The sequence below is a fragment of the Mauremys reevesii genome, linkage group 8, assembly GCF_016161935.1.
Source record: "Mauremys reevesii isolate NIE-2019 linkage group 8, ASM1616193v1, whole genome shotgun sequence".
In the NCBI taxonomy this organism is placed as follows: domain Eukaryota; kingdom Metazoa; phylum Chordata; order Testudines; family Geoemydidae; genus Mauremys; species Mauremys reevesii.
In genome coordinates this window covers 54,486,612-54,597,960 of record NC_052630.1, presented here as the reverse complement: position 1 = coordinate 54,597,960, position 111,349 = coordinate 54,486,612, and the positions used below count along the sequence as shown (strand labels likewise).

The 111,349-nt window shown below is 44.8% G+C and overlaps 3 protein-coding genes across 7 annotated transcripts; all 3 read right to left on the bottom strand.

Annotated features, from left to right (window-relative positions):
- Positions 1-2,039: 2,039 nt before the first annotated feature.
- Positions 2,040-43,875, bottom strand: DHX9 (DExH-box helicase 9). The gene is given in 28 exon segments (XM_039484460.1): positions 2,040-2,587; positions 5,344-5,544; positions 6,497-6,612; positions 7,952-8,181; positions 10,058-10,185; positions 10,366-10,527; positions 11,247-11,358; positions 12,996-13,156; positions 15,852-15,899; positions 15,901-16,002; positions 16,986-17,059; positions 17,229-17,323; positions 17,582-17,795; positions 20,209-20,309; positions 20,952-21,108; positions 23,649-23,731; positions 24,272-24,413; positions 25,680-25,871; positions 26,269-26,346; positions 29,783-29,944; positions 31,609-31,698; positions 32,787-32,923; positions 34,181-34,227; positions 38,472-38,620; positions 39,102-39,214; positions 39,479-39,596; positions 42,481-42,621; positions 43,619-43,875. Coding segments are annotated over 28 exon segments (3,789 nt in total). The 5' UTR covers positions 43,730-43,875; the 3' UTR covers positions 2,040-2,262.
- A 7,126-nt stretch (positions 43,876-51,001) lies between these two features.
- On the bottom strand, positions 51,002-58,943 carry LOC120370787. 4 transcript variants are annotated; one of them, XM_039485987.1, is made up of 2 exons: positions 57,376-58,943; positions 51,002-55,015 (listed from the first exon to the last, which is right to left on the bottom strand). In XM_039485987.1, the coding sequence occupies exon 2, from the start codon at positions 53,439-53,441 to the stop codon at positions 51,744-51,746; it is 1,698 nt and encodes a 565-aa protein (XP_039341921.1). In that variant the 5' UTR covers positions 53,442-55,015; positions 57,376-58,943; the 3' UTR covers positions 51,002-51,743. The 4 variants fall into 4 exon arrangements, with proteins under 4 accessions (XP_039341921.1, XP_039341922.1, XP_039341923.1 ...); XM_039485988.1 differs by having other exon boundaries at positions 51,002-55,141; positions 58,351-58,943; XM_039485989.1 differs by having other exon boundaries at positions 51,002-55,030; positions 58,351-58,943.
- Positions 58,944-63,690: 4,747 nt separating this feature from the next.
- Positions 63,691-89,106, bottom strand: NPL (N-acetylneuraminate pyruvate lyase). Of its 2 annotated transcripts, none has more exons than XM_039486742.1 (12): positions 89,035-89,106; positions 87,050-87,118; positions 82,467-82,540; positions 81,662-81,749; positions 80,138-80,195; positions 78,143-78,218; positions 75,705-75,797; positions 72,171-72,316; positions 71,925-71,971; positions 71,153-71,237; positions 68,169-68,208; positions 63,691-66,421 (listed from the first exon to the last, which is right to left on the bottom strand). In XM_039486742.1, the coding sequence occupies exons 2-12, from the start codon at positions 87,112-87,114 to the stop codon at positions 66,282-66,284; spliced, it is 912 nt and encodes a 303-aa protein (XP_039342676.1). In that variant the 5' UTR covers positions 87,115-87,118; positions 89,035-89,106; the 3' UTR covers positions 63,691-66,281. The 2 variants fall into 2 exon arrangements, with proteins under 2 accessions (XP_039342676.1, XP_039342675.1); XM_039486741.1 differs by lacking the exon at positions 89,035-89,106 and adding an exon at positions 88,554-88,591.
- Between the last annotated feature and the right edge of the window lie 22,243 nt (positions 89,107-111,349).

The window sequence follows — 111,349 nt, the reverse complement described above, 5'->3', positions numbered from 1 at the left end:
GTTCGCAAGAGATCAGCCCACTGCCTTCTCCCACTTTACTAAAACACGAGTAAGAACTTCCCAATACTATTAATAAGAAACCTTGAGGGAATTCTTAGCAGTATTCATATATCACTTAACAAGCTCAGTAGCTGAGAGGATAGAAATTGTGCAAAATCTGTGTTCTCCCTCAGCTATACTTTTAGTTTAAAGTTGTTTTTTGTTTTATATACACATCTAATTAGAAAATACAGTTTTCTGCATATTTGTTTCAGTGTACATGTGCAATAATTTAGTACAATACGCTATATTACACCTTATACTAAGATTAAGGAAACCAAAAATAGGGAGAAAAAGGAGCACCATACAGGAAACTAGAGGAAAAAATAGGAGTGGATAGCTCAGATAGTTGGTAATGGAATAAAGTCTTTAAGCAATACATTACCAGTTTACATCCAGCCCAGGTTGGTAATTACTGAACTGTACTGCTGTCTAATGATTTCTGTGGCTTATGGGAGGGGCTGTTTCATTTAGAATTAAACCCCTAAAATCAGGGGTAGTGGAGGCAAGGGGAAGCTTGTGACACTCAAGTTCTGTCCATAGCGCTTCATCTGAGACAGCACCTGATTACAAGCATGATAAATCACATTCTCTGGCCTTGGCTCTATTCATTAGCATCCAAACACACCTAGGAGTTCTGCTGGATTCCCTGTGCTTGCCCCTCCGAGTTAGTTTGGCTCCCCCTTGCAGCACGTCAGATACATGCTGGACTCCGAGGTCCTTTGTCCTTACTCATGGTGCCAAAATGCTGCCACTCCTAGTAGAATGGACAGATAACAGAAATCCTCTTGTCATACAAGTTATTTCACTGCTTACCTATCAACATTGTAAGTTAATATCTGTTTACATGAATGGGGTTTTTCATACTTCCGAGTTAACTTCAGAGCCAGTAAACATCTCTACATCAACCTCAAACGCTTCCCTTGGAGGTTCCTGTATCTGAGCCAGAGAAACCTAGCCCATGTTATTACCTCACTAGGGACAGTTCTCTATAGAGCAAGGCAGCATATACTAGTAACCAGCCAGTGGACAACCTAAATGGCTGTAAATCTGCAGTAAAAGGTGACAGTGTCATCTGGCACTGCAGCAGGGCCTATTTGCACAGTGCATTCTAAAGCAAAGGAAGAGATTCCCCTCACATCAGCTATTCAAGTAATCAACTAAAAGGTGTAGCCAATTGTTTGACTACACTCAAGGATCATTCTTAAAAGTGTTCAAGACCAAATAATCCAATTTAGCTAAATATACTGTCTAAAGACAAAGCAGTACAATAAAAAGGAGACATGCATACCTTCCTGGGAAGCAAATGCTTGCAGCTGTATGCTTCAAAGATACGCATTTCAGCCAGTAGTATGATTTTACAAGTTACAACTCTTTACACGTCACTTTAAAGTTTAACCCACTAGTTTGTGCCAGCTTTGTCCTTGGTATCAACCTGTATTTTCCCATATTTTGTTTTGAATATTATACTCCATGTGTTGATGAGCCATGGAAGTAAATCCTAACTGTACTTGATACAAAGCATTCATGCATCTTTGCCATGTTTCCTATTTTCTAATTGTAAAGCCGATTTCAGCTTTGACAAGTGTAATAGGATATTTGACACGGGTGAACAGAATTGTGGGGAGAGCACAATACTTAATGTAGCTTCCCAACACATATATAATGGTGTTCATTATATTAATACTGTGCTCATAATATCTATTAACGTAGTGTATTCTACACCTCACTAGGTATTGGCTAACGAAGTCCTATGATTTCAAACCTCTGCTTCTGTCCATTCAGTGCAATCATGGTCTGAAGCAGCAATGACTAGAAACCCTTGCAATTCTGAAGAATTGTTGATATCTGTCCCACATGCTCTTTTACACCCTGGAGACAATAAAGAGACTTTTCTCCCAAATTTCTCATACCTCCTATAGACAAATGCGAAACCTAAAAGGAAACAGCCATGCTCAAGTCAAGAATCCAGACATCATACAGAGACAAAACATGTTAAGTCTTGTGAACAGAACACTTTATTAAGAACAAAGTATACAGACTGTGGTACTATGTAGTAAGGACTCTATTTTACATAATATCATCACTAGTCCTAAACAATTTGTTTCAAGCTACTGTGGACAAGTAGAATGACAAACAAACAGACTTCTGTATTAGTATCAAAGAAATTCCAGAAGGAAACATGCACATTTTTGTAGAGTATAAGAAAGACTTCAATGGATTTCAATAACCACCACGCCCCCTTCCTTGGCCCCCATACCCACCTCCATAATTACCTCTATTCCCACCACCTTGGTACCCTCTATATCCCCCACCCGAGCCTCGATACCCTCCCCCAGACCCTCTATATCCCCCACCACCTCTATAACCTCCCCCAGAACCACCTTGGTATCCTCTTCCTCCAGAGCCACCTCGGTATGAGTTATAGCCTCCACCACCATAGCCTCCACCTCTGTAGCCAGAGCCACGCTGGTTAACTCCCCGTCCTCTGAATCCACCTCCATTGTCATATCGAGCCATTTTGGGTGGACGAGGACCATCTCCAAACCTAGGAAAGGAAAGTTTTAAGAAAAAATTAATTTAAACACCCACAACTTTATAAAAACTCCCACTTCTCTTATGCAGCAGAGCAATATGCTCAAATCCCACACCCAACTTAGACATTTGCTCCCTGTAAAGCTTCATTAAAGAGCAGCCTGGAGTGATCTCATCTGGTCCAGGACCACACCCATTCTGAAAAAATTCAGAAGCTGAGATAAAATTGTCTACTAACGTGGACTTTGTCAAAAACAACCACTCACAGGTAAGGGTGGCAGTTTTCAGCTTATGTCGGAAGTGCTGGGGTCTCTATTTTGCCCCTCGTGGTATGTTTAAGAAAAAATAGAAGTTGGTCCCTCATTTTGATCAGTTACCTATGCTCCATACAGCTGAGTCTCCATCACTTCTATTAAATTATCTACATCAGAAATAAGGAATGAACAGGTTATTAGAGGCAGGGCTGCCTGACATGTCCCACTATAAGACTATTTTCAATTGTTTACAACTTTGCCAAAGTCCCGTTATGGGGCTGAAGTTTTCCATGTCAGCCAGTTGCCTCAGGCTGAATTTCAACCAAAGTGGTTCAGCTGTTTCCGTTTGAGGCTATTGCTAACAATGGTCCAATGATACACAGAAAGCACAGTTTCTGTTCTGCTTATATAACAGCAGAATAATGAACATGAAAGTCTCTGAAGTCACTAACATTTAGCCCTGTAAATTCACCCAGCATTTGAGAAAATAATGGGAAACGGCCTGCAGGAGAAGGAAGAGCGGACTGGAAATAGGATGTGCTTGATATAGTTAGGGAAGGAGTGGGGGTGGGGTGGAGGGGAAAGAGTCAGCCTGTTCCTCAAAGCAGAAAGGATACTGAAACAGGAACTCCCCCCCATGCAGCCCTTCAACAGCGGTACTAGGACTGATACTGAAGCAGAGAAAAGATTCTTTGTTAGAACTTTCATGTGTATACATCACAGAGCTCTACAGCTCCCTTTCCCCTATACACAGCCATGTTTACCACTGGTATGGAAAAGCACAAATAGGTATTGTATTATATGAAGTGGTGAGACTCGTGTGGACAGACACCAACTATTTTCAAGTATCAGAGGGGTAGCTGTGTTAGTCTGGTTCTGTAGAAGCAGCAAAGAGTCCTGTGGCACCTTATAGACTAACAGACGTTTTGCAGCATGAGCTTTCGTGGGTGAATACCCACTTCTTCGGATGCAAGCAGTCTGAATACCCCGAAGAAGTGGGTATTCACCCACGAAAGCTCATGCTGCAAAACGTGTTAGTCTATAAGGTGCAACTATTTTCAGATATTTTTGTAAAAACTGCAAAAAAGTGGTTCTTGCTGTCTGTAATGGTTTGCTGTACTGAGCAACACAGGTACAGTTTATAGTGGTTTAGGAACCTGGAGCACTTCTTTGATTTCTATCATTCTTTATACAGACTGGATGAGGAGCTTCAGCACCCATTCTCTACAAGAAAAATCCCAACCCTGATGTGTGCTTTGCCCACACTGAATCTGACTAATGGCAGAGTAGAGTAGAGTACAGTAGTGTTTTCTGCTCTTAGGCAGCCATTAGGACCAAGGGGGAATCCTAGCACCACACAGTCTGAATAGATAAGCACTCAAGAACTGATGCACTGATCTCTTCAGGAAGAGTATGTGTGGTAGAATGGAGAAGTCAAACACTTTAATACATTTCTCTCCTTGCCTGCAATTCAACCATTACTATATCTCCAGAGATTTGGGGAAAGTCATCTTTACATCTTAAATCTGTTCTGTATAATGAGCAACACAAATTGATGTGAAGGGTATGAAATTGCAGGCAATCTAAATAGTCTTGAGTAGGTGGAAAACACACATGCTCGGAGTATGTAAAATTCAGTACACAAGTTAATGCCCACCACTGCAAATCCAAATTAACTCTACAGCTGCCAAATGTTCAAGCCATATGATGTACACACCAGGGTACCATGGCCTCTTGGATTACAACTACCATATTCCGAATTTGACAGTAGGGTTAAATTGAAATTAACTTGTTCAAACACTTCATACCAAGATCAGTCTTCTGGTGTGAAGTTTATTGCAGGCCAGTGAAATGGTTACTCTCTGCAGAGTAACCATTTGTGCATACCAAGTTGCTATAGTTTAACCATACTCTCCCAGGTTTTTGAAAGATTTCTACTTCAGGCCCTAAGGGTTGTGTTATTTCAGTTTCCTGAAACTGCTATTCCTCATTTTTTATAATTCTGCCACTAATGGGAGGGTGACATGTGGCCTGGGGAAGGAATTACAGTCAGTATACTTTGTATGTGACGGTGTGCATTTCCCAAACAGTTCAAAGGCATGCATGAGTAGACCAGCCCCCTCAATTCGTCTGTGAAATCCAGAAGATCCTTGGTATATGCTGTATCACAGGATAGCCAATCACACCAAACCTCATTAACTCTTAACTATAGGAGCCATCATTTTACTCTCCTTTTGTCATCCTCCATCAACCTGCAACTTCACTGCTTGCACAGTTTCTTAGGAAGATTTTCAGACATTATGATTCACTGAAAATATGAGTATATAAAAACTTCAACACTCATTATCTACATCAGGCAGCCTGCTTCCAAACTAAATCCCACAACAGGAGTTCTTGCTGGCACAGGAGTTCAGACACACATTTTGGCCTTTGGAATGTTTAGGCTTTCCAAGTTACCAGGAATGTTTTCCTACTCCAAGGATCCAGCTGTATACGTGAACAGATTGGCACTAACCTTGTGTTGCCTGCCATGAGGTTGATGCCAGCCGCTGAAGGCCTGGAGATTTGGCGGATCACATTCAGCATTCGCTCATTCACTGGGTCCAGCTGGCTAATGATTTCAGGATCTTTAGTTACTTCAACAACAAGAGCTTCCATTGCTGCACGTAGGGCAGTGACACAGGCAGCTGCATCATGAGACATCCGCAATTTAATCCTAGAGCAGGAAAAACGATTTCAAAATGAAGATCTCTCTAGATATAGAGCATCATAGCTTACAGGAGAGAGGCTATAGAGAACAATGTTCCACAGAGCAGGTGTTCAGTGCATCTAGTGCCAACCACCACAGAAAACACTTAGAACTTCAAAGTTAAGAGTATGGATAACACCCTAACAATGGGAAATGCCGCCATCTGGAACGGAAAAAGTATGATTGGCAACATCTGAGATTCCCCAGCACTGCGAGAAAATCAGAAGCCAATTAGAACAGCTGCTACATTTTCGACTCCCTGCTCTTTGGACCTGGAATGCTTCAGGTACTACCAGTTACTACTCCATTACCCTCTGGGATTAAAAGATGCCAAAATGTTAAAGCAGGCTCAAAAATACAGGGGCTCTTCAAGGCCCTGTTAAGGACACAAAGATGTCATAAAAAACTACCCGCCATCCCATAATATCAACTTTGACAAATGTTAGTGAACTAAGGCTCAACTCTGAGAAGTGGGTAGGCATTAACCTCATTGTAAAGACTGTCTTTTTACTTGTTTCCCAATTACTTGCCAAAGGTCACAGGAAGTCAGTAGCAGAGCCAGCACTCCTGACCCAGACCTGTGTCTTAACGATGAGGTTATCTTTCCTCCTGCTTGTCTATGAGGCGGTGACCCAAATTCTACACTGCCTCTAATTCAGATCTGATCTCAGGGAAAGTAGCTTTTGTGGAATCCAGCCAGTGCCTCATGTTTTCAATTTAGGAACATAATCTACAGAAAAAACAGGAGCTGCCAAAATAAACTGTTCCCCCATCCTTACACAGACCAACGATAATGCTCTGATGAAATTCATCTGTTACTGCACAGCCTGACCTACATTTCCCATTCTAAACATACTTATAGCTATGTTACCAGCTGTTTCTCCTCATAGTTATCCATGATCAACTAGGAAGTTCATACCAGTCATCCACCAGAATGATCTCTCCATCAGATAAGACTTTCTTTGAGGCAAAAAGAAGCAGCTGCAGCGGGCTCACCAAGGTCATTCCTTTGGCAGAGATAGCTCGTGTTCGGATCTGCAGGTAGAAGAGGAATATGGTTTCCCATCTGAAGAACTAAGAGATGGCTCCTTCTTCCACTGGCCATGGAAACTAACAGAATTTTTTTTACAAACCGAATAATCCCAGGGAGATTGTATTTATTACTAATCCATTGAGAGAGAGAGAGCTCGTCAGATCAGGACAGATACTGTGAATCCAGCTTTGGTTGCTTGAAACAAATTCATTACCATTTAAAAGCTGTTCAATTGTCCATGTGAAATGAATTTTGTGGTCTCAATGCAGTTCCTAAGGAACAGGTGTAACTTTACAAAAAACACCAAGTTTTGTCAGTCTCAGCAGAATGCCCCAGCATCAGATGGTCTGGGATGCTGCACTTTGGTAGGGCACTCTAGGGGAAGCTTGCAATCTGTTCTTTGGATAGTCAGGGATCCATATATTCCTGGTGATTACACAACTGTCCCACAATTGCAGATTTGTAAATTCCTGCATAACTGCTAAAACCCTAGGCTTTTGTTTATATAAACTAAAACCTGAACATGGTACTTGTTGAGAATACCTTAAAAATAGGATCTGGCATAAACCAATTCAGTGACATCTACTGAACTCTGCAGACAGACTGAGACAATGGTTCTGACTATGTGAACTGCCCTATTCATTTCAATGGTGTGTTAGCAAGCACAGTTACGGTTAGAGATCAGCGATAAGTATATCGCTGCCTATTTGTCACTGCTGGCTGTTGCGGCAGATATTGGGGTGGAGTGCAATGAGGCAGCCTGATGTTATCCAGGGTTGCTAGAGTGACGGGAGCAAGGAATTAATGCCTGCAGCCCCCCCCAAATTTGTAATTCTCTCTCCTTCTCCTTTTTGCGCAGGAGTGAAGAGGAGATGGAATCCCCTCTCCAGCACCAAAAGACTCAAATGCATTCTGGTAACAAAAACACAAGCTACTTGCCCTCACCTTCATGGGTGCCACAAGCTATAGCTGTCCCCCTGTTCAGCTCCTTAAACCTCCATCATGCCCCTTGACTCTATAAAGCAGTTACTTGTCAATTCAAAAATATGCAGCATGCTGAACACTTGGGGATTGTGAACAATATAAAATAAATGAACATGGAATTCTGAACAAACTGACCTTGAGCAGGGAACAGCAAGAGGAGAGGGCTAATTCCAGGCTTTTTTGCCATACAACAGAAGAGCCTTGGAATACAGGATTCCAGGGCTGCAATCCACTGTTTTACTAGCACTAACATTTTCATTAAAGAAATAAAACAGTGCCAGAGGCTCCTTTTGAAATGAAGAATGGGCATAAAGTTTGGTAACCTTATAAAAGAAGGTATTTCACGGTTCTCTTTACCTTTTCACCAAAAACAAAGAAAGGAGATGGATACTTCATGTCCTGGCTGCTGAAAGGACAGTTGACCGATGACTTGTGGATAAGTGCATTGAGCCCCTCAGTGGTAAGAATTTTCCTCTTCTCCTTGTGATAGCAGACATTAGGATATACACCAAAAGCAAGCAGGGAGATCACAACATCTAGATTGTTATCTGGTCCAGTGTTGTTAAATATCTGAGTCATCAAACACTCTGTTGACAGAGAACAGAAAACAGGCTTCTTTCCAGATCTCACATAGTGCAGTGCAACTAAGTTATTCAGGATCTTTGATCTGAAGATTTACTGACTCAACTATTTAGGCATTGGTTCTCAAGACATCTCTGCCCTTAGAAAAGGGCATTTGAATGCTGCATCACATCAACATTAAAGAACTGTATTTGTAATGAGTAAAACTGAACACACATTTTCTAGTATTCAATGAGAAAGAGCTAAAAAATAAACTATGAATTGGAAAAGTCATTCTCCTTCCCACATTCTCAAGAACAAGGACATAAAAGCTTGTCCAGGAATAGCTGTATCACATCTTTTCTTCATTTGTTTTGGAAACATAGGACCTCCCGAAGTGGTCAGGTTGGATGTTGTAATAGTGCTTGTCACAACAAACCTGGAGTCTCAGGTTGGGGGTTGTTGGGTCATCCAGCCCAGAAAGAGAATTATTGTAGCATTTATCCCTGAGAGCAGAGGGAGAAAGACAGACTACTGGATATTAAGAAAATGAAAGGGAGAGCAACACCACTTTGGATTCCCATCAACTTTTTAACATGGAACAAAACTTGCAGAGATTATCGAATCTAGAACCTGTCCCATCTTTAGGAAACACTGTAAAGCCTTCCTCTTCAAAAGAAGGGCTTTTCTTCCACCACAAGAATGGAAACTCTGCATTGACTCCTAACCAAAAGACCCCAACCGAAGCATACTCCTCAAAGTCAACCTTACAAGAACAAAATAAACGTAAACCGCCCCAAACCCTTCCCCAATCAAAGTTTTTATCTTGAAAACAGGTGAGAGGCAAGGACCCCATGAAGTCCACTAGGGACCTGGCCATTGCTATTAATTTTATGCAGAAGGCACTAAAATTTACTAGATTTCAAGTTGACAACGTCTCTATAAATCCAACCTAATTTGGATACTTACAGGTACCTTCCTTAAATTTGGTCTTCTCTCTGAATAGACTCCATTTGAAAGAAAATCTGACTTCTTGCCATTTGCACATGGCTGTGTTAAGTCATGTCTTGCTCAATCCTATATTGGTAACTAGCTGAGAGATTTTGCTATGTATTGTAATATTCCCACTGTAATGGAAATGAAAACTCAAATACGAAGAATTCTAAGCTAACATGCTATGTAGTGAAGATCTGAGCACAAGCCCAGAAAACTACAGAGCAGGAAAGGCAATGTTCAGATCCTGTGGGGAGGTAATGCCCTGAGTGATTCCCTTAGGATAATACAACAGCTATGCCAAGTGATTTTGGAAGGGCAGTCTCTAGCTCTTCTCATCCAGAAGGAATATCACTGCAATATGGAGCATATATGGCAGAGGTAAGAGGCAGAGAAGTATGAGAAGCAAAACCATGGAGGTGGATCTGAAAAGACAACTACCACTTAACGGTCAAATTCCTCATAACCTTGCCCTCCAGAATTTACCACCACTGCAGTGCTAAATTCACATGCAGTTGTAGGGCTTGTTTACACTGTGCATTAGTCCACGCTAGAGTGGTGTAAGTTCTAGTGTGCACTAGGATGTAGCACACTGATTGGTCTGCATGGACCCTGCTGGCACACACTAAGTTCCCTAGTGCTCATTAATGTAGTCCAAATGTACGCACTAATGCACAGTGTAGACAAGTCCTTAAACTGCTCTCAGCCAGGAGAGGCAGAATGCATGCAGCAACACTCAGGTGGAAGCTGCTTTAACAGCACAACAGTGCTGGGGCAAATTCACTATGGTCCCACATACCGTGTATTCACCATTACTGGGCTATTAGCCAGCCAACAGGTTGGAAACCTATCCTCAACTCAAAGATTGAAGAGGACAATACTGAAATGACTACTTCCATGGAGTATTACCTTCTGGAAAGCCAGAATTGATAAGAATATCTTTAAGCTGGACTTTAGCTTCCCAAGTCATCCTGAGTGTAGCCATGTTGAGCCTTTTGTGTTCACAGAATCGTATTTCTGCATCTTCACCGCCCATTCTAAAAAGGAAACAGTCAAGACAGACTCATGTGGACTCAAGAAGATCTACACAAGAGAAGAATGAGTGCCACAAACAGAAACTCTAACACAGCCATTTGGCTATCTAGTCAGGTCACAGTTAGTTGCTCACCCAATATTACCCTTAATCTTCCATCAAGTTCTGTGCTAAGCCAACATACCTTGCGTCATCCCAGGCCTGGAAGACTGAAAGCAAGGCTACATGATCTGAAAACCTGTTCCCCGCAAAATTCCTATGGACGTAACCCAGCCGTTTACCCTCACTGATGAAAGGCTCAGGGAAGCAGGTGGCAGCAGAGATGGTACACACAGCATCTCCTACACTGAAACAAAAACCATAGAAATATTTATGACTGGGTTTGTTCCTAGTCTTGCTGCCAGCAGCTGTTACAGGCCCACTGACATGAGTAAAAACTTCCTGCTTAAGGACATGGGCCTCATTACCTCAGTACTTATTCTTAGAGAGACTTCTTTACAGCAGCTCTTCCCATAGTAAGGACATTAATTAGATCAAATGACAGTGGCTGGAATTTCACAGCACATTCATGAATATTATGCCTTTCCCCTCCCCCATCTGTTCTCACAATCCTGTTCACCACCCTCTTCCAGATAATGGGCTCTCCAATACCACCCCTCATGATTAAAACCAATGCCCGCATACCTCCGTTGATGAATATTCAGTCCCATGGTTCTTTTCACCTCGTCTCTCAAATGCTAACTGTCCACATCTCCCCAACCACAGTTCACTCCAATCTTACAAGTGTTCAGTGTCCCATTCCCTCACTTCATGAATATTCAGTCTCTACTGGTGCCATTCAGTTCCTCCTTAGCTCATGAATATTTGGCTCCCCACACCCAGTGATGTTATTTGTCTCCTAATCTCATGAATATTCAGTTCCCTCCCCTTCCCCTCCATGCCACCACCCACAGTGCCATTCACAGCCCATCTGGGTGCTTCTTTTTTTGACATTATTGGATGCCTGAAGATTCAAGAACACAGGGCAAGACAGCAAAGAATCATCATTGATACTGAGGAACTTACTAGAAAATGCAGCCCATTATCATCATCTTGCCCAGACGAGGTTCAATGGGGAGTTTAGCAAGGATTCTCCCAAGAGGTGTCAACTCATCATTAGAATCCAGGGCATCCAGCTCTGAAACAAGCGATTAACTGATCAGCAAGGATGGTTCTGGCAGTTGCCTAGGGCTAGTCTACACTGGCAACGCTGAAGTGCTGCCACGTCAGCGCTTTAACGTGGCTTGTGTGGTCGTAGCAGAGTGCTGGGAGAGAGCTCCCAGCGCTCTAAAATAACCCACCTCCATGAGGGGTGTAGCTACCAGCGCTGGGAGCGTGGCTACCAGTGCTGGTACACTGGTGCTTTACAGCACTGAAACTTGCTGCGCTCGGAGGGGTGTGTTTTTTGAAGTGCTGTAAATTGCCAGTGTAGACAAGCCCAAAGTCAAACCAAGGATTTAATTAGCCCTTGGATGAGAGATTAGTTTAAGAACTTTAACAATGATGTTCACCCAAGTATTCTGAAGGAACTCGTATGAAATTGCAGAACTACTAACTGTGATATACAACCTTTGCTTAAATCAGCATCTGTAACCAGACAACTACTGTAACACCAATTTTCAAAAAAAGGGCTCCAGAGGCGATCCTGCAATTACAGGCCAGTAAGCCTAACTTCAGTAACAAGCAAATTAGCTGAAACTACAGGAAAGGACAGAATGACTGGACACGTGCATCCAACGAAGTGGGTATTCACCCACGAAAGCCCATGCTCCAATACGTCTGTTAGTCTATAAGATGCCACAGGAATCTTTGCTGCTTTTACAGATCCAGACTAACATGGCTACTCCTCTGATACTGGACACAGATAAACACGTTATGTTGGGGAAGAGTCAACACAGCTTTTGTAAAGGGAAATCATGCCTCAACAATTAGAATTCCTTGAGGGTATCAACAAGCCTGAAGACAAGGGAGATCCAGTCAAAACACCCTACTTGGGCTTTAAGAAAGCCTTTGACAAGGTCCCTTACCAAAGACTCTTAAGTAAACTAAGCAGTCATGGGATAAGAGGAAGGTCCTCTCATGGATCAATAACTTGTTAAAAGATAGGAAACAAAGGGTAGGAACATATAGTCAGTTTTCACAATGGAGAGAGGTAAATAGTGGGGGCTACCTAAGGATCTGTAGTGACCACCTGTGCTGTTCAACATATTCATAAGTGATCTGGAAAGAGGCGTGAACAGTCAGGTGGCAAAATTTGAAACTATGGTACTCAAGCTAGTTAAGTCCAAAGCTGACTGCAATGAGTTACAAAGGGATCTCACAAAACTGGGTGACCAGGCAGTATAGAAGTGCAAAATAATTATAACAGAATCCATCAACCTAGATCAGACTTGTTTTGAACCAGTATCCCAAATGCTGTAATGCAGTGGACTCAGTCGCATCTCATATATATAAGTCTCACAGCTGAAGATACAGTAGTAGCCAGCTTCATAAGATCCTTGTAAAATGTAACAAAAACAAGCCTGAAGCTAGGAAGTCATCTAGAGGAACATTTGTGTTCTAAGTACTGCTCCAGTTTCAGAAACTCACTGCTACCCAGAAAATGCATCCCAGAGCCAAAGGGGTCTCCAGACATGTCATTCCAGCCAAAGAAAACCTAGAAATATAAATATCAAAGCTACTTACAACTGACCTTGAGACCCTCAACCATTCAAAGCTGTAAATGTCACATCTCTGGGTTTGCTAACAAAGAACCTTGTGGCCCAACAGGAGTACCTCTGAGTGTGTGCTCTGCTTCAATCACTGCATCCAAAGGTGGTGGTTCTATCGCTTTGGCCAAGAATTGTCCAATCCCTCCCAGTCGCAGAAGTTTGATGCTCAAAGCAATTTCATGCAGTGGTGTTCTGAACATTTCAGGTGTCATGTGAGTTTCAAGCCTGAAAACAGTGAGGAGAACAAAACAAGTCAACCTTTTAGACATTTGCATTCCCAATCCCCAATACAGGTCATCCCATCAAGTGCAACCTAGCCTTCCTACATGAATACATTCACCAAGTCACCTCATCAATCCACCCTCAGTGACTTCCTGCAACCTGCACTGATTAAAAGTACTTATCTTCAGAAATTCCCATTTCCCTTCCAACTGGAACCTTATCTCCTTGCCCTTCCACAACCAAACCTGAATGCTAGAACAGGTCTTCCATTCCTCAGGCAGGTCAATTACTTCCAGGCCACCTATTACCACTACCCAGTTTCCATGCTGGCTACTTTATCACCTCCACTCCCAACACCATCTGCTGGTCCCTGGTTCAGTTGGGTTAACAACAAGGAGGAGTGCTCTTACTGGAAACAGGCTAAGTATTTATTTCTAGAAGCATGGAGGTGTGGTGGGGATGGAGCTCTTGGGCCCCTTTCTCCCAGACACAGCGCCCTCAGTCTCTTTACCTTGAGGACCACAGTTCAAGTGTTAACCCCTATAAATGACTGAGGTTTTGAACACTTAGTATCCTATGTGATGTTTGGGATAAACATGCCTCCCAAATGAACATGGTCCCATCCATTTATACTTCTTACCCTTGCTTCCACAGTTCAAACCGTCTTTCTCCTTCTACGCTGCATGAAGCTAGGCTTTCAGAGATTCCAAGGCCAGAAGATCATCTAGTCTTATCTTCTGTACAACACAGGCCATAGAATTTCCCAAAATAATTCCTCATGCATATCATTTAGAGAAACATCCAATCCTGATTTTAAAACTGCTAGTGATGGGAGGATCCACCACAACATTTGGTAAATTGTTCCAAGGGTTAATTACTCCCATGGTAAAAAAACATAGGTCTCATTTTCAACTGGCTCATGTTATACCTTTCTCTGCTAGAGTGAAGAGTCCATTCATTATTTGTTCCCCATGCAGATACTTATACAATTAGGTCACCCCTTAAACTTTTTCTTTGTTAATCTCACATTGAGCTCCTTCAGTCTATCATGATAAAACATGTTTTCTAATCCTTTAATCATTCTTGTGGCTCTTCTCTGAACCCTCTCCAATTTATCAACATTCTTCATAAAATGACATCAGAACCATAGAGTATTCCAGCAGCAGTTGCACCAGTGCCAAATACAGAGCTAAAATAACCTATACTTCTACTAGAGATTCCAATTCAGGCAAGGATTGCATTAGCCTTTCCAGCCACAGCACTGCACTGGGAGCTCATGTTCTCCTCATTATCCTGGGAAGCAGGGTTTTTTTTTTTTGGTTTTGTTTTGAGAGAGAGATCATGGTAGCTATAGTTCCCCAACCTGTAAGTATGGCCTATATTCTTTGTTCTCAGATGTCTACATTCAGCCTATTAAAACACACACTGAGTGCTTGCACCCTGTTTACCATGCAATCCTGTTCATTCTATCAATGGCCTGTTCTCTTCATTATTTATCATTCCCTCAATCTGTGTCACCCACAAACTATCAGTTGTTATATTTTCTTCCAGATCACTGACAAAAAAACAAAAAATTTAAATAGTGTAGGGTCAAGAACCAACCCCCGTGGGACCCCACTGGAAATATACGACAATCTCCTGTTTACAATTTGTCTGTTTAAGCACAGTAATTCCTGAGGTTCCATGTGCTCTGTGGTAAGATGAACTTAAAGAAATCATGGGGTCTTGTCAGAATTTAACAGCATGTAACTAGTTTGCTGTCAGAAGTTCATAATGAATTAAGATGATCGCGTTTTACTATAATATGTGTCTAAATATTACACACTGCATCAGAAACTGAGATTTCTTAACATCGATCACTGTAAACATACAGCTATCCTGCAGCTGTTGTCCAAGGGAATGGGTGTACTATGATGTTTTGCAGGGTAGTGGGTGAAATATAGTAGAATCTGACAGCTGTGTAAGCCCCTGCAGCTGTGCAGTGAGGGTTACATGGCTGTGTCTTTGGGGAAAGGTTTGGCAGATAAGAACAAGAAGGGGTCAGGTTTCAGCAGTTTGGGAACGTTAGAGCAGATGGAAGTGGGAGAAAAACATTTTGGCAGCAAAAAGAGGTGTTAGCAGCTTCTGGCCAGGGAGTTGGGAAAAAGGAAGAACGTCTACCTGCCTCCTCTCCTCTGAGGTCTCTCCCCCTCACCTGGTTCTCACCACCTTCCACACCTGCTGTCCTCTCTGGGAGAGGAGCAGGGTTCCAGCACCTCTCTATACAATCATGCACTTTTTGGTTGGTAGGATCCAGGTGTCTTTTGTGGCATCTCATTCTAGAATCCCTTTCCTTTTCTTCTCAATACCTTGGGCCTCAACAATGTCTCACTGGGTGAAGCATGGGGCTCTTTCTTCCAAGTCTTTCTATCAGGCTGCTGGGCCATACTTGTCCAGTCAAGTGGGGACTGCTCCTGAAGTCACATCTCGAACAATTTCCCTGCTTTCCATGGCAGTTTTCTAAGGGGACCCACAGATTCTAGAGCGGGAATTAAATTCTGTGTCTGAGGAAATGCAACAATTCATGGCAATCTTATCCCCATGATTTTGCGTTAATCTGCTTCCTCTGCTTGGGTTGAAGCAGCTCACAACTGTATGCTCTAATTTATGGAGTGCTCCCAACTGTCCCTTTGTCCCAGAAGAAGAGGCACAGCCTCACCTTTCAAAGCGAGCTCTGCTGCACAGATGGAAACAGAATCCAGCCCGCTCGGCCAGCTCGCCCTTTCCGTTGCTCAAGGTTAGTTTTTGATGCCCAGACTGTGGCATAGTTTGTCATATTGTTGTGAGCAGTGAACAGCTTAACCTTTTGTCTGTAAAAGTAGTAAAAACAATGAAGATCAAATATTGCCAAAGCAGGTCTGCACTGTATCATTTAATGCAGCAAAACTGGAATAAAAAAAAAGTTAACTGCTAGTCTTTCTGCTTAAAGAATAGTGCCCCCACTCACTGCATCAGAACCTGTATTTCTGGGACTTCTCCCAAAAGTTTAAATCTCAGCTCAAAGCTCTAATGCAATTAGTGATTCATGACTATAACATGCTCAAAGTGCATACAGCAAGTCAAAGTGCATAACAGACTAATATAGGAAGGCTTAATATTCCCCCAGCAACCATACAATGAGAGTTTAAACATAAGAATGGCCGTTCTGGGTCAGATCAAAGGTCCATGCAGCCCAGTATCCTGTCTTCTGACAGTGACCAATGCCAGGTGTCCCAGAGGGAGTGAACTTAACAGGCAATGATCAAGTGATCTCTCTCCTGCCATCCATCTCCACCCTCTGACAAACAGAGGCTAGGGATACCAAGATCTGTAGTATGAAATCATCCATTTGGAAAACAGTGTACAGGAATCCCACTGACACCCATATAAATGCTACTAGCATGGTATTCAAGTGACCAAGGACATACATACATACATACTTGGAGATATACCAATCTCCTAGAACTGGAAGGGACCTTGAAAGGTCATCGAGTCCAGCCCCCTGCCTTCACTAGCAGGACCAATTTGTGCCCCAGATCCCTAAGTGGCCCCCTCAAGAATTGAACTCACAACCCTGGGTTTAGCAGGCCAATGCTCAAACCACTGAGCTATCCCTCCCCCCAATTTACAGATACACCAATGTGGTTGTTTAACTGTGTAGATTGCTTGGGGAGCACACAACCACTGCAGATTAGGTCTCCAAACTCAGTCTTGGGGCTACAGCAATACAAGGAAGTACTGCATGTTACAAAACTATTTGGCATTCCAACAAAGAATACATTGTGTAAAATAAAGATCTGGATCGGGAACTCACTTGCAAGAGTCTATAACGTAGACAACGTCATTGATGGTAATGCTAGTCTCAGCAATGTTGGTGGATAAAATCACCTATGAAAACAGGAAAATTGTATTTGAATACATGTATTGTAACAACGAGCCAAGGACGGTCTGTAAGGTAACATGTAGAATGCCAGCATTAAAAAAAACTCCTCTCAAAAGTACAGGAGAGAGCAATGAAACTACACTCCATCTCTGTGTAAGTGGTATAGTTTCACACCTTGGTCACTCCAGAAGGCACTGGATCAAACACCCTGCGCTGTTCGTCTCGAGGAATTTGTGAATGCAGGGGCAGAATTCTGTACCGGTGGCTTCCTACAATATGAACACCAGGAGGTTAAACAACTATAACTGTTATGTACCAGACATTAAATTTCAACTCTCTCTTATCCATCCACTGCTTCATACTTAAACACCTTCCTTCAACTTTCTCTCATCCATCTACTCAAACCCAGCTCTCATCCTATATAGACACACACAAGGACCAACTCCTTCAGTCAAGTCATCTTTACATTCACCCAGTAACTGTTCTGAGGATGGACACAGTAGAAAATAACCAAAAGCTGTTTGTACCAAAGTGTGGATTCATTTCCAGATGCTTTTGCATGGTGTATATCAGGTTCCAGCCCGGCAAGAAGACAAGCACAGCTCCTGGAACATTCAGGGTCTCAATGTACTTTAGCAAGGCCTCAATGAGCTCAAAGGGAGTTTCCTTCTCGTTCAACTGGGCCATACAACGTTTTGTTTCTGGACCATATTCATCACTACATATAAGATTACAGTTGGCCTGCAGATGCAGAGAACAAACAAAAAACCTTTAACCAGATGGCACTCTGATACTATGGGGATGAGGGTCACTCAAACTAGATAGATGAATGGGATGGATGGATTGGAAACACTGTCCTAGGCTCAGTCCTGGCTCACAGGACAAGTTGGCCTGGCCTTGTTCCCCAGCTTTTTTCTATACGTATTCTCTTTTCAGAATTATAAACCAGTATAATTATAAATTAAGAGTAGGAAACTATCAAACCAATTAAATCTCCATTAGAACAGATGGAGCCATAAGTACAGCATCAAACTTTTTCTTTAAGGAAATACCAATATGTAGGTTTGAAAAAAAATTGTTTCTTTTAAGGAGAAATGGTCAATTTGCAATCAAATTAATTGAGATTTTTTGTGATTTTACAACTAAGTTTTTCCTGCTGAGGTGTTTCTCTCTCCTCTGTTGCTAGAAGACAGACCTAAAGTGCCAGCTGGGGAAAATTAAGAATTATATAGAGTAAATCTAGAAACTGACTACATGACCCCAACAGTGGTCTCAAATGCACAAAGTAACACAACATACACGTTTTCCCCCTCGGGCCCTACCGAATTCATGGCCATGAAAAATGCATCACAGACTATGAAATCTGGTCCCCCCCCACCCCGCAATGAAATCTGGTCTTTTGTGTGCTTTTACCCTATACTATACAGATCTCATGGGGGAAAACCTGCGTTTCTCACATTAGGGGTCCTGACCCAAAAGGAAATTGCAGGGGCATATGGTTATTTTAGGAGTAGCAGTATTGGTTCACGATATTGCCACCCTTACGTCTGCGCTGCCTTCAGAGCTGGGTGGCCAGAGAGTGGTGGCTGCTGACTGAGGCCCCAGCTCTGCGGGCAGCAGTGCAGAAATAAGGTGGCAGCACCATACCATGCCATCCTTACTTCTGCGCTGCTGCTGACGGTGGCTCTGCCTTCAGAGCTGGGCTCCCAACCGGCAGCTGCCACTCTCCACCTGCCCAGTTCTGAAGGCAGCGCTGCCACCACCAGCAGCAGCACAGAAGCATAGCAGTACCACAATCCTCCCCCCACGCGTAACAACCTTGCAACCCCTCCACAATTCCTTTGGGTCAGGACCCCTACAACTACAACAAAGTGAGATTTCAGATTTAAATAGCTGAAATCATGAAATTTATTATTTTTATAATCCTATGACTGTGAAATTGACCAAAATGGACCGTGAATTTGGTAGAGCCCCAGTTAAATGATCTTAGTCATTACAAGACTCATGACTATCTTTTTACAGAAGATACCATCACCCACAGCCATGTAAGGAATACAAGTTCTTGGTAGGCATAGTTGCTGGCAAAATCTACTGCAGCAAAAGTAGTAAGCTTGAATTCACACATCAGTTAAATTTTTTTAAAACAGGTGACGTGACAAAATGGGACTAGAACTTTATAAGGTAAATAAATACAATAAAAGCTGTTTTATCCAGCATGCTGGAGGAATGGGGGGGTGCCGGTAAATGAAAAATGCCGATTAACTAAGGGGGAGGGAGTTTGGGTGCAGGAGGGGGGAAGGGGGGGCCAGATCTGGGGGGTGCTCACCTCAGGCGGCTCCCCACAAGCAGTAATCTGTCCTGGCTACCTCTGCGTGCTGCCCCCACCCGAAGTGCTGGCTCCGCAGCTCCTACTGGCCAGGAACCAGGAGCAGCTGGGATAGGTTGCTGCTTCCGGGGAACCACCCAAGGTGAGCGGCCCCCAGATCTGGCAACCTGCACCCCACCTGCACCTCAAGCCCTCCCCTGCACCCAAACTCCCTCTCAGAGTCTGCATGCTGCACTCCAACCCCCTGGCAGCCACACACCACCAACTAGACTATAAACCGGACTTCCAATGAAGATCAGAAATGCAGGTTTATAGAGCTTTCCAGTTGGTGAAGTGCTGTATAAAACAGCTTTTACTGTACATCAATTAGAGGAGCATTCAGAAAATTCAGTTAAATACATCAACAGCAATCCCACACTATTTCAATAGTTACAAGGTTTCTGAAAGTGTTTTAGTGCAACAATGTTGCAGCCATTAAAACATAGCCAGTGAATTATATAGGAATTCATTTTATACCATTGTTCTGCTGTCTAACCTCTACCTCTGTCCCCGATTAGTTACTCATGCTCACCCATTAGTCTTTGTATAATAACGTAGGAATCATACTTTTCTGAAACACTGCAAATATTTAACCCTCAAAGAGAATCTGAAAAATTTTACTATACAGTACTATAATTTAACTTGGTTAAATTGTGTTCTGTCCCTAACAGGTCAAATGCTTCATTGATGTCCAAGTAAGAAAGGAGTACAGCAATGCATGCATGACATTGGTGCGCTGGTTCCAGCCAGTGCTTGTTTAATTTACATATATAAACAAGCCCAACATACATCATCATCTTCACCACCTTCTTCATCTTTGTCTTTCTTCTTCTTATCCTTTAATGGAGGAACAAACTGAGTCATCTGAATACAGTCTTCCAGAAAATACTCTGCAGGGACAGATCCATCAAGTTAGTATAGAGGATGCCCATCAACCAGTCACATAAGTTTCACTAGAGGGACATATTCTAACCATAGCTCTACACAGGCCCTTCCTAAAGATAGCCATAAAGTTTCAAAAGAGCAGGCTGAGGACTCAGAGTTTGAAGCTAGTGCTGGAGACGAGTGCTTGACTGACAGCCTTGGAAACCAAAATCCTCTATTTATCCAAAGAATAAGTACAGTATGGGCAATGGCACTACAAGCTTCCCCACACTCTCCCACCATTGTTCCTCACCCCTGACCAGCCAGCCTGTCCATTCAGGCTCTTCCCATGTATTTTCTACAGCAGTTTTTATACTGGATCATTTAGGCTGGTTTATTCAAGACAATAGATGTATGCATTATGTAGAAGCAACTCATTTTTAAATCACTATCACTATCTAACCCTCTAAGAGAAACAGTGAAAAAATTCACACTGTAGTAGTTAATGTTCTCTGACTTCTCTGCTGACATAGGATATAGACCAGATCTCAGGATACACTGAGATTCATTTGACCTGTTTAAGCTTTTGTCCCTTCTACTTTGTGCAAGATTGAAAAGAGAATGAATAAAACCAACTACTCAAAATACATGCTCAGCCAGTGTGTTACCTTCGACTGGGAAGGTTCTACCATAGACCTCAATGATGGGGCAACTGAAGAAGTATTCACAGAACATGCTAGTATCAATAGTGGCAGACATAAGGATAACTCTGATTTCAGGATATGCCTCAACCACGTCTCTCAGCACCACCATGAGGAAGTCCGTCTGTATATAGAGAAAACAGGAGTGTTAACCAACTAGCCAAGGCTGCCAGAAACATTTTCATTTCTCCAGTAACCCTAACAATAGATAAGCAACTATGTAATTGCCTATTCATATGAACAGCACTTATGTTGCCTTCTACTGAGAACCTTTCAAACTAAACTAACTTCTGAAAAACAGCTAGCATATTGGAGAATTAAGCACCTAGTTATCAACTGCTCATTTTCCCCCTACCAGATGAGACTAGTGTTTCAGTTGCTTCTAGAGTGCCTCCTTAAAGTGGTTTTGACTTCCATGTCAACAAGCTCAGAACAGTTAGTTAGCACCAAAGAACCCTTTGTGGTTCTAGTTTCCAGTCCTCATTAAAAAAAAATACAACTGAACAATTGCTGTAGTTCTACACACAGGACCTTCTACAACTGTAAATGAGAAGGGAGGTAATTGATGTGGCACCATGAAGTGGTGATCCATACTATGAAAACATTTATTGGTTTAAGTCTGGCTTATCTGTTTAGCTTGCCCTGCATTCAGACCACCTCTTAGTTTAAAAAACACCAATTCTGTACAAAAATCTAACTACTCAATACAATACATGCCCTTAATAGCATCTCTCCTATTAGAAAAGGAAAAGGTGCAGCTCATCCACAAATGCAAGTACAAATGCAAGTACATTTCCTCGTAAGAGGATTCAAAGTACAAATGAGGAACTTAACTTTGACACACTGAACTTTAATCATGTGACAAGATTCAGCTTTCTGGTGTGGAAAGCTGAAAGATACCATTAACGACTGCTTCTTGGAGCACCTAGTCCTGGAACCCATAAGGGCAGAGCCAATCCTTGATTTAATCGTAGGTGATGTGTGGGATCTGGTCCAAGAACGAATATAGATGAACAGCTCAGTAACAGAAACCATAATGTAATTAAATTTAACATCCCTTTTTGGGGGTGGGAGTAGGGGGGAGGGGAGAGAGAGAGAGAAATTCCAAAGAAAGGGGAATGACAAAAATGAAGAGGTTAGTTAAATGGAAATTAAAAGGAAGAGTCAAGATTGAAATGCCTGCAAGTTGCATGGAAACACCACAAAGGCTTAAACTGTATGTACACATCAAACAAAAAAAATAGCAAGAGGACTAAAAAACACCACCATGGTTAAACAGAGTAAGAGATGGTTAGAGACAAAAAGACATCCTTTAAAAATTGGAAATCAAATCTTATTGAGGAAAACAGAAAGGAACAAACATTAGGAACCATTAGGAAAGGGATAGATAAGAGAAAATCGTGATGCCACTTAATAAATCCATGGTATACCCACACCTGGAATAATGCATACAATTCTGGTTGCCCCATCTCAAAAGAAAAAAAAAAAGCTATATTAGAATTGTAAAAAGTACAGAGAAGGGCAACAAAAATGATCAGGAACATGGAACAGCTTTCACACAAGGAGAGATGAAAAGGACTGGGACTAATCGTCTCTTTTTCTAAGATGAGTAAGGGTTGATATGATAAAATAATGACTGCTGTGGAGAATGAATAAGGAAGTGTTATTTACCCTTCACATAAGAATTAGGGTTCACCCTATGAAATTAATAGGCAGTAGATTCAAAACAAACAAAAGGAAGACATGTTCACACAATGTTGAGTCAACCTGTAGAACTCGTTGCCAGGGGATGTTGTGAAAGCCAAAATTACAACGGAGTTCAAAAAAAGCAAACAGATAAGTTCCTTGAGGGTGGCTAATAACCCACTGGATAGACATAAGATGGTAAGGGACCCTGAGTCTGGATGACGGGATGGCTCATTCAATAAACTGCCCTGTTCTGTTCACTCCTTCTGAAGCATCTGACACCAGCCACTAGCAATCAGAAGATGGATAAATAGACTAGATGGACCACTGGTCCGACCCGGTATGGCCATTCTTATGAAAACCAAGGTAGATTCAGGTAGATTTAAAAAGAGGTTTTTAATTAATTGTGAATAAATTCAGCACAATATCCCCACTTTTATATTAAATGTTGCTCATTTTGCAGTGCTTTCAGGTTTTCAATTTGTTGCAGATTTTTGTACTGAACTACTGTATTGTAGTTGTCAACTTGATGATTGTGGCTTAAGTACTAGCATATTAAGTGGTATATTACTGTAGTTAAGAAAATGGAAGGGAAGGACAACAAAATTTCAGCCTATCCAATTTTCACTCTTATCTTCAGCACTAAACCACTTTGTACAAAGAGTACTTGCACTGTAGTGCTCTATTTGCTAAAGAAATCCAAAGGTGTAGGAGAGAGTCCTACTAGGACCTATAAAGGGACGTAAGAAGAAGCTGTGAAGCCTTGATCTTCAGCTGGAAACATCTCAGAAGTATTTCAACCTGTACTACAATTGAGAACAATTACAGAAGACTCAGATCCATAAAATTTAGTAAAATGCACAATTCCCTTTCACATAAGACAGGAACGCATACATAGCATTCAGAGTCAACACTAAGCAAACACAAAAGACCTGGTAAACAGGTAAAGCAATCCAGATCTCCAGCTCAGTAACTCACATTAATGTCTCTCTCATGGATCTCATCCACAATAACATGACTAATTCCACGGATCCCAGCCTCCAGTTTTCTTAAGAGGACACCTTAAAAAAGGAATTCACATTAATGGGGATAGTAACAGCTGAATGTTGAAATGGATCACAGCAGTTCAAACATTTATAACAAAGCCTCAGCTATGCTTTTATGAGGGTTGCCAACATCAGTTTACATCAAGAACTGTGCACATTTTGAAACTCTTTGTCTAAACCCCACATTTACACCTGTATGTAATGAGGAGAGGGAGCCCAAGTGTTGAGACTAAAGAGACCACCTCTCCCCACCCACCACCTCCCCATCCTAAACTTCAGGTGGCTACTCCTCATCTCACTTAGAGGGAATATTGTGGCTATGGTATCTGATCTGTACTCATTCTCAAACCTCTAATGAACCCAAAGACCAAATTAAACTGGCACACTTCCCTTTCCGTAATTGGAGAAAAGTTTGCTGGGCAGGTGAACAAAACTTGCGATTTTCATTCAGATTCTCCCTGAAAACAAGGACTGTTTTCTCACTGTCATCAGTGCCACTAGTGCCAGGCATTTAACTCAGATATTAGGCTGGTTGGGTAACAAAGCAATACAGACCTACAGTGCAGAACATCACACTGGCATGGGGGCGGGGAAGTACAGATTCAAATCGTACACTGTATCCACAGCTTTGCCCAGGTTCTTCTCCTCTCTCATACGACACACGCTCTGCCACGGAAACTGCACTGATCCTCCTAGGCTGAGAGGTGAAACTTTTTTTTGCACATTGTAAAGATGAAACTAAGCAAACTTACCTATTGCATAGACCTACAAGTACAGAGAGACTGGGGAAGTTAGCTGTGCCCTCTCCCCAAACTTTAATGTTGCAGGATAGTCATTTAAAGACAAATCTAATTGGTGAGCACCCAAAAAAGATGAGAACTACAATCCAAACTCTTAAAATACTCATGAAAATACATTACTAACAGCACTGGCTTGAGCCATGTATAGTTTAGGTAGGTAATATGAAAGTCCTACACAGCTCTGCCAGTGCACCTCAAAACATTTCTATCTTAAGCAGACCCTGCTGAACAATGTGAATAAACAGAAGCTGGATGCAAGTCAGTAGCTGCTTCTAATGGACAGTATCACACTGCAGACACTGCAAGAAGCAAACTACTTAAGCTGGGAATGGAGAAAATCAGATCACCAGAAAGATGCAAGCTCACCGTTTTCCTTAAAATGGTTCATCTTGCATAGTCCAGCTGATATCCATAGGCCCCCATATCCCTTATCTGCTGGATCCCATTCCTTCAGATAACCAATAGGTCTGACCTGCCCCACCTATCAACTAGGACAGGGATTGGCAACCTTTGGCACGTAGCTCACCAGGATAAGCACCCTGGTGGTCCGGGCCAGTTTGTTTACCTGCCGTGTCCGCACGTTCGGCCGATCGCTGCTCCCACTGGCCGCGGTCTGCCGTCCCAGGCCAATGGGGGCGGTGGGAAGTGGCAGCCAGCACGTCTCTCGGCCCATGCTGCTTCCTGCAGCCCCCATTGGCCTGGGCCGGCGAACCGTGGCCAGTGGGAGCAGCGATCGGCTGAACCTGCAGACGCGGCAGGTAAACAAATCGGCCCGGCCCACCAGGATGCTTACCCTGGCGAGCCGCGTGCCAACGGTTGCCAATCCTGAACTAGGATATTCCATTACTAAGTATCAGAAAGGACTGCACTATATATGCAAGTGCAAAGTTTTCTGGTGCTGTCCACGAAGATTATTTCATTAAGTCTTATCAGATACCCACTGCAACATGAATAATCATTACACAGACACATGCATAGTGAGTAATGAATTTAGTGTAATCAGTATAGCAGATGTTTTCACAACTGTCTAGAATGTGATTTAGTTTCTCCAGCCTTCATGAACTGTTTTAATTATATTCAGATTTAATAGCATGTCCAGATGGATATTTTATCATAATCCACCATGAGACCTAAATAATTTCAATTTATAATGCATTCCTCACTTGTGTTACTACAATGTTGCATTCTGCAGCTTTGCCGTTTTTGATGTATTCATCCAGGATGTACTGTGGAACCTGTGTGGTTTTGCCACAACCAGTGGCACCACGAATGACGACAACAGGACTGTGATGGATTGCATCAAGAATTTCAGTCTCAAATTTCTTCACAGGCAGTGTCTCCCTCTCTTGTAGAATCTGAAAAGAGACCCAGACCTTTCCTGTAATATTCAGCAATCCAACCCATTCTGCTCCCTATCTACATCAAGAGTATCCCACTCTTGCAAAACATGTACTCTACTCCACATTAGTGGGATCTGTGAACCTGAGAGATCTCTTCCTGCAAAACCCATAATGGTAGCATTCTTGAACTTGGGCAAAACATATTAAAGCAACCATTCCTGCAGCAGTAGTGCCCCATGCCTCTGAAAGCACTTGCCAGCAATCCCGAGTAAAACCCACAATCCCCAGCACAAAGAATTATCTACTGCACTCAGAAAGAGCAGCAACTCCAGGGCTAGGGTGAAGAAAATTACAGCAATCATTGCTTCTGCAAACTTACCAGCATGCCAAAAATCACAGGCAGCAGACTTACCCTCTGTAACTCTTGATCCTGCTCCAGGCGGTACATGAGATCATTTTTCAAGTCCATGCTTATCTGTTCTGGGGTGGCCTGGAAAGTACACAAAGGGTTAAGAGACTCATTGGGAGGACATCTGTTTATATTTACAATGAAAATAAACTTATTGCATTAATGTGGTTAAGTGGTACTAATGCAATGTTACCACAATAACCTTAACTTTAACCCATTACCAAATACTGAAATATTTGGATGATGAAGTTATATGTGCAAATCTGTAGTTATAAAAAGATGCAATTTGAACAAATCAGGAGTACACCATCAATATTACTTTGACAGTCCATTATCAGAAGACATCAAATGCCTGCCACTTCCAAAGACAGGATAGGGAACCAATGGACCAGGAGTTTGGTTGCGTATTTATCACAAAGATCACATGCAGTAATCCTTCATGTTAGGGCATTAGAATTCCATATGAAAGTTGACTCAGGGAACAGGTTATTTCCTCTCATACCGCAAAAAGGGACTTACTAGGTCTTCATTGAGATCATCAGTAGAAATATTCTCTTTGAGACAGTCTGCCAAATTGCAGCTTCCTACTCTACATAACTTTGGATGCGAGAATATAAAAAAAAAAGATGAAAATGGACTTCTAATTTATACTAAGAGGCCTTTTGGAAAAGGCTACTGCAAAGATGTAAGGTTTTATTTTTTAAAACCATGATAGTGAGGACTTAGCTTCACCTTCGAATCAGTGATGACTGAAGAACGCAGGCAATCCCAAAAGAAACAGCATCTTTTCATCTAGTTCCCTGAGCTATCCTACCATTTCTTTACCTACCCAGACTAGGATGCTAGAGTTTGGATGGACCATTTTTCTAAAAAAGTTAGTTTTCCCAGAAAATTTTCAGTAACAGTCTAACTCTCTGTTTTAGGCTTAGACACAAATGCATTGTACTCTGACTGAATGGAAAAACTATACATCAAGGAACTGCTGAAGTGATCACTCTGATGGCAATCTTTCACATGCATCATCCACAGATTAGCAATTCTGCACAAAAGGGCAGGAGGCAGTAAAAACCTTAGCTGAACTACCCACCTCCAATACTTAATAAGTAGGGCTGTCGATTAATTGCAGTTAACTCACGCAATTAACTAAAAAAATTAATCGCAGTTTTAATCGCACTATTAATAAATTTCAACTGGTATTTTATTGTTTAACTATTTTTGGATGTTTTTCTACATTCTCCAATATATTGATTTAAATTACAACACAAAATACAAAGTGTACAGTGCTCACTTTATATTATTTTTATTACAAATATTTGCACTGTAAAAATGATAAGAAATTGTATTTTTCAATTCCTCTCACACAAGTACCATAATGCAATCTCTTTATCGTAAAGTACAACTTACAAATGTAGATTTTTTCTGTTACATAACTGCACTCAAAAACAAAACAATGTAAAACTTTAGAGCCTACAAGTCCACTCAGTCCTACTTCTTATTCAGCCAATTGCTAAGACAAACAAGTTTGTTTACGTTTACAGGAGATAATGCTGCTGGCTTCTTATTTACAATGTCACCTGAAAGTGAGAACAGGAGTTCACATAGCACTTTTGTAGCTGGCATTGCAAGGCATTTACGTGCCATTCGTATGCCCCTTCATGCTTCGGCTACCATTCCAGAAGACATGCTTCCATGCTGATGACACTCCTTACAAAAATCATGCATTAATTAAATTCTGACTGAACTCCTTGGGAGAGAATAGTATGTCTTCTGCTCTGTTTTACCAGCATTCTTCCATGTACTTCATATTACAGCAGTCTTAGATGATGACCCAGCATACATTGTTCGTTTTAAGAACACTTTCACTGCAGATTTGACAAAACGCAAAGAAGGTACCAATGGGAGATTTCTAAAGATAGCTACAGCACTCAACCCAAGGTTTAAGAATAAGTGCCTTCAAAAATCTGAGGGGGACGAGCTATGGAGTATGCTTTCAGGAGTCTTAAAAGAGAAGCATTCCGATGCAGAAACTACAGAACCTGAACGATCAACAAAGAAAATCAACCTTCTGCTGGTGACATCTGACTCAGATGATGAAAGTGAACATGCACTGCTTTGGACAGTTATCAAGCAGAACCTGTTATCAGCATAGACACATGTCCTCTGGAATGGTGGTTAAAGATGAAGGGACATATGAATTTTTAACACATCTGGCACGTAAATATCTTGCAATGCCGCTACAACAGTGCCATGCAAACATCTGTTCTCACTTTCAGATGACACTGTAAACAAAAGCAGGCAGCATTATCTCCCGTAAATGTAAACAAACTTGTTTGTCTGAGTGATTGGCTGAAAAGAAGGAGGACAGAGTGGACTTGTAGGCTCTAAAGTTTTACATTGTTTTATTTTTGAATGCAATTGTTTTTTTGTACATACTTCTACATTTGTAAGTTCAACTTTCATGATAAAGAGATTGCATTACAATACTTGTAGGCAATGCATTTAAAAATACGATTTCTTTTGTTTTCTAAAGCAAATATTTGTAATAAAAAATATAAAGTGAGCACTGTACACTTTGTATTCTGTGTTCTAATTGAAATCAATATATTTGAAAATGTAGAAAACATCCAAAACTATTTAAATAAATAGTATTCTATTATTGTTTCGATCATACGATTAATCTTTTTACTACCGCGATTAGTCTTAAAAATTAATTGTGCGATTAATGGTAATATTAAATATAGTCATAAATCTTTCAACTTTGCTACTAAAGGATCAATTAATCTCCGTTGCAAAAAGGAAGCTGCACTCTGCCGAGCAAATCTTGTGAGTGATATGAAGTATATGTTCAATTTGCAGTATCATTCAAGATCTTAATTACAAACACATCTCAAACTTGCATTTAATGGACTGTTGCTAGGGCCGTGTTTTAAAAAACAACGCATAATTGTTTCAGCCAAGCAAGCAAAGCTCAGGGAGGAGATAGGGACATAAACCGCATCAGAAAAATAGAAAACAAGACTCTTGCTATGGGTATCCTATTTTGACCAGGTTATGCTGGTACTCAAGTCAAGCCAGCTGCATCCGCCAAGCCAACATTTCCTTTTCTTTACTAGGCCACATCATTGTTCTCTACGTAGCTGGAAGCCATGGAAAAGCAGACTGGTAAGAGAGTGACACCTGCTTGAAGCAGTTTCTCCTTTCAAAAGCAGGATTCCTGGGGATTGGGAAGACAGGCTGAGAATAGTTATAAACTGAAATTTAAAGAAGCCTATATGTTTGCCTTATGAAGTTAATGGGAGTGTTTAAGGGCTGCAAAAATGATAGCGTGAAACAAAATGGCCAAATAGGACAAGCAAGGGGCTGCTGTCAGATAGCCAAACCCAAAATCCATTAAGTCAATCCAAGAAGTCTCATGGATTATTGGAACTTTCCCCAGAAACCCGGAAAAATGCATTTACAAGTTCCAGGAATATGAAAATAGGAACAGATCCATTCTAAGAAACTGCCTTAGACTTACATATGCCAGAGGACCCTCATCAATATTGCAGCTGGTCCAAGGGTTCCAGTTTGACTGAGGGGGTGACCATGGGACAACTCCCATTTGATTCTGTCTCACAGATGGTTCAAAATGGGCCAGCTTTCCAATGTTGAGCGAAACTGGATAGCTTGGATCTTCAGGCTACAAGTTCAGAAAAATAAAAAAAATGTTTAATTAAACTGTAATACTGATGGGGAAAAACAGTGTAATGAAGTGTCTGAACTAGGGCTGCCGATTAATCACAGTTAACACATGCGATTAACAAAAATTAATTGCAATTAAAAAAATTAATTTGATTAATCGCAGTTTTAATTGCACTGCTAAACAATAGAATACCAATTGAAATTAAATATTTTTGGATGTTTTTTCTACATTTTCAAATATATTTATTTCCATTACAAACACAGAATACGAAGTGTACAGTGCTCACTTTATATTATTCTTGATTCCAAATATTTGCACTGCAAAAGTGATATACAAAAGAAAAAGTATTTTTCAATTTACCTCAAACAAGTACAGTACCATAATGCAATCTCTATTGTAAAAGCGTAACTTACAAATGTAGATTTTTTGTTACATAACTGCACTAAAAACAATGTAAAACTTCAGAGCCTACAAGTCCACTCAGTCCTACTTCTTGTTCAGCCAATCACTAAGACAAATAAGTTTGTTTATATTTACGGGAGATAATACTGCCCGCTTATTTACATCACCTGAAAGTGAAAACAGGCGTTCATCGCACTTTTGTAGCATGCATTGCAAGGTATTTACGTGCCAGATATGCTAAACATGTGTATGCCCCTTCATGCTTAAAAAAAAAATCATGTGTTAATGAAATTTGTGAATGAACTCCAGGGGGGGAGAATTGTATGTCTCCCGCTATGTGTTACCTGCATATATTTCATGTTATAGCAGTCTCAGATGACCCAGCACATGTTCATTTCAAGAACACTTTCACTGCAGATTTGACAAAATGCAAAGATGGTACCAATGTGAGATTTCTAAAAAGATTGACCCAAGGTTTAAGAATCTGAAGTGCCTTCCAAAGTCTGAGAGGGGCGAAGTGTGGAGCATGTTTTCAGACGTCTTAAAAGAGCAACACTCTGATGTGGAAACTACAGAAACCAAACACCAAAAGGAAAATCAACCATCTGCTGTTGGCATTTGACTCAGATGATGAAAATGAACATGTGTTGGTCCACACTACTTCGGATCGTTATCGTGCAGAACACATCATCAGCATGGTGGTTGAAGCATGAAGGGATATATGAATCTTTAGAGCATCTGGCACATAAGTTTCTTGCAATACTAGCTACAACAATGCCATATGAACGCCTATTCTCACTTTCAGGTGACATTGTAAACAAGAAGCAGGTAGCATTATCTCCGGTAAATGTAAATAAACTTGTTTGTCTGAGTGATTGGCTAATAAGAAGTAGGACTGAGTGGACTTGTAGGCTCTAAAGTTTTAGATGGTTTTATTTTTGAGTGCCGTTATTATTTCTACATAATTCTACATTTGTATGTTCAATTTTCATGACAAAAATGGCACTATAGTACTTGTATTAGGTGAATTGAAATATACTATTTCTTATGTTTTTACAGTGCAAATATTTGTAATCAAAAATAAAGTGAGCACTGTACACTTCGTATTCTGTGTTGTAATTGAAATATATTTGAAAATGTAGAAACCATCCAAAAATATTTAAATAAATGATATTCTATTATTGTTTAACATCGCGCAATTAATCTCATGATTAAGTTTTTTAATCGCTTGACAGCCCAAGTCTGAAGCATGCACCCACCTGTGGCATGACCTCAAGAGAAAGCTCCTGTATGATGCTATTCAGCTGATTTTCCAAATCAGGAGAGATCACCACTTCATAAGGTTCTACCTGTGAAATTAAAAATACTACAATAAAAACCCAAGATATCCACAAGAACCTCACTGGAGAATATCTCGAAACGCTAAGAGGCTTCTAAGGAGAGAGAAGTGAAAGGGGACACTGACAGCTCAGAACTCATATTTATTAAAGGTACTTTTTATACAAAATTTAAGTTCAACAAAAATCTATGTTTTTAAAAAAAGGTTTTTTTGTTTGTTTTTTTTAAATGAACATGTAGACAATTCTTTCAGTGTTTGCAATCAAAATACTGCAGTACTACTAACACAAGAGAACCCAAAACTGACTGGTCTGCTGACAAGTTACCATATTTTCCGGCGTATAAGATGACTTTTTATACTAAAAACAACCCCCAAAAATCGGGGGTCGTCTTATAAACAGCGGGCAGCCCAGAGCCCTCTGATTCCCGGCCGCAGCTGGGATTTAAAAGGCTCTGGGCTCCCCCCCTCGGAAGGGGGGGTAGTCTTATACGGCGAGTATAGGCCAAAACCTATGTTTTAACTGTAAAATTAGGGGGTCGTCTTATACACCCAGTCGCCTTATACGCCAGAAAATACGGTAAATCAAGTTTGCCAGAAGCTGGAAATGGGACAGATGGGATGGATCACTTGATGATTACACCTGTTCTGTTCATTCCCTCTGGGGCACCTGGCATTGACCAGTGTCCAAGACAGGATACCAGGTTAGACGGACCTTTGGTCTGACCCACTATGGCTGTTCTTATGTTCTTAAGTTGAAAAATAGAGATTTTTTATTTTTAGTTTTACTATTGTAGAATGTGACCACAAACACACACACACACCATCCTTTCAATATGCATGCATACCTCTCTGTTGCTCCAAGCGCACAGGTGCACACACATACATACACACAAATACACACGCAGTTATTTCTCTGTTCATCCCAGCCACTCATCTTTCCCCAGATCAAAATCAGTCTCTGGTCCTGAAGATCAGAAAATTGCATTAGCTTCCCAAGCATTAAACATGGAGCATAAGCAAGCAGGGACAAATTTACACCAGTTTACTGCTCCTTCTGACTCAGAGGAATAGTATCTGCTTCTCCTATAGCAGACTCACTGTTTCTCCTTCCTTCTTCTTTGTCTGCCCAGTGTAGGGCTCGATGACGCCAAGATGGTAGAGCTGTCTGACCAGGGACAGAGCACAGGACTGTGCTGCCAGCTTTTTGTTTGATCCATGCTCACGAGCAAAGATTCCTGTAGCACACAAACATTAAGGTTATAGTAGCCAATGATGCATGTTGTCTGTGTGGGTAAACAGCTTTAGCATAAGATAGCAATATAAGATGGGTTTAGTGGCTACTTAGAAGCAGGTTTCAGTAATGATCCCTACTGAGAAGAGGGACTCCCAGCTCCAGCCAGGCTGTAACCAACAAAAGTTAATTCACATTACAGTATTCATGCAAGCAGGTTTACCTTATAGCACTCAGCCTACCCAGGCTTAACAGGGCTTTTTCCACAACATTTGTGAAAGCCAGGACTCCCTTACAGCACTCACCTGGACCAGGTTATGCTGCAGGCCCATTTTCAATTTCAAGGCACCAGTCTACAAAGCCAGTAGAAACTTGACACTTGTTTTTCTTGTGTCTTCAAATACCTAACAGTTTGGTCATTTTAAGGTATCACACTACATCAATTTTACTGCATTAGGGACATTATAAAAAGATCATCAATTGACTGGTGAAGTTTCTAATTGTGTAGATATCTGCTAAAGTTCAAATCACAAGACTAAGACTTCTGTGCTTGGTATCTTTCAAAAAACCACCAAACACCACACAACCCACAGGTTTCTAACTAGCTGTTCTGAAATTGTGTAATTTTTGTGATTCTCCAAGGTTCTCCCCCCCCCCCCCCATCTTCCTCCATCCTAGTCCTGTATATCTCTATCCTGGATCACTGACTAGATACTTAAACTGAGCAAGGAGGCTTCTTGAATGGTCCTACTTCTAGCTCTTTGCTTGCTTTGGACTTTACTGCAGTAGACTTCCATGAAGGCAGAGGCCAGCTCGTTAAAAATAATTTCTAAAAGCAATAATTCAAGCAGTGCAATAACACTAGATACCTGCATCTCTCAGGTGGTTCAGGGCCAAGAGTCTTAAGCTATTTCACTAACCAGATATACGGGTATTTGAAACCACCATACACTATGTAGCCAGTTATCACAGGCCATCTCTTTACAATGCAAAAAGGAAAGGCCTATGTGTTTAATGAACAAGCAGCTGAAAGGTTTACTGGGGGAAAAGGTAAAAGAACATTTCCATAATAGCAGTCAATGGTGAGAAGACTTCACACCATTCAGCAAGCTGCTTACTGGGGCCCACTGCGGCACTGCCAGCAGTGCATTATTGCATGAAACACCATCCAACCAGTGTTGCATGTACTCAGAATTATGCTCATGTTTCTCTGCTCTAAGACCCATAACTAGCCAGACAGGAGGAAAAGGAGGACACTTACTTCTGCCCAGCTGCTTGACATAAATGGTCATTTCTGCAATAAAGCTCCTGTAAACACACAGAGAGAGACAGTTAAGGCTTTAATTCCTGAAAGTGGCTGAACCCGACATTTCCAAGATGGCCAGGCTTTCCAACTGTTTAGACAAAGCTCATCAAAACTCAATTATAAAACAATTATTTCCTCCTTAATTCTAGAACAAATGAAACATTAACCTTAAAGTGTGTGGTTTTTCCCTCTGAAAAACCTTGTACAGTGACACCTTCTCAATCGTGAGATCTGCTCCCTGTGTATTTTGAGCAGCAGATTCATACTTCAACAACTAATGACTAAAATAAGATTCTAGTGCTTTTAATCCCATAAAAACTAATTCAGCTAAGTAAAGTTTGACTGATGGATCAATTGTTCCAGTTGCAGATCCAGATTCTTCCCTTATTTGTTCCCTATGCAACTTGACAGTTAATGGGCAACACCAAAAGAAACCACACGCACACTGGACTGATATACTAGTAAAAATGCAGCTTAACTTTTGAACTGAAAAGTGACTTTGAAGGACTGGCAACTGGACAAAAAAAAGTCTGGTAATTTGAGTATGTCTGATCTGGATTCATGAACACACATACCCATGATGTCATTTTACAGTTACTTTTCAGAACAGAACCTTAAGAAACTGACAGAACAAGACAGAACTATCTGACGTGCCTTAAAGAGGATGGATGGGGCGGGGCTGGGGAGAAGAGGATATCTTCACTTGTTTACACCAGCATCAAGGTATACATGTTTCAACACAAGAACAGGCTCCTACCCTGCCTGGAATCAAGTGGTGAAGTGTGACCAAATAGGCAGATAACAGAGTTGCTTTTGATTTGTAGTCAATGGTTTTGTTAACAAGATTCTTATATGCAGTACTGCCTAACACTGAAATGTAGAGCAATCTGCTCAGATTGCTTTCATTTCCATGTGTTCTGGCTTTGCCTTCAGTCAGAACACAAACATTCAGACTGCTAACCATATAATAAACTTGTTAAAAGAGACTACTGGTACGATTAAGGCTGTGATTTTCAGAGACACTTAAGGGAGTAAGACACCCAACTTCCACTGAAATTCAATGGGAATTGGGCACCTACCTCACAAGTTTTGCACCCCCCCCCTTTTTTTTTTTTTTAAATCACAGCACAAATGCATGTTCGAAGATTAGAAATTAAAACCATGTTGTTATAACTTTGGGTTTAAACTTGCAAATCTGATCCAAGTTGTTTGGGCTCTAACAGATGCAGTTCCTCTCTGAAAACTATGCCTCTGGTGCTTCCACTGCTGCAGGCAGAACCTTGCAGCTAGGACACAGCCTTGATTTCTCGCTGTAAATAAAACAAAGGTTAGGTGAGGATTTAAGTTCAATGTTAGACTCCTTCCTGCACCATCAGTGAACTGACCTTCAGGCACAGCGGCTTCATGAGTCAAAGGCCACTGGCTCTCAGGGATACAACAGCCACCCTTTCATTAATGACACCGATGCCAGTATGTTTCTCAGCCAGGCTTATAGTCAGCACTCAATCTCATTCTCCTCCACCTAAGGGGGGAACAGCGACACCAGAAATCAGTTTACAATAGACTCCCATGTGATTGCTTAGTTCGGCCTAAGCAGAAGCACATGTGTGAATGAGCACAGATCTCTGGTGTCGCCGTCTGCTACCCCTTTCAGCATGAAACAAGCAGCAATGCTGTACCCAGACTGCCAGTGAAGTCCCCAAAAGGTAAAAGTCTTGTCCCATCATTTGCTAAAATATTCGTTTTTTAGTCTGTGCCCCAGAAGTTCTACATTTACATTCCTGTTACTCAAAATAAACCCTCTTGATTCCAAATGTATGCTATTATCAAGTACCTGTACCCACTCAGTTTTGAAGGGACAGTGACAAAAAAAATCCACTGAAGAGACATTTCTCCTTTAAAGTTTCTCACTTATGGAAGAGTAAAACTGACACTCAATATAAAGAATATTAAAAAGATCAGAACTGGCAAGTTATATGTAGACTTGGAAGGATTAGCTTTTTACTGGTAAATGTCAGCAAGTTTAGATATCATACACATACAAATGGACAAAAGACATTACCATCAATAATCTAAATTTACAGATAAGCAAAGTAAGAAAAATGCTGCTTGAGAACTTACAGTTTGATTTAAGGTTATTTTCCTTGTATCTTTTGACATGTGATATTTACAATTTGTGTTTGGTTTCTAAAGCTTTAACTTTCTGAATCTCTATGTCTGTCATTAAACAACTGTCTGACACACTCAGTTTTGTACACCTGAAAATTTAAAATATTGATATTATCTTTCAACGTTATAAAAAAAATCAAAAACTGAATTCGGCCAAGCCTAGATATATGTGAGGATTGGTGCTTCCTGAAAATACTACTATCACCCTACTTCTTCAATCCAGAGATACAGTGCAACTATTCCTCTGCTTTTACTGTATATATACCAGAAGGATTCACCTAATATGCAAATTTACTCCTGGCCTCATATTAGAATAGGTCTGAAGAGTCAGATCCACTGTAACAGGTTTCTCTCACAATCCACTCTTTCCAACATGCTGATCCACATGAGAGTAATCCATACGAGCCTTCCTGGGAGTAATAAATACTACACCCTGGAATGCTCTTTGGAAGAACAGCAAGCAGGCTGAGAAACATACCAGTACCAACCACCACCCCCACTTTCCTCAACTACATGGATTTTAAGGTCTCCACCCACAAGGAATCCATACCACCACATACACGAACAGCAACCTGCAGATTACAGAAGTAAACACTCTGCTGAACAACACTTAGAACCTGAATTTTATATGTACTCAGTAGTATACAGTTAATCCTCACCCCATTGATTTGAAAGAGGTAAGTGCTCAACATTTGGAAACTGAAATGGAAGTGAACTGACTTGAAGCAATGCCAATACAAGGTTTACATGAGTACCGGGGTATCTTGATGTCAAACACATAATGTGTTCGTATATCTGAAAAAGATTTTTATGAAATTTCCCACCATTAATAGGAATTGACTGGAGAGGTACTTCAGAGTTCCTGGCAATCTTCTGAGTGTAGACCAAGGGATATTGGAATCAGAGAAAACAAAAATCCAGCTGTCTCTCTTGATAATAGCATAACCTTCAGAGAACACATTTAGGATGGCAAAGGGCACAGCAGCTTTCCAAAAGGCTTATTTATACAGAACTGATATATTAAAAAAAAAAAAAAAAGTATAGCGTCTCTCACCACAAAAAGATTCCAGTAAGAAAGAAAACAGACTTTCCCTGCCACAAAAAGTTTCACTTTTTTTTTTTGGGGGGGGGGGGGGGGGGGGGGGGGAGGAAGGAGGAGAAGTGGGGGGGGGAAAAAAATTAAAACATGTCCCAAGTTTGGATGAAAACTCAAAATTGTGAATTTTTCCACAGAATGGTAAGAATTCCATTTCAGAAGAAATGAAATAGAATTTTTCAACTTGCTAGCTCACTCCCCAGGGAGCCAAGCAGCCTGGGACCCTGACCGGTTGGCAGAAAACCAGGTTGGCCAGACTTCCTGGTTTCTGCCAAAACTTTTCAATGCTATCACAACACATTCCCACAGAACACTGATTCCACTGAATCAGCATATTCCAATGGAAATTTTCAACCAGCTCTAGCGTAACAATTGTTAAGTCTCCATTAGATACATTCCCTGCTTAACCTAATTTAAGCATTATACATCAAATTAATGTTTCCTTAATGCATTTTATAGTGAGTAGCACAAATGATTATTTACTGCTGGGATAATTGCCTAGCAATCAAACTGAGACCTCCCAGTTACCCAGATCATAGCAATATTACCACTATAAAATGCAAAACAAAAGGCATTTCTTTAAGCAAGCGCCAAAATCATCAGGCAAAGATTTCTCCACGGTGTCATCCACATCCCAATGTCAAGGATCTCTTCCCCCTCCCTCCCAAGGACCAGAACCACAGTCACCATTCTTCTAACACACTGGATAGGACACTGCAAAGCCAAAGGCATTTTTTAAAATCAACTGAGAAAGGAAAAAAGGAGCTGCTGAAGATTAACATGAGGCACAATCCCCTCTTTCCAGGGACTACTGCTCATTGCCTTTTTTTAAAGAGCTACTGACTAAGGAACAAAGCTTTCCCACATAGGGCTGCAGAGTACTACAAACTAGATCAATAGGCTGGCTCCCAGAAAGGATTCCTCTTGCCCACAAATGTTTCTAACCCTCGTTACAGAAGGATATGAGTGAAACTAGCAAACCTGTTGTGATCAGGCCCCACTTGAGTGTATTTATATTCTCCCTGGACCTTCTCCTTTTGGAAAAACTGGTTCAGACGCGCCTTAGCATTCTCCAAGGTCCAATTTCCATGAAGACCAGCATTTAAGTCCACTTCTTCTGACTCCAAGGTCTAATATTGAAAACAATTTAAATTTACTGGCTTTAACTGTAAAGTTTTGTTATAAGTATGTTTAAAACAAAATATAAAAGTTGAATTTCCCAAGTAATTGGTCAGCGTGCCACAGAAGAGTCAGGAATTTTCACAAGAAATCTAAGTGTCTTTACGGCCTCAAGACTATTTCCGCAGACTGCCATAGCAAAGAGTCTGTATAAACAATAATAATGTTGATACGAGGACAATCTGACCATCAGTGTACCCAGAATTATTCTGTTACTAATTTAAGATAGTAAATTATTTACAGTGGTTAGCAATGTGTTGGATGTTAACAGTAACCAGCTAGTTTCTTCACTGATAGATCTTCTGCCAGTTAAAAAGTTACAAAATACTGAACTCAAAAATTACAAGCCTGGCTGCAAACTCTAATCAATCATTAAAAGGTGTGGAAAACACTTGTTTCAGAGCTAAAGTAGAATTAGATAGGTTAACTTACAGCCTGTGCCTCCTGCTCCTCCTTCCTTGAATAGTAATCCTTCAGATTGGCTCCACGGTCCCACTGAGCCCCACCATAGCCAGAGCTTCCAACTCCAGGAGCCGGACCACCACCTAATGGCGGAAAAAAAAAGTTAACCCCTCTCCTAACAATTGTGAGATGCAGAGAAGTCAGGTGCTCTGAAGAGGAAAGAAAAATCTGAACTGTTCCCAGCCATGCCTCAGAAATGCTCAATTACTTTTAGTTATTTTCTTTATGAAGAAACACACATAGGAGACATTGATACTATAAGGTAAAAAATATTCCACGTGTACGTGTGTGTGTGTATATATCTATATATAAATATAATGAAAAAGTTACAGATATTCAAGTCTTACCTGTTTCACTCTTCAGTGCCAAATGTGGAGGAAGAGGTCCGCCCAGAGTAGAAACACGTTCACCAGCATCTCCCCGTGCTTCAGGCACTATTCCATCCGGAGCATCAGCAGCTCCTGCCTGGGGAAGGGAAACAGCCCATGAATGGCAATGCCACCAACTTCATATAAAATGACAGAACTTTTCACTCAACACTCATGTCAGAAAAGTTGTCATACAACTTAAAGATATGCTCACTATATAACATTGTTGTCAGAAGCTTCCATTTAAAACATTAAAAAGCTTGACTGCTGAGCATTTAAACTTTGTCAGGTGTCCTACTAAAACTCACAATTTAACATTCCTAGTTGCTTCAAGCGACAGGAAAAATGTGTGTTTATGGCCCATGGCTTATATCCATGATAAACAGGATACACTGAATGCACTGTATAATTACACATAAAAAGAACATTATTAATATTGCAAAAGTCAAGCACTCAAAAGTTAAGCAGTTAGCTAGACAACCTTAATTCAGCCCCATTATACATATGCATTATGATAGTCTAATTACACAATCACATATAGTTTTCCAACAGGATCTCAGCCCATTCAGCTAGCAGAAAGGATCTGCTCTAGGAATGTTGTGTAGTGAAGGAGATTTGTCCCTAAAACACCATTCTTCATTTGCTGTAAAAGTTGGAAAATGAGTACCTATTGCGGGTTCCAGGACACAGCGGGCCTAAGCCCACCAGTAGCTAAAGGCCTTCCCCCCGGCTAGGGGGGAGGAGGACTGTGAACCTAGGCCACAACTGAATACTGGGGACAACAAATGAAAAAAACAGAGATAGGAGTGAAAAATCAGGGAACTGGAAGGGGACACCGAGCAGAGAATCCCTGACCGCACCCATGACTGCTCAAAGACATCCAAGGAGTCAATGGACACTGCCCAGGGGAAAACTGCTCAGAGACATGACTGCACTAGGGATCAGAAGTAGGCCCACAGTTGCAAAGCAACCCCCTGCAAGCCCCCTCCTGTGGTCAATTTCCTCTTCTGACCATCTTGACCAGTACCATTACAAGGTGCACAGTGAATGAAGTAGAGGACTGAAGGAAGATAAAGTATAGTCTCATGGTTAGTGCAAGTGAATGCTGCCTGGAGAAACAGATTCTAGCCTTGCCTATACCACAGAGTACCTACATGATGCTAAGCAAGTTACTTAAACCACACTTTTCACAGGTGGTCATTAACTGAATGTTCCTCAATTTCTGAGTGCCTGACTTGAGACCCAGGATCTGATTTGTAGAAGTACTGAAGTCAATGGAAGCCTGTTTTATAATGCTAAATATTCTGAAAAGACAGGTCCCAGGGGCCTCAAAATGGGCACTCAAGATTAATAACTACTCTTGACCCTACTCTCTCTGTGCCACAATTCTCCATCTGTAAAATAGGGATAAGATGACCCTCTCATCTCACAGAGGTTTCTCAGGTGCTGCCAACCCTGCCTATAATAAATCAGGGCTTGAAAATTCACTCACCAGTAGTAAGCAGGAAGCTTTTCCTGATGAATAGGATGATCAAAGCTACAAATTTCTTCTGATCATAAACTTCCATTAAAAATAATCTTCACAACTATGGGGTCTAGACTCTAACCAGGCAAAAATGATACATAACTGTTTGCCTGGGTCTACAGATTGCTCCAATGCCTCAGCAAAGCTATGAGCAACAGACCAAAAGACAAGATTACCATCAATTTACAGCTGATATTCAGTGTCCTATGGCAGACACATACAGTACTTGACACTCTTACATCACAACCGCTTGACCAAACTATGACCAGTGCCAGAGGTATCCAAAGGGAAAGACAGCCTAAAAGCAGCAGAAAGCCACTGCTTCACAGGAAAAGGGCAATATGGCAGAGGACCGTAACCCATTACTGGTTTCATGACACAACGATGAAAAATAGCTTATAAAACTATTAGAGCAGTCATAAGAGACTAGCTCCTGCAATCTCCTCCAGTATATACTCCTAGGGGAATTCTGCACAAAAAGTTAAAAATTCTGCATATTTTATTTGTCAAAACACCACAATATAATCACACCAGTTTAAATTATTTGTGGTCATTTATTTCAAAATACCTGTCAGCAAGAACGTCTGTAACAATACAGACAACAAAAAAAGATTCAAGAAATGTTTTTTGACAAACAGATTCCTTACTAGGCATATTAATACAGAACTCTGAGTAATAATTCATTTAAACTACAATACAGAACTGAACTGAACTGAATTTCCCACATCCCTCAGAAGCAATACAAAGACTTTGGGGAGTCAGAGGTAACAGAGGAGCTGAGGGAAAGAAGTAAATTTCTGGGAAGGAGCCTGGGTGTGAATTTGGAGGGTGGTTGGGTATGGGTGGGAAAAGTATGGAACAGGGGTTTGGGGAGAAGAGAAGCGATCGTTAAGGAGCTTCTCCCGTGGAGACCCTGGAGGACCCCTAGCCTTTCCCATTCAGTCAGGCACATCTGCCTCTCTCCCCATGTATTCCTGCAACTCCATGTGTCCCTCCACCCCTACTCAGACACCCACTCCCCCCCATCCCCATGTGGTCCTGCACCCCTCCCTCTGTCCTCATGTGTGTCTGTGCCCCCAACCAGCCAACCCCACCCCCATCACCATGTTGCCCTGTGCCTCCTCTCTCATTCAGCCCCTGCCCCAGTCTGTCCTCCCTCACTAGCCCTTATGAGCCCCCATCTGACACCCCCCCCCCAGCAGCCCCATGCTATCTGTCTCTCCAACAGCCCCTGTTCCTGGGTCTTCTACCTTGCCTCAGGCTGAGGTAGAAAGCCTGGGTCTTCTACCTCACCTTAGGCTTTCCTCTTCCAGGAGGAGTGGCTCTGACATTTAGATCCAGAGATCCCAGATTCAATCTGTGCTGCTAGCAACCTACCTAGCAGCACATTACAAGTTACCACCTGAGAGAATCAAACCTGCTCTCCTACATGACTGACAGGGACAAAGACACTTACCCCTAAAGCTGGAATTTCTTCACTCTTGATTTCATTCAACCGAACTAAGTAATTAAGGAAGTCCCTAGCAGCATTGCTCTGTGCATCTTTCTTGTTTGTGGAATTGCCCATTCCAGTGTAGTTAAAACCTTCCACCCGAACCTGCAACCGACAAAAAACTGACCCTCAGGTAAATGTTTACAACATAAAAATCTCACCATGTGAACACCCAACCAATTCCAATGGACTCTCAGCTGTTTCTGTTCACTCCTGGCTCCCCTGCTAGCTGAGCATCTTCCCCAGAGCTGATATCATAGAATCTCAGGGTTGGAAGGGACCTCAGGAGGCCATCTAGTCCAACCCCCTGCTCAAAGCAGGACCAATCCCCAACTAAATCATCCCAGCCAGGGCTTTGTCAAGCCTGACCTTAAAAATGATAAATGGGACTTAACTTTTTAAGTACTAGCAGCTTTTAGCTATGCCAAAGGCTGTGCACATACCCCACACCCCTTCACCATTATTTCTTTTCTGCCTCTGGGGGCAGCAAGTCATTCAGAATGTCAACATTTTTATTGGGACAACAGCTGGGCTGAAATGGGGTTTGTTATGCTGGGACGTGTCACTGGTTGCCTCAACCAGTTCTTTGCTCTATAGATAAACTGAGCATAGAGTCTGGTTTTGCTCAGCCAACAAACGTGAAGTGGCAGAAGCTGGCTAATTACACTAATAAGGCCACTCATGGTAATTAGTGAATTTTCCAAGGTGGTGACACAATACATGAAAGGGCTGGGCCTGCAAGCAGAGCGACCCAGGCACCGCTCCCACTTTTAGGGTGAGAAGAGGAAAAGGATGAGGTAGCAAAATGGCCCTAGAGCCAATGCTCCTTTCCTGGCCGTGGGGAAGCCAGGCGGGAGCCCTGAGCGGGGGGCTGCAGGGAGCGGGAGCCCATGGCCGGGCGGTGCTGGCAGCATCCTTGACTGGCCCCTTAACGTCAACCTGCGCAGCTACGCTCCAGGCCCGGCCCGGCCCGGCCCTGCCCTGGGCGGTTACACCCCGCGCCTGCGGCTGCCGGGCCGGTGTGTGGAGACGAGCCGCGCAGAACAGGCGCCGGGACCGCTCCGACGCCGCGGTGAGGGGCCCGCCGCGCCCAGGTCCGCACCTCGCACATGAACTTCTGCCGGTTCTTGTTGCCCACGGCGCGGATCTCGTAGGTCGGCGTCACCTTCCTCTTGCCGCACCAGGCGTACAGGAAGTTCTTCACGTCCCCCATAGCGCGGGCTCTGCGGGGACAGCGCGACCGTTAGCACCGCTGGGTCACAGCAGGGGAGGGGTCAAGAGCCGCGCGCCTCTCCAGCAACTGGGGGTAATGGCGGGGGGAGAGCGCAGCTCCGGCCCAACAACAGCGCATGCGCACAAACAACACGCACGCAACAGCACCACGCGCGCTATCAGGACCCTCTTCTTGACCCAGCCCCGCCCCTCCCCCTACAGCGCATGCGCACGCACCCGTAGACTCAGCCTCTACCCGGTTTCGTCTGGGCAGGTGCTGTGCGGGGGGGTGAAGCACCTCGCTCGTCGAGCGCCACAAAATGGTGGTTGTGGAGCGCATGCGCATAAGGAGTATGAACAAAGGCCACCACGGCTGAATGCAGGGAGCCGCCCCCCCCCCCAGCGTAGGGGATGGTGACAGAGGGGCCGCAGGGCTCCCAGTTCGGGGCCCCTCAGGCCTGGCCGCTCTCAGCCTGTGGGGGAGCCTAGACTCCCGCTGCTGCAGCGCACGGCCAAGGCGCCCTAGCCCCGCACTGCAGCTGCACGCCCCGGAGCGGCTCCTGCCCGGAAGGGCGCGGAGCCCGAGCCCCTCCACCCCCCGCTGCTGCTGTACTGGGGCGGGGGCTCCTGGCGGCTCACACGGATCCCTCTGGTTTTGCATTGGACACGAGCCCGACCCTACGGGCAGCCCCGGGCTGGCGGGAGCGCTCGGGCCCTGCTGCTCCTGGGACAGCCGGAGTTACACAGCGGATGGGAGCTGCTTAAAACTCGTGGGTTGGGTTTGGGGGCGCTTATTTCACTTCCGTGAGCAGGTCACATTGAATAAAAGCTGCCTTTGTTGCTGTTCCTGCACACAGCGGGATTGGAGCTTACGGGCAATGTGCTGAGACCTCCTCAGAGTCTTCCTGCAAAGCCTAGGAAAACGAGATTGTTTTGGGGGAGGGAGTAGAAGTTTCCATATAAAATGCAAGCTGTATTAAAATTAAACTGTAAAAAACAAAGCAACTTTCAGACTTCCTTTATACATTTAAAAAAAAAGGGGGGGGGGAGCCCAGTTATTAAAAAAAAGGAAAGGTCACTGTGAAAATGCATGAGATGAAAAATGAGGTGTTAAAGCTTTCTGCAGTTACCGGGCTAGGACTGCCAAACTCAGACAATAGGAAGAAGGGGAGGCATTTTAGAAGCAGGAGAGAAATTATAACAGTCTTACTGAAACACAGAATAAATTTTTCATCACACATGGGTGTTGATGAAGATTCTGCTGCTGGGGGAGTGGTGTAGGCTGGAATGGTGTAAAGCAGTGGCTTTCAAACTTTTGTACTGGTGACCCCTTTCACATAGCAAGCCTCTGAGTGTGACCCTCCCTTATAAATTAAAAACATTTTTAAATATATTTAACACCATTATAAATGCTGGATACAAAGTGGGATTTGGGGTGGAGGTTGACAGCTTGTGACCCCCCTCCCCCCGTGTAATAACCTCATGACCCTGAGGGGTCCCAACCCCCAGTTTGAGAACCCCTGGTGTAAAGGTTCTGCTGCAAATAGGGTGACCAGATGTCCTGATTTGGGGCTTTTTCTTATATAGGTGCCTATTACCCCCAACCTCTGTCCTGATTTTTCACATTTGCTATCTGGTCAGCCTAGCTGCAACGTTGACTATGGCTACACTTAAACTTCAAAGCGCTGCTGCGGCAGCGCTTTGAAGCGCTAAGTGTAGTCAAAGCGCCAGCGCTGGGAGAAAACTCTCCCAGCGCTGTCCGTACTCCACTTCCCTGTGGGGAATAACGGACAGCGCTGGGGCTTTGACTACACTGGCGCTTTGTAGCGCCGCAATTTGCAGCGCTGCAGAGGGTGTGTTTTCACACCCTGCTGCAGCGCTGCAAATTTGTAAGTGTAGCCAAGCCCTGAGTTTCAATATAGAATCTCAGCCAAAGCAGGGTTTGAGTATAACCAGGGCACCTTACAAAACTGGGCTTGCTTAAACTAAAATTTCTTGTAACCTTTCACAGGTGGAGAAAGTCCTACACTGAGATGCAGTAAGAACTCAATCCTGCAAGTTAAGCAATCTAGCCCTGATCCATCAAAGCACTGATCCACATACTTAACTTTAGGCAAGTGAGTAGGACCATTGAAGTCACTAAGATATTCACTCCCTTAAAGTGAAGTATATGCTTAAGTGCTTTGCTGGATTCGGGCCAGAGTGTTCAGTCCCTCCGTGGGGGGAACAGAAGGAAAACCAAAGTTGGTAGAACAGTGCTTTATTGGAATATATAAAATTTGTAACCTCATCCTGTAGAACAGGGGTTCTCAAAGTGGGGGTCGGGACCCCCTCAGGAGGTCATGAGGTTATTATGGGGGGGAGGGAGAGGTCACAAGCTGTCAGCCCCCACCCCCAAACCCTGCTTTGCCTCCAGCATTTATAATGGTGTTAAATATATATAAAAATGTTTTTAATTTCGGGGGGGGGGGAGCACACAGAGGCTTGCTGTGTGAAAGGGGGCACCAGTACAAAAGTTAGAAAACCACTGCTGTAGAATGTCCTTTTAAATCAATGGACTGCATGTAACCATGCTGGTTAAGCACATTAGCTGGAAGTTTCAGCCTCTCTAAGCAAGAAAAATGCAGTACTTTAGCTATATGTGGTGTTATTATAGCAGTGTTGGTCCCAGGCTGTTAGAGAGAGAAGGTGGGGGAGGTGATATCGTTTATTGGACCAACTTGTGCTGTTGAGAAAGACAAACTTTCAAGCTTACACAGAGCTTTTCTTCAGATCTGGGAAACATACTCAGTGTCACAGATTTGTTCCACCTTGTATTTAGCTGTGACACTCAGAGTAAGTTTGTCTCTCCTTGCTTAATGAGGCTGAAACTTCCAGCTAATGTAGTTAACCAGCATGGTTACATGTTCCATTGAGTTGAAAAGACAGTCCACAGTATGCGGTTACACATTTTAAATACCTCACCCACCTTGTCTTTAGTTAGACATTTTAGAAAACCAAACAAAAGCAAGAACATCCAAATCCTTGGGATTAAAGAGAGGGCAGGAAGCCAGTGTTGATCAGGGGGAAAACTATGCTAAAGTGAACAATTGATGGAAACCACTTTTGACCCATTGCTAGCTGAGAAGAAAAAATACAGTCCTAGCTATAGAATTTCTGGCTCTGCTTCAGATACTGTAAGAGAGACAAGGTGGGTAAGGCAATATCTTTTATTGGGCCAACTTTTGTTGGTGAGAGACAAGCTTTTGAGCCACAGAATTCTTCTTCAGGACTGGGAAAGGAACTCCCAGCCTCACAGCAAAATGCAAGATGGGTAGATTGTTTAGCAGAAGTAGCTAGTATATACTGTAAGGGACCATTCAAGGTAGAGTGACCTGTTAACACCTCTGCTGCAGTCAGAGGACAAAAAGAAGGTTACTGGGTTACAGATTGTTATAATAAATTCTATGTCTGTGTTCAGTCCATGAACTTTGGTGTCTAGCAGAGTAATGAATTTAAGCTCCAAGGCTCATCTTTTGAAAGTGTTCTGCAGTTTTTCTTTGAGGATGAGGACTGTGAAAAGTGTTCACCCAGAGGTGCTAGGTTGTTTTTGTCTTTCATCGTTTTCCTGTGAGTTCATTTGAGAGCATAGTGATTGTCTGTTTTCACCCACATAGTTGTTGTTGGGGCATTTAGTGCACTGGATGGAGGTATACCACATGTTATGTAGGCATCTGTAGGACCGATGGATCTTCAAAGTCGTGTTGTGGGTGGTGTTGATCATTGTAGCAGTAGAGATGCATCAGCAGGTTTAGCATCTGTTGTTCTGGCAGGGTCTTGTGCTGCTTTTATTTGGTGTGTCCTGGTCTGTGGGGAGCTTGCGAGAGTCAAGGAAATTCATGTATGCAGATGACATTGCCCAAGCTGTTCAGCATACAAGCCTTCATATCAGTAGCTGCAGCCTAACCCAAGATCTTAGCACAATGGCTGATTATTTCCACCACTGGAAATTTAGGGCTAACCCAAAACCCCCGCAGGGTAACCACTTTCCATCTCAACAATAAAATGGCTAATACCCAATTTGATGTGCAGTTCTGAGGTGAGAGCATCAGCCAGGAGGCTAACCCAAAGTATCTTGGCATTACACTGGATCGGAGTTTAACCTTTCGACAACACCTTGAGAACACCCGCACTAAGGCTAGGTCCTGTGTTATACCTTTCAGATGGGCTGGAACATCATGAGGCTCTAATCCATGGACTCTATGAACCACAACAATTGCCTTAGTATATTCTGCAGCTGAATATTGTGCGCCAGTGTGTTCACACATCAGTCATACTAAACTCCTTGACACTCAATCCAGCTGTTCCACAAGCTCTGGGTGTGCTCCCTGTCCCCTTCCTGGTTCCCGCCGGAAGCAAGCTGCCAGGGGCATCTGACCCCCAGGAAGCGGAGTCCAGCTGTCCCGGCATCTCAGCTCTGCTCCTTGCCAGGAGCCCAGCAGCCTTAACAATTTCACGGCTCTGGTTCTCAGTGGGAAGTGGGGGTGAGGGAAGCTGCCCCGGGTTTCTTGCTTCAGCTGGGACCTGGTGGGCAGCTGTACTCCAGAGGCCCACTTTTCTTGTCAATTTCATGGCTCCAGTAGTGAAATTGACAAGAATGACAGCCAACAGCCACTGTCAGTGTCTACACAGACACTGCATCGCCATAGCCCCACTCTCATGGAGGTGGGTTTATTATGTTGGCATAGCAGGGAGTTACATTGGCAGGAGGAGCATTTCAATGTGTACATCACTTTGAACTCTACTGCCCTGCCCTCAGGTGACCAACCGTCAGACCTGCCCTTTAAATTCTCTGGGAATTTTGAAATTCCCCTTCCTGTTTGCTCAGCAAGGTGTGTAGTGCTCTCAGTGCATCTTTCCAGGTGACCATACCTCCACGTGCCAGGCAATCCCCAGTATGGAGCAATGGCGAGGTGCTGGACCTCATCAGTGTTTGGGGGGAGGAAGCTGTCCATTCCCAGCTGTGCTCCAGCCATAGGAATTATGATACCTACGAGCAGATATCAAGGACTATGATAGAAAGGGGCCATGACCAGGATGCAGTGCAGTACAGGGTTAAAGTGAAGGAGCTGCGGCATGCCTACCACAAAGCACAGGAGGCAAACCGCCGCTCCGGTGCTGTGCCCACAACCTGCCGGTTCTATAAAGAGCTGGACGAGATACTTGGGGGCAACCCCACCTCCACTCTGAAGACCATCACGGACACTTCAGAGGCTGTGGCAGCCCAGAGTTCAACAAGGAAAGTGGGAGCGAGGGTGCTGAGGAGGAGGAGAGTCAGAGAATGGCCCAGCATCCCTAGATGCATGCAGCCAGGAGTTGTTTTCAAGCCAGGAGGAAGGTAGTCAGTCACAGCAGACGGTGCTTGTGGAAGAACAAACAGCAGCAGAGGTGCCCGGTAAGCGGCTTTTATTTTGGGGAGGTAGTTCAGTGCAGGCTCTTGGGCTGAGGGGGGTTGCAGAAAGAAGGGCTAGGGCTGCATGCATGCCTAGATGCAGAATAGGGCGTTGATATGCTCTCTCACATGGCGGTAATCGGCCTCAGTGATCTCATCGAAGATCTCATGCAGAAGCTGGGCAAGCCGCTTGCACAGGTTCCTTGGCAGAGCTACTGTGCTCCTTGTCCCACTAAGGCTAACATGTACGTACCACCAATGCCAGGTTTACAATGGCGCCAGTGGCCCCATGGAGCTGGGCCCATGCTCAGAAGGGGCCCTGGCCTGCTCCGCTTACACTGCCCCTGAGGCGTCGCTGACTCCCCCTGCCCACCACTTGCTCCTCTCGGCCTGCCCGCTGGCTGGCCGACACCTCCTCTACATCTCCTGGCCCCACCCCCTGCTCCTCCCAGCCCCCTGGCAGACCCCAGTACATCTCCAGCTCTGGACAGTCTCTGCTTCTCACCACTTGTGAAGCCCCACCTGTCTCCCTGGCGCTGAGCTGTCTGGGACTGATGCAGAAGCCTGGCCAGTCTCAGCCAGGTGTGTGTAGGGGAAATAGAGTGGAGGGCTTGGCTGGGCCCCTCCAGGCAAGTGCATCTTGAGGGAGCCCAGCCAGGGCAAGTCCTGGCCTGGCTGATCGTGCCACTCCCAAGGGGCCAGAGTGATTACCAGCCCTGGGACCAACCCTTGCTTCCCAGGTCACCCTCAGGAGCGAGATATCTTCCAGGATGAACTCATGCTGTGGAAAATGTGGGGACAGAGTTCAGTATAGGGGCCCCCTGCAGCCGTTAGCTCTCCCTAAGGCACAGAACCCTAGACGACAGTACAGCACTGAAACAATCAGTCCCCCTCGCCCCTGTGCGTACTCACCATTTCAGGGCTCTTATGGGTTATGTGCGCTCACTTTGGGACGGGCACTTTCTGCTATTGTGTGCACTGTGCTGGTCTTCAAGTTCGGCCGAATTATTGCTCTGTCTAGTGTTAACAACACTGCCTCTGTTAAATGTTGCATTTTGCCTTTACAGATGCAACCTTGAGCTGCCTGCCGTCCTTGTTATCAATGGCCAAAAGGCTACAAAGAATCAGGAAGCGTCCACAAAGAAGCAAGGAGGATCTTCTGCATGAAGTCATACAGCAGTCCCTTACTGAAAATAAAGAAGTACAGGAGTGGTGCGAAACTGAAAGGAGGCTCTGCCAGGAGAATGCAGATTGCTGGCACCAAAGCACGGAGTGGCTCCTAAGCATTACGGAGCACCAAGTGAACTCGATGCAGGCTCTCATAGCACTCCAGACAGCAGATATGCACCCACCCCACCCTGCAGCCCTTGTCCCAAACTCTTTCCTTGTGCCCCCATGTCACCGCCAACCCACTTTCCTCAACCTCTGGTTTCTTATAGCCACCAGCTGTCTCCAACACCTTTAGCTTCACTGCCCAGCCCTGCAAACTACGACCTTTACCCACTTCACTCAACCCCCATTACCATGCATTTAAGCCAGCCTGAAGTGCAGCACTCATTGCACAGCACTCCAGACAGGAATGCTGAGTATAACAACAGGACACAACACAAATCTGTGATTGTCCCATTCCTCACCCTGCCCCCTTCCTTCCTCCCACACAGCACAGATGTGTCATGCCATATGTGTTTCTCCAGCAGTTGGGTTTCTTTTCAAGACATGAATTTTTTGGCTTTGCAAACATTCTTTATTGCATTAAGTAAAAGATAGCATAGCCCAGGAAAGCAACAGGACCTGCAAGTCAGTGCATCATACTGTTGTGGAAAAATTGACCACACCTTTGAATTTAGAATCAGGCAGCCTGAGGCACTTTATTAGAGTACAAGCATGCATGCAGGGAGAGAGGTAGCGTATTCCCCTATAAGGGTTAAGCTCCCCTCTGCCTGTTTCAATTCTTATCACACTTATATAGGTTAAAACCGCAAATTAGCATTTTCTTAAAATTCCCTTATTTGGGAGTAACACTTATAACATAAGCAAGCTACTGCAATCTTCTTCCATATATGGTTTTTCCTTTCATTGTTTCTGGGCAGTTTTCGTTGGTGGTCTGCCAGTCTTAAGACCCCTTCTCTGCGGTTACTTATGCCAGCTAAAATTCATACAGAAAGCAAAAACAAGCTGAACACTCCTATCTTATTTCCTTCTTTTGGTTCCTCATTTTCCCTGAATGCCCTCTGTACAGATAAACATATTAAAAGCAGAAATGCAAACCTTGGCTTTATATATAACAGTTGTCTAGACTATAGGCCTTTGGGCCTAATACAATAAATGCTGCAAGCAAATAATAACCTAGGCTGGACAGGGGGGGCAAATTTTCCCTATCATTCCCTCCTTTTTGATGCCTATTTTCATAGGCATCAACCCATTTAGACCTGAATATGCATTAGGTCCTGAATGTCTAGGTTAATAACTTCAATTTCCTGAAGGTTCTCTAAAAAATTACTTTCAGCAATGGGGCGTATATTCAGGTTAAGAAGGGAGTCAGGGGGGCAAAGGTCCACATCTATTTCTCTCAATGGAACGAGGGTCACCCGGGGAGAGGGCTTATAAAAAAATGGGTAGTAATAAAACAAAGGATATCTGTGTCTGTACAGAGAGTTGTAACTCTATGAGTTGTTTGAAAGGCATGCAGTTCAGTGTTGTATATGTTTTCAAGGATGTGAATCCGCCCTTGTAGTTGAGAAATGTGTTGAATTTGTGGTAAAAGAGACATTAAAGAGGAAAATCGATCATATACTAGGGCAGTCCAATTAACTGGAATAATAAAAGACAAAGAAAGTTGATATTTTTTTTTTTCCGCCGGCCAATAAATTGCATGCGTGCCAGAGTCAGTAATTAAATTAAAAATTGAATCCCTTAAGTGAAATGAGTTAACTATTATGCAACTATTATTGGCTTGGATAATGGGCTGGGGAGTGAGATTCGTTAAGTTTCCGCTACCTTCCCAACATATGTGCTCATGTATAGTAATAATCTCTCCAGGGCTAAGCTTACGAATACACTGCAATTGGGGTGGTTCTAAAGGCCATAAAGTCCACAAATTACCCAATCCTATCCAAAGATCAGGTCTTATTCCCGTGGCACCGAGCAAAAACCGATTGGGGCCGTGGGGTGGCTTAACTTCCCACACATCTCGGTGGATTACCCAGTCCCACAAGCAACCTCCCCAAGGTCCAGGGAGAATGCGGTAGGTGGGGGCCCAAACACCTTTCACAGGACCATAAGCCTGGAAGGAGCAATATGAGCTTAAGCAATTCCATCCTGAGAATCTCCATGTATGTTTCCATGGCCATAAGTCAGGTGGCACGCCCGAAGTATCTGTAAGGGCAGTGGGCCAAGTTTGGTGCTTGAGGTCTTCTTGAATAGAATTTAATTGGGCATTAAGGAATTCTTGTACCTCTGCACATGCGTGGTCCCACTGCGATGCCTTCCCAGCTTCAGAAACGCTCCGGATCATTTGGCTTAACATGTCGTGGGTGATGACACTAAGGGTGGAGATTAAATGTAGTTCTCCAACCCCGGCCTTGATCCCAGTGATCTGTGCCCCGGTAATAAAACCCGCTGCTTGTTCCAATTGTCCCAATCTATTTTCATGTTGATAGGTCTTATAGACACTCCAAGCGGAGGCAACACTATTTGCCCCCTTCCACAATGCGTTAGGAAGGTCCCTCCTTTTCCTAGACTTATGGATCCAAACACGTTGTAATACTAGTGGGATGGCCGCCCCCCGGGTACAATTAGGATAAATGGTGGCAATTTGAAAATGAGTCAAAAGCAATATAAACCTAATAGTCCCTAATGTGGCATTAAGTATAGTCCATTTAAATCCCTCGGGATCAATAGTTTCCAAAGGTTCATACCACAACTGTTGGGGGTGGACTTGTACACCCTGCTTAGATATGATCTCGTTAACAGTATGTGTAGGGGTAAATTGAACAAGAGTACATATAATATTTTCAGTGAGAGGGAAAGTTTCTTTGCACAAAAATTTGGTTTGCGTGGAACATCGTCTATGGGTGGTTACAGCATCTACTGTCACCTGGGTGATTAGGAAACAAAAGGTACCCTGGGTATTAAGGGTTTGACACAGGCCAGGGAATAACATTGCATCTGTATCCTTTCCCCACTGTTGCATAAAGGAAATGGTTTTTGTGGGTGTGGTATTATAATAAACAGAAACGTTAATAGAATGAACACGTACAGTTCCCAAAGGTTCCCACTCCATTACCCGCTGGTAAAGGTGGCCTTGAGCAAAAAAACTAATTTGGTTAAACAATAAGAAAATAAATTGCTAATAGAAGAGGGCCTAGGCCATGTAAAATCGTCAAAGGTCATGTTGTGTTCTTGGTGGGGGCGGGGATGGAGGGTAGGAACAATTTGTCTTGTTGGGGCTGTTGAAAAGGAAGGATTAGGTTCCGATAACAAGTAGGGAATAGTTTGACATGGGTATGGTACTTGGCCCTTAGTACAATGTGCAGCTTGTGGGATAAATCCTGCCAGCCATTCGGTACCACATTCCCAAGAATATATTCCACATGTTCCCCCCTGCCAGTGGACTATATTGCGTCTTTTATACCAGGGCCAATTCTCTATATCTTTCATGGTCAAAGGTGTAATTCCCTTCCTCACCTCAGCCGACCGCGCTATCCTTTTCTTTACTGGGGCTGGACATGGCTTCGTGGGTGGGGTCGGTTTTGTTTTGTACAAGATCGGTTTGGTCTTTCGTAAGGGGGGACTTAAAGATGTTATAGGGATCGGGGTAACGGGTGCATTAACTTTCCCTGACATCCAAAAAAACATAAGGGTATCATGAAGATTCAAAAGCAATAAAAAACATAGTTACACAAATAAACCAAAGGGACGGCATAAGCCACTTTCGCACCATGGCTGATTCTTTGATTTTTGCTCTTGGATCAGCCATTGCAATGAGTCTCTTAACAGATTGGAAATAAGTCTTTTCCTAGTTCTCCGTTAAAGTCTTTTCCTGAGATTATATCTTGGCTCCTCGTCCTGGGGCTTAGGTGTTAAAGAATTTCCTACTGGATTATAGTCCTTTTTAGTGACTTGATTTTGAACCTTAGGAACGAAGGGTGCCGTAGTGGGATCCAAAGGTGGGGCAACCTTTTTACAGTGAGAGGCCTGGACCCAACGTGGGAATCCCTGGTACTTGACCGCCATGTGAGTAACCAACAGCACCTGGTGAGGGCCCTTCCACCGAGGTTCCAGGGAGGATTTCCGCTGGTGCACCTTAAGGTAGACCCAATCTCCTGGCTGCAACGGGTGGCATGAAGTATCCGCAGGTTCAGGCAGGGTGTCTTTAACAAGTTTCATTTTCAGGTAGTTTTGGCTAGCTTCCGCAAGCTATTCTTCGAGATTTCGTAGTCTTAATTCACTTAGCTGTCCGGCAGTGAGGCGGCAAGGGAGAGGTTACTAGCACAATCACCTTGCTTGCTTGGAGGCTTTATTATGTCCTCAGGTGGAGAGGTTGTTTTCTCAGCAAGATTCAAAGGCTCAGTGGGTCTGTCAGCCGACAAAGGAAAGGTTGCCACATTTTTACCTTGTCCTTCACTCCTGCTGTTTAGAAGGAGCAACAACGCCAGAAGGAAGGATAGACCGATCATCAGTCGGAGAGCCATTACAGTGAGAAACATGGGCAGGTAGTCAGTTCTCGACACTCTACAGCGGTGTTGGCAATTAACAGGATTTGATAAGGGTCTTTCAGAATGAGGCCAGAGTAGTTTCTCACTGGTGGACCTCCATGTAGATTCAGCCTTCTGGTTTCAGCAAGCAGCAGAGCTACTGTATATAAAAAGCCTAACACATTTAATTAGTCTCTGGCAATAATTAAACATTGTGTTATGTATTAAATAAATGTCCATCTAAATCAAAGCCAGCAGGGCGCTGTTGATAGTTGCATTAGGTGCCCTGGTACAAATTGTAGAAAAGCTTAATCAGGCCTTTCAATTGGGAGTGGCCTTCAAAAGGCATTTAACCATACTAGATCTATGAAGTTGCACAACTTGTTATAATTTTTTTTCAGTACATTAAGTTCATAATCACTGTTGCTACTCACAGTTTTACAGCAGTTTTGGCATTTGTCTTATTACAAGAAAATATTTTACTAAAACTAACACATACTTACAATTACAACATTCAAACAAAATTAATCTAAATAATTTTCCTTACTGATTGCAGGCAAAACTGAGGAATTACTTAAATTACTCCCCATATTTCCTGTATTTGTTTTATAGACAGGTCAGGTTTTAATGGTTTTTATCTTTTAACTTCTGTTTTTAAATACATGTTGATTTTTAAATGGAAAACACAATCCATTTTGGCTTTCCCTTGACAACGTAACCGTTGATTGCATAGAGCCACCTTAAGGCTTAGTGTGGGGTACTTACTACAGCTTTTATTTGCTATTTGTTACCAAAACAGATTTAAAATCTTTTACCAAAATTTTATAACACATTACATTACCTTAAGGATTAAATACTAAATTCCAAAATTAACACTAGTTTCTGTTTGTTTGTTTTTACAACCCCAAAACAACACCAATTTATTATAAAACACAGGTTGTACCTACCATACGTGGTTTTAACAAAATTTACTATCTTTTACAGTCAAATGATTTTACTTAAATAACCTCTTGCCTGGATTATTCACAGACACTCCCAAAGGAATGACTGCAAACAAACCAAGATTTTTCTTTTCATAACACCTTCTCTTAATAATTGTATATAGTTTTATTGCTTAATTTCCTCCAATAACTACAGAGTTAAGTTCCAACTTTCCTTCTTTTAACTTCCTCAAACTGCGGTTGCCTGCTTATATGGGCCCGATCCTTTTTTTTTCTTGCTACGTTAGTTCTTTTCATGGGCACAGGCATTGTTTCACTACCAATTTAGCAAGGAGGGTGGGCCTTTTGACTGAACCCCCATTTATCTATTTATATACAGCTATTTACATACCCACATTACATCTTGATGCATTTTATTTAATAACAACATTTTTCTATGTCCGGACTTGATACAATCCTCTTTTGAGGCGATAACAACACCTCAGCACCGGTACATTATAAGAAAGAATAATAGCAGGGCTACAGACAATGGGAAAGGTAAAAAAAACAACAGCATCAACAGCATAGTAAAATTCCCTTCTCGGTCTACTTTGAGAGAGGGTTCTACTACACTTTGGGAAATAGTCTTGCTGGGTTTAGGCAAAATTTCAGCCAGTTGGGCAGCCCCAATGTGCCCAACCTGGTTGGCATGATCAGCTCACAATGCCCACAGGGAGGGAGAGACCTTAACCAGCTGTTCCTGTTGCAACGAGGAAGGGCCGGGGTCGGTCTGCTCCTGTAGAGTATCCTTCTGAAAACCTGTCAGGACCTCATTGTGAGCGGGATCAGACACATCCAGATACACACCATTTGGTGATTACAGAATTTAATTCACAAAACAAATCTTTTTGATATGTCTTACCCTCGGGGCCTGTGGGGGCTGGGCAGCAGCTTCCTATCTACTTCCTAGGACCATAATTTGGGTATATATACGTGGCAGGAGTGCCCTTCTCTGGCATGGGAATCTGCTTAGATTCCCCCATGCCCCCATTATGGATACCGGGCAGACAATTACAACCCAGCTGACAGGCATCCCTAAAGGGCTAAATATAAAACACCTAACAGACATGCTAGCACAGTAGACAAAACACACAATAAAACATACCACATTTACCATGTGCCCTTCCGCCCCTGTCACCATCAGTCAGGGTGTAACTCTTAATTATTTCAGGATTCACTGACACACCTACGGGCTTTTAGCTCCAATTACTGGCAGCTAGTTTTACGGCCCCTCCACTGTCTGCCTATTACTGACGAGAGCCTTGGCCAACCTTATCTCTAGGGCCACTCTGGGGTTACTCACTTCCCAGGGTCCATAGTGGCTTCTACCTCGGAGGGGGTTCTAACCCCAAACCTATAACCAACACAAAACAACCTTCACAACACAAGCATGGCGTTGACAAGGAGTGCACCCCTGAGGTGTACAATCTTGTCAAGGTCAAAACTTCCCTCCAGGGGAAACTGCAGTTTCAAATCATCCCTAGTATACCAATTCCATTTCTCTAAATATTCACACGTCAACGAACCATAATGTACATACATATAAGCAGCAGGCGTGCCTTTAGGTGGGACCGGAATGGCTTTTGACCCTCCGGACCCCATTCTCACTCCAGCTCTTGGTTCTACTCAAGCCAATCACACAAGGAATGCTTATTAGGACTGCCCCGGTTCTATCACCAGTGGCCCACCGACCTGCCCATGGCAGGAACACAAGGGAGCAGGTTCCGAGGCTCGGGATACCGCCTCTGCTAAACCTACAGGGCGAGCGGGTAAGGGGGGCGGGCTAACAGAAAAGCCCGTGGTCTCCGCACGTCTCTCTTCAGCCCTGAGCACCAGCCTTCAAGCCAACGGTGCTGCAGCAGCTTCTGAGCCGACGGTGCAGTTTCCCTGGGGCTTCCCTCCTCTCCGAGAAGGGAAGGGAGCTTATAGCTCCGGGGGGGAAACAAAGGGACCCTGCGGCCTTCGGTGAAGGCAGTGCTCAAAGAGCGGTCACAGGATCATGGGGACGTGGAGGGGTAAAGGGCAACAGGATGGGGAACACACAAGCACCCTGACTGGTTAGCCACTCACCAAGGCCTGCCAGTCGGGGAAGCTTCCACAGTCTCTCTTCAAGCAGGGTTGTGGGGCATCTTCCCACAACTGACAATCACACTGGCCGCATGGCCTTCACACATACAGGCACGTTCCTGGCACAGTCGCCAGGGCGAATACTGCTCTGGTCCCTCCCAACCTGGTGGCTCCGGGACCCCCGAACCCCAAAAAAGGCTATCAGTTCCCTCGGACGAAAAGGAGCGCGGGTCCGAGGCTTGAGCTTGCCGGCACTTCCAAACAACCAACCAACCAACTCCGGACTCGTTACCACGCCGGGATTTACACGGGTCAAACCAACCTCAAGAAAAGGCGTCTGGCCTGCCTGATGTTAAAAGTTCAGATCCAGCTTGTGACTTACCCCAAGCCGGAGCCTACGGATCAGTCCTCCTTCAGACCCCTCTAGAGATTTCAAAAGGTCTCTTACCTGTTAGATGGGCCCGGGGTCTGGAAGGGAACCGCCCGCGGTCCTCCGATCCAGGGATGTCATCTGTGGATCCCGGACGAGCCCCCAAATTGTTGTGGAAAAATTGACCACACCTTTGAATTTAGAATCAGGCAGCCTGAGGCACTTTATTAGAGTACAAGCATGCATGCAGGGAGAGAGGTAGCGTATTCCCCTATAAGGGTTAAGCTCCCCTCTGCCTGTTTCAATTCTTATCACACTTATATAGGTTAAAACCGCAAATTAGCATTTTCTTAAAATTCCCTTATTTGGGAGTAACACTTATAACATAAGCAAGCTACTGCAATCTTCTTCCATATATGGTTTTTCCTTTCATTGTTTCTGGGCAGTTTTCGTTGGTGGTCTGCCAGTCTTAAGACCCTTTCTCTGCGGTTACTTATGCCAGCTAAAATTCATACAGAAAGCAAAAACAAGCTGAACACTCCTATCTTATTTCCTTCTTTTGGTTCCTCATTTTCCCTGAATGCCCTCTGTACAGATAAACATATTAAAAGCAGAAATGCAAACCTTGGCTTTATATATAACAGTTGTCTAGACTATAGGCCTTTGGGCCTAATACAATAAATGCTGCAAGCAAATAATAACCTAGGCTGGACAGGGGGGGCAAATTTTCCCTATCAATACGTAGCAAACACAGATGCCTACTAGCATTGGAACCACTGCACTTCATTCCTGTGCAGGGCACCACACATTACTAGTGGCTCTCATCATAGAATTGCTCCCTCAAGGCATCCCTAATCCTTGCAGCCCTGCGCTGGGCCCCTCTACTAGCCCTGGGTCTCTGGCTGTTCAAATTCAGCCTCCAGCTGCTGAACCTCCGAGTTCCATGCCCGAGTGAAGCTTTCACCCTTCCCTTCACAAATGTTATGGAGGGTACAGCATGCGGCTCTAACCGTGAGGATGTTGCCATCGGCCAGGTCCAGCTTCCCATACAGACAGTGCCAGCCGCCCTTTAAATGGCCAAAAGCACACTCAGTCATTCTGCACTGACTCAGCTGTTGTTGAACTGCTCCTTGCTGCTGTAAAGGCTCCCTGTGTATGGTTTCATGAGCCATGATATTAAGGGGTAGGCAGGGTCTCCACAGATCACAATGGGCATTTTGACTTCCCCTACAGGTGATCTTCTGGTCTGGGAAGAAAGTCCCAGGTTGCAGCTTCCTGAACAGGCTGGGGTTCCGAAAGATGCATGCGTCATGCACCTTTCCAGACCAGCCTGCATTAGTGTCCATAAACACTCACCGTGATCCAAAAGCACCTGGAGAACCATTAAGAAATACCCCTTCTGATTTATGTACTCAGAGGCTAGGTAGTCTTGGAATATGCATCCCATCTATTGCCCCTCTGCAGTTAGGGAAACCCATTTGTGCAAAGCCAGCCACAATGTCATGCACATTGCCTAGAGTCACGGTTCTTCTGAGCTGGATGCGATTAATGACCCTGCAAACTTGCATCAACACGATTCCAATGCCAACTTTCCCACTCCAAACTGGTTCGCGACCGATCGGTAGCTGTCTGGAGTTGCCAGCTTCCAGATTGCAATAGCCACCCGCTTCTCCACCAGCAGGGCAGCTCTCAATCTCGCGCCCTGCGCCCGCAGGGTGGGGGCGAGCTCCTCACACAGTCCCATGAATGTGGCTTTCCTCATCTGAAAGTTCTACAGCCACCTCTCCTCATCCCAGACGTACATCATGATGTGATCCCACCACTGAGTGCTTGTTTCCCCAAGCCCAAAAGCGGAGTTCCACTGTGGTGAGCATGTCCGTGAATGCCACAAGCAATCTCATGTCGTGTGCGTTATGCAAGTTGACATCGGACTCCTCACTGTCACTTTGTAGCTTAAGGAGTAACTTGACTGCAATTCGTGATGTGCTGGTGAGATCCATCAGCATATTCCTCACAAGTTTGGGATCCATTCCTACAGCCCGAAAGGGAACAGAACAAAAATCATTGAAAGATGGCACCAAATGTGAATGGAAGCACAGGGATTGCTGGGATGCAAAGTGATGCATCATGGGGCACTGGGACAGGACCCAGGATGCCCCATGCCCCCCCCTTCCCACAAGCCACAGCACCAGAATGGGAAGAGGTGCTCTGTGGGATAGCTGCTCATAATGCACTGCTTTGAATACCGCTGCAAGTGCTGCAAATGTGGCCATGCCACTGCGCTTGCAGCTGACAGCATGAACCCACGGCAGCGCTTTCCCTGCTGTGGTCTCCGAGGGCTGGTTTAGCTCACAGGGCTCTACATCTGCAAGTGTAGCCATGCCCTAACTTGAAAACCAATTTCAGAGCTAGTACTGTGACTTGCAGCCCCAGAACTAGCCAGTAATAAGTAGAGCTGAGGAAATTTTGGAATTTCCTTCCTGCCAGATGGGATAAAAAGTTGAAATTATTTTGCAGAACAGAAATTAAAGAGAAAAAAAAAGGTGGGAAATGTCAATATGTTTTAATGTAAATGTTTCAGCATTGCTGAAATCATTGTTTCGTTTTGTTTAATGGCTCAAATCAATATTAAGCAGTATTGCTCTATCTGCTGCACACTGTTTTATGGGAGCTGTCGCTCAAGGCCCCCATTGCTTTCTGTGGGCTTGATTCTCTGGAGGATACAGTCTCCCTCAATGCACAGCATAACCAGCTGCCAAGCTGTATGGTGCCTCAGGGAAGAGGTCATCTAACCAGGGAGGAAACAATGAGGGCTCAACCCCCAACTTCCATATGCCAATGTGCTTAAAAAGGAAATGTAGTCTAGTGTGGGGTTTTTAACCATTTGAAAATAAAATGTTTCAGGATAGTTCAATAGAACAAAACTAGTCCAATCTGGGTCAAAAACTTAAAAATAAAAAAATTAAATATTTTTAATGGGGAAAAGTTGAAGCATGGAAAAATTTTGTTTTGGCAGAAACTGCATTTTGTCAGAAAATGCTGATGGAAAATTCCCAACTAGCTCTAGCTATTTAATAAATAAATAAATAAATAAATAAGAAGTGGTGGTGGTGGGGAGGGGGGTGTTGGATATCAAATACTGTTAGTTCAGCTGAGGTTATACTTTAATCCTCAACTGAGCTAAAAGGCTGGTGTGCACACTGTCTCTTTGGAGAGAAACTTCAGGGTTCCTTCCCCACTCTAAACTCTAAGGTACAGATGTGGGGACCTGCATGAAAGACCCCTTAAAGCTTATTTTTACCAGCTAGGTTAAAAACTTTCCCAAGGCACAAACTCAACCTTGGCCTCGAACAGTATGCTGCCACCACCAAGTGAGTTAGACAAAGATTCAGGAAAAGGACCACTTGGCGTTCCTATTTCCCCAAAATATCCCCCCCCAAGCCCTTCACCCCCTTTCCTGGGGAGGCTTGAGAATACTCTACCAACCAAATAGGTAACAAGGTGAGCACAGACCAGACCCTTGGGTTTTAGGGCACTAAAAAAAAAAAAACAACCACACAACAACCACCACCCACCAGACTTTATTATAAAGAAAGAAAAAGTAAAAGAAGCATCTCTGTAAAATCAGGATGGAAGATAACTTTATAGGGCAATCAGATTAAAAAACACAGAGGATTTCCCCTCTAGGTAAAAGTTTAAAGTTACAAAAACAGGGATAAACCTCCCTCTTAGCACAGGGAAAATTCACAAGCTAAAACAAAAGATAATCTAATGCATTTCTTTGCTATTACTTACTATTTCTGCAATACTAGATGCTTAGTCCAGATATGGCTTAGGGAGATACATTTGCCCTGCCCTGGTTCCTTTGCTGACTCTGAGAGAACAAAACAAAGACACAAACAAAAACCTTTCCCCACAAATTTGAAAGTATCTTCTCCCCTTATTGGTCCTTTTGGTCAGGTACCAACCAGGTTATCTGAGCTTCTTAACCCTTTACAAGATAAAGAGGGATTTCATGTTACCCTGAGCTGTATGTTTATGACAATGTGAGTATCTAGTGAGAGGAACTGAACACTGCCTAGACCTCTCTGGGGAGCCCGGTAACTGGGGTTCACTGAATGTTACCTGCAAGGCAAGATTTAGACTGGCAGGGTCTCAAGGAGTTTGCTGGTAAGGCTGGCTGGTGTATCAGAGCTGACACAGCTTAAGCACCAGCAAAGCTCTCTATGGAGGCAGAGGCATCACAGTGGCTTATGGTTCTGGGCACCCTGAGAAGGCATCGCAGAGAAGGGATTCCACAGCCTCCTTTGGAAGCCTCTTCCAGAATTTAACTACCTTTAGAGTTAGATATTAGGGAAAATGTTCTAACCTAAAACTCCCTTGCTGTAGATTTAAGCCTATTAACTTCTTGCCCTACCTTCACTGGACATGGAAAACAATTGATCCCCATCCTCTTTAGAGCAAGTACCACTTACATATTTGAAGACTTAGGTCCTACCTCAGTCTTTCAAGATTAAAAATACCTTGTTTTTTAACCCGGCTATAAGTCAAGTTTATGACACATTTTTATCATTTTTGTTGCTCTCCTCTGGACTCTCTCCAAATTATCCACATCTTTCCTAAATGGTGGTGCTCAGAATTGGACACAGTACTCCAAATGAGGCCCCATCAGTGCCAAATAGAGCAGGACAATTACCTCCCATGTCTTACATATAAAAATTCTGTTAATATATCCCAGAATGATATTAGCCTTTTTCACAACTGCATCACATTCTTGACTCAGTCAATTGATGATCCACTATAACCCCAGATCCTTTACAGTAGTACTGCCTCCTGGCTAGTTACTCATTTTATAGCTGTGCATTTGATTTTTCCTTCCAAAACAAAGTACTTTGCACCTGTCTTTATTGAAGATTTCTTAAAACCACATGAAAACCCAAGAATACTTTCCACTGACTTTCTGAGAGAACAGATAGAAGGTACTAGGATTCATGGCAGTTTGGAAGAGGGTGCAGGTCAAAAAGCAACTGAAAGTGAGTTAAGGCAGACACAATCTTTCCCATACTTGAGTTTTAAAGGAGGAGATTAGATCCTGATCTTGCTGGCATATTTGTGCTTAAGCTTCATTCATGCAAGATGTACCATTGACTTCAGTAGGACTACTACCATGGGTAAAGTTAAGCATGTGCTTAAGTGCTTGCAGCATCCATCCATAAGATTATCTTCCTGAAGGAGCATGAGAGGAAGGGAAGATATTAAATTTTGAGAGACTAGAAAACAGTCCTCTGACCCATCCACCTCTGCCCCCTCAAGAGCATTTTTCCCCGAGGAGGAAATAGAGGCAAAATATTTTTAAGAATGCTTTTAATGATCACTAAAAAAAAAAAAAAAACCACACACACACAGAAACTTCATTGAAATGTTAAACAAAATTTCAGATGTAAACACAGTTTAATATCTGGAGATTTGTATAAACAGATCAAGACAGACTTAAAAATACCAGGAATAATTTGGGTCTGTTAGAAAAGTTATTCAACTGAAGATCTCCTGTTTAGATGCATCTATATATTATATTAAAACATGCAGAAAGTAAGTAACAGTGTATTGTTATGTGCATAATGTTGGAACAGTAATAGAGAATCTCATTTGGATTAGAGAACCTAAAAACATCAAAGTAAAAAGCTTTAAGGAACACACAGTAGAGTTCTCCTAAAATAGCTGAATTTGGGAGTGTGCACATAGTCTTATTTTTTCCTTTGATTTTTGTCATGCTGGCTCTCTGCATGCTTTCGCCAATCAATGGTTGGTTGTGCAAGGAACAGTTGCAAATGTGCAGTGCTCTTTGCTATTTCAGAGGCCACCTTCTTCCATGTTTGACCCACCAGGGAAGCTTACCTACATGCCTTACAGATTCAGGAAAAAAAACAAAAAAAAACCTTGTCAACTATCTAACTCAGTCAGGGCTTCTACAGTTTGTGTTCTGCAGATAGAAAGTGAGATTATTACTGCCAAACTGAAGAAGTTAATGGAATGTTACTCTCCAGGTTACCCAGAATCCTTGGATACTAAAATAGCAACAGATCACCAGATTCTCAGACCTGATTCTCCGTGCCTTGCACATGCAGTCAGTCATTCTTACCTGTGCAAAGTGGGTGTAAAACACTACCAAATCAAAATTCTCCAGGCACCTAGATGGTAGCATTTTGCCAAGGTGCAAACAAATACACATGGTGTAGTGGCACATTAGGTCCAATATGTGTAGAGGGCCCCTTAACATCAGCAATAAATGACATTTGTAAGAAGTGGTAGTGCTTTGCATTGCCATGTAGAACCTCTGGTTCAATTCCTGGTGCTGCTTTAGCCAGCACATGCTGGGAACAAGATGGAGCAAGTGCCTTCTGTCACAAAAGAGTTACTTAATTTTTTGTTTGAGGAAATACAGGGAGAGCAAGAAAATGGAGAAGAAAGATAAAGGGAAAGAAGCCTATGGAAGAAGAATGTCTTCTGGGAGTTCTGGGCACATTAACCTGATTCCTTTTACTCACTGGTAAAAATGGAGGTTTTGTAGGTTTATATGACATAACAGCTACACTAAAATACTAGTCTGAGCAGAATGATGATGTCATGTCAGAGTACAAGAGACATTACTTCACCCACGTCCCAGCATCATAAAAAGTGTGGGGGTGGGGCATTGGGACTGTCATAGTAGATGGAAATTCTGGAAGCCAGAGAGTCCTCTTCCCTTTCCAGAGGAACTCAGAATTCCAGCAAGGAACCTTCCTCCTCAGCAGAGAGTCAGGCTATGTCGACACCACCACTTATGTTGGTGTAACTTATGTCAACCCCTGCCATGGGGGTAAGTAGTGTCTACGCTGAAGTACTGCAGCTGTGCTGCTGTAGCATTTTCAGTACAGACATACCCTTATAAGTTTGCTTCATTAGAAGCATACCTTGCTTTTGTGCACCATAGGGCAGAGGTAACTACAGGCAAAGTTCAAATTTCAATTAACTGAATAGCCCAATTAATTGTGCTGATTCAGATAACCTCTTAGCAGCTCATTACACGCATGGGGGATACACTGTTCTTTCAGATCACACTCTTGGGGATCCAAAATGTAGTTAAGAGGGGGAATAGCTGCAGGAGACAAAAACCTCCTTGGTGTTGTTTGAGCACTTTTAGCGCTGACAGCTGTGGGGAGGGAGCCAGGCAGCTGTACCCCTCACTACAGTATCTGTACTGGTGCTTGTGGAATCCTGGGCTGTCAAGAAGGCTCCTGTCTCCTGTGGCTCCTTCCCCTCTACCTCCTTTCTTTTCTCTCTCCCATCCTCCTCTTTGTCTCCCCCACCCTCCAGCCTTTCATTCTGCAGTGATACCAGATCCTTTTCTCCCCTCCTCCCTCTGGGACTGGCATCACTGCAGCATGAAACAGTGGCTTTGTCTACACTACAGTCACTCAAGCGGCACGGCTATGGCACTGGAACTGTGCCGCTGTGGCGCCATAGTGTAGACGTTTCCTACAGCGACAGAAGGGGGTGTGCCCTCAATAGGTGTAATCCACCTCTCCAAGAGGTAGTAACTAGGTCAACAGAAGAATTCTTCCATTGACCTAGCCACATCTACCAGAGAGGTTAGGGCATCTTAACAACGTAGCTAGGCTGACCTCAATTTGAAGTGTAGACCAGACCTGTGAAACTGCAGCTAAAAATAGCACTTCCATTTATCTGAACACCTGGTTATCCAAAGGTCTCAGATGTCCTCCAGGCCATTCATATGAACAGAATTCACCTGTATTATAAAAGTTCCCCCTTTGGGTAATGCTAAAGGAAAGAAAGCAAGACATAGACTAACAAGGCCATCCTTGATAGGAAGTCACTTATTACAAATTAACTGATGGAAATCTCATTGAGTCAGTGTCCCCCCCAACGAGAACTCTTTGAGTGATGAATCACAAAAGCAGAGGCCCCAAACCTCCAGATCCATATTAATATCAGATCAACTGCTGGGACAGTCACATAATCAGGCTATCCATTTTAGCTTTTGCTTTCTCAATAAAATCCACAGAGGCACTCAGGAGCGGAAGCCGTGGGGGACCCATTGGAATCCTTGAGGTAAAACTCATGACTGCTTTAGTCTGTGCAACACCAAAACCTAGGTAGGCAAAAAGAAAAAGAAAGAAAAAAAGAAAAGCAGGTTACTTAAATACATCACTTAAATAAAAGACAGTCACTACAGAGGGCTCTAAAATCCCAACTGCACCAACTATTCCATCTCTTGTGAAACCCTAGAATATGGTCAGAGTTTAAATTCCCACAAGAGAAAAAGATGTAATCAGCAAGCAATGTTTGCAGACAGAAAACAGAGTTAATAGCCATCCTGTATTACAGTACAAACCACTCTTACCTACCCATATTTTCCTCCAAAATGCCCCAAGTACAATATTTCCTTAGTAATGCATGCTTATGCTCTGAAAAGTGACTCTGTAAGTATAGCTTTGTGAGGGTTCCCATACTTGTTTTTCCATGACTTCCAGATCAAACTAGGGTCATCTTTATAGATAAGATGCATCATCTAACTCTCAGCCTAGCAAACAACCTAGGAACCGAAAGCCCAACCGTGTCCTTTGTGGTTTACATATAGTATCAGAAGTAATACAAACTAACACCGAAACAGACTAACACGGCTGCTACTCAAAGTAGTAAAACTGAATTCTATACAGAATCTGTAAATAATTCTCTTGATTATGTGCAAACCAGAAAGAATCTGCCTCTGGCCCCCAAAGCGGTGATGGCTCTACAGGGTTAATAGGAGAAAACATGTATTTTTGCCAACCAAGTCAATAGATATAGTTTTGAAAGCACAAGGGGGGGGGGTAGGCCTACAATGTAAAAACACTTATTTTCCCTCATAAATGGATGTTTAGATTCTTGGGCCTGATTGTCCTCTCACTCATACCACTTATACTTGTGTAAAACTCCACTCGCTTGAAGTTACACCAACTGTGATAAACTCAGGACAGACAGCTTCAAGAGGGAAGGGGTAGAAAACAGTCCCAGAAGGTTAAAAAGCCCTTCTCCTTATCAACTGAGGAGAGGTAACTACAGGTCAGTCAGGTTCAGCTGAGAAGGGGTTACCAGAGAATCAATCAATTAGGATCAGCTGAGAAGGAGTTATCTTATGTCAATTAAGATCAGCTGATTCCCACTAAGGGCTGCCTGAGACCCTTTTAAACCCTCCTGTTAGGAGAAGAGGGGAGAGTGAGAGAAGGAGGAGTCATGCTGCTAACAGGTTAGGAGCAGCAAGACAGCAAGCTTCACCAGGAGGAGGCTGCATTCCTCCCATAAGGAATGCAAACAAGCCCAAAAGACTGGTGGAGAGAAGGAATGGACTTCCCCTGTGCAACCAAGAGGGCCTGTTTTACCCAAGCCTGTCTCACCAAGGCTAAAAGCAGCGGAGGCTGGTGAGACCGAGAAGGTGCCTTGCCACACAACATAACAGAGAGGAGAATCAGGCCCCCTGCGCTTTGTCATCAGGGCACTTTATTATCTTGTCCGGGATTGAGAACTCAGTAACAGTGACACAGAGTGGACTTAAGAAAAATGGATAGTCAGGATAAACTTTTTTTTTTTTTTTTTGAAGTTGGGGAATTTGTCAGAGAGCCTGGAGAAAGGAGAGAAGAGTGAGTAGAATCTTTCTGGATGTGCTTTGCCAGCTCAGTCATTGAACTCCCAACTGCTGATAACTCAAGAGCAACAGCAGATGTGAGGTCTCTCTCTGCACAAGACCGTTCAGAAGGGAGCTTCTCAGGTTGCAGGGACCTGGAAACTTCAGTGAAACTCATGGATTTTCAGTTCCTGTTTTACAACACAGTGAGGGAGGAAGATATTGCAGCACCTACCTAGTTTGAATACAAAGCTGAGAAATTCTCCAGTACAGAACTAGAAGAGAAACAGACAGTATTTTTTAATTCACTTCATATTTACAAGACATATATCCTAACAGCTCTGGATGCTTGTATAACAACAGTTATATATATGACATAACAAAGGGGAAAGTCCCCCGTACATTTGCCATGCCTTCTTAAGTAATCAACCTACTCTATCCCCAAAAGTACATCATCCACAGCTCCTCCCCCTCAATGACCCACTCCCACCTCAATGTACCACTCCCATTCAGGCCATCCTTATTATTCAACTTGGCCCCTTAACACAACAGTCTGAGGAAACTGGTGCACCATGCCCTTCTAGACTTCCAGACAGGAAGTCCTTTCCAGAGTAGAGGACCCTTTGTTGAACATGGCCCCCCACGCTCCTGCCACCAGTCCCTCTCTTTTAGAGCAAAGGAGAAGTGCCCCAGCTGCTCAAGACTGCGATAGAAAATTGTGTATCATTTGCATATTGACTGCACCATCGCTCAGGCCTCCTGACTCCTCTAGATGGCCTCCGACATGTTGAGCAAGAAGGGTAATGGCATAGTGACCCGAGAAACTCTGCATGATGGAGAACCCTTGTGCAGAATGTTATTGCCTACTGTTAACCAGGAAGAAAGCCCAATCTCAGTGGTGTGGGAGAGGTGGAGGGGAGAGACAAGAAGGAAAGAGGTGATGCTTGGTCCAGCCTAACCTTCCTTCCGCACAAGCAACTGATGAGGGAGGGGAAAGAAACTGCCAAGACTGGTTAAAAAGTGAGTAGAGTGGACAATGACCCATCTGGAATGGTTAAAAAGACAACTAGGACCACCACCCCTTAAAAGAGATTGGGCATGGAGCCCTATAGCTCAGGGGTCGGCAGCCTTTCAGAAGTGGGGTGCCGAGTCTTCATTCATTCACTCTAATTTAAGGTTTTGCGTGCCAGTAATACATTAACGTTCTTAGAAGGTCTCTGTCTATAATATATATCTAAACTATTGTTGTATGTAAGGTTTCAAAATGTTTAAGAAGCTTTATTTAAAATTAAATTAAAATGCAGAGCCCCCCAGAGCAGTGGCCAGGACCTGGGCAGTGTGAGTGCCACTGAAAATCAGCTCGTGTGCCGCCTTCGGCGCACGTGCCATAGGTTACCTACCCCTGCTATAGATGGAGAGTATTTGAATGGTGGTTATCAATCAGCAAGGGGGTGCTCAGCCAGGTTAGAAAGGCAGGAGGCAGTCCTCCAGACTAGTCAGCAGGTAGCTGTGTGCACACCGACAGGAAGGGAAGAGGAAGGAGGGTGGATGAGAAGAACATTGATTGGAAATGGGACAAGAGGATCCTAGAGCAGGTTGTGCCTAAGCCAAAACTTGTATGTGACTGGGGGAAAACACACATACCTGTCTGGGTTAGACTGTTTATGAGGGAAGAGATGGACAGTGCTCATTTCACATAGGGTTTTGGGGGCTGAAGGGGAGGTTACACAAGGGGAAGAAAGGTGAGCTGTGCCTTGGCTAGTTAAAATAGCAGGGTTCTTGCCTAGATCGGTTTGAGAAAAGGGGAGCTGTGTACCAGACAAACAGATTGTTTGTGTGTGAACATAGTGGTGAGAGATTAGGTGGTTAAAGTGGTGGTGGTGGGAAGCCACAGAATGAATGGTGCCCAGTGAAGAGAAGTTTAGGCAGTGATGAGCTGCCAAAATCTTAACAACGGGTTCCCTATAAAAAAGTTCTGATTTAAGGGATGTGTGACAGCATGTATTTTTTGTACCAATAGGGTTACCATATGTCCATATTTTCCCAGGAGGTGGTTAAGAACCGAAAAGCCCGACATGTCCAGGAAAATACAGATGTATTTTAACCCTACCTAAAGTTCTTTTTTAAAAAGATGGGGCTGAACTAGAAATGAGCTCCGTTTCACAGGTGTGGGTGGTGATCAGGGACAGTCTCAATTTTTGGGTCTTTTTCTTATATAGGCTCCTATTACCCCTCACCCCCGTCCCGATTTTTCACACTTGCTGTCTGGTCACTCTCGGGTGTGCACATGTGTGGGTCCCAGCTGCTCCCTGCCCCCCCCTCATTGAAGCAGGTGTGCAGGGTTACTGCCCTGGGAACTGCAGGGCACCAGTGGATGTGGGGCTGGCTGCAGATAGGGGCGTGGGGCAGGGCTAGCTGGAGGCAGGGAGTGACATGGGCTGGCTGTGGGCAGGTGATGCAGACGGGCGGGCTGCGGGCGGCTGTGGGCAGGGGGCGGCCGCGGCAGGGGCTGGCTGCGGGCAGGGGGCGGCTGCGGGCAGGGCGGCTGCGGGCAGGGGCGGCCGCGGGCAGGGGCGGCGCGGGCAGGGGCGGGGCAGAGAGGCGGCTGGGGCGGCGCGGCAGGGGCTGGCTGGGGCAGGGCGGCCGCGGGCAGGGGCGGCCGCGGGCAGGGGTGGGGCAGAGGCGGCTGGGGCGGCGCGGCAGGGGCTGGCTGGGGGCAGGGGCGGCGCGGCAGGGGCTGGCTGGGGGCAGGGGCGGCTGGGGCTGGGGCAGGGGCGGCAGGGGCAGGGGGTGGGGCAGAGGGCGGCTGCGGGCAGGGGGTGGCTGGGGGCAGGGAAGGCGGGGGAGGGGCGCAGACACTCACTGGGGGGGGGGGCTGGGAGCAGCAGGAGGCAGCCAGGGACTCACCAGGCAGCAGCAGGAGCCCCAGGGCCAGAGGTCCAAAGAGCAGGAGCAGCACCAGAGCCAGGAGGCAGCTCACATGGCTCTCGCAGCACAGCACAGCGCCCCCCAGCGGCCGGGAGGAGGAATTACAGGCTTCCCAGGCAGAGCCCATCAAAGCTTCCCTCGCAGGGAAGCTAGTTAACAAGCGGTTCTAAAACCGCTTCTAAATTTAACAACGGGTTCCCGCAAACCGGTGCGAACCGGCTCCAGCTCACCCCTGAGTTTAGGGAAGCCGAGAGAGGACACTCCCACTGTGAGCAAGTGAAGATGCTGTACCTGATGCTGTCGTGCTAATGCAAGGTCTTGCTTTGCAAAAGCCTCCAACATCAAGTTGTTTCTTTTGCCCAGGTAGTTGTATGTGCTGCAAAAAAAACAAAGTAAACTCAGTTATGCAAAGAGGTGCTTAGAGCAGCCACCACAACCAGAACAAACAAGAAGTCCCAGGCTTTCTAGTGCAATATTTTATTTTCAGAATGTAATCATTCCGATCTAGAAATTCCACGTGGTCTGAAACACATTGTATATAGTTGAGCCTTAAAAGCATGACTGCTCCCAATGAAAAAAAAGAAAGTGTTCCAATTAAGTGTTCTCTTCCCATCATCCTTTACAAATGACATTGGCTAACTGATTTTTTTGTTCTTGGAAAAACATTCTGGGAACAATCACTTTGTTTACTTGTCACTTGTGTGATTTATATATTGTACACATGAATTGCAATGCGGTATGGTAACTCATTTACGCCTCCTCAGGGGGGGAGGAAGAGTTGGCTAGTGCTTAAGCACTGATCCTGACCTAGGTTCGATTCCCTTCTCCACTTTCCCTAAGATCACACAGAAGTCTCTTTACTGAGGGGAACTGAAGTTCAGAGAGACTAAAGAGGGTAATAGTCCAACCCTGCCTCACAGCAATGTTGTGAGGATAAATAAATACATTGAAGATTGTGAGGTACTCAGGGTATTACAGTAATAGGGGCCATATTACTGTAGGGTACATAGACAGACAGTGGTAAATATGGCAACAAATGGAGCAGGAATGCAAAAAGACTGACCTTCCAACTGCCCCAGATGCTCCCATTGCCAGTGCGCTCAGCAGATGCTAGTTTGTGGGGGCAAAAAAAGCATTTTATTTCATATAATAAAAAGCAAAGGAAGAATGAGCAGTACAACTCGCAGTCCTGAACATGGCTAGAATTCAATTTGCACAGGGCAGTAATTGTTCAGGTTAGAACCAGTATGTGTCTTAGCATAAGCCATATGGTTTTTAGGGGAGATCATTAAAAGTGGAGCCCCCTTACCTCATCCACCCCATAGAGTAGCACAAACTGCTCTTTGTTGTTCTTCACACACTGTGCAAAGTCCAAGAGGTCTGTGTCACTGAACTTCACCCCCTGGAAGGTGGGGATCTGTTCTTTTATACCATCCAGCAGCTCCTCAATACGAACTGCACAGAACAACAATCTCATGTCAAGAAACACATTCCAGTCACATAAGAGGTCCCTGTCTGCTCCTCAAAAGGATCATCATTGTCACTCAAGCCTTACTATTCTTCATCTGAGCAGAGTCAGGTCCCTTCCCTCCCCTTCCCATCCCCTTACACAAGGTAATCAGAGGCAGACTTGTTGCTTTCCAACATTTTCTTTACGGTTTAAATGTAAGAGCTTGGTTACTTAAATAGCTTCAAAGGAACCAGTAAAGTAACTTTGGAATATATGAAGAGATGCACAAATGGGAGAAATGTACCATTGATATAGAATTGTCACTATCCCCTCTCATTTATACCTACTCCTGTGTTACATACTTGCTGCTTATTGACAATAAGCAAGATCATGTGGGACACATCCACATCTAAGCTGAAAAGCTTCTATAAAATTCTGCTACCCGCATTCCCCGCCCCCCCCCCCCCAATTGTCTATTTCCTGGCTTGTGCCCTGTTACACAGCAGTGATTTCATTAATATCTATCAGATGTCTTATTTCCTTTGAGTATTAATCTTAGTTCAGAAACTGAGAAATACAGTTAGATAAGCAGTTCAGAAATGAACTGGCAGCTACACTTTAAAAATATATTCAAAGAGGCTACATGGTGTGGTGCTTAGAGCAAGAGTCAAAAACTTAAGTTCAATTCTCAGCTGCACTGCTAACCATCTATGGACTTGTCTACATTAGAAAAGATTATTGTGACTGTATGGGATTAGTATTTCAGTTAGCTAACCAGGATTATGCTGTCAGTATTGAGCAGCACAAGTGGAGGTTATCACTTTCAGCTAGGTGTGGTGAAAGGTTGCTGGAAGCAGGGTTTAACCATGGTTAGCGGACATGATTATAAACGTAACCTCTCCTGGTCTTCACTGGTCACAATGTCATAGTCAGCATCATTTCATCTTATAGACTCACAGGAGCATAGTGATGGACGGGACCTCCAGAAGTCATCTAGCCCAGCTGCCTATGCTGAGGCAGGACCAGGTAAACCAAGACCATCCCTGACAAGTGTTTGTCCAACCTGTTCCTAAAAACCTCCAATGGTGGGAATTCCACAACCTCCCTGGGAAGCCTATTCCAGAGCTTAATTATCCTTATAGTTAGGTTAGTTGTTAGGAAAACCTTTCTAAGTCTCCCTTGCTGCAGAGTAAGCCCATTACTTCTGCTCCTACCTCCACTGAACATGAAGAACTGACCACCGTCATCTTGGTAACGGCCCTTAACATACTTCAGGTGTTATCAGGTCCGCCCCTCAGGGCTTGGCTACACTTACAAATTTGCAGCGCTGCAGCAGGGTGTGAAAACACACCCTCTCCAGCGCTGCAAAGCGCCAGTGTGGTCAAAGCCCCAGCGCTGGGAGCACGGCTCCCAGCGCTGTCCGTTATTCCCCACAGGGAGGTGGAGTACGGACAGCGCTGGGAGAGCTCTCTCCCAGCGCTGGCGCTTTGACTACACTTAGCACTTCAAAGCGCTGCCGCGGCAGCGCTTTGAAGTGCTAAGTGTAGCCACAGCCTCTGTCTTCTTTTCTCAAGACTAAAACATGTCCTGCTGTTTTAACCTTTCCTTGGAGGATAGGTTTTCTAAACCTTTACCATTTTTGTGGCTCTCTTCTGGATGATCTCTAATTTATCCACATCTTCAATAAAGTGTGATGCCTAGAACTGGACACAGTACTCCAGCTGAAGCCTCACCAATGCAGAGTAGAATGGAACAATTACCTCCCATGTCTTGTGTACAACCAGAGATGGGAGGTACATCTGTTAATACACCTCAGACTTAGATTAGCCTTTTTGCAACTGCATCACATTGTTGACTCATTAAATTTGTGACCACAGATCCTTTTCAGCAGTACTACCACCTAGCCAGTTATTCCACATTTTGTGCTTGGCATTTGATTTTTTCCTAACTGTTATACTTTGCACTTGTCTTAATTTAATTTCATCTTGTTGATTTCATATCAATTGTCCCATTTGTCAAGGTTGTTTTGAATTTTAATCCTGTCCTCCAAAGTGCTTATAACCCTTTTCAGTTTGGTGTTATCTGCAAATTTTATGAGCATCCTCTCCACTCCATTATCCAAGTCATTAATAAAAATATTGAGTGGTACACCTCTACCTCGATATAACGGTGTCCTCGGGAGCCAAAAAAAAAATCTTACCGTGTTATAGGTGAAACCGCATTATATCGAACTTGCTTTGATCTGCCGGAGTGCGCAGCCCCGCCTCCCGGAGCACTGTTTTACCGCATTATATCCGAATTAGTGTTATATTGGGTCGCATTATATCGGGGTAGAGGTGTACCAGACTCAGGACTGACTCCTCTGAGAACCCATTAAATACATCCTCTCAGTTTGATAGCAAGCCATTCATAACCGCTCTTGGAGTATAGCTTTTCAACCAGTTCCAGACTCACCTTATAGTAATTTAATCTGAACCACATTTCCTAGTTTACTTAGGAGATCATCATGTGAGACCATGTCAAAAGCCTTACAATCACATCTATTGCTTCCTCCCCACCCACTAAGCCAATAATTCTGTCAAAGAAGGAAATTAGGTTGGTTTTGCATGATTTGTTCTTGAAAAATCTATGCTTGCTATTCTTTATAACTATTATCCTCTATATGTTTACAAAATTGATTTTTTAAATAATTTGTTTCAGTATCCTTCCACGTACAGAAGTCAGGCTGACTGGTCTATGATTCCCAAGGTCCTCTTTGTTCCCCTTTTTAATAGATAGGCACTATGTTCGCCTTTCACCCATCATCCATGAGTTCTCTAAGATAATTGCTAATGGTTCTGAGATTGCTTCAGCTAGTTCCTTAAGTACCCTAGAATGAATTTCATCAGGCCTGGCTGAGTTCCTTCCCCCTTATTAATACACCGGACTATCACTAGAACGCGGGATTTGGTATCCATGCAGGGTACTGCTTTAACACAGGGACCGCGTTAAAATGAACTGCAATTAAAGTAATTAAATTTGGGTTCCATGGCTGCGACTGTGTTATATGCGAATGTATGCTATATAGATGCATGTTCTAGCGAGGGTCCTGTGTATTAACTGTGTTGAGTATCTGGTCACCATTAACTTTTTTCTAAGTAAAGACTGAAGCAAAATAGGCATTAAATACTTCATCCTTCTTGATGTCAAGAGTTATTAATTCTCCTTCCCCACTAAGTACAGCACCTACGTGACCATTCAATCCTGTTTCGGCACAGTAACATTTTCTAATGTAGACAAGCTAAATTTGTTTTCTAATTCTAGATTCACCAACTGTTTTCTGAGTAAATCCCTTGAACAGGGAAAGTCTGCATGTAATAGGAGCAAGAGTCACTGAATGAGCAATATACTTACTCTTTACACCTGTTAAAGAAGGAATGTGATAGTAATAAAATGGAATGCCAGGGGCTTCAGATGCAACTTCCCGTAAGAAAGCAACCAATGTATCTGAAAGAGGCAGTGAAAGAAGGCAATCATACACTGAGGCAAGGGAAGGAGGTCATCCACATAAAGGAGAGTTCAGGTTCACAGACTTATCAGCAAGCCATCTCCAAGTAGGGTGACCAGATGTCCCAATTTTATAGGGACAGTCCAGATATTTGGGGCTTTTTCTTACATAGGTGCCTGTGACAGTACCTCCCTTAAGGCTTTACGGAGATATGTTACATAGCATATGTAGTATAAAACACATTCTAAGCATATCTCTGTAAAGGTTATGATCTACTGAATGTATTAATCCTATCTGTATGCATGTATCATTTTTGTATTTGAAGTTATGAACATTATGAATGTTGGCTGTGTACTGGCTTGATTTCTAAATAACTTTAGTAGAGCATTTGGTCAGTTCCTGGAGAAAGGAATGTTGAAATTAAGTACCTAATCAAGAAACACTTAAAGGACAATGGATCTTGGAATGCTCCAATCCACATAAAAAGTCTACTTGAGGTGGTTCAAGGTAACATGTAGACAATGGTTGCTACCTGTAAAAACTGAGTCATGCACGGACATGTGACTTGCCCAGGAGACTCCTAAACTCCATCTTGGAGCTGGACTTTGCATAGGAGAGAGGAGGGGGTCTCCACCCACAAGAGAAAGTCTATTTAAACTCCGGGAGACCCCTCCATTTTGTCTTCACCTGGCTAAAGAGAGAGCATCTCCACCCCCCAGGATATTTGAAAGAAACTGGAACGAAGGACAGAGACTGCAGGGGTGTGAGTGATTGCTGGACCCAGGCTAAAAGGAGGAGATTAGTCTGTAAAAGGGAGCATTTTAGAACTGGTGAGAATCTTATCTGTATTCAGTTTGATTAGACATAGTTTTGCGCATTTTATTTTATTTTGCTTGGTGACTTATTTTGTTCTGTCTGTTACTACTTGAAACCACTTAAATCCTGCTTTCTGTATTTAATAAAATCACCTTTTTACTTCTTAATTAACCCAGAGTATGTATTAATACCGGGGTGGGGGGGAGGAAACAGCCGTGCATCTCTCTCCATCAGTGTTACAGAGGGCGAACAATTTGAGTTTACCCTGCATAAGCTTTATTCAGGGTAAAACAGATTTATTTGGGTTTAGACCCCATTAGGAGTTGGGCATCTGAGTGTTAAAGACAGGAACACTTCTGTTAGCTGCTTTCAGGTAAACCTGCAGCTTTGGGGCAAGTAATTCAGACCCTGGGTCTTTGTTGGAGCAGATGGGAGTGTCTGGCTCAGCAAGACAGGGTGCTGGGTTTCCGAGCTGGCAGAGAAAGCAGGAGCAGAGGTAGTCTTGGCACATCGGGTAGCAGCTCCCCAGGGGGGTTCTGTGATCCAATCTGTCCCAGTGCCTATTACCCCCCACCCTCTGTCCCGATTTTTCACACTTGCTATCTCTAAGGAGACCTTATTTCTCTATCTCTTCTGCACTTAATAGGTGCAGGATATAGGAATTGGGTACTGTGCTTTTAATTGTGAGCCCTCTAGTGTTTCTCAATGTCTAGGTTTCAGAAGCCAACAGAACAGCAGTGTATATACGTAGCTAGGCCTTGAATGGTGTATAAGATTAGTAAATGTGATTATTTCAAACCCACTGGGCCAGTGTAATTCCTTCATATTACATGTGTTATATAAAAACACAGACAACAATAGGTTATTTCATTTTGGGCTAATCTGAGGAATTCATAACACTGGCTAGGGTCAGAGTGTTGCAAGCTTCTTCCACACAGCTCTATCATTTATCCTCAGTTCTGATCTGCTCCCAAGTAATTCTGCTCCTCACAAGTAATATGCACTGGTCCTGTTAATCCACTCCTGTGCTTCCAGAAACTGTCAAATATGCCAACGTAATGTATGCAATTTGGTGTGTCAGTAGGCATCAAGAGATCATCAATTAGCTTCACTTTTGACCAAGGCCAAACACACCACTGGCATTCAAACAATGTTATTTCCAGAAATGGTTTCCAAAAGAATGTCCATATGACAGTGAGGATGGTGACATTCTGAGCCAGAGCAGCAGAGGGTAAAGGAGGAGACTATAACACAGGACCTATATTAAAACTCGATTACCTGCCCTCTTGGAGTTTTTTCCAAACACTTGAATGAGGAATATAAGCACTATAAAGGAAGTTTTATCATTGAGGAGCCATATAGCAAAGATACAGATACTCTGACCAACTACAGCAGCATTGCTGCCACAGATCTCTAAAAAACATGACCTCCCTTTACCATATCATACTGCTGACAGCCTGAATGTGTGGAAAACTGCAGAAGAAAAAGGGCTTCTGTGGGTCTGATGGCCACAGACATCTCTGCTCACCTTTGTTTGTAGGTTTGAAAAAAAAGGGGGCAATCGCAGCGATACCACTGGCTCCTATTACAGCTGCATGTTTGGCCTGAATAGGAAAGAACAGAATGTATCAAAAGGTGCATGCACTGCATGTATTTTTAATCCTGCACATAGCAAAGAACCACCACATCAATCCATTTCACCGCTATGAATTAAACTCTTAGAAGCAAGTTGTACATTATGGGACAAGTTCAGCCCTGAAGTCAATGGGAGTTGTGCCAGGGATGAAGGGGCCCTTCCATCAATGTAATGCACTACCTCTGTTTCTAAACAAAACACACATCTATTACCTCTGCCTGATTAATGAATGGTCCTCCATCCTTACAACTCCCACCTCCCAAGAAATAGGTTAGCATCACTGTCTCCCAATGTGTAAAATGGGGTCAGACAGGTTAAGCGACTTGCTCAAGTCACACAGGAAGTAAGTGGCAAAAGCAGGGAATAGAATCCTGCTCTCTGGCACCATCAGGTTCATCAAGAATTTTCCCTTCCTTCAGCTACTACGTGCCTTTAGGATTCCCACATCCCTGAAGAAGTGGCCCGGAGTGGACCATCTGGGCCTGAGAACATGTGTGGAGTGAGAGCGAGTGAGACAGTGCATAAGTGAACAGGGGCTGACAGAGAGAGATTGAGTCAGAAGACGGGAGAGTATGGAAGCCCCTAAGAAACAGAGGAGGAGGAAATGAGGAGTGGGGGTCCGGGGGGGGGGAAAAAAAGGAATCAAGTGCAGGTATAGGGGAGCCAGGTTACCAGTAGGCTGTGCTTAGGGATGGCTCCAAAATAAATAAAAAAATAAAAAAATATCCATAAGCCTAACTAGGTTTTTCTAACATATGCCCATCATCCTAGTGTCACTCTCTCAGCACTAATGACGCTTTATTTCCTTGCAACACAGGCTGGTGTGGAGGGGATTTTTTTGTCCCGGACATCTATAGCAATTTTCTGAGTGGGATGCTCCTGGAGAAAAGGTGGCAATGTTGAATGCAGATCCTACATCCTGCATGCCTACCTGGTGGAATGTTAAAGGGTACCTGAGAATTTTCAGGGCACAGCAGATGCTACTTGATACATCAATGAGGCAGCAACATCCCCTCATGACAAGCTGATGCAACTTCATGACACAAGCTCATCCCTTAGGACAAAGCCTCAAAGAGCAAAAGCCTCCATTCATTAAACCTTCCCACAACCTGAGTGCAGTGAAGAGGAGCCTGGCTGGTTCCTCCAGTGAACTAAATCAAAAGAGCCTCAATCCCAGGGGAGCCTGAGGTTTATCCTAAAGTGACCCACAGCAAAGTGATTAATACAATTTACAATGATCATTAATTATATTACTGAGATGAATGGGGCCATTCACATGAGGGGTGTCAGGTCACATTTGGAAGTCTCCTCCCCCCCAGTAAAATGGTGGCAGAGAATCTATTTGTAACATTCTGTGCTTGTACAGCACCTAGTGCAATGGGGTCCAGCTCCATGAAAGGGAATCCTAGGCCCTGCAGCAATACAAACAAATCAATTCTGCATAATCTGACAGCTGCCCAGAAGATACTAGTAGAGCAAACCAACTCAGGCTGATTAGATCCAATGCTTGTGTGCGCAAAGACTCAGGGGGTATGACTACATTGATAAAATACCATCAGGCTCACTGGGCTTGGGCTGCAGGGCCATAAAACTGCAGTACAGACATTTGGGCTCGGAGTGGAGCCTGGGACCTTGTAAGGTGGGCGAGTCTGAGAACCCAGGCTCCAGCCTGAGTTAAAAGTCTACCCTGCAATTTTATTGCCCTACAGCCCAAGCCCTGTGAGCCGGAGTCAGCTGACCCAGGCCAGTGTTTTATTGCCATGTAGATGTACCCTCAGGATCCCCCTGGACCAAGTGCATAAACTCAGAAAAGAGGATCCAACCCACTCGTATGTAAGGTTATGGAAAGACAAAAGGAGGCGGCGAAGAGAAAATTCACACACGCACCAGTTCCTTTGCCTCTGGTAGATTTAATGCTCCCACGTGAATGATCACATGATCCAACCTGCACAAGAAAAAGATTGAAAGGTTGCTGTTATTTTTGGTTCATGGGAATTTAAATGTGGGGGAAAGATGCCAGACAGTCTGGGTAACTGAATTATGTCCTCTATTTGTCCACACAGAGATACTTCATTGGAGTGGGGATACAAACTAAAAGGGATCTAGAAACAAAGTTTTAGAGTACAGCAAAAAGTTCAGCCACACATCCAACACTTCTTCCCAGTTCCCTCCCCTACCCAGAGGTGTTCTCGACACCCTGATCCCACAATCTTATTTCTGCAGCTCTCTCAGATCCTCATCGCCAGAGCTGCCAAATGCTGGCCAAGTGATCCTCCTGAAGCAGTGGGCCAGATTCTCCCCTGCTTTGCCCCTTGTGTAGTCTCTTCCTCTATGTAAAGTGCTAATCATTCTGATCTGCAACATCTGACACCATTTTGCATCAGCAGAAATGAATGCACCAGGTACAAGGCTGTGGAGAATCAGGCCCATTGTAGGCAAGCTTAGAGAGTCACACAGAGTAGGTTAAAAAAATAAATTCATTTTTCATGGGAAATTTTCAAAATTCTTTCTCCTCCCCCTTAAACTTTCCATTGGAATTTTTTGAGTTATTCAACAATAAAAAAAACCCAAAACAAAAACACAAACCCGAATCCAGAATTTTTTTTTTTTTAACTCAAACTTGAACAAAAATTATCCAGATACCCCTCCCTACTTCAAGGAAAAAAAACCACCCATTTTTGTTTCCTCTTTCTCCCCTCAAGAGAAGCCCAGAAAGTTTAAAGCCAAAAGAAAATTCAGGGAATTCCTCCACCCACCCCGGTTATCCCTCCCCCGATTTTCACTGTCCCTTCCCCATAATTCCACATTCTCCTCCCCATCTCTCACCTCCCCGCAACTCACTTTCAACATGGACGTTAGAGACAGCGCAAAGGCGAGTGATATGAGAATATGCAAAACATCCAAGAAGAGGGATGGTCCAGTGATTAGAGTTGTAACGTGGGACTCGGCAGACATAGGGCCAATTTCCTGCTCTGCCACATACTTCTGGTGTGGTTTTGGGCAAGTCACTTAGTCTTTCTGTGCCTCAGTTTTCCCATTTGTGCAATGGGGATAATAGCACTGCCCTGCCACACAGGGGTGTTGAAAAGATAAATACATACAAAGATTGTGAGGCTCTCATGCCTGTGTTAAGGCAACAGAAAAGCAGCAAAGAGATGGTCTCATTTTCACATCCCTTATTACTTTCCCTTCCCCCAACTTAAGCAACAGGAAGAGGGCATTTTCCAAAACCACCTCTCTTCCACATGCCTCCATAAGCATTTCTATAGTCCCTGATTTTGACAACACCAGCAAAATCTTGATAAAAAGGGACAAGGAAACAAAATAGAGGAAGTAATTAGATGATGCACCCTTTGCTTAGACAAGCAGTAATGTCTAGGTGAACAGACATGTTTCCTTAGAGCTACTCACTTGTTTTTCCCTTTGGTCACCCACTCCTCTGCCAGCTGCTTCCTCTCCTGGGTGCTCAGTGCCAGCCCTTCTCCTGTTGTGCCATTCACTGTTTCAAGCAGAACACAACACACTCTAAGGCCTGGCCTACACAGAGAAGTTGCACCGGTTTGACTAAATACCATACTGAAATTTAATCACACAAACTAACCCAATATTGGACAGTTATAAATGGATATGCAAGCCCACACAGGGGTTTGCACTGATTTAAATAAATTGTTTTTAAAGTGCTTTAGTTAAACGTTGAGAGAGAGAGAGTGTGTGTGTGTGTGCACCCCCCCCCCCAAGAGAGGGAGAGGCCTATAGCACTGAAAGAGTTAAATGCATATGACCTCCTAGGCCAACACAATCAGAAAGGAAGAAACCCTTGTAAGAGAACAATGGACTTGAAGCTCATTTGATAAAGGTGCCTATTGGATAAATGCATCTCTCTCATATCCAATGTTGTCTATCAGGTGACCACATCTTGCCCAAACGTGGACAGAATTATTCAGATGGGTCTTTTCTGTCACTGCTTTGATCCTTTTTAATGCCCTAATGTGGCATTGTCTAGTAGTTGTCTCTTTGCTTCCTTCCCCACTCCAGTAACATTCTCATCTTCTGCTCTATCCTGCACATAACTGGGAATTTGGGCTAAAACAGATTCCTAAAGAATAGATTATGATCTCTTCCACTTAAGTGCACGTTTATAATGCTCCCATCCCCATATTCCACTGCATCACAGCTCTTGGCTGACAAGAAGCACAGTTCACTACTTAAGACTTACCAAAAACATTCTTCACACCCTGCTCTTTTATAAGATAATCCACATATTGCCCAATCACAGAGAGGTTAATTTCTCTGAAAAGAAAGATAAAAAAGGGGAGGACAGAAATAACATGTGTGTAAGGCAGGGGTCAGCAACCTTTCAGAAGTGATGTGCCGAGTCTTCATTTATTCACTCTAATTTAAGGTTTTGTGTGCCAGTAATACATTAACATTTTTAGAAGGTCTCTTTCTATAAGTCTATAATATATAACTAAACTATTGTTGTATGTAAAGTAAAGAAGGTTTTAAAAATGTTTAAGAAGCTTCATTTAAAATTAAATTAAAATGCAGAGCCTCCCGGACTGGTGGCCAGGACCCGGCAGCGTGAGTGCCGCTGAAAATCAGCTTGTGTGCCACCTTCGCCACACGTGCCATAGGTTGCCTACCCCTGGTGTAAGGAATCCCTGACCAAGTACAAGTTCTAACAGGTTTCCCTCTAATACCCTAGAGGGGTTGGGAGTATGAAATCTAGCTTTAAAAAAAAAAAAAAAGTTTCATCTGCCCACTTCCTGAATTGTGGAGACCTCTATACATAAAAGCTTCTGAACAGGGTATTTGGGGCTGAGAACACCAGATTAGAAAGGGTCCTGTATGAGAGACCTAATCGGGGTTCCTAGAGCATGAGATTCACAGAACTATAGGACCCAGATATTCAGCGATCAGAACCACAAAGCTTCACGTGTTCTATTATTGCTACAATGTATTCATGCCTTTAAAAAAATATATATTGAAGACTTGATAGGAACACTATTTTTCAAGTTTACCTTATTCTGTCTCGTAACCACTGCCCTTCTGAGCACACAGCAGCCACCAGGCTGGCTCTGACTTCTGGAAAGCGCTACAGCAGATGTTCTCAAACTGTTGTCCGTGGACCACCAGTGGTCCACGAGCTCCATTCAGGTAGTCTGCGGGTAGTTCCCTCTAAGGCGCATGCCTGGGTGGCTGCACACAACAGAATGAAGGGCCACCCACCTAATTATGGGAACCGCTGAGAAGACTCACATGTAAGGTGAGGTGGTGGCTGGGGGGGCAGGCTGTGGGGTGAGAAGAGGGGGTGGGGAGAGGCGGCCAGACAAAGAAGCAACTTTCCCCAGCTCCAGGGCTGGGGCTGCCGGGGAGACATCCCCCTCCTTCCCAGCCCCAGCTCGGGGGCTGCCGCAGCGGGGGAGAGAGGGCACATCCATTGCACTGGAAAGGTAAGACTACTGATATTAAAATATGAGTTGGGGTTTTTTTTTGTAGACCAAAAAAACGTGGATTATTATTAAGGTTTTTTTATATAGCGCTTTTATCCAACGTGCTTTACAATAGTTAACTAATGGTACAAACAACATTTGGAAAGATCATTAAGTGGTACGCCAAGACCCTCAGCAATTTTCAAGTGGTCCGCGAAAAAAAAAAAAAGTTTGAGAACTATTGTTCTAAGGAACATGGGGTAAGCCCGTAATAAAGTGTAGCTAGAAAGGATACCAAGCTTAATTATGTTTTAATGGCTGGTTTGAAACTAGTAGAATCTCAGACACTGAAGTCTCCAATCGCCAGCCGGGTTCATTCAGGCCTTCGGAGGTGGATAGACAATTCTAGGCAAGTTTATTGTGGATTTTTCAGATACAGAAAAAACAAACAAGGCCCTTTCTCCCCTGGGCAAACATTTAATATCTTGTAGTGCTTGAAGACTGCAGGTCTAACTGAAAAGTGACTAGGTAAAAATAGTAACTATTGCTTTGACAGAGCTATTCCTTTGCGTATTCACAGTCATATCTGCTCTCTTCAGTGGCAGGTAGAGAACCAAATCCTCAGCTGATGTAAATTAGCATCAGCTGAGGACCTAGCCCCATACCTTTACAATTTTGCAGTCTCTAGTGAAAATATATGCGTTACTCTTTACTGCTGCTTGCCCTGCAGAGCCCCTCCCAGATATTGTATGCTAAATTCCAATCTGTGCAAATTTAGTGAAGACAATGGGATTGTGCCTGTGTCAATGAGAGGTATAATTTGCTCTGCAGAATGTGTGTTACTGGTGGTCACATGAGAGATGGCTACAATTTGTTGCTCAGGATCCAGGCTTAATCTGCAGAAGGAGTTCTTAAAAACTATTGTCTGAATTTTAAATGGTACATGCTGACTACAGAAATCACTGAGACAGACCCTATGATCTAGAGCTGCTCAAACAATGGTGACCTTTACAGAATAATTTTATTTCATAAAAATTTAGATTTTGAGAAATCTTGACCAGCTCTGCTGTGATCCATTTTTGCCATCACAGAATTAAACAAAGATCAGAGGTAAGTTCCAGCATTCTTGGTCAAAATTTCCCTTACCCTCCCCACCTGTATTCTACAGTGTGTTAGATGGTTGCCAGTGCCACTTTCCCACTCCCTGCATCTCACTGGTGTGCTGCACGCTTGTAATTTGTGGAGCACTAAGACTTCATATAGGATGAAAGGCTCAGAGTAAAATATTAGAGGAAAAACAGTTTCCCTCCTATTACATTCTTGGATGCTCACCATTTAACCCCTTTAATGGGCTGTGGTCTTGGCTTTAACACGAGAGACAAAACAAGACCCTCTGGCATAGCCACTTATCTCTGCTACTGAAGATGCTTTGTGGGGTTTTTTTCTGCCCTATTAAAATACAGTGGCTCATTTCCAGCAGCTCTACCATGCTCAGATTATTAAGTGTTTCTTGTATTATACATTGTAGTTTAAGGAGAATTAAGATTGGAATGGAACGCTCTTGGATCAAGATAAAAAAAAAAAATCTGAGCTCCCGATTCAATATCTGCCAGGGGGAAAAATGCATAGTTCCCAAACAAGATGAAATATGTAGTGTTGTTGGTCAGCCATACAGTTCCCTTTGGACATTGGAGTGTGACTCAAAATGCTAACTGTCTAGCTGTCCTTAAACTGGTGAGACAGACAGCATGTGTAATCACAGCATCTCTATCAGGTTCAGATTTTAAATTAGTCACCAGGAGAACCTTTTAGTTATTCTGACTATGTGGCTAGTGAGCCAACGTCAGAGTGGCAGACGGGGTCTGATTCTCCCTTACATGAAGATCACTTTACACCACTCTGGCAGTATAAAGGGGACTTAAAGGGAGGAGGAAAATATCTCCTATCCAGGGGGTCTCTCTTGCAAACAGAGCACTGCCATAAGGGCTCTTCTCCAGCACACCTCCCCACCCCCAGCATGAGTGGGGGAGATAGGGAGGCGTGTGAGACCAAAGAATATTGTGCTGAAGCCATTCTCTGCATCCTGCTTCCCTGATTCAACCTAGGTGTGACTCCTTCATAATCTGGGATGACTAACTGTAGGACCTCCATCCAGCCCTTAAGAGCAAGCCACCCAGTTACACTCCCCCAGCACACACACTTTGAAACCTTGCTTGCCCTCCCTCCCACTCAATTTGCCAGTGTTGCTGGCCACCTGAATGCATGGTCTGGGCTCTCAACACACTGAGCAGGTCTAGAGTCACCTAATGCTCCTTCACTCACTGCTCCCATGTCGCCTGAGAAGAGACTGAAGCCGCCCACACTTCCCTGTTCCCGTGTGCCCTCAAGGCCCACTGTTTGGGTGCTCATTTCAGCAACCTTAACCCCGATTTAAAGATGTGTGCGATTATAAAACAATTTTTAAAAATGCATTTTAAAGAAGTGTGATGTACACATATGGATATTTATAGGCCAAAAGATGTCACAGGATCATTTAGTGCACATAACAATCCAGTGTCAGCACATCATGGTGTAGTTCTAACATTCATGCCTCTTTCTTTTAATTCCGCCACGGCCTCCTGACCAATTGTTTGTTGCTGTAATCCATTGTGTCTTTTTTGGTAATTAAACTAAGCGCTTTTGAGAAGGGAAGCGCTATGAACAACTTCTGGGTACTCTAAAAATACAAGTTATTTTTAGAACTACACTCTACTACTGTAAGAAGTGGCTAAGCAAACCATCCTTCATAGTTACAGGATGCAGGCTGTTAAATGGCATCTGGTGGATGTTACTTTGCCCTTTCTCTTTGCTTGGATAAAGAGAGAAAGGGACAGTCTTTATTTTGCTTGTGATAATAAGAATAATCAGGATTGGATTCCATATTTATGGCCTCTCAATAACTCCAGATCAAATGTTCTCAGTTTACAAGTAGAAAGGAGTGGCGTAAATACTGACATAGCACTGTTCAAACCTAGATCTCAAAGCACTTATCAATGGCAGGTAAGGTTGAGCAACTCCATTTTTACAGGGTAACCAACCTGGTTTTTTCCTCCCGAGCCAGCCTAGATTCTCACCACAAAATTTTTTTGACCACCACAAAATTAACCTTTGCTCCCAGTATTGCAGGACTGTAAGGAAGGGGATTGTCAGTCAAACAAAAGCCTTTTCAAACCTTTGTCATCTTGGGATGTTGAACATTGTTAGAAAGTTAACTTAAAAAAAAAGTAGTTGAAAAGCAAGTAGGAAAATGTAATGTTCTGGGAAAAAGTTCACAATACATTAATTGACATTGACAGCAACCCTTTTGGCGGTGAGAGATAATATTTACCCATCTGGAGTCATTGGAGTGATTGTAGCTGCTGTGAGACCCTGCAATCTCTTTGGCGATGCCATTGAGCTGTTGGGAGAAGTCAGAAAGACAAGCAAAATTTCTCTCAACTAGAGACATATATATTTTGAGTAAATTCTGTTAATGACAAAGCCCTACAGGCAAAGCCTGGAACAAGTGGACTTTGTATGTTTCTTTTGAGAAAAACAGATTGTGCAGTTTTCTGAGGACCTGTAAAGACAGGGTTACTGTAGCAGGCAAGGTCTGAGCATAAGATTGGTAGCACTCGATACAGTTCTAATTCAAAGGCAGTTTCTCTTTGAATCTCCTGTTTTCACATGTGCATCACTTCCTAAAACATTCACCTTTGGGCCAGACAGTAATTATGTCTGGGGTCTCTGCTTGAAGAGAGAATTTCTGGAAGCAAAATTTCTAACACCATTTTTTAGGTCTGGGGAGGGAGTGGAAAAGATGCACATCAAACAATATAAAGGGGGGAAAATATAAGCACATTTTTATCAAGGGAACTAAGCCACCAAACTTTACATTTCATATGGACAGAATCCCTGAAAAGCACTATAGCTTCTGCTTGGGTTGGAGATTGTGGGAAATTAAGTGACTGAAAAGTCACTTCTGAGCCTGGTCAATTCTACTTCTCTTAACCCACCACTCTCATTACTGTTATTCCAAACATGGCACCGGTCCCACCTTCAGTCTCTCTCTCCTCTTGGAAAGGTTGGGAAAAGGAGAATTCTTCTCCTACCGGACAGTGAGGTCTCTACTATGCTATGCTACCCCTTTCCCAGCCTTTGTCTTTGGTGCCTTCTCCTCCATGACTTTCTCTGCTGCTGCTTCCAACTTTGTCTACAGCATCAAAACAAAACTGATCACGTTTGTCCCAGTTACATGTCTGGTTGGCATTACTGAGCAGTATTGGAGGCACCCAGAGTGCTATGTCTGAGAACATAAGACTTCAACGCTGCAATGGTTACACTTGGCTCAGCTTTGGGAGGTTGTCTTCACAATCATAGGGGCTAGAAACAAAATTCTTCTATAAATTAAAGATTTGATTCAGCAGAAGCAGATGGCACTGGCACCCCTCCTCAACTACAGAGTGGATTGTGAGTCTTGTTAATGCAAAGCTACTCTCTAACAGGTTTTGCCCTGAGTACAAATAGTATGGAAATAACAGCACACAGCACAGGCTCTCTTGAGAACATGCTGATTTGCACATTAGGTGAACAGCTCCAGCCCAGAGATAACAGCATCACGAGCCTTACAGTGGATGGGGACAAAATCTGCTACAACCACACGGCTCAGAAACTCAGTCCCCGCTCCTGTGAGCCCCACACACCACCCCTCGGTCACTCTCAGAAAGCCGGTCTGTCTGCCCCCCGCTTAAGAAGCTGAGTTTCTCAGCTGCCAGCCCTCCCCAGCTCTGCAGAGCCCCCCCGGCAATGAGTCTGCAGTCCTGCCCACCCGGCCTGTGTCAGTCTGTCCTCACCTGCAGAGCGAGCCCCTGTGCCCGGCGCTGCCTCCCTCCCTGCCCTGGCCCTCAGCACGGGACTGAGCTGGTGTCTGACTCTGCCCCCTCGAGCCGCTGTGGCTTCCTTTGTGCTGCTGAGCATGCGTGGAGGGGCCGCACATGCTCACTGACAGCAGCTGAAGCCCTGCCCTAAGCCTGCCCTCATCACCCCCAGCCGCAGGGCCGGCTCCCCGAGCAAACTGCGCCTCGCCGCATGGGGGCGGCTCCGTGCCCAGGGCCCCCCACTGCCCATTGCAGACCTGGTTCCTTGTCACCCTTGTTAAGTTATGGGCGTGGCCAAAGTCCTAGTCGGGACGGGGGCCCCACGATGCCCGTGTGTGAACCCCACGGTGGGTCCTGCCAGCGTTCACAACCCGACCCCCACCCCGGGGGCGGATGGGCGCGGCCCTGCTGGACAAGCGAACGAGCCGGGGCCGGTCGGCGCAGTTCTCTTAGTTACATGCTGCTGCCGATAGTTTTCAGTCGTGGTTGGGGAGCGGGTGAAGCGGAGTGGAAGAAATGTTTGCGCTCCGGAGAGGAAGCGGAAGAGAGAAGGACAATTACAGCTCGGCAGCTGCCCAGCACGGATCAGTGTTGATTGCACGAGTGCAGAGATTTGATTTCCTTAAACAGGGGCGGCTCTAGACATTTCACCGCCCCAAAGGGGGGGGGGGGAGAGCGCTCTTCGGGGGAGCCGCGGGAGGTCCACCGAAGCCGCGGGACAAGCGGATCCTCCGCAGGCACCCTGCCCGCCGACCTCCCGGCTACCGGCAGAGCCCCCCCCCACCCCCGCCGCATGCCGCCCCAAGCACGCGTGGCCGTAAACATCTTGCTGCAGCATTCCCATGGCTTGGGTGCCCTAACTGTGCATTTCCTTGACATATGGAATAAGGATCCAATCCTCACAAGGGGCTTTACTCTGCATGGCCAATATGTACTCTCAAGCTCATCTCATTGCAGTTTTTACCTGATAATTTTGTTTTTAATTTATTACAAAATTTCATCCATGAACACTAAACAAGCAATCTGTTTCTGGTGTTCCCATCACTATATATTTTTTGCACAGGCTTCCTTCCATGCCCTTCTTCATTTGTCGCCCCCCCCCCTTTTTTTTTTAAACGAGTTGGCTGTGTGGTTGTGGAAGTCCCTCCTACCCTATCCTTCTTTAGATATATGTATATTTTGGTGCCATCTGCCATTTTGCGGAAAACAAGACTTAAATTTTATATGATTTAGCCTTATTGGAAACATTAAAATAAATTGGAATAAATATAGACTTCATGATGTTCCTAATTTTTAAGAGGCAATATGCTTTTTATGAAGGTAGTACAATTCTAAATAATGGTTGTTAAACAATTGCAAAGGCCACAAAAGAGAAGTGAGAGAAAAAATAGGGCTGTCAAGCGATTAAAAAATTAAACAATAATAGAATGCCATTTATTTAAATATTTGTGGATGTCTTCTACATTTTCATATATTGATTTCAGTTACATCACAATACAAAAGGTACAGTGCTCACTTTATATTTTTTATTACAACTACTTGTACTGTAATAAACAAAATAGATAGTATTTTTCAATTCACCTAATACAAGTACTGTAGTGCAATCTCTTTATCATGAAAGTTGAACTTACAAATGTAGAATTATGTACAAAAAAACCTGTATTTAACAATGTAAAACTTTAGAGCCTTCAAGTCCACTCAGTCCTACTTCTTGTTCAGCTAATTGCTCAGACAAACAAGTTTGTTTACATTTGCGAAAGCTAATGCTGCCTGCTTCTTGTTTATAATGTCACCTGAAAGTGAGAAGAGGCATTTGCATGGCACTGTTGTAGCTGGTGCTGTGAGATATTTACATGTCAAATGCACTAAAGATTCATATGTCCCTTGATGCTTCAATCACCATTCCAGAGGACGTGTCCATGCTGATGATGGGTTCTACGCGATAATGATCCAAAGCAGTGCAGACCGACGCATGTTCATTTTCATCATCTGAGTCAGATACCAACAGCAGAAGGTTGATTTTCTTTTTGGTGGTTTGGGTTCTGTAGTTTCCTCATCAGAGTATTGCTCTTTTAAGACTTCTGATAGCATGTGCCACACCTCATCTCTTTCAGATTTTGGAAGGCATTTCAGATTCTTAAATCTTGGATTGAGTGCTGTAGCAATCTTTAGAAATTTCACATTGGTACCTTCTTTGCATTTTGTCAAATTTGCAGTGGAAGTGTTCTTAAACGAACATGTGCTGGGTCATCATCTGAGACTGCTATAACATGAAATATATGGCAGAATGCAGATAAAACAGCAAGAGATATACAATTCTCCCCCAAGGAGTTCAGTCACAAATGTAATTTATGCATTTTTTTAAATGAGCATTATCAGCATGGAAGCATGTCCTCTGGAATGAAGGCCAAAGAATGAAGAGGCATATGAATCTTTAGCACATCTGGCACATAAATATCTTGCGATGCCAGCTACAAAAGTGCCATGTGAATGCCTGTTCTCACTTTCAGGTGACACTGTATTTAAGAAGTGGGCTGCATTATCTCCCAAAAATGTAAATAAACTTGTTTCTCTTAGCAATTGGCTGAGCAAGAAGTAGGTCTGAGTGGACTTGTAGGCTCTAAAGTTTTATATTGTTTTGTTTTAGAGTGCAGTTATGTAACAAAAAAATACATTTGTAAGTTGCATTTTCATGATACAGAGATTGCACTACAGTACTTGTACGAGGTGAGTTGAAAAATACTATTTCTTTTGTTTATCATTTTACAGTGCAAATATTTGTAATAAATAAATATAAAGTGAGCAGTGTACACTTTGTATTCTGTGTTGTAATTGAAATCGATATATTTGAAACTGTAGAAAATATCCAAAATATTTAATACATTTTAATTGATATTCTATTGTTTAACAGTGTGATTAATCATGATTATTTTTAAAATCGTTATTAATTTTTTTGAGTTAATCACATGAGTTAACTGCAATTAACGACAGCGCTAAAAATATATATATTATATAACCTTAGAATGAGTAACACTGAACTGGGCACAATGATTCTACAGCCACCTTTCAGACATGTACCAGATTTAAAAATAAATAAATAAAAAAAGCACAGAAAGGAAAAAAGGCAAAGAAAGAAAAGAGAACAGCACCTCACCCCACAGATTTTCACCAGCCAAATGACAGAAACTCCTGTTCTGTGAGCTTGCAACAACCCCATACCACACCAGCTGAGCCAATTGCAAGGCATTCTTAAATGATATGACTTTTTGTGGAATCATACATCATAAAATATTAAATTCCATTACTTTTTTCCAGACCCAGTCTGAAGATTTTTTCGTACTCTGTGGTCTTTTATGGAATTATTTATTGAAACATATTATAAAGGTAAATTAAAGGTAAAATGCTAATCAAAAGGAGCATACATGTAGACTTCTTTATCAAGCATTTTACAAAACCAATATACGTTTAGCAATGTCTTATATATTTATTTAAATCTTTAAATCTTTATTTAAATCAGGAATAAAATTCAAACCAACTTGCATATTATTTTATAGACAAACCACCTTAAGTATACATTCAAAGTAGTTTTATATCTATAGATTAAAAAAAACAGTACGGCATGTCTTTCTTTATGCCAGTGGTCCCCAAACTTTTCAGTTCCCTCCCCCCCGCACACTCCGCAGGAGCCAGGGCCGGGAGCAGGGGTGGAGGGGGAATGCACGGACAGGGTCAAGGGGGCTGAGGCTGGGACTGCAGCTGGGGGCTGGTCTGGGGCCGGGAATGGAGCCATGGCTGGGAATGGAGCTGTGGCCAGGGGCTGATGGTGGGGGTGATACTGGGGCATAAGCACTGACTTCCCCTCTGCCTGGTGGGTGCTTGACCCTGCCCTAGCCCCGCCCCTGCACTGCCTCTTTCCATCCTTGCACTGCCCTTGCCCCACCCCCATTCTACCCCTTCCCCAAAGTCCCTGCCACACCCTGCCTTTTACCCACCCCAGCCCCGCCCCCTTCCCGCCCCCATTCCCTGCCCTGTCCCCAAGTCCCTGCCCCTGCCTCTTCTCCGCCTCCTCCCCTGAGCGCACTGTGTCCCCGCTCTTCCCCTTCCCTCCCAGAAAGTACTAAGCGCCGCCAGACAGCTGTTAGGCGGCGGGGTGGTGGTGGTGCGGGACGCGCTGGGAGGGAGGGGGAAGAGTTGGGACGTGGTGCACTTGGTGTGAGTGAGAGAAGGAGGGAGGGAGCTTGGCTGCCGGTGGGTGCAGAGCACCTGCTAATTTTTCCCCATGAGTGCACCAGCCCCAGAGCACCCACAGAGTCAGTACCTATAGACTGGGGTCAGGAGCGAAACCATGGCTGTGGGCGGAGGTTGGTGGCAGGAGTGGAGCTGTAGCTGGGAGCCGGGGCCAGGGCAGAGCTGGGTTAGAGTGGGGCTGGGTGATGCTCCCTCACTGACCCCCCCCAAATGTTTCTCCACGCCACTGCACCACAGTTTGGGGACCACTGATCTATGCCAACAGTGATAGATCATGGTGATATCAGAGGTAATTCACCAATCGCCAGCTTTCCTTTACAGGTAATTTGCATGCAACAATTTTGCTGGTGGTAATGAATATTACTTGGCCCAACGCCAGAGTTTTTCACAGCTTGATTTGCTGCCTGTACGCCTCAATACAAGCTCCCCAATGCAACTCACACTCCCAAACAGAGCCACCAGCAGGACCACCACAATCAGCCCACACAATAACTCCAAACACCCTTCATTCACAAATCAACACAAATCTCCCAGCATAAACACGCACACTCACCCAAATCATCACTTTAAAGCAGTGGTCCCCAACATTTTCTGGGTGGCGGGTGCCAGACGACGAGCCACCCAGGACCGTGGCCAGCGGACAAGCATCCGCCAAAATGCCGCCGAAGTGGCAACGTCAAGAGGTGTCGGTGCCGAAAATCAGCAGCATTTTGGCAGTGACGCCTCTTGATGACGTGGCATTTCAGCGGCTGCTTGTCCATCGGCCAGTACACGGGTGCACATAGATGCCCTGGCGAGCGCCATGGCACCCATGGGCACCGCGTTGGGGACCACAGCTTTAAAGTTTCTTAGAGCTGCCTGTCCAGGGAGTGGAGGAGCCCAGAGAGATCACTGCCCAGTTCTCCAGGAAGGTGAGTCCAGAACCTTCCACCCACACCGCCTTCATAATTTGTATAAAATACAGAGAAAAGGTGCTAATTGCTTTCCAAAGGACAGGTAGCGAGGGAGCTACACACACATATCTTGCAGGATCATCCTCACCCCTCCATGCACACAGCACCAATGTCCAGCCCCTCCAGAATGCCAAGGCCAGACATTATTTGACTTATACAAAGCCCTGTGATATAATCAAAATGCATCACCGCCTTAACATTGGTAGCAATATTTATACAGCTATCTACATGTAAGCGGGGGAATGGTCCCGCTATTGTGGGGAACTTTCCTGGCTTCTGTGTACCCCGGTGAAGTGGGCTAGCAAAAGGATCTGAGTCCTTGCTCCTACTTCCTTTACCCAGAGGCCTCCCTGCCCTTGAGGACTCTCCTGTTTGGCAGAGTTCTCGTAGCCCCAACAAGACTGGGCCCAGGATTCCTGGGGGGCTCAACCCCCAACCCTGCTGTGGCCACCTAGGACAGGGGCTAAGGTGTCCCCACTCCGGGGTACCCTCTCTGCACTGGGCACCTCCCTGACCCACTGATTATTCCATACAATTTAAAGCAAATACAAGTTGTTTACTTAACAATCAATTTAAAGAAAAGAATAAGAATAAATGGGAACGGTTACAGGGAAACACATCACCCTGCTCTGTGGCAGGGAACATTACAAACAATGTCTCTGGACATCAAAGCACTTTGCAGTCTGTTCCTTGTAGGCCCCAGGCCTCCTTCTCAGGCCCTGGCTGTGCTGCAGGGATGCTGTGGGTGGGACACTTGAAATGGTGGTGACCACACACCTCCGGGCTTTGGGTGGTGGGATCCTTCTTTCCAGTGCCAGCCCCCCGGCAGGTTAAGGTCCCCCTCCCAGCCTGGCCTGCATGGACCCTTGGCTGGAGTGTCTTTCTGCGCTGGGCCCTTTTACCAAGGTCCCCCCTTGGCTGGCCCCAGTTGCTCACCACACTCTGGCTCTCTGGCTGCAGCTCTGCTCCCAGCACAGGATCTGCTCTCTCTGGGCTGTGCCTCTGGCTCTCTGGCTGCAGCTCTGCTCCCAGCACAGGATCTGCTCTCCCTGGGATGTGCCTCTGGCTCTCTGGCTGCAGCTCCGCTCCCAGCACAGGATCTGCTCTCTCTGGGCTGTGCCTCTGGCTCTCTGGCTGCAGCTCTGGCCCCTCTGGATCTGGCCTGGCTCTGTTCTCCAGCTCAGCTTGGGCCCCTGCTTCCTCCTTAGCTCGGCCCCACTCTGTCTGACTCCGGCACATTCCTGCTCACACACGGAGGACGGGACCCACACTGGCCTTCTGTCTCCCTGATTAGCCGGCCTGTCCTGTCAATCAGGCTGACCTGAAGCATTGGCCTCTTGCCATTGTTCCTGGGGACTGTCAGTCTCAGGGTCCTGATTTGCCATCAAACCCTCCTTTTAGTGCTGGGAGCTAGCAGCCAAAACACCCCCACTGAATGTTAGTAAGGGGCAACAGTCCCCTTACATTCCCCTGCTAAAATTCTGCCACAGCCACAATAGTTACACCGGTACATCCGGCCCCATAAAAACAACAAATATAAACATCATATTATATTAAAAAACCATAAACAAAAACTAAAATAAAATTTAACATAGTTAAAACTCCACATCTACTAATTAATACTATACATAACAAAAATAATCAACACAATACATAGAACCAATAACATAAGTATCTCTAAGTCTAACAGGAAGTACACCTTTATTAGCCGCTGGGACCTCCTTAAAACTGGTGGTTCGTTACCCATATTTTCTGTTTCCCTATCCTCAGGTAATACTGGGTCAGTTTGAGGGATCTGGCCATTCTCGTTAGGGTTTGGGTTTGCCCCACTCTGTCCCCCTCTGTATTCGGTTTGTGGGACTAGAACCATTTCCCAACTGGTTTCAGCCTCTTCAGAGTGTACTGATCTACGCCTCCTATGGTCCCTGTCTGGACTAAGAGTGCAATGTTTCAACTGGTCCCTGTGTACTACTCTCTCAGGACCTCCTCGTTCAGGCCGGATGGTGTAAACTGGTAGCTCGGGATTGGTGTGAGCAACTACAATGTGGGGCTTTGACTCCCACTTGTCCTGTATTTTATTACGCCCCCGGTGTCTATGGTTACGAACTAGTACACGGTCACCGGGCCTGATGAGAGCCCCACTGGACTTGCGATCATAAGTCCTTTTCCTACTTTGGGCAGTGTCTTTAGTTGTATTGAGAGCAACTTCACAGGCTATCTTCAGCCTGTCATGGTGACCTTTGACCCAGTCATCCAAATTGGTCACCACATCCTCCTCAGGGCCCTCTCTGTCCAGAATATCCAATGGCAACCTGGGATCCCTCCCAAACATGAGATAAAAAGGAGCGTAACCTGTTGACGAATGGACATGGCTGTTATAGGCCAACACCAGCTCAGGGAGATGTTCCTGCCAGGCTTGCTTCTTTTCCGGCGGGAGTGTTCTTAGCATATCGTGCAGTGTCGGTTAAATCTCTCGCACTGAGCGTTTCCTTGCGGGTGATAGGGTGTTGTTCGCTTTTGGCTATGCCATACAGTTTACACAATTCAGCTATCACTTCTGATTCAAAATTCCTCCCTGATCCGAGTGTAACCGTGCGGACAACCATAGTACACAAACCAATGTTTTATGAGGGCATCAGCCGTTGTCCGCTGTCTGGTTTCTAATTGGAACTGCAACAGTGAATCGGGTGAACATGTCCGTGAGAACCAGTATGTTCTCATACCCCTCTGAAGATCTCTCTAGCCGTGTGTAATCCATTGCTAGGACCTCCATTGGGGCAGTCACATTAGTACAGGTCAAGGGGCTCGGTTGGGAGGAAACACATCTTTGGCTAAGGCACACCGTTTACACTGACGGATCCATGCTTGCACGTCGCTACCCATTGTGGGCCAGTAATAGTTTCTCCTCATCACCTCCAGAGTGCTCCTGTCTCCGAAATGTCCCCCATGATCATGCCTGGCTTCATAAACTTGACGGCGGAGCCACAGGCACCACTAACTGCCACACTTCCTCACCATCTCGGGATGGTATGTTACCCGGAACAGCACTCCACGGTGCAATCTAAGTCGTTCCCACTGTCTGGCTAGCTTCTTAGACTGGGGTATCTGGCCCCAAATCTCCGATCTGGCCTCCTTTGGCTCATGACTGCCACTAAGACAGGTCCAACATCACCTTCGCGTTGCAGAGTCTGAATCTCCTCCCATGAGTACCCCGAGATTATTGCGCTCTCCCCTTTTACCTGATTTTGTACTGCATCCTCTACCGTCACTTCATCCTCGGGCTTTGGATTCTCGAGCCACAAACACGTACGCACAACATCTGCAGGGATGACTAGGAAGTCTTTCTCTAGATCCTCACCCTCTTCTGATTCCTCCTCCAGAGGCAATCTAGACAGGGTGTCAGCATTGATGTTCTGCCTTCCAGGTTTATACTGTACTTCAAAAGTGAACTCAGCGAGTTGGGCCACCCAGCGGTGCTCAATTGCACCTAAATTAGCCGTTGCCAGGTATCGGAGTGGATTGTGGTCTGAGATTACCGTGAATTTAGAGTACACTAAATAATCCTTAAATTTTTCAGTGATAGCCCACTTCAAGGCCAACAGTTCTAGTTTAAAAGCACTGTAGTTTTTGTCATTTCTTTCTGACCTCCTCAGCCCTCGGCTTGCATATGCGATTACACGCTCGGCCCCTCTTGCTTCTGGCTGAGCACCGCACCTAGGCCGTGCAGGCTTCCATCAGTTGTCACTATAAATGGCAGGCTAAAGTCAGGATATGCAAGTACAGGTGGTGACATAAGCTGATGTCTTAATTTGTCAAAAGCTGTCTGACAGGCATCATCCCACACAAAACATTGGTCCTTTCCTTCCTTTGGGTGGGTTGGCCCACTAGTCCATATAAGCGGTGCAGCAACGTGTGCAAACTTTGGAACGAATCGTCTGTAATAGCTCATGAAACCTAGAGCCTGCCGCACTTGCTTGGCATTCTTGGGGACCGGCCAATTTTCCAGTGCCCTGGTCTTCTCCTCATCTACCTGGATTCCCTCCTTTGAAATCACATGGCCCAAGAATTTGACTTTTTCACGTAGGAGGCAGCACTTGCTTGGCTTCAGCTTTAATCCGTGTTCCTTCAATCGTGTGAAAACCAAGTCCAATTTTTCCATATGACTCTCAAAATCCTTGGAAAACACAATAATATCATCCAGGTATATCAGCAAAGTGTCTAAGATATAGTCTCCCAAAACCCTCCATTAGTCTCTGGAACGTAGCAGGTGCATTACACAAGCCGAATGGCATACGTGTCCATTCAAACAGCCCAAAGGGAGTCGTCACTGCTGTCTTTTCCTGGTCTCGTTCTTCCACTGCAACCTGGAAATAACCAGACGTTAAATCGAGGGTTGAAAACACTCTTGCACTCCCTAATGCATCCAGTGACTCTTCCACCCTGGGTAGCGGGTAGGCATCTTTGTGTGTTACCTCATTCAGTTTCCTGTAGTCACAGCAAAATCGCACCCCACCATCTTTTTTTATTACAATCACTGCAGGTGATGCCCACGGACTGTGGCTTTCTTTAAGGACACCTTGAGTCACTAGGTCCAAGATGTGTTTTTACCTCCTGGAACACTCGTGGTGAAATCCGCGGTGTCTCTGTTTTATCGGGACAGCATCTCCAGTGGCTATTTGGTGTGTCACTGTAGTGGTGTAACCGAAGTCCCGCTCATCCCTGGAAAAGACCTCTTGATGTTTCTCCAGTAGCGCCATAAACGACCAACCTGTGTAGGGGTTAGCTGTTGGAGGTCCACTTGGACTGGAATGGGTAGCTCTCCATCGGGTGCCACTTGCGATGTGATAACCTGTGTGCCTTTTTACTTTTGTCACCCGCAGCTCATCCCCATTTTCTTCCAAGGCCACCCCACTGGGGGTACCACTCCTTCAGGTCGGTGTATCTCTGCCACTCTGGTTCAGGGCACAACTTTATGGCCTTCTTACTTGAGTTTAACAGCCTGACTGGCACTTTTCCTTTGCTGGCATTAGCCAGTACATTTGCAACCAGGAGCCCATTAGGGAGACTGGCCCCAGGTGTTGGCTCGACAAGCACTCTGTATCCGTCAAAGTCGCTTGGCACCCGGCAGCGTCCATCAATAATCTTCTCACTCCAGGGAGGTATAACCACCTTCTGTCTCCTGCCACCCTAACATAGCCAATTTGTCCCGTTGGCCCGGGAAACGTTCATGTCTCTCCACTTGGGCTAGTACTCGCTTCAGTGTAGCGTCCTTCCTGGGCTGCCCGTGACGGTTCATCTCCTGGGTTCCTTCTCCTATCAACAGTAATTCTTTCAGCTCTCTTATAATATTCATCCCAAGAATTCCTGGTACTCTGTTCTCCATTAAAGTCTTTTCTGAAGCTGTGTCCTTTAGAATAAAGATGCATTTCCCAGGGATTGTTCGACCCATGTACCCTACATCAGCTTCAAGGCACCCCACCACAGGGATGGCAAGTCCATTAGCTGCCGTTAGCTGTACAAATCGGGTATTATGCATGGTCAGATCTCTCTCTTTTAAGTGGTTTCGGAAATATGATTCAGAAATAGTGGTGACTTCTGAGCCAGTGTCTATCAAACAGCGGGTTCTCACCCCTGCTATGGTTATTTCCACTGTCAAGCAGTCCCCGAAAGCTCGGACACAGAAGTCGTTGAATATACTAACATCATCAGGGTCCTTTTCCTCGCTGCTGCCACGCTGCCCTTTTCTAGGGACAGCCGTGAAACCCTTCAGTCCCCACTCGGCCTTCTGACGGTGGGCTGCTTGCTCCCGTGCCTCTTGAATTTCAGGTGCCTGGGACTCCAGTCTCCTCATTGTACATTCTCGACTAGTATGTCCTGGCCTTTCGCAAGTGTAGCAAACGTATCTGCCCAGCTCGTCCTTCAGTGGAGATCTTCTTCGGGGTCCTGGGGTCCTTGGATGTCTTGGCATATTGGTGGGGTTTTTCCCTTTCATCACCTCAGTCATTACTTTCAGCATCTCCCCCTGTTGGACCGCCAGTTTTTGGACAGCTTCACTTAAGCTTTCCAATGTTAGCTGTGTTTGGGGCAGGGCTTTTTCCCCAGCAGCTGCATTCACTAGGCCCCCACTTCGTGTACAGGGGTTACTCTTGGCTGTGTCTGCCACAGGAACTTCCTCTTCTTCTGACCACATAATGGCAGCCTGCATGAGTTCATAGAACTTCTTACTGGGCTCTTCCTTAAACCTCCTTTTCATTTCACGTCGGAGGGAGTCATCACGAAGCCCCAACACCAGCTGCTCTTTCAGAACTGTATCTGGGTCTGGAACTCGTTGAGGGTCTCGCCGCTCCACTTTGCTCATTCTCTCCTGGAGGTCATATGCATATGCCCGGATAGTTTCACCAGGCTCCTGCTTTCTCTCAAAGAACTCCTTTAGTCGGGTTCCAATAGGCACCTTGTCTCCATACACTTCTAGGAGGAGTTCAAATACCTTTTCCACATCTTTCTTGTCTGCCACTGCCATGAACTTTACTGTGGCCTTGGCCTGGCCCTTGAGATGTTCCTCTATGAAGTCTACATGGTCTTCTACAGGTACTCTTAGCACACGCAGAGCTGCCTTCACAGACTTGACCCACTCTTCTACCGTAATGTCTCCTGGTCTTGTCGGGAAGCCACCAAACTCTGTGACCTTCCGCTCCGTGGGACATAAATAGTAGGGGGTTTCTTAGCTTCTGCTGCCTGTTGGTCTATCACTGCCTTAGCCAGTGATAAGGCTTCTCTCTGTTCAGTTCTAGCTTGTTGTAATGCCTCCGCTTGGTCTGATAATCTGCGCTGAAGTTCAGCAAACTGGGTCCGTAGTTCTTCAATTCCAGCCATGGTAGAGTGCTCAACCAGGCCTGGACAGTGCTACTAGAACTCAAGCAGTAAACCAATGGGGTGGACCCTGTGGATAGGATCCTGTTCGTGACGCCAATTATGCAGCGGGGAATGGTCCCGCTATTGTGGGAACTTTCCTGGCTTCTGTGTACCCGGTGAAGTGGGCTAGCAAAGGATCTGAGTCCTTGCTCCTACTTCCTTTACCCAGAGGCCTCCTGCCCTTGAGGACTCTCCTGTTTGGCAGAGTTCTCGTAGCCCCAACAAGACTGGGCCCAGGATTCCTGGGGCTCAACCCCAACCCTGCTGTGGCCACCTAGGACAGGGGCTAAGGTGTCCCCACTCCGGGTACCCTCTCTGCACTGGGCACCTCCTGACCCACTGATTATTCCATACAATTTAAAGCAAATACAAGTTGTTTACTTAACAATCAATTTAAAGAAAAGAATAAGAATAAATGGGAGCAGTTACAGGAAACACATCACCCTGCTCTGTGGCAGGAACATTACAAACAATGTCTCTGGACATCAAAGCACTTTGCAGTCTGTTCCTTGTAGGCCCCAGGCCTCCTTCTCAGGCCCTGGCTGTGCTGCAGGGATGCTGTGGGTGGGACACTTGAAATGGTGGTGACCACACACCTCCGGGCTTTGGGTGGTGGGATCCTTCTTTCCAGTGCCAGCCCCCCGGCAGGTTAAGGTCCCCCTCCCAACCTGGCCTGCATGGACCCTTGGCTGGAGTGTCTTTCTGCGCTGGGCCCTTTTACCAAGGTTCCCCCCCTTGGCTGGCCCCAGTTGCTCACCACACTCTGGCTCTCTGGCTGCAGCTCTGCTCCCAGCACAGGATCTGCTCTCTCTGGGCTGTGCCTCTGGCTCTCTGGCTGCAGCTCTGCTCCCAGCACAGGATCTGCTCTCCCTGGGATGTGCCTCTGGCTCTCTGGCTGCAGCTCCGCTCCCAGCACAGGATCTGCTCTCTCTGGGCTGTGCCTCTGGCTCTCTGGCTGCAGCTCTGGCCCCTCTGGATCTGGCCTGGCTCTGTTCTCCAGCTCAGCTTGGGCCCCTGCTTCCTCCTTAGCTCGGCCCCACTCTGTCTGACTCCGGCACATTCCTGCTCACACACGGAGGACGGGACCCACACTGGCCTTCTGTCTCCCTGATTAGCCGGCCTGCCCTGTCAATCAGGCTGACCTGAAGCATTGGCCTCTTGCCATTGTTCCTGGGGACTGTCAGTCTCAGGGTCCTGATTTGCCATCAAACCCTCCCCTTTTAGTGCTGGGAGCTAGCAGCCAAAACACCCCCACTGAATGTTAGTAAGGGGGCAACAGTCCCCTTACATACAAAACAATTACTTGTTTCCATTTTACTGAGGCAGCCCCAAGAATTACCTGATATAAAACTTCACATTATGCAACCCACACATCTCCTGGGTGTGGTGTTCTGTCCCAACTAGTGGCACCGAGACCACTTAGAGCTTAATGAGTCGGCTACAGCCTTAGCTAATGAACATGTGGCTTTTGGTTCATGCAGTACAGGCTCATGCATTTAGCTCCCAGGAGTCCCAGGTTTGATCCTGCTTGCCAATGGTCATGGTCTGTTGGTGTTTCAATGATAAAGTGGGCGGCAGGGGGGTCTCAGGCGCTGAGAAAGGGACATGGGCACGCAAGCAAAGAGGGCAAACCACGAGTGGGGGAGCAAGAAGCAAGGGATTGGAATGAAGGGGAGGGTCAGTGCAAGTACGCCACAGGCGTAGAGCAAAAACCAGGGTGGGTCCAAAAGCAACTGAAGCAAAAGGGAGGAAATGGGGGTGGCAACCACGCCTGCACCACAGGACAAGGGCGGGGCAAACTGATCAAGGACCAAAAAGCAAAACAGAGCAAACAGGGTGGTAGAAGGGGAACGGGCGGGACAGGCAGCAAAAGGAAAGGGGGCAAGCAGCTGCAAGGACAGGGCAGGGGGCGAAGCAGGGGAACCTGCCAGCCAAATGCAGCAGGGGAGGGGGGACAAGTCCAAGGGAGGGAAGAGGAAACGCGCACCCACAGGCGCCCGAAAAACAAGTGCCTGCTCGCTGCTGCTACTGTCCCCAGATGGGAAAAAGGACAGAGCAAACTGCTGGGCTGGGGAGCAGAGAACAGAGCCAGACGGTAATTGGGAAGGTGGAGGGAGTGGTGGTGGTGGCAGTAAGGGAGTGGACAGACCGGGGGAGGGCTCTATGCCACTCCCCCAGTTCCCCACTACAACGGCACCTACAACCTACTACCTACCAAAGATGCTACAAACCCCCTCCACAAAGCAGGGCCTCCTCCTCAGCTCCAGCAGCAGCAGCAAGGGCAGCAGCAACCCAGCCAAAGGAGGCCCCAAAAATGATGGAAAAAGTGGGGCCTCACACTCCCCTCTGAGGGTCAAACCAGCAGGGTCCTCCCCACAGCAGCAGCAGCAGCAGCAGCCAGGGGGGCAAACAGCCAGCAGAACAGCCTCAAAGGAGGGGAAGGCAGGTATCTCAGCCCTTGGAACAAACAGGTCCCTTTTCCCTGGGTAAGGTAACAGGGGCAGTTCCAGAACACACAGGAACTTGCTGGAACCAATTAAGGCAGGTAGGCTAATTAGGACAGTTTGCAGATGACACTAAACTGGGAGGAGTGATAGATACGCTGGAAGGTAGGCATAGGATACAGAGGGACCTAGACAAATTAGAGGATTTGGCCAAAAGAAACCTGATGAGGTTCAACAGGGACAAGTGCAGAGTCCTGCACTTAAGACGGAAGAATCCCATGCACTGCTACAGACTAGGGACCGAATGGCTGGGCAGCAGTTCTGCAGAAAAGGACCTAGGGGTTACAGTGGACGAGAAGCTGGATATGAGTCGACAGTGTGCCCTTGTTTCCAGGGCCAGCCCTAGGTTTTTTGCTGCCCCAAGCAAAAAAAATTTTGGCTGCCCCCACCCCAGCCCTGGGCTTCCCCCACACTCCTGCAGTCCCAGCTCTGGGCCTCCCTCCCCCCCCCGGCCGCCCCAGCCCTGGGCGCTCCTCCCCAGCCCTGGCCTCTCCCCTTCCCCCCCGGGCCTCCCCTCCCACCCCCCCACACCCTGCCACCCCAGCCCTGGGCTCTGCCCCTCCACCCACACCCTCTGCTGCCCCAGCCCAGGGCTCTTCCCCCCCGCCCCCCGCCCCCTCCTTCCGCCCCAGCCCTGGGTCACTGGTAACTCGCTCCCAGGGCAGGTCATTCAGCAGGAATTTTGGATGTGCACAGAACACAGACAGGATTGGTTCCCATATGGTTACAGAACTGCAGTAAAGCGGAACAATTTTGAGCTTGTGTGATTGGAGGATAGCTGGATGCATATTATAAGACTGTCCTCCATAAATGAGGAAAAGTTGAGGGGCTTTTATTATTCTTTTGTTCCACTCTTTGTTTCTATGGGGAATTTGCCAATGCAATATCACTGTCTTCCTTTTAAACAAATAAAACTAAAAAAAAAAAGACAATGGCTGTTGAAAATAGCAATTCCAGTCCTAAAAGCCACTGGGAAGCATTTCTTTCTGAATTTTATCCTACTTTTTCTACAGCAAATTACAGTGGATCAGTATATTTGATTTGGGAGAAATGAAGTAACAACTGCCCAAACCGAGCTTGAGCACTCCTGAATTTTGAGGTGTTCAAATCTGGAGGGCAGGTGCTAGGTTCCCTTTCTGAATATTAGCTAAATCTGGAAAGGAAAAGTCAGTTTCTGCTTCCATGGCTCAGAAGTGGAAATCCTCCTAAGTGCCTGGTACTGTATCTAAAGCTGCCCAGGTCCAGTAGAGCCTCCCCTCCCTTACTTTTCAATTTAAATTCTAGGGGGATCCATATACCTCCCTTGCTAGGCTTCAGATAGAGAGGGGCTCTGTCCATTTAGTCCACCCTATTCCTTCTTTGGGGGCTGCAAGGTGAGGTCACACCAGTATCCCTAAGCCAGTCTGGGGATGTCTTCTGAAGGGGACACCTGGGGCAAAGCCTCTACTCCTTGGGCACAGTTGTTCCCCATTCACAGTGCCACCCCGCTCTAGCAGTGAGCTCTCCATTCACAGCAAGCTGCAACATGAGGCTTCGGCTACCATACTCCCTTCCCCGTTGATAGTGGCCAAGAGAATGCTGGGAAATGTAGTTCTTTCCCTACTCCAGGGCTAGCTCTATAGGTAGGGAGCTAACCAAGGAACTACAGCTCCCAGGGCCCCCTGTTGGTTCTCAGCTCCCAGGCTGGATCCCTGTGAGCTGCCGCCCCTGCAAATGGGCTGCCCCAAGCACCTGCTTGCTTTGCTGGTGCCTAGAGCTGCCCCTGCTTGTTGCCAAGAAGGCTAACAGCATTTTGGGCTGTATAAGTAGGGGCACTGCCAGCAGATCAAGAGATGTGATCATTCCCCTCTATTCAACATAGGTGAGGCCTCATCTGGAGTACTGTGTCCAGTTTTGGACCCCACACTACAAGAAAGATGTGGAAAAATTTGAAAGAGTCCAGCGTAGGGCAACAAAAATGATTAGGGGGCTGGAACACATGACTTATGAGGAGAGGCTGAGGGAACTGGGATGGTTTACTCTGCAGAAGAGAAGAATGAGGGGGGATTTGATAGCTGCTTTCAACTACCTGAAAGGAGGTTCCAAAGAGGATGGAGCTAGACTGTTCTCAGTGGTAGAAGATGACAGAACAAGGAGTAATGGTCTCAAGTTGCAGAGGGGGAGGTTTAGGTTAGGTATTAGGAAAAACTTTTTCACTAGGAGGGTGGTGAAGCACTGGAATGGGTTAACTAGGGAGGTGGTGGAATCTCCTTCCTTAGAGGTTTTTAAGGTCAGGCTTGACATTCCTGGCTGGGATGATTTAGTTGGGGGTTGGTCCTGCTTTGAGCAGGGGGTTGGACTAGATGACCTCCTGAGGTCCCTTCCAACCCTGATATTTTATTCTATGACACCTGGAGCCAATTAAGAAGCTCCTAGAATCAATTAGGACAGGCTGGCTATTCAGGGCACCTGGGTTTAAAAAGGACCTCACCTCAGTCAGTGAGGTATGTGCAAGGAGTTGGGAGCAAGAGGCACTAGGAATTGAGAGTGGGAAAGTGTACTGCTGGAGGACTGAGGAGTACAAGCATTATCAGACACCAGGAAGAAGGTCCTTTGGTGAGGATAAAGACGATGTTTGGAGGAGGCTATGGGGAAGTAGCCCCAGGAAGTTGTAGATGTCACGCAGGTGTTACAGGCGACACTCTAGACAGGTGCAATCCACAGGGCCCTGGGCTGGAACCCGGAGTAGAGGGTGGGCCCAGGTTCCCCCCAAACCTCCCAACTCCTGGTCCAACATAGGAGTAGTTGACCTGGACTGTGGGTTCTACCAGAGAGGAAGGTCTCTGGTCTGTTCCCTGACCCACTTGGTGGATCAACAGAGACTGCGGGGATTGTTCTCCTTCCTTTTCCCCATGCTGGCCAGTGATGAGGTTAGCTGAGTGAATGGCAGATTTGAGCCACAAAAGTGGCCAAACTGAGGGCTGCCATGAATCTCTGAGGTGAGCAAACTTAAATTGCCATAGCCTGTTTTTCAGATTCGGCTTAAATGAATTGCGCAACATGCAAAAAACCACAACCAAGCAAAAATTCCTCTAAATGCGGTTTCCATGGATTGCAGGCTCAGCACTTCTAAATTGTGAAGAAAATTTTAGAGTCCAGGATACAAGGGATATGCGTACGCAAACAGGGAATCACACCCAGCTCATAGTGTAGATGTAGCCAGAGGCAGTCCTGCCCCAGAGAGCTCCCAATCTAGCATTTAGAAAATACATAGCAGGTGAAGACAGACAGACAAGCAGGGCAAATATGGGGGGTTGAAGTGAGAGGACAAGATAACAGTAGAGAGAGGAGCATTTGCACTGGTAATCGTGTTGGTAGTCAGAGTGGTCTCTAGCCATTGGTAGTCTCCTGCTGACTCAATGCCAGAGGCAGTGATTTGTAGACATCATGGCAAAGGTAGATTTTTTTTTTAAAGGTGGTATTAGGCCAGTCTGTATGTACATCGCTGCAGCAGTGCAGCTGTACTGACACAGCTGCGCCACTGCAGCATGGCTGGTGAAGGTGCTCTATGCTGAGCTATCCCGTCAGCACAAAACACACACCTCCATGAGCAGCAGAAGCTGTGTTGGCAGGGGAAGCTCTCCCACCAACATAGCGCTGTCTGTGCACATGAGTGTTTATGCTGGCATAATTAATGTCACTCACGGGGGTCACTTATTCACACCCTTGAGCGACATAAATTTTGCCGGCAGAAGTTGTAGTGTAGTGTGGACATAGCTTTTGGTGGTGACTTTGTGAATTTTGACAGAGCTCTTCCCAAGCACAGGGCATGGCATGGGAAAATGTGGGCATTTTTATTTCTGGAGTTAGAGGATCTGAAAAACACAATGCCAAGGGAGACATGATTACAACCTTAGACTGCCACCTCTTTTGATATATACCCACTACATGGTGGGGTGGAATTAAGGTTTCATTGGCACAGATTTGAGATGGCCACATTAAACACTGCTTAGTCATTCATTGGTTAAGCAATGCTTTCATGCAAAATAAACGGAAGAACTCTGATATGTAGTAAATCAGCCTTTTGCAATGAGAGGGACCAAAACTTTCCAGGAAATTGACTTGCTGTAAAAACATACACCACTAGGTGTCACTTCCTCTGCAGATTATCCACCCCAACTCTCTGTTAATGAGTGAAAGGGTTAGAAATGGTGATAAGGAGAATCTCTGATCAGAAGGTTCTGTTACTTTTTTCTGAGCATATATGAGTGGCTTTGTACTCAGATTCTATTTTTTTTCTATTTCCAGGGGGGAAAAACTATGCATAAACTATCATTAAAACAGAAGATATATCAGTAATTTACAGGTAAACAAACATCACAAAGAATGATACAATTATCCCCCAAATCAAGCATTACAAATGCAGGAAATTCGGAGTTCAGGGTCAAATCTTAACATGGTTGGATTTCTGTTACGTTCTGGAAAAACACAGTCAAGATTTCAAGATCCTCCACTCTGCCCTGTAACGATGGTACGAGTAGGGTTGCCAACTTTCTACCAGCACAAAACTGAACACCCTTGCCCTGCCCATGCCCTGCCCCTCCTGAGGGCCTGCCCATGCCCCGCCCCTTCTCTGAGGCCCTGCCTCTGCTCACTCCACACCCCCCCCCCCCCGGTCACTTGCTCTTCCCACCCTCACTCACTCGCTCATTTTCACTGGGCTGGCTTAGGGGGATGGGGGTGCATGAGGGGTGAGGGCTCCGGCTGAGGGTGCAGGCTCTGGGGTGGGGCCTGGGATGAGGGGTTTGGGGTGCCGTAATGGGTTCTGGGCTGGGGTTAGAGCCGCGGGTTTCAGTGTATGGGAGGGGGGCTCTGGGCTGAGGCAGGGGGTTGGGGTGTGGGAGGAGGTACGGGCTCTGGGCTGAGGTGTGGGTTCCAGGGTGGGGCCAGAAATGGGGTTAAGGGTGTGGGAGGGGCTCCAGGCTTGGGCAGGGGATTGGGGTGCATGTATGTGTGAGGGCTCTGGCTGGGGGTGCAGACTCTGATGTGGGGTCAAGGATGAGGGATTTGGGGTGCAGGAGGGGGCTCTGGGCTGAGACTGAGGGGTTCAGAGGGGGATCTGGGCTAGGGCAGGGGGTTGGGGAGTGCGGGCTCTGGGGTGGAGCTGGAGATGAGGGGTTTGGAGTACAGGAGGGTGCTCTGGGCTGGGACTGAGGGGTTTGGAGGGCGGGAGAGGGACCAGGGCTGGGGTAGCAGCAGCTTGATGCTGTTCTCAGACTGTGTGTATCAGTTTTAAGGCTCCACATGACCTACTAGTTCCAAAAGAAAATTCTTAGATCTTGACTAATACAGCAGCACAACATGATGGAGTCGCAGCAATAGAACAAGTAACAAGGCGTAGGAAGCCTCTCTGTTTTCCACACTGGTATTTTTACCATGTGTCTTATGGTAGGATCTAGAGGCCTCAGTCAGGGATCAGGGCCCCACTGGATTGTGCTAAGCACTATACGCACACGTGCACACACACAGAATGAAAGGACTCTCGCAGTCCCAAAGAGCTCACAATCTAAGTAGCAGGAAGATCTTTGCTCATATAACCTGGGATGAAAGGACAGATTCTCATCTCAGACATCCAGTGCACATGATAGTGCCCTTCAAAATGTGCGTGGCATGTGCTATTCACTGAAGCATGCAGTATGATCTGAAGCATATTGCTCAAGCCAGAATCATCCCTGAGGTCAATGGAGTTACACTGGGGATGAATTCGGCCCATCACTTTTACCAGCATTGGTTTAGTAGCATGGACCCAGAGTAGTTTTTCTGTCTCCCTCGCTCCCAGAACTTAGCTACTGCAGAACACAAACATTGTACCGACACTTGGAGGGTTAAGCAGATCAGTAAGGGTTCATGGTAAGACCAGCACTAGAACCAGGGGCGGCTTTAGACATTTCGCCGCCCCAAGCACGGCAGTATGCCGCGGGGGGTGCTCTGCCGGTCGCCGGTCCCGTGGCTCCGGTGGACTTCCCGCAGACGTGCCTGCGGACGGAGAGCCACAGGACCAGCGGACCGTCCGCAGGCACGCCTGCGGGAGGTCCACCAGAGCCGTGGGACCAGCAGACCCTCCGCAGGCATGCTGCCGAAGGCTGCCTGCCTGCCCCCTCCCGGCGACCGGCAGAGCGCCCCCCGGGGCATGCCGCCCCAAGCACGCGCTTGGCATGCTGGGGCCTGGAGCCGCCCCTGACTAGAACTGCCAGCCTTCTGGTTACACTGAGGGCATGGCTGGTCTTTCAATCTGTCCAAGCAAAGATATTCCCCTCAAAGCATTATCAGGATTTAACAGCCTTGGGGAGCTTTTTATTCTGTGGAGCTTCTCCAGATGGAAAGAGGCAAGGTCTTTGCTAAAGGATCTGCCTGTCCATTCCCTCCCCGCAAGAGGGTTTCGACCCTGAGCCAATGGGATAAAAGATGACAGCAGGTGTCAGCCAACAACTGAGATTAGCCATTAGTGTTACCTTGGAGAGTCTATTATAATGTAAGGATAATGACACCCCCAAAATATGTCATTTTGAAAATCAAAGTATAATGATCAGTAGGAAAAAAACAGCTGCTGTTGAGGAACAGAACAAATAAGAGCTCAAGCCTACAATGCTTATTTCCACAAAATTCCTACTGAAGGCTATTTCCCTGAGCAAGGACTGCAAGGTCTGGTTCACTAGCAATAAGTGATGTAGCAAGCAGGCAAAGCCTCTCTAGGGGTAGACAACCTATGGCACGTGAGCTGATTTTCAGTGGCACTCACATTGCCCGGGTCCTGGCCCCCAGTCCGGGAGGTTCTGCATTTTAATTTAATTTTAAATGAAGTGTCTTAAACATTTTAAAAACCTTATTTACTTTACATACAACAATAGTTTAGTTCTATATGATAGACTTATAGAAAGAGACCTTCTAAAAACGTTAAAATGTATTACTGGCACACGAAACCTTAAATTAGAGTGAATAAATGAAGGCTCGGCACACCACTTCTGAAAGGTTGCCGACCCCTGACCTAGTCAAACACCAGTGTGTGTCCCTCCTAGAATCTGAGCCTCTTTCTCTAACCACTCATCATGCTACGAGCTCAGACTATATATGGGCATCATTTTTATGACAGACATATATTGGCAAGACTTTTAAAGAGGCATCCTCAAAACTGCTTGGCAAGTGGAGCTAAAAATGAAAAGCTGTGTTTTACTGTGTTTTATTTCTGCTCCGTACTATGTTGTTCTCTGGCACTATATCAGTGTCAGGTACCGAAGGACACCACCATCAATTCATTAACAGCTTAATTGGCATTGTAAAGAAAACACATAATTGGGTGCTTGACTTTAGTCATGCACAAAAGTTTACAGACACACTGGGGAGGAAAAAGTGAATCACAGTTTTAATAAATACCTTGGAAGCTGTTCCTTGAGGCAAACAGATTTATTAATTACTATTCTTATAATAAATAATAATTACACATACTTTAGAGCCTCTTATAAATGAGGAAACAGTAATGTGTCATGATGCCATTACCAAGAACTCACATATGAATATCACAAATTGTATCAATATTTGACATTAGGGATGAATGCTGAACAGCATCCGCTATACATTAGGGCGGGCTGAACAATTTTCCATTCAATCATTTGTTTGATGGAAAACTGGGTTTTTCATTAAATGAACATTTTCACAGCGAGTATCTGCTTTCTTCAAAAAATTTACACATTTTTGTTGGAAAACCAATAACTCGAAAACTGATTTTGGCAACTTTCAGCTGAAAAAATTTCAGTTTTTGGACAAAAAGTCAACATTTTTCAATGAAAATTCTGATTAAAATCAAAACAGCTTTCATTTTCATCAACATTTTCTGCAGGGAAAAAAAAAACATTTTCTGACCAGCTCTAATATTCATACTGTGGTCTTGGGCCACTGGGTCTTGGGCCACTGGGATGTCTCACAGAAAAGTCCCACGAGAGTTCCCAGTGGCCAGTAATGACCCACTGACATAACGTCCTGTGTTTTGGCTCTGGAGAGCTACTGTACACATTGAATAGGCACACTGTGGTTGGTCCTTGTGCGGGTGAACAGGGGGAAAGGAAGGACCAAGGGTCCTCTGCCCCAGTCTTGAGCACCTGTACAAGGCCAGACAGAATGG

Excerpts from the sequence above, each read along its gene's own strand:
- LOC120370787 (XM_039485987.1), bottom strand. The coding sequence starts at position 53,441 with ATGGAGTGGGAACCTTTGGGAACTGTACGTGTTCATTCTATTAACGTT.
- NPL (XM_039486742.1), bottom strand. The coding sequence starts at position 87,114 with ATGGCATCGCCAAAGAGATTGCAGGGTCTCACAGCAGCTACAATCACT. Across the intron at positions 80,196-81,661 it reads GTGACCAAAGGGAAAAACAA|GTTGGATCATGTGATCATTC; the intron begins GTGAGTAGCTCT and ends TTTCTTGTGCAG. Across the intron at positions 66,422-68,168 it reads CAGCTTTGTATTCAAACTAG|GTTTTGGTGTTGCACAGACT; the intron begins GTAGGTGCTGCA and ends TTGCCTACCTAG.